The sequence below is a fragment of the Tachypleus tridentatus genome, chromosome 10, assembly GCF_004210375.1.
Source record: "Tachypleus tridentatus isolate NWPU-2018 chromosome 10, ASM421037v1, whole genome shotgun sequence".
NCBI lineage: Eukaryota > Metazoa > Arthropoda > Merostomata > Xiphosura > Limulidae > Tachypleus > Tachypleus tridentatus.
In genome coordinates this window covers 68,355,228-68,499,406 of record NC_134834.1, presented here as the reverse complement: position 1 = coordinate 68,499,406, position 144,179 = coordinate 68,355,228, and the positions used below count along the sequence as shown (strand labels likewise).

The 144,179-nt window shown below is 31.9% G+C and overlaps 3 protein-coding genes and 1 long non-coding RNA gene across 19 annotated transcripts; 1 reads left to right on the top strand and 3 right to left on the bottom strand.

Annotated features, from left to right (window-relative positions):
• Positions 1-2,654: 2,654 nt before the first annotated feature.
• On the top strand, positions 2,655-24,297 carry LOC143229494 (uncharacterized). Of its 4 annotated transcripts, none has more exons than XM_076461887.1 (5): positions 2,655-2,817; positions 3,408-3,960; positions 10,547-10,648; positions 21,111-21,270; positions 21,927-24,297. In XM_076461887.1, the coding sequence occupies exons 2-5, from the start codon at positions 3,465-3,467 to the stop codon at positions 22,006-22,008; spliced, it is 840 nt and encodes a 279-aa protein (XP_076318002.1). In that variant the 5' UTR covers positions 2,655-2,817; positions 3,408-3,464; the 3' UTR covers positions 22,009-24,297. The 4 variants fall into 4 exon arrangements, with proteins under 4 accessions (XP_076318002.1, XP_076317999.1, XP_076317998.1 ...); XM_076461884.1 differs by having other exon boundaries at positions 2,668-2,817; positions 10,547-10,654; XM_076461883.1 differs by having other exon boundaries at positions 2,687-2,987; positions 10,547-10,654.
• A 15,071-nt stretch (positions 24,298-39,368) lies between these two features.
• On the bottom strand, positions 39,369-55,649 carry LOC143229492 (uncharacterized). 5 transcript variants are annotated; one of them, XR_013015906.1, is made up of 4 exons: positions 50,602-53,691; positions 48,524-49,448; positions 47,980-48,139; positions 44,953-47,322 (listed from the first exon to the last, which is right to left on the bottom strand). It is a non-coding gene; the product is annotated as an uncharacterized LOC143229492 (long non-coding RNA). The 5 variants fall into 5 exon arrangements; XR_013015908.1 differs by lacking the exons at positions 48,524-49,448; positions 50,602-53,691 and adding an exon at positions 55,332-55,649; XR_013015907.1 differs by lacking the exon at positions 50,602-53,691 and having other exon boundaries at positions 48,524-50,545.
• Positions 55,650-63,664: 8,015 nt separating this feature from the next.
• Positions 63,665-123,905, bottom strand: LOC143229496 (stress-activated protein kinase JNK-like). Of its 9 annotated transcripts, XM_076461892.1 has the most exons (14): positions 123,698-123,836; positions 115,527-115,616; positions 112,923-112,991; positions 108,564-108,827; positions 96,234-96,363; positions 86,656-86,714; positions 83,970-84,108; positions 82,210-82,375; positions 75,848-75,919; positions 73,216-73,401; positions 72,802-72,926; positions 72,385-72,448; positions 71,865-71,951; positions 63,665-68,483 (listed from the first exon to the last, which is right to left on the bottom strand). In XM_076461892.1, exons 4-14 carry the CDS (start codon positions 108,719-108,721, stop codon positions 68,401-68,403), a joined length of 1,269 nt encoding a protein of 422 aa, XP_076318007.1. In that variant the 5' UTR covers positions 108,722-108,827; positions 112,923-112,991; positions 115,527-115,616; positions 123,698-123,836; the 3' UTR covers positions 63,665-68,400. The 9 variants fall into 9 exon arrangements, with proteins under 9 accessions (XP_076318007.1, XP_076318009.1, XP_076318005.1 ...); XM_076461894.1 differs by lacking the exons at positions 112,923-112,991; positions 115,527-115,616 and adding an exon at positions 118,743-118,833; XM_076461890.1 differs by lacking the exon at positions 112,923-112,991.
• Positions 123,906-133,562: 9,657 nt separating this feature from the next.
• LOC143229495 (uncharacterized) lies at positions 133,563-142,506 on the bottom strand. Its single transcript, XM_076461888.1, has 7 exons — positions 141,377-142,506; positions 140,467-140,581; positions 138,971-139,138; positions 137,306-137,600; positions 136,242-136,447; positions 134,449-134,615; positions 133,563-134,199 (listed from the first exon to the last, which is right to left on the bottom strand). The coding sequence occupies exons 1-7, from the start codon at positions 141,428-141,430 to the stop codon at positions 133,912-133,914; spliced, it is 1,293 nt and encodes a 430-aa protein (XP_076318003.1). The 5' UTR covers positions 141,431-142,506; the 3' UTR covers positions 133,563-133,911.
• Between the last annotated feature and the right edge of the window lie 1,673 nt (positions 142,507-144,179).

Here is a 144,179-nt window from a genome sequence, read left to right as displayed (position 1 = left end):
TATAATGCAACACATATTCCAGCACGAAAAAACAACAAAAAACTATTAGCTCTCCCTAAAAATTATAATACCGAAAATATTCATAGATCATTGGAAATAATTAAATTTATGAAACATAATAATGTAATAAATAAGGACGAGGATTAACAGGGTTGGATTTATGTAAGAAACATATAAATTAAGATATCACATAATTGAATAGATGGGTGTAAAGTTCGTCCATCTACACTCCTGAAGATTTTGCGTTGAGCATAAATTTCTCTAGGCGTTGGCATACAGTGGTCGTCCCCTAATTTTATTTGCCAGTGTCCCAAATTCCCAGTTAATGTTTTGAGAAATCAGAATTACAAAAAACAAAAACAAACACATATGATTACTATTATACTAAAACACCGAAAATTACTGCATATATGGGTCGAGCCTAGAATATTTCCAAAATGTAGCGACGCTTATGACGTCGAAGTATGTCTTGTGTATTTGAGACTAGGTTGCTGTTTTTAGGATAATTTATTTATTTATGATGTCACGAAAGTATCTACAAAAACTTGCTTCTGGAAAATAATTTACTATATGCCTATTTTTATTGAATTTTGCTTGTTTGTAGGTAGCACAAAGCTCGACAAATACCGTGGGTATCGAAATCTCGTTTAGAGCTTTATAAAACCGCAGACATACTATCAGGGGGATATTTATTTTTTTTAGTATAGCTACGCGTTTTTAAATGATAGGCTAAAGGGAAGATAGACAACAACACTCACTCTTATCTCTTGAGCTACTCTTTGACAACGAACAGTTGAATTAGCCATAACATTACAAAACCCGTGAAACTGAAAGAGTGAACATGTTTTTTGTTGTGTTTTTTTGACGAGATTCGATGCCGCAACCCACAAATTGCTAGTCGAATGCCGAACCTTAGGAAATGCAAAGATTAAACAGCCACATTTTTTTTTTTTTTTCTGTATTTGCTCGAGAGTTCCAACCTAAAACAGCATCTACTATGAAATATTGGGTCTACATCTATTACCATTACTGCTGTGCTACCTGTTGCATGATCTTACAGGACTGCTAAAACCTGGACGTTATCAAATAAAGTTTCAAAATTTAACTAACCATCTATTCAAAATCTATTATAAAATATTCCTTTTCTATTTTAACTTTTTTATCATTCAAATACATAGTATTTTAATATGAAATATTTCATTGTTAAGAACAATTTTGCTCATTAAATGTAAACAAAAGATAATCTACGACGGGAATAAACGTCTTTTTTTTTTCTGTATCAAAGCCTCTATAAATTATAAATGTGTAGGCTCCGATGTAATAAACTAAAGATACTTCTGTGTGTATACTTGTACTTCATTTTATAAGTTTTCTATTTAAGGAAGTTATTATTATTTGTGTTCGACTAATATTATTTTATTGACATTCCACATCATTTGTTCTGATTGCTTTGTAAAAGATAGCTGCCAACAGGAGTTTTCTATCACATAGTAATTGTGAAGATAATAAGTATGATAAGTATTTTCTGGCTTGTAAAAGACGTAGATAACAGTTGTATCAAATGATGTATATAGTGTTATAACCAATGTTAGGTTTGTTACACCACGGCTATTTTAAAGAGCTCTGAATTGAGTAAAGTGCACTTTCAGCAATGGATATGATAAACATGTACTTGAAATACTATTATTATACACTCTTCTAAATCTCGAAAATCTGTAAGGGAGTAGGTTAAAAAATTTAGTTTCAAAATGTATTAGGCCTAGAACTAATATCTCGTGAAAGGTGTTTTGTGATATTTTTCGCCGACTTGAAAATGTAAAAAACGTACACAGAAAAACAGTTGTTCTGAAGTGCGTGACGTAATTCACCATTTCCGTTCCGACTTTAGATATCTAAGTTTATCTGTTTATTTGTACACCAACCCGTATTTGTTCTCTCAATCTTATTTTGAACAATTGTTACTCAGTGTCAAGTTTCCCTTACATTATGATCCTGTAAACTAGTTTTAATAATAGGTATTACTTATGTGTAAAATATTGCAAGTCGCTGTATTGTGATGAAGACGTAAGTGTAAATCCAACGAAGAGTTATTTTCTGAAGCTGAAATCATCTTTTATTTATATATATAAAAAAAACACAGCAAAACTTGTTTTCCTTATATATGTTACCGCAGTTATGACTTCTTAATTTACCTAAAATAAACAGTTCACTAATATAAGTTATAAACATTTTATGCAAAAATCAATTTTATTACATCTCTGCCCGGCATGGGTTAGGTGGGTTAAGGCGTTCGACTCGTAATCTGAAGGTCGCGGGTTCGAATCCCCGTCCCACCAAACATGCTCGCCTTTTCAGCCATGGGGACGTTATAATGTTATGATCAATCCCATTATTCGTTGGTAAATGAGTAGCCCAAGAGTTGGCGGAGGGTGGTGATGACTAGCTGCCTTCTCTCTAGTCTTACACTGCTAAATTAGGGATGGCTACCGCAGATAGCCCTCATGTAGTTTTGGGCGAAAAACAAAACAAATATTACATCTCTTCTTTTTCACAAGTGATAGAAAGGATCTCTTGGAAAATACCAACATAACTTCCGTTTTGCTATAAGTAATTACACTTTGTGATTGGTGATTTTGTGGACCAATAGCGAAAGATGTATGCTTTACATACGCTTCAGCGAATGGCCAAGAGTGACGTTATGGTACGAAGAGAACGCATTGTAGTATATACCTTAAGAAAATATTAGTTACGATACTGTTAAATCTTGTTTATGTTACCCTTTACTCTGAATAGAAGTAAGAAGATTGGCAGGAAATTGTATGTAACATTCAAATTATCGAGATCGCTATTTGAATGTTTTCTGTCAAATTAAATATTATTCACGAAACTAAAAGATCTGTACTTTTTGCTTGGTATTATAGAAATTTAGTAAAACTTGCATTGCTCAGTAAAGTTACAGTAATGCGAAGAGAATAGATGCAACTTGGGTGAGAAGAATTTACTATTAATCTTATTCAGTTATTATTAATATAAATTTTATTTTAATTGACCTGACTAGTTGAATAATTAGTCTAATTAAAAATGAGTGAAATTTAAAAAATAAATTAGTACTGATGTTGTAAGTAATGCCTAAGTGACTTAGTTTAGGATTTCACAATAAAATATTGTTTAGGATCAAATTAATACTTGTGCTACCAATAGCAGTAGTATGCATCTCGTACAGACTTAAGGTTTCACTCAAATACAGTTGACTGTTCTGTTCATTTATTAATTTATTGATTAAACTAAGCAAAAGTAAATTTTAATTACAGTAAGACTAATATTCTTGACTAAGGTATATAAATAATATTTAAACAAGAACATTGTTTTCTCATTCAAATCATACTTAAGAGTAAGTTTATTTCTAGGTTTGAAAAACAACATTAAATACATGGAAGAAGCCATTTCATAAACAAAGCTGAAACATGGAAAGAGTGTATTTTTCTGAGACCAACATTAGTAATGATACAGAAACAATGAAACGATTGCAACTTGTAACAAGTGAAGAGAGGGCTGAATGGAAGAAGATGTGTCAGAATTATGTAAAAGTAGGAGATTTTTTGGTTGGTTTAACACCAGGGGATTTTTATGAAGGTAAACATGGATATATTGTTGAAATGGGCAATGGTTCAAACTTTGAAATAATGTTGAAAAATTTTCTAAATTCTTTTTGCAATGTGGATCTTTCTGTTGATGGGAAGCTGGTAGCTTGTCTTCAGTTACAGCCTCACCAGTGTGTAAATATAGATGGCCCTCAAGATTCAGAAAATAAGTTTGTGTTTCTGCGTGCTAAAGATGCACCTGTAGAGGCAGGGATAACATTTGGTTTGGAAGACAATGGTATTATTGAAGCTGTTTTCATCCCACAAAAGCATGGCATCCAAGAACGCGTGTTAATGTCCTCTATTTCTATTGAAGAAGGTAAGCCATGTTTATATATATTAATTATGTTGCTCAACTTTAATGAGTATTAAATTATGAATAATTATTTATCATGAATATAAAAATTGATCCCGTTATGGATATACCTGTTGTAATATATAGGGTGGCCCATAAGTCCCTACCCATCCATATATTTTATGTATCCAGTGTATCAGTGTGCTGTCCCTCATTCTCGCTGCATAATATTATGCGATCCCATGTTCTGTGAGACATTTTCCTCAACATAGCAGGGGTTATTGTTTTAAATGCCGTGGTAACAGCTGCCTTCAACTCATCATTAGTATAATATAATATAACCTAATAACATATGGATGGGTAGGGACTTACAGGCCACCCTGTACATTCATACTTATAACAGTGGTATGGCTTTTATGTAAAGGATGATGAACTACAATCTGTTCTGATTGAAGACATAAAATGCAGTATTTCAGAGGTTGAATCTATATAGATTACAAGTAATATTTAAAGGGTGAAAAGATTTGTATTGCAAATATCTTAGATCGCCTCATTGAATAGAATGGTTTATTTAAATTGCTACAAACAGTGCTAATGCAATAATTGTTGAAGGCTTAAGTTTAGACATTAACTTCAATTGTAGGGAACCCATTAGAAATGAAAAAGATTTTTGCTTAAGCAATTTATTATGGTTTTCTCTACCAATAAATGGGTATACCATTTTACACTTGTTAAACAGGAATAATGATATGATTACAAGTGTTGAAGTAGAGGGACTTTGGGGGAAGAGTGAGTATAACATCAGTTTTAATGGTTAATTATATGTTAAAATGTAAAGAAGTGTAAAATGGAAAATGGCAGCAAGCATGTGCACTATGACCTCTACTGTCAATGAATATTTCCATAATTAAGAAGACCCATGGAATGTGTGTTGTAAAGAATGATATTCACTAGTGAACAATTCACTCTGTGAAAAGAAATGCAGTTACAATTCCTTATTTTCATGAAGAAAATGTTGAAACTTATCATTGGTAAACTGAACAATGAGTTAAATGATGTGAGAAAGGTAAGGGGAAATTTTTAATTCAAGGTGGACATGTCTCTAACAAGAGGAAAAGAATAACATGAGTGATCAAACTTAACTGACTGGCTAACTAAAGGCATAAAAGATAAAATCAGAGATAAATACTATAAGTTTAAATTGTCAGTAAGTTGAAAGATTTACAGAGCTCTATTAAGGCTAGGAATTTTGTTTAAAAAAAAATATAAAATCCAAAAGGGCTGATGAGAAACAGCTGGTTGATAATGTTAAAACAGTTTTGAGGGTTTTATATTACAGGTAAACAAAATATAAAGACTGGGACATTGATGTTCATTGCAGAGTTACTGTTTAAGATTATGGATAACTGAATTTTTAAATGTTTTCTGCTCTTCTGTTTTTAAAAAGAATATATTAGCAACAATTCTAACTTTAAGCATCCTATGGAAAATATTGAAATTTACCTGAACTGACTATATGTAAACATAATGTTTTGGAAAAACATGGGACTTGTTGGTACATCCTGGCTGTTTTATTCTCTAACCTAAATTAAAATAGTTAAATAAAATTTAAAGTCAGCTCTTATCATTTATATACTTATCAAGTGGTTATTTAAACTTGCTTAAATTTACTGTCTCAACAACATCCAGTGGCAACCTAATTGAAAGACCAACCACCCTGTTATTAAAATGAAATTGTCTTAGCTGAAGGTAACTTCTACCCTGCCAAAATTTATATTTGTGTCAACTAGTGCTACTGTTCTCACTGTTAATTGTGAAAAAAGATAATACTCGATATTATCAATGCCCTTTGAAGTCTTGTACATCTTAATCAGATACCCACTCGACTTTTTTTTTTTTTCTTTAAGAAAACAGTTTGAGAGATTTCAGCCTCTCCTCATAAGATGACCTCCTCATTCCAGGAACCATTCTAGTAACTGTTTTCTGAATTTTTTCCAGCAATTCAATGTATTTCTTAAGGTAAGGAGTTCAAGACAACACAATATTCCAAATGTGGCCTAACCAGTCATTTGTACAATGAAATTATAACCTCTTTAGACTTGTATTCAATATTCTTATAGATACAATTTAAAATCCTATTTTCCCTACCACTAGCAACAGCATACTGGTTGGAAGGCTTTAGAGATTGATCAACTATTATATAAAGATCTCTTTCTTTCTTGACACTGTTAAGGCTATTCTCATCCAAATTATACTTATAATTCAAATTATGATAAGCCACATACATTATCTTGAGTTTATGGTAATTAAAATGTATCAGCCATTTATTTGCCCAACTCACTAAATGATCTAATGGAAAATGGCATTAACCATTATCTAGTGAAACCACAGCCAAGGGAATGGCTGTAATTTAATTTACTGACTATTCCTTCACCTATGTCATTGATGTAAATCAAAAAGAGCAATGGTCCTAAGACTGAGCCCTAAGGTATAACATTTGTGACATTAATCCAGTTTGACTGAACTTTATTTGTAACAACCCTCTGCTTTCTTCCAGCCATAATTCTTTCCAGTTAGTCAATTCATACCCTTAATATTAATTTCTTGGTGATGAGTGTAAAGACTGAGAAATTCAAGGACCAACCAAGTTTGTTTTCTTCAAGATTTTAAAGGAAGTCAATGTTCAGATGTGCAAGCCTTTTTATTTCTAGCAGGTACATATATAGTAGGCAGCTGCTTAATGATTGAAAAGTTGCTTATGTTACTCCCATTCTTTAAAGAGAGGTAATACTATTGTCATGGAAATTAATATCTCAAGTAGTCTTACTTTTGAAATATTAAAGACTGCTAGTCTGATAAAAGTTGTAGAAAACTCTTTAGTAAAATACTAAATCATAAATGAAAGGCAATGTGTATTCTCAAAAGGTATATTTTGCATTACTGGAAAAGATTTAGAGGATGGTTACTACAGTAAGTTCAGGAGTGAAAAAGTTGTATTCTTCCCTCACACCAGTCCCTTCTCCTTTTCAGTATGGAATTTTAGCTAATTTTGTGAGAAAAAGGAAGTACCATATCAGAAGTTATAATTTTCCTAAACAAAAAATGTACATCCAATAGATACTTTCTTCTGCCTACACTCCCCACATTTCTCCTCACAAACTTCCTTGGCTTATGTCTTCCGCCAATCTTCAAAAGGATGGTTTGTGAGTGGTGCATAGTGTGACATATAATAACGTAATGGTGGTGCTTTCTACTGATGAAAGATGACACCTTTTGATCTGTATGAAAGACATGTTAGAATCTTTGATTTCAGTAGAGGAGTGTGGAAGGCTTGTGGCATGCATTTAAATTTTTTTTTGCAGATAGTCTTTTGAGGGGAGGGAAGTATTTATCAGAAATACATTTTCAGTTTGAAAAAATATTAACTTCTCACTGTTCCAGCAGTCAGTACACAAAGATGTATCTCACCATTAGAGTCAAGATTGGTTTTTGCTGCTGCACTATTGCACCTAGTGTCTCATAGAACTCTCACTTTATTTGTTCCCAACATAGCTTTCACTTATTGGCATTTTGTGATTTGTTGGTGCCTTTCAATGTTTGCCACATGCTCCAATCACTGATGGCACTATTGATCCATTTGTTAACTTTGAGATAACCATCAGATGTGCACTGTTTATTCATAGAAATAGTACTTCTTTCCTCTGATATGTCTGATTGGTTATCTCTATTCTGTTTCTTCTTGTTTTGTGCTAGCACTGCCTTTACAGGTAGCTCCAGTTGCTGCTTGTTGGTGACTGACTTTTATTGTCCACTTTATAACAAATATAGCATCCCTTCTCCCTTTTGTCCATTTAGTTCTTGTCATATATGATGGTATCCTGTTTCTGGTCAACTGCCTTTGGTTTCAGCCTGGTTATATCAGGTCATCCCTCAAGTAATGTCTGATTTTAGGTTCAGAAAAAGGGAAAGGATTTAAAATGCTTTTAATGTTATTTAATCAATAATGTAAGGACCTATTTTCTAAGCTTTGACACCTTTCCAAGCTGTTGCAGATGACGGTGAACTGCTAAATTGGTTGAATTAAGCTTCTGTGCTAGTCCTTCATCTGTTACACCACAATCGTCATCAAGTGCAGCCAGCAACAAGTCATCATTAAACTCAACAGGATGACCTGAACGTGGTGCATCACTTAAGCTGTAGTTAATCACCTGATCTTAACTTCTGAAATCACCTTCAATGTTTTGTGTAGTTTCTGATGCACTATTACCTTTTTTTTAAGCTCATAAAGTATTATATTTCTAATGTGTTCCTCAGGGTTTATCTGATTAATGATCAGAAAAATTGGAGTTCGGTTAGTTCCTTTTATTTTTCAGAACATTTTTATACACATCTTAGTATATATTTTAATCATTAAAGCCTTCTACAAAGATAGAAATGATGACGCACTTTCTGTATTAAATTTTTGGGAGGACCTGATACTTGGACTTGCCAGTTATGCTCCCTCCAAGGGCTTCCATATATTGTTCTGACCACTCGATCATCTTGTCCTCATCTTTTGGTACTCTCTTCTTTATGAACAGTGATGTATTAGTTGAGCACATGAATAACACCATAAATGTGCCACAAATTGAAATAGTTTCTCCAGTGTTGGGTTTGATTTCTTTCAATGTCTTGTGAAAATCTTAAGCCTATTCATAACATTCCATCAAGGCCAATTATAACTTATCATAGTCCATGGCATCTTTTGATATCACGCTTGCATACACTTGTAGGTTTTTTACTGTGAGAAGTTGGCTGAGACACACTACATAGTTACCTTTGTCCCAGTTTTGACTTTGGGTGAGCCTTTCATATCTCTACAGGAAATCATTCACGCTGTCTTTGTGTTCATCACACTTGGGCAGCTTGAGTCAGCTGGACCTGAACTTATTGTCATTTTTGGGTCTTTGCTCTATCTGTTGGGTGAGTATGTCAATCACAGTTTCTGCTCTTATTTTATTTTCAGTCTCTCCTTTTCTTCAATCTTTCTTCCTTTCTTTTTGTCTCTCCACCTCTCTATCCCTCTAGTTATTGTTCTTTAACAGACTCTTCTAGTTCACCATCTTTGAGGCCAAGTTACTCACTTCTTTCAATCCATTCATCAAAATCTGTTAACATGGTTAAGTAGTATGATTTTAAACTTCAATATATTTGCTGATACTACAGTTATCCATATATAGGCCTACTTATTTCTGCTATCCTTCACCTCTGTGACCATCATTTATCACTATATAACTCTGGTTGCCTCACCAATAACAGGTTTTTATAAAGCCAGATTCTTTGCAGTAGGTGTAAATGTCTTGTCAACAATAAGTAGACACCACACAATCCACTTGTTTTAAAATGATAAATATATTCAAAACAAATCAAATCTATAGGAACAAAAATTTTATACACCATTGTTTACCACAGCTGAATATAGAGCTTTAAATAATTCTCTTTTCCATCAAAAGTCCACACAGTCTGGTTCAATTACTTTAGGACCCAACTGAAATGATAAATTATTATTCATTATCTGTTGTTGTAATACAGACTCTGAAACTCACTCAAGATACCACCCATTACAGCTAAATTGACAATCATGCTGTATAGCTTCCCTTTTACTTTCTGTCTTTCTTAATTTTTTTCTTCATCTGGACATATTTATAACGTATCTTAAAACTCTAGAAATATCTGGCCATTAGTGACAACAGTATTAAACATAAGAAGAAAAATGTAGAAGCTTTGAGTAAAATGATATTAGCTATGCTACAAAAGCCTAGTACTACAATTAAACTACATTCATAATGTGTATGACTCGTACAGGGTTATGTAATGAAATTTGTCATAACTATTGCTTTTAGAATAATAAATGTATAACACCCTAGTTATGAAAAATAAGTAATCATTAAATATTAAATCACTAAATAAACTAAATAATAACTCTTAAACTTAACAGTCTTGTATATCCAACATTGCTTAATCTACTTTTGGTTTGTCCCCTGCTGGTACAGTGGTAAGTCTTTGGATATACAACACTAAAATCAGGGGTTCAATTCTCCTTGGTGGACTCAGCAGATAGCCCAATGTGGCTTTGCTATAAGAAAACACACTCACATTACTTTACATATCAAAATTTAGGAAACTGTTCAACCAAAGCAAAAACTTCTGGTTTGCAATATTTGATTCTTATTCAAAATAGTATGTCATTAACATTTTTTTCTAGTTAGACTTTCATACAGTAATCAGATTTAATAAATTCTTCAATTGTTTCCCTTGGACAAAATAAACTATTGAGTAGTTTTTTTGTTTTCTTTTAGGTTATATATCTAGAAGTTATTGCTGACTCTGGAAATGTTCAGAATATTATTGATTTTGCACCAAGGATTGTAATCTAGGATGTATTTCCTTTTACTCAGACTTTTATGATTAACACAAGTTTTTGTTTTCTTTAGTAACTGTCCTTGAGTGAAATTATTCTCTCTACTTTCTGAGATAAATTTGTTGATTGCAATTCCAAAAATTTAAAGATGAAGATCCTTCATACCTATGACTTGATGACATGAGTAACAAACTTTCTTTTTTTTACTAGATGAATGTGCTTTCAACAACAAGTTGCTGAACATTTTAGACAATGTTCTTGGTTATCCAGAAGTTTCAGGAAAAGAGGATAATGCTACGGAGACATTTCATGGTATGTGTGAGTAAAGAAACAAGATTCTACCTTTTCATCAAAATATGACTAACAAGGGTTGTTAAAGTGATTAACACTAAAAAATAATTATCTTGAAGAATATGTAAACACAAAAGTAAGGTACAAGTTTTCAAACATTTAGATAATTTGAATGAGCCTTATTATGCAAAATAACTTGTGAATATGAAAATCAGTAATCCACAATAAATGCATTTTGTTTAGATTCCAGTATGTACATAAATAATGTAATTGTTTGTCCATACCTTTCTAACAAATTTCTTAATTGAAATTAAAAATCTGATATCATAAGAAAGGTCTTTGTCTGAGGAGTGCAGGTTGCATATTGGCTTTTCAATTCAGGATTGCCTTACCTGCTTTTTGCTAAGTCAGATTTTTCAGTGCAATGAATATGGCATACAATGGCACAATGCCACTATTATCACATGATGACTGGCTTTGATTTCAAATTTAGTTTTTTTGTTTGCAGAGTATTTCACACAAACAGCATTTCATCCATGTGTAACTTCTAAAATATAATAATAATAATAATAATAATAATAAATTTATTAAGCAATAAATTAGACACAAAAAATCAAATATCATTATAAAACCATCAACAAAGAGTTAACTCGTCCTGTGATGGTTAAACACATAAAAATGTAAAATCAAAACTTACAAAATCAATGTAAAGTTCCCAGAATATTATCATCAGTATTTAAGATCCATTGTTTTAAGTATTTCTTTTGATTAACACGATTAATAGAAGATCTTATACTATAAGGAATAAAATTATGAATACGAGGTGCCAAATAAAGATATTGATGAAGTGTAACTGTTTTACGTGGTGTGGGTACATTAATTGGAAAAAAAGATTGAAGTCGTGTAAAATATGAAGTGACTTTAAAAGGCCTATTAAAAAAGAAACATGCAATGTAGATAAAGCTAAAAATATAAATAAAGTTTATCATATGAAAGAGGGGAGTTAAATTTACTGAAATCGGTATCAAGCCTATGAGTAAAATAAGAGAGAAAACACTTTTTTGCAACTTGTGAATAGGAATTAAAAAGTCTTATATGTGCCACCCCAAATTGAAATACAATATTGTAAGAAAGATTGAAAGAGAGCATAATATACACTTAACAAAATATGATAAGAGCACAATGACTAAGTTCAAAATTAGCATAGAACTATATTTTAATTTATTAACTAAAGAATTAATATGAATTTGCCAATTTAATTTTCGATCTAAAATAATTCCAAAATATTTAACAGAGGAAACTTGAGTCAATTTGGGACACTTACAATTAGGGTAAGTATAACAATCACTAGAATGATAAAAATAGAAGGAAAAGCTGGAATGACACCATAAAGGTTAAACTGAAGAAGAAAAGATTTAGATATATTTAAGGATAAGTCATTACAGAAAAGCCAATTTTAATTTTATTAAGATCACTAGAAATAATGGCTTCATTAATTAGATTTGGCTTACTATAAACAACAGCAATATCATCGGCATAGGCTTGGATATCTCCAAAAAACTGTTGGTAAAGAATATCATTTATATAAATGAGAAATAATAAAGGGCCCAGAACAGAACCTTGTGGTACTCCAACATTAATTGTAAGCCAATCACTATAATTATTATGGATACAAACTGATTGCTTTCTATTGTGAAAGTAAGAAAAAACCAATCAAAACAATGCCTCTAAAACCATAATAAGATAATTTATTTAACAATATTTTATGATTAACAGAATCAAAAGCTTTGGCTAAGTCAAGAAAAACAGCAATTGGATGAAGATCAGAATCCAAAGCTTCTGTAATACTTCCCACAAGTTTAGCAACAGCAACCTCCGTTCCAAGCCCAGGCCGAAAGCCAAATTGAGAAGGAGACAAAACTGAATGTCTATCAAGAAATGATAAAATTCTAATCTTCATAGATTTTTCAAATAGTTTAGAGAAATGTATTAATAAGGAAATAGGTCTATAATTCGTAAAATCAGAAATATTACCAGATTTATAAATAGGAATGACCAATGATAACTTTAAAGCATTAGGAAACTTCCCTTGAGTAAAAGATAAATTAATTAAAAAGTCAAAATTGGTGCAAAAGATTAGCATTAGCTTTCAAAATCTTAACCGAAACACCATCTACACCATTAGAAGCTGAATTTGATAAGGAGAAAATATTATTCATAGTTTCAGATACAGTAACAGGATATATGTAACAAGAAGAAGAAGGAGCAGGAGGCATGCCCTGAGAACAAAATTTAGGATCGAGCAAGTAGATTTAGCAACATTAACAAAAAAATAATTCAAATCAGATAAATCAGTAGTACCAAAATTACAAAATTTCTTATTTTTTTTTTAACATCAATAATAGAGTTAACAATATTCCAATTCTGTTTAATAGTTTTAGCATTCTTAAACAGGTTATGATAATAAGTCCATTTAGTCTTACGGGTCAAGCTAACAACATAATTCCTTAAACACTTAAATCTAATCTTTAGATAAATATCATCAGGAAATTGATGTACTTTCTTTTTAACTTATCTCTTTTAATCATTAACAAAACCAATTCACTGGTAATCCATGGCTTAATTTTTCTAAACTTTCGTGACACAGAAACAGTAGTAGTACAACTTTGAATACAATCAGTTAACACTTCAGCAAAATTATCATAAGCAACATTAACATCAGAACAATTCATAACACAGGACCAATCTGAAAAATTCAAACAAGAACTCAATTCATTAAACTTAATCTTTTGAACATTTGAGACATGTTCTAGATCCGATAAAATGTCTATACATAAAACAATTGGAAAATGATCGGTCAAAAAAACTCTCAACAATATAAGAATAACAATTTTTAATAGTATTTCCACTAATTAAAAAATGATCAATACAAGAATTAGTAACATTGGTTATCCGTGTAGGAGAAGAAATAATAATACGAAGATTGTTCTCAGACAAAAACTTAAAATATGCATTTTTATAACAAACATCATCAAAAGAACGTGAACATTACATTGAATATAGATTTATATCCTCTTGTTTTATTTAGGTCTAAAATGCACATGCATAGTTCATTCAAAATCATATGCTTATCACTATGTGAACATGCATTCAGCATTTCTGTGTATTCTGCTAAGTTTGCCTTTATTACAGCTTTGCATTTACTCTACTTTGCAATAACTTAGCTTCAGTTTATCTTCTAGACTGCAATAAATATCTTTAACTACTCTTTTCTTTGTTTTTCCAAATTTCTTTCTTACAATTTGTTAAACCTTGCCATATGCTGAACGATCATAACTGTTTCATACTGTTTACACTATCGTAAATACCATTAATTTACTTTATTGTTTACCTTAAATGTGGTTTTGTTAAAAGAAGTTACATACATGTAGATTTATTAAATAAAGTTACATCTATGCACAAAGAATTTTTCTTAAATAGACCAGGATTTATTTAGTTTAACACACAATATCTGTCAGAAAGTGTAACTTAAATGGCACATAAAGAAATGATAGAATAAGGAAAATTTTTAAGCAAAGGGCATAAAACTACTGCATATGTTTTGTGACTTGTGACTAGTTGCATAATATTTGTCTAATATATATTTTAAAATTACAGACTCAGCATTTATGTTTCTCTGTATTGTTTTTTGCCAGTTTTCACTTTGGCTGAAATTTTGACAGTCATCACATTTTACTCTTGAGTAATTAATGAAGAACATAACTACTGAATTATAGTCAATAATAATAATAATTAATAGTATAATTAATATAATTAATAGTGTTTTCTAAACTTTCATGTTCATGTTATGTAATATAAATGAGATGTAAAGTGTTAAGTTTGCACAAGGTCTCTCCCTTAAAAAGATAAAAAAAAGTAACTTACAATGACAATTACTCTGTTATACTCAAGTTAAAGAGTGATATACAATATTTGTACAAATTCTTATAAAGTTCGTCTCTCTTGAACATGAAAATGACAATACTGACACAGGTAAACTAAGGTTTATGAAATGCTATACTGGAAACATAGTATATGTAACAGTATGGTATCTTCATAATTTTTCTGAGTTTTGTCTTCATCTTGTGCAGATATGGTTTTCTTCGGTTCCAGCAACCTTAATTTATTGTGGGAAATAGAAGAAAATAGGTTAAAATCCCAGTATTTATTTACTTGTGAACAAAGATTCTCTGTTATTTGTTCACTAATGTTTCTTGTTTTCCTTTCCTGTATGTGATTTATTATCTCCATAAAATTTCTGGAATTTATTATGTTACGAATATTTGATAGTTTTCAGCTTGTTGTCAGAGTACCTTAGTATGACAAATTTAGTTATTAAGCTACACTTTGGTACAGATAAATCAGCAAAGATTAAGAACAGCATTCTCTTAGAGCAAAATCTATCACCATTCTTGGGAAGGAGGTTGATAAGTGTCTAAGGGAATCCAGGATATTGCAAAAGAACTTCTGATGGTTAACTTCCTTACAGAAAAACAAAGAGCAGCAGTGATGTGACCTAGTGGTAACAATCATTTGATGAAAATGATTTATTCATTTGATTCACTGAAATCAAACCAACACATATAGACTAAAACAGTTGGCTATGAAGGGTTGTCTGAATAGAAAATGACAAAATATACATCTTAAAGTTTGTTGTCTCAGTAGTTTTGCTTCTTAAGCATGGAATGTAGGTTTACAAAAGATTAAATTTTGATAAAAGCCTGGAGAAAACATAAGTATATGTACTATTCAGTACAGTTTAACTTGCAGTTTAACAGCCTTTACCTATAGCTAGTGAATTAAAAAACAAAATCTAAACACCAACACAGTCTCTTCCCAATTATATCAACTGAATTACATAATGATGCTAACTCAGGAACAAGACAGGTAGAAATTCATTCTTTTTTTTTCCAACAAGGCATTATTATCCTGAGAATTACGACATGTTATAATTTATTTTGGATGTGTCTCCAATTTATTATGCGACATATATTAACATATTACTATTTCAAATAGCCAGAAATTTATATTTGAATTTGTAAGTTAAGTGAATGTTAATATGTTTCAAATTTATGATACATGCCAACAAGATTGATGCACAGAATTTTCTTTCTTAATACAAATATATTTTGATATACAGACAACAATTCAATTTGTAACAATAGTTATTATAAATATTGGTTTATATGCAACAGATTTGTAAACTTACAGGTAATACTGAGTCTTATATCTGGCCTGGAACCGAATATTCTAATGATGATCCAGGTCCACACTGAGTACATTAATTATGAGTTGATATTTTTACACTTTGCTTAAGCTAGCTAGCTTGGTTCTTGTTTGGCCCCATATCCTTACTAGCAGAATTTTCCTGAAAAAGATATTTAATGTTGTCACAGAAATAATAACATGAGAAGTAATTCATTGAAGTTAAACAGTTTTTAATCTATAAACGTTCCTGGTCAAATTCTGCAGTTTTCCAATTAATAGGCATCAATCACAATTATAGCTTCTGAGGCCTATAGCACTCTGACCAATAATATTCTTCTTCTGACTCTCAGCTAGCTGCTTTTATATGAATCATGCATGTGTTTGAAGTTTAAACATTGTTAATTCTTATTTTAAAGAATCTTCTACAAATTTCGAGAACAAGCAGGACATGGGTAACATGCAGTCAAGAATACACATCATATGCAAAAAAGAAAACTATAGTAAAACAAGAGTAGGTTTTAAATTAATATATAGTGGAAAGTTCATTGCAGGATGCCATCAAAAGAGGCTCATTGAACACTTGTTACCTGCATAGGATCCTGATATGAATATTGCTAATGCAGTTTTACCTTATATAGAAACTAAGAACACCAGGTAGCAAGCCCAAAGTAAAACTGAATAGTGGGAAGTAACAGAAGGTACTTAGAATATTTCACAATTGTACATTGATATAGTAGCAAGGTGTACTTCTCTTGTTCAAGTAAATACAAACTATCAATGCATTTTACTGCCTATTTGTTTCTTTTCAGTGATTTTAACAATAATATGTTGCATTTATAATAAACTGCCCACTTAGTTGAAGTTACTTATTGTTTGTAGCTTCCATGTGCATGCTACTGAATATTTTCATAAATAGTCTTGTACAGGACTTCCAAACTCCACAAATGTTACTGATCATTTTTTTCCCTCTCAGTAATATTTCTGAAGAAGATAGTAAGTTCTACATGAAGGTTATGTGAGTTACATTTAGTTATAGTACAAGTAAGGTGTACTTTTTATGCCAGCTATGTGACTCCAATTCCTAAATCAGGTATGACTTTTACTTTTTATTCAAATAATGTTTAATTAGAAGGAAAGGTGGTGTTGTGAACACAGGCTACTAAATATTCGGAAACCTTAGTGACTAATTATAAAATAAGTTCACTTGTGAACAGGAAAAAACTAACCAAATAGCATTTCTTAACCTCGAGATCAAAATAACTCATACACAATTAAAAAAATAAATCCATAGAAAAATCACCCATACTGGCCCATACATTCCCTGGGACTCAGCTCATGAAACAAAACAAAAACTCAAGATATTAAGAAACCAAATAAATACATCCACAAAACTATGCTCATCCAATAAAATTAATGATGAAATCAACAAAATAAAACAACACTTCATCAATATCAACAAATTTCCTCCTAAAACCATTGAAATATTACATGCACACACCTAGACCAACAACAATAAATTCCAAGATACAACAAGCTACAAAACCTTACACTACTTCATACCATATATTTTGAACATCAATGAAAAAATAACCAACATTGGGGAAAAAAACTTATAACAAAACACAACATCAACATTGCTTATAAAATACAATCCATACTATGCAAAACTACAACTGCCACAACTTCTACATTAAAGAAATAAATAGAAAAATAGAAACCAGATTCAAATAATACAAAAGCACCTTCAGATGCGTTTTCAACACAACAAATCAAATAAATACAACATAATCATAGTAAACACCCAGATCTTAAGTAAGGAAACAAATATAAACAAATGCAAAATCAAAGTCCTACTTATACAGCAACTAAGACCAAAATTAAAGCAATATAGAGGAACACCTTTATACCTATACTGATTAATAGCCTAACATGCAACTGACATACTCCCTACAATCCCGTATCCTTTTGCACTCTCATCCCTAGGACATGCCCTGCAACAGTCAGCCTCTCTCTTTGTTAACCTGAAGATGACCCAAGAAGATCAAACATTGTTTTCTGTTTTATTTTGGTAAAAGTGTTAATACCTATACCAGACATTCTGAGATACATTTTTATTTCAAGTGGGTTTTTCATCATCACAAATTACATGTATTTTGAGGTCAGTATATTTGCTGATAGCTGAGCCTGTTTCCAAGTGCCAGTGCAGTCAGTAGTTTGGCTATTGTATCTCTGTGTTCATTCTCTCAGAGAAGCTAGGTGGATTGGACATTTATTTGCATTTTAGATAAACATATTATTGTAGGAGAAGGAGATGTATTCACCATTAATATTGTAAGATGTAGCATGTGGACTACATCTTGCCCAGAAAAGTTTTTAGATCATGACAATTAATTTTGTTTCACCTACTGAACTGCTTGTCTGTCACAAATTAAGTGGACAGGAAATTTCAGTCCTGAATTTTCACTGAGGCAACATGTGTCTTGTGAACTGCTAAACTTTATATTTCAATGAAAGAATTACTATAAATCACCACAGGACCTAAATATCTTTTGTCATGGATGCATTTCTATTATGAATCAACATTGTAGGTAACTCCCATAATAATTGTAGACAATGAGTAGTATCACTTATTTCAAGTGCCTACCTTATCAACTGTTTATGGTATATTATGTGTCTATCATGGTCATAACATGTAACAACAATCTGGACAGTTTTCATCAGAAATAATTACCACATCTTGGAGTGACATTTCAACATCCTTTACCTGTTGCAAGGTCAGTAAAGCTAGTAAATATTGTGAACAATCTTCCTCTTATTATATTCTTGTCATCTTCAGTTTATTCAAAGTTTATTTTGTGCTGCACTCATGTTTTATTTTGGGTTGGTTTGTTTCAGTTCACCAGTTTTTACTGATTGTTTGATTTCAAATTCAGTTGTGTGTATTTTTATTCAATTCCATTACTATGTTGTTTCTTTCTTAATGGGTTTTTGTTCTGAATTATTATGTAATTGGTGAACATTATAATTTTATTTCAATGTAGTTTATTTTTATTTTGAAAATTCTTTTTTTAATTTTCACTTGCTTTTAGTTTTTTAGTTAAACAATTTTTCTCACCTCTGGTACCTTTATGTTATTTTTAGATTCCTTTGTGCTTTTGTAATGTCGTGTTGCAATGCATATACTCCAAAGAAGTAATTATTGGAAGTTATATCTTTGTTAGTTAACTTCTAATTGGTTGCCTTATAACATTTAATTAATGCATGGGATGGACCTGTAGTAGAGTTCTGAGTTTCAAGAGCTGACAAGCTTCATTTGCATGGTTGGTGTGTTTGATTCTGGCACTGTTTTCTACAACCTGGTTGTAATTCTGCTATGTTCAATTGTCTGAGTAACCATTATTCATAAGTGTAACATTTATGAACTCTGTGACATAGAAGCTATAAATATTTGTATTATCAGTGCTAGGTACATTTGTGAAAGATTGAACACTGTTTAGGTTTCATTCATTCAAGTGTGGTGAAGAATGAAGTTACATCACAGGCCTTATACTAATATTTGTTTGTTTGATGTAATATATTATCAAAATTTACAGTTCTTTATGTACTATTAAATAACTTGGGTTTTATGATAAAGTACTGTAAATTTTGATAATATACTACACCAAAAACAAATATAGTATATTAGTAGAATAGCAGGGGAATAGTAGAATAAGGGGGAGAATTTATTCATATAATAAATTAAAATGATTCCCTTTATTTGTACTGGTAGCTGTTAAGTATCTAGTACTGTAGCCTTTCGTAACACATTTATAATTAGGCATTGTTTGTACATGTTTAATAGTAACTATTAATTAAGTAAGAGTGCTGTGCATGCTATGGTACAGGAGGATACCATGAAATGTCTGTTTTTTTATTTTTGTTTCAGTTTGGATACAGAAAATCCCTGAAGTAAACAACAGTTTTTTCTCATTATAACTACACTTAAGACCCAGATTCATTAATTAGTCATTGACCACATTCTATTGCATGAAGTATAGCAGTGAGAAGGTATTTTGGTAACATCATCACAGATGTTCTTATTGTGAAGGTTCATGCTTTTCAGGTGTGTATGTAGCTGAACTCTTCAACCACTTGTATTCCCAAAGTAATAGCTTTCATAGCAATAATATTTTATATATGACAAGGGGATGTACAGACTAGAAGTAGTGTAGTCCAGGAGCCAAGGCAATGCAGTCTAGAAGTATTACGGCTATGTCCTGGGAAGTCCTTTCCTGAAACTTAGAATTTCTTCAATATTGCAAAGGTCTGTCATGGTCGTAACCTCATTGCTACATACTTGGGCTTCAAAATAGGTGAATGTTGTTAATTAAAGATTGTTGGTGTGATGTGCAGCACAGAGCATCCAAGACTTGGGGAGGCTTTCTATGTAGAACTTCAAGTATTTACAGTTGGAATGAGTTAGAAAAGGTGTCAGACTCTGTTGTTAGATGAAATCTATCAACACAAACTTATTTTAGACAGAAGGTGATATAGCAGGCATTTGCTGAGAAAGTTAGCGGAGAAGTAGGAGATCTTTCCATGAAGGGAAATTGCCCACTGCTAAACCAAGGATCGGATGTGAGGTGCCATTGGTTGATAACAGTCAACAACAGCTATATCATTGGCCAAGGAGACAGCAGATGCACACCAATGATAATGGTAATCATTGAGATTGAAGAGATTCTCTCCACAAAGGGAAACAGAAAGCTGCCTTGAGAATAAGGAAATAGGTGAATATTGAGAGATAAAGTCTGCAAATACTAGAGGAAACTTACAGAGGAAGATGATCTGTGAGAATAATAGAAACCAATAGGTATTTGTTCTATGAAGAGTTGAGTGATGCAGTGAATGTTATTACAATTATTGTAAATAAAAAATACTGTATTTCCAAATTTATCTGTGTTTTATTATGTTCCTCTATTGTTATATACAGTTTATTCTTTTAACAGTCCTGAATGTCTATTTTTTAAAAACTTCTGACTTTAATGTTAGACGTAACTGTATGTGAATACTACAATATTAGTTAGAGTATAATAGATCTTTTCTTATTATATAAATTAGTTATTTGTTTCATCAGATGTTTAGTTGGTGTTAAATTCATTGAAAGGTAGATTCTTTTACTCACGCATTTTTCAGTGACAGAATTTTTTTGTCACTTCAGTGATGATTCCAGAGGTAATTTCTCTTTGCATTATAGGTGATGATGAAAGGGGAATATCTCGGTCAGTTGAAGACAACTGGTGTTCAGGAGCAGTTGCTCTTCAAGGCAAGCAGTCAAAAAAGAAAAAAGAAAGTGCCAAAGATATAGAAACTGATGAGGACAGAAAGACAATTATATATATTCGTCTTGTAGCTAAGTAAGTGTAAATATTTATATCATTCAAAAACATTATGTGAAAATAAATTACAGTATCAAATATATTGATCAAAATGTCAACTAGTATTTACATTTCTTTTACTCTGACTTAATTAACTCCCACTACTTTTAACTCTTGAATGGTCAATAATTTAGAACATACATCCTTGATTGAAATTACCTGTTTTCTCCCTATGATGGATTACCAATGAATATTTAACTTTGTGTGAAAATTAGGTATTTAAACACAACTGGTTTGGACAATTAAAAAGCAAGCATTATGTATTTTCTTACCAACCTGCTAAAAAAAAACAACCAGAAAACCAAGTTTTCAAATTTAGTAACTTTAAACGTTTGTAAAATTCATCAGCCAATAAATTGTTGAATGGTTTTACAGTTATTTGTTAGTTAAAACTTTGGAAGACTTTTTTAAGTTAGACATTTGACCAACTCTTTTGATAATTGAAAGATTTTCATTGAGATTTTGCTACTTATGTTTTTTTTTTCCTAAGAAGTAATACAGGATTTGTAACAATTATAAGTTTTACCTGTAGCATTGATTGTGTAAATATTATTATGTCATACGTAGTAATTAGGATATATAACTTTCATCATTGGATGATTCCTAATCAGTCATTTAACAAAATTATTTTCTAGGGAAGATGATGATCCTGTTAAATTTGATCCAGCAAAACCAATTATTCCATTAGCATCAAAAAAACCTCCACCTTTTTCTTGAAGAAACTCGGGAGCTTAAACATTGATAAAAAATGTTTGATGTATTAATCTTTAAGCTATGTTTTTATTTCATATGTCATATGAAGTTGAAAAGATTTTATTCACTGATTTTATTTTATCCACTTTTATTGAAAATATTTTATCCTCTAAGTCATGTTACAGGACATCTTTATTAATGAAAGTTTTAGATTAAAAGATGTAAAATAATGTTATGTTATGTTATGCATGATAACAGTGGTTTCTGACATGTCTTCAAACAAGTTTATATATAAATATATATAAAAGTATATAAACTTTTTTGTCTTAAATATATATGTATAATTAATTATTAATTATTTTTACCATGATACTTTAGTGTGTAACTCATAAAAAAGCAATTTTGTTAAAAAGGTGAAAGTTTATAATAGGAAATGTTTGAGTGAATCTTATGTTTTTACAGTTATTTAAATGTTTTTTGTAGTGTGACTTTTGCTACATATTTTTAAGGAGTACTACTCAGTCTCCATAGAACTGCTAGCTATTACTTCACACTACTATTATGCAGTCAGCATTAGACTTAGTCCTACACCAATAGGAGGGTGACACATCATTCATGTACTACTTCCTTTTAGAACCTTGTGTGTACAAAAAGCTTATTATTTCCTTAACACTGAAGGCTTCAGACATGTTTTTTTCCTTGTCAATTTTATAATTTTAAACCTTTATTTGCCATTTAAAGTGTGCTCTTTTTTACATTTATTTTGGGAAAGATGTAAAATGTTACACATTTTAGTAAGAATATCTGATTCAGATTATCATATTTTCTTCCATTCATTTAACTTCTTCTCCTAATTGTATTATAAATCTGAGATATGGTTAATGTGACAGCATTGTTCCCATGTGTTGTTCAGCCAATGTTTGGGTTTAAGTAATTTATCTAAAATTTTGTCATTACCTTCTGAGGCCATGCCATTCTACAACAGAAGACGTTTTTTTATTGTTTCACAGAATAATGAAAGCACTATAGGTAGTGGTGTTCTACTTTTAAAAAAGCAAACATTACAAAATTTGGCTTTTAAATATTTAAAACAGATATTGAAAGTTAACATTTTATGTAGCCTTAATTTTAAAAATAAGAGTAATATAAAATCTTTTAACAGTTTTTATTAATCAGCCTATGTAGCAAAAGATGAATAAATTAACTCTTTATCATCAACTTCTGTAAAATCTAATTCTGTGTGCAGAGGTAACCTAAAGCCATATATTCAATAACACAGTTGTTGGGTTAAAAGGCAATCTAAGAAAATTAAATTTATTAGAGAACAAACCAGTGGGTTGGCTTTGTGATTTTGAATTTTAGTAAAAAGAGTGTCTGTTTTGTTTACTGCTAACTAAAAAATCGTGTTACAGATGTTTTCTATCAGTGAGTGACAAAGTTTGTAATAAAAGATTGTAGATTGTTTTAACAGCGAGCCATGTTATTAATTTAGTGAGTCGTAAGTCATATAATGAATTCATTGTATATATGCTGAAAGTATATTGTACTTGTTATATAAACTTGTAAATGAACATTTTTAAATTTAAATACTTATTGGTTCATTTATGATTTCAAGTTCAAATGAAGTTATTTGAATGTTTAGAACATTTTGAAACAAAGATGAACGTGGAATTTTCAAAGTTGCATACAGAAAGGTAATATTTTCATTGCATTATTTTGGATGACTAAATAAGTCACTCTCACCCTCTCACACACACACACAAAAGAACCAGCAGTCATATTACTTTTTTTTATAATTAGTTTGGTCATTACTGATTAAAATGTTAAGTAATAGATATGTAAATCTAAGAAGTAGAAAGATGTGGTGCATATATTCTGTGTTTTATTGTCATTTACAAATGACCGGTTTTCTTTTTCAAAAATATAACTCGCGCGTTGTTTTTGTTGTTTTTTATACGTGTTACAGTTCATGTGGTATTATGATTTCTATCATTTAATTGAACTCCGTGGATCTCGTTTTATAAACAGATTTACATAAAATATAACAAACGTAATACTAAGAATGTATGAGTGAATTCAAAGAAAAATTTCCGCCACACTATATCCGCCGAAGTCTTGACAAATACCAGGGATCATCGTGCTACGTTTAGTGGTGGTGCTATTTGTATTATAAGTTTTCGTGATCGACTGACTGCTCTCCCGTTAACGATATTAAGTAGGTTAATTGTAATTATTGTCATTTGTATTGAAATAGTTTACACACTATTGTAGTTTTTGGTTAAGGGTTAATAAATTTATATGTTTTGTTTATAACTCCTACTATTTATCTTTTATTATTGTTATTTTATTTCCACTAACTTTATCAATCACAAAAACCGACAAGCCAGCAAACAGCTGGAGCTGGCCTAACAACCACAACGAGAAAACTACGTTATGAAGTCTAAGAACTTAAAAGTGAAAAGTGCTATATCCAGTGTTGACAAGGCCTTTATCCCAAAAGTATGGCTTGTCAGCCCGATTGAGATATGACACACACAATACTATATAAATATACAGTGTTAATTTTGTTTCTTTTTAAAATTAAATATTAAAAGTTGTTTTTAAATCTATTTATGCAAAAACTATTCAATAAGCATATGCATTGACAAACGATTTTTAAGGATTAAGAACTTTAACTTCTGAAGACAATAAATAATAATAAAGAAGGAAAAAAGAAACTCGAAAGTTTTATACCAGATACAACTAGGTAGTAAATCTTAAAACTCTAAACTTAGTGTTAGAAGCTGTGAATACGGTAGTATAAATATATTGTATTGAGCTAAAAGAGCTTTGTGATTTCTTGATAAAACCCAGTAATTCTGTCATCGATGTAAGTTTATAGAGGGCCCGGCATGGCCAGGAGGTAAGCATTCGACTCGTAATCCGAGGGTCGCGGGTTCGAATCTCCGTCACACCAAACATGCTCGCCCTTACAGCCGTGGGGGCGTAAGAATGTAACGGTCAATCCCACTATTCGTTGGTGAGAAAAGTATCCCAAGAGTTGGCGGTGGGTGGTGATGACTAGCTGCCTTTCCTCTAGTCTTACACTGCTAAATTAGAAACGGCTAGCGCAGATAGCCCTCGTGTAGCTTTGCGCGAAATTCAAACCAAGTTTATAGAGAACAGGTTTATGAAAAACATTTATTAATTATAGAAAAACAATTGTTTTTTTTTCCTTTATTTTTAAATCTTCATGTACAGTTTTGGACTTTTTATTTTGTACAAAACAATATTGAGAAACGTAGTAATACAGGATCTCAGAATGAGAAATATAATTGGCTTAAATTAATCGTTGTGTTATACGTTACTAACTTTAATTACGTAATGCAAATAAAATCATTTAAATATAAAGATGTGATCAGTCTATCCAGATTTATTTGCTATAAAGCACAAAGTGTTATCTGTGCTTTGCTCATCGTAGATATCAAAAGTTGAGTATTATATGCTCTGACTTGTTTTTGAGGCACAGGGAAAGATGTAGGATATAACGTAAATTATTAATAGTCCTCTACAAAAAAACTATAAATCCATCTTCAAAAATGGCCTATTGGTTAGGGCACTCGAATCGTTATCTGCGGATTCGAAGCCCTGTTACCAAACAAGCTTGCCCTTTCAGCCGTGGAGGCGTTATAATGTAATGCTTAATCCTACTATTCTTTGGTAAAACAGTAGAACAAAAATTAGTTCATCACTACTAAAATAGAAACGGCTGGCGCATATAACCCTCCGAGTAGCTTTACACGAAGTTCAAAAAATAATATAGGAAAATAAAGTTTTGAATTACTTTGTTAATTTACTGTCAGATAATGTAATATCATTTTTATTGTATTTTGTAATCGGTTACTATACTATTGTAACTATGAAACTTGGTGAACACAGAAATATTTATTATTTAACATGACTATGGTACTTTCAGACACGTTGGCGTTAGTTTTAAACACTTTTAAAGGCATCTTTGTCCTTATTACTCTTTTATAAGATCGGTATCTAGTTCCGAAACTTGTATATGTTTGTTTTAAGGGCAAAGCTGGATAATGGGTTATGTGCGTTTTAACCATTGCCGAACATTAAGTTTCAGCGTTATAAATGCTCAAACGTGTCGCTAAGGTACTAGAAGTATTGTGGTAATATAATCCACAAAAATATTATTCATATAAAAATTAAGCTCCGCACTCGGGATAAGGGTAGATGAGAATTTTGTGTTTTTCTCGAGTCAACAACGTTGTGAGGAGCCGTTAACAATATTTTTAAATTGGGAGTTAACGGTGAGTGGGAGGGGGCAAAAGTCTGAAAAGTGAAATCTTGCAGTAAATTTATTCAAACAGATATTGCTTAACATTGACTGAAAGCTTGAAATAAATGATAATTGTTAATTATATTATTTTTAAGTATATCCATTATACATCCATTTAGTAGAGATTAAAATGTTTGAAACAACAAGTACTGTGTATTTTATAAAGAAGATTTGTCTATGAGCATAAAAAGTAATGTTTCTAGCAGTATAGGTGCGCAGACATACCATTATAGGGCTAGATTTTTCTACTGAAGACTATTTGTTTCAATGTAAAACTACACATGGGCTATCCACGCTTTGTCCATCTCGAGTAATCGAATGCCGGATTTTAAAGCTGTAGGTCCATAATTTTTTGTTGACCTACCTAGGGATGATATTTTAAAGTTAACCTTTATTTAACAAACTGTTATATATAATTATTAAAATATCAATCTATTGAACATTATAAGTGATATATATATATATATATATGTATGTATGTATCTTTTAATGAAAGGGGTGGTGTTGAAGCGGGAAAGAGAAAGTAAACGTCTCGAGACCGAACAAGCCCGTATCAAAGCCAAAAAAGAAATACGGCTGAAAGAAATGAAAATTAGACTCAACTCCGATCGATCAAGGTTTAATGACAACTTTGAACTCAATTGATATATTAAAGTACTATCATTTAATGAAAATAAAGTTGATAAGTATTTACAACATTTCGAGGAAGTTGCCCAAACCATAGAATAGCCCACCGAAAAAGGCACAAGAGGCTTATGCTGCCCTTTCTCTAGAAGATTGTACAGAAAAGGTTAAAGCTGCTATTCTTAAAACATGCAATTTAGTATTGGAGGCTTATCGCCAAGCGTTTCAAGGTTATTGCAAGCAAGACAGTTAAACTTATATGCAATTCACCCACGAAAAAGAGGTTTATTTTGATTGATGGTGTAATTCTATGCATATTGACAACAGTTTTGACAAAATAAGACAAGTATATCTAACTAAAGAATTTAAATATTGTACAAGTGACGACTTTAAAACTTACTTAAATAAAAAGAAAGTTGAAACACTGCAGGAAGCTGCTACTCTCTCCGATGATTACACTTTAACACATAAAACCATTTTCCATAAAAATAAATTCTTACCACTTTTACAAAATTCTGAATCTATTCAATCCATTAAAGTTCAAGATCTTTCAAAAATTCTAGCTCGAAATATTATTACACACAGGATAAAACTTCATCAAAGTCATCAAGGCCTGTCTGTCATTTTTGTAAAGAAAAACTGGTCATTTTATCCCCAATTGTTGGTCTTTGAAAAAGAAATAGGAGGCAACACACAATGCTTTCCTGTCCATATATGGACGTAATTTTACCAAATACAATCATATTTAGTTTCGGGACCTGTTGTGGTTGGAGTAAGACCTATTCTGCCTTAATTGGCAACAATTTGGCTGGAAATAGTGTCTAACCCAAGATTGTTAGCGAGCTAATCACTGTTTCATCTAAGGATGATGTTGTTGAGAGAAATCCACATGTTTCCCTCGTGCGCTGTGACTCAAACTCAGACTAGAAAATTAAGCCAAAAAGAGAAAATAGACACGTGTTTAGAGGATAGCATTATAGATTTGTCTCAGAAAATTTTTGGGAAATACATGGATCTAGTGAATAACTGTTCTACTGACGATTTATTGATGAAAGACAATAATCAACGTAAGGGATCTGGTTCATCTGGTGAAGTTTCATATACTCAAATACCCGACTGGTATTTTGAAAAATCAGAATAGAAAACAATGATCAATATCACACTGAAAAGCCGAAACTTGCCCTTCTACGGGCCCGAGTCTCGAACCCTTTAAGCATCTAACATCTCTGTAGAGCAGTAAACTGGTTTGATACTTTTATAAAAATTATTATGATTGATATTTTATGTTTATAATAGGCACATAAAAAGCAAATGAAAAACAGACGTATACAATATGTATTCCTTCTAACGAGAGAAACATTATTAATTTAAATATGACTGGTTTGAGTTTCATGCAAAGCTACACAATAGCTCTCCATTATTTAGCAATAACAAACAAGAACTGCGGGGGTGTTTTCTTATAGCAAAGTCACATCGGGCTCCCTACTGAGTCTACCGAAGAGAATCGAGCCCCTAGTTTTAGGGCTTTAAATCTATAGATTTACCACTGTTCTAGCGGGGGACTAGATAAAAAGAAAACCAGTTAGTCAAAACTACTCATCTCCAACTCTTCACCAAGAGATAATGGAACTGACCGTCTCTTCATAACACCCCATGACTGAAAGGAGGTGCTTATCCAGTAAAGGTACTTTGACTCTGCGACCCTCAGATTGGAACGCCCTGACCATCAGGTTAGACCATTTAAAAACGGTCTACTTAAATACATAAAAGAGTCTGCATATAACATATTAGGTACTGCAATCTGAAAATAATAGCTTTATATTTTTAATTGCAGTAAAATTTCCCCAGTAAAGGCTATAAGATGAGGGAAAATTATACAGGAAGGTTATTAAGAAACTTCATATTTGGAATTGCTATACTTTGAAAATTACTAGTCGTAGGTAAACAACTTTTATTAAACGCACATTGAGAAAATTAAATTTTATTCAAGAAGACCTTGACATGGTATAATATTTTAAAAACTATCTAAAATGTGTTTAATACATTTCTCAAAGTTTGTTAGTTTTATGGTAATGCCATATTGGTTATTTGTTGTGTCTACCACGGGTAATCGAACCCTGGCCTTTAACGTTCTAAATCCGTAGAGTTACTGCTGTTTCTGTAGGGTACATTCTTAATCATCATATCTCCAACGGGTGTGTATACCATGTTAGCGTGAAGAAAAACACCCATTAAAGACTTCTGTCCTACAAACAACCCTCTAGCTGAGATGGACATCATGAGGGTTATGGGTTCAAATCTCCGTCACATCAAACATGCTCGTCCTTTCAGCTGTGGGGGCATTATAATGTGACGGTCAATCCCAATATTCGTGGGCAAAATAATAGGTCAATAGCTGGCGGTGGGAAGTGGTGACTAGCTCCCTTCTCTCTAGTCGTTCATTGCTAAATTGCATATGGCTAGTACAGATGGCCCACGAAATTCAAACCAAAACTGATATACACTGCTGGCCAAAACCTTAAGGCCAATGAACATAAAGAAAATATATGCGTTTCGCGTTGTTAGACTCAAAAATGTGAACACTATGATATTAGCCTAAATACTAGCTAGTCAAAAGTTTAAGACCATACTGAAACGAAGCGTTAATCGGTAAACACGTAACGAAATTTAGTCATTTGTGTTCAAGCATTAGCGTTATCAACATCTCCCACTGACATCTCATGTGTTACATTGGGTAAAAACACTATGAAATTAGCCTAAATACCAGCTAGTCTAAAGTTTAAGACCATACGAAATAGACGACCTAAACAGGGTACGAAATGTCTAATAAGAGGTATCAGTGGTGAGTTGCACGGCCGTCCTTGCGAATAACTTCAAATATTCGCTTTGGCATTGTCGATATAAGCGTTTGCAGAAGGCTGACTGGAATGTTATTCCAAGTGGTGAAGATGGCTTCACGAAGATCATGCACTGTTTGGAATTGATGTCCATTTCTATAGACTTCCCTTGCCATCCGCCTCCAAACATTTTCAATGGATGGTCCAAAAGAATCACGTTATTCGCCATGAAAAAGTCCTTTGTCCTGCGAGCACTGTGGATTGCAGCGTTGTCCTGCTGAAAGATCCAGTCATTTCCACACAAGCGAGGGCCTTCAGTCAATATGGATGCTCTCTCCAACATGCCAATGTAGCCAGCTGCTGTTTGACGCCCCTGTATAACCTGAAGCTTCATTGTTCCATGGAAGGAGAAAGCACCCCAGATCATGATGGAACCTCTTCCACTGTGTCACGTAGAAAATGTCTCCGATGAGATATGCTTATCGTGCCAATAACGTTGGACGTCATCTGGGCCATCCAGGTTAAATTTTTTTCTCATCGGAGAACAAAACCTTTGTCCACTTTTCTACGTCCCATGTTTGGTGCTTCTCAGCAAAGTTTAACCAAGCTGTTTCGTGGTGTGGGAGGAGGCGTGGCCTTTGAAGACATTTACGGTTTTTAAAGCCTTTCTCTCGTATATGCCATCTTATTGTTCTTTTGCTGCATTCTGCGTCCGTAAGGGCCTTAATCTGATTCGACGATCAGCTGGTATCTTGCCGGACAATCCATCGAGTCCTCCTGCTTAATGTCAGCGAAATTTACTTGGGCCGACCACTTGAAATTCTCGTTCCGTATCCTTCAGGGTCTTTTAAGAAATTTGCAACAGAAGTTTTACTTCGCCCAATCTCACTAGCGATGGCACGTTGAGAGACCTTGCTTTTGCAGCTCGACAATTCTGCCACGTTCAAACTCTGTCAACTTTTTAGCTTTTGCCATGTTTTTACTCAATATAACACAGGAGATGTCAGTGGGAGATGTTGACAACGCTAATGCTTGAACACAAATGGCTAAATTTCGTTACGCGTTTACCGATTAACGCTTTGTTTCAGTATGATCTTAAACTTTTGACTAGCTAGTATTTAGGCTTATTTCATAGCGTTCACATTTTCCCTATTAAATGCTAAAAAACGTTTTTTGTTTTTATTTTCCCTTTTATTATTTTCATCTTTCGAAGCTCTACTCAAATAAATGGTTGAGTATTTTGCGTATTTTTTCTTTATGTTCATTGGCCTTAAGATTTTGGCCAGCAGTGTATCAAGATTTGGTCATTTAAAATTATTTCTTCATGTAGACTCACTAGCATAAAAAGTTTCTTTTTTCTGTCAGACAGTGTAACCATGTTATATAACTTGAACCGACAGAAGTATCTCTAGAGAAGTGAGATTCACAGAAGGATTAGATTATTCTTCTAAACACCATCAGACCGTCACTTTAGTTTTGTATAAAGACCCCGAGATAAACTGTTTTTGCAACTTAAAAAAAAATGTATATGTATACATTTCCTTAGACAGGATGACAAACGAGGCTTTTGTTTGTTTTTGAATTTCGCGCAAAGCTACAAAAGGGATATCTGCGCTAGCCGTCCCTAATTTTTCAGTGTAAAACTAGAGAGAAGGCAGCTAGTCATCACCACCCACCGCCAAATCTTGGGCTACTCTTTTACCAACGAATAGTCGGATTAACTGTAACATTATAACTCCCCCACAGCTGAAAGGGCGAGCATGTTTGGCGCGACAGGAATTCAAACCCGCGACCCTCGGATTTCGAGTCGAACACCTTAACTCACCTGGCCATGCCGGGCCGACAAACGAGGGAAGAGCAAGTACGAATTTTATTATACAAATTAGTGTTAAACATGCTGCATACATGTTAAAAATTAATATTCTTTTGTGCTCTATTATCACTAACGTCAAGGCAAAACAGCCGATTGCTTTTCTTTAATTACATCTGCCCTCCATTTCAACATGCTCAGCTTTTGGTTTCCTGTTGTTTTCTTGCATTAAAACAAATAAATAAATCCTATAAGTACGACCGATTCCCAATTAAGTTATTTTAACATCTGTTAATAACAGAGTTCATTCTCATATGTAGTATTATTTCTAATTGTCTTTTCACATTCTTCAACTTTGATAAACAGCGAGTTCAATTTCCTGGAGTCTTGCCAGTCAGGAAGTCGGTGTAAATTTCCTCTTTGGAACTGCCTTTTTAACTGAAGCAAATATCGTAATAACATGATTGCACAACAGTAGCATGAACATGCAAACTAACTCGTATATTTATTCAAAGCATTCTCGTATCGTTGAATGTTTGTTGTCGATCACAAAGCTTCTCACATCTTTAATGTGTTCACTGCTGGATGTTTACTATTAAAAGCTCTCAGACTTACCGCTGAGCCACCAAAGGAGTAAGGATATAATGCAAGTTTGCAAAGAAAAAAAAAGACAATTTAGGGGTTTAGCACCATATAGTTTTGATGTACCCTCTACCATTTCAAAACATTGTTGAATTGAACTTATGATTTTGAATATGTCTATTATTAGTATTAACATCCTAGATCTTAAATGTTAATTATATAAACATTTCAAATATAAAATTGTAGTTATTTCATTATGTCTGCTTCAAATATTTTTTTCCGATTCTCATGAACAAGGTAAGCTTCAGTGATAAATGTGAACGTTTAGTGATCGAATAAAAAGAAATGTAATCAAACTCATTGCAAGATTTCTCATTTCGCAATATTTTTCACCGAAATTGTTGTGAGAAACAACCTGAATAAAGTTAGCCGACATCTGCTGGAATAACTCATGTGGAACTCGAGATGTCGATAAACAATGACGTTCACTGTTTAATTGTGTTTTAGGCATACGGTTGGTGAACAGAAGATAATAGGTACACCTTTGACCTCTCTCTCCTTTTAGAACGTAAAATGGAACGGGAGTACCAGAAATGTATATGGTCATTTGCATACTCAATTATAATTTAAAACCTCGTTGATGTCTGCTTCGCAATAACATCCATAAACATTAACAGTACAGTCTTAACACTGAAATATATCCAGATAATCTAGAAAAGCTGTAGAGCTATCAGACAGGTCAGGTAAACAATTAGAGATTCTCACGAGATTACAGGGAAATATTAAAACTTTGAGTCGATGCTAACAGAATAATGCAACTGCACACAAACTGATACACAAAATGAATCAAGCAGTGAAACATAAATAGAGTGTATGCATATGCAATTTCACTTCCACCGAACTATCGCTTTTACTGGTTAAAAGATCTTCAAACAATTAGACCAATATCATCTACTACACTGTTTAAATGCAGCATTTCTTAGATAGCAAATAAACTTGGATTTATTCATAGCGACATATGCTACATAATTAAGTGATCATTCCCATTACAAAATAGGTGGGGCCATTATTGTCCACAGATAGTAACGAGTGTTATCTTATCCTAAGAACAATAAAAAGGCAAAGGTAAATGAAAATAAGATCAACTCAACGGTTTTCAAAATCACTTCTCATACTCTGAAACTTCCACTATTCAGAACAAAGAATAACTTCAGAATAAATACTATTATATTATAAGAATATAGTAAAGTAGGGTATATTCAAATACCACAACTCAAATATAAGTTGCAATTGGTGTTAGTTAACATTAGGTGGCCTTAGAAGTTCATAATAGAAATCATTTCTGTATTTTGTGACTAACTTTATTTGTATTGTATGCATTTGTTACTTCTAATGCAAAGCTATATAAAAGCCTATGTATATGCTACGTTCCCACAGTAAAATAAAATCACGTATATTAGCAGTGTAAATTCATAAAATTACTGCTGACCTACTGAGAGATCTTATAGACGAGACCACAGACTTGGTTGATGAAACTAATTTGGACAGTTTTAGAGTAGTTGTTTACTGCCTAAGTTTTGAAATTTAGTGAGAAAGATTGCGTGAATTTTCCAAGTGTTATATTATAATGCACCATTCTGTTTACTATATTTTGATCTTCATGTGACAGAGCAGACAAACGGAGAAGATAGTGTAAAATTTTGTTTTTCCTGGAACATAAAAGAATCAGAACGAAGTTATGTTATTTTTTAAGCATGCAATGTTTTATCAATATTACATGTTATCTTCCCATTTCCCCACTGTCATTTCTGGACCCTGCTTCAAATAAAGCTCCTACATGTTTATTTGCCAAAATAATATTTTCTGGAGATTTGGGATTGGCTGTAAAGCTTAAATTTACAGTTACTAAAACAGCTTGGTACCAATTTTTTCTAGGTCTAACTCTTAAACTATCATACTTTATTAATATTATCATACTTTGATGTGAACTACTAACCAAAGTAGCTAATAATTACTAAAATATACTGTTTTTTTTAATTTATTACAGATACATAAGAGAGCCAAACAAGAAGAAAATACATCTAAAATCACATGAAGTTCTGTATTTAGTACTGTGGGTGTTCCTAAATGTAGACTTGTACTACTGACTTTTTAACAAAGATTAATAATTTCTTAGAGCTACCTTAAAATATTTAAAAAGAAAGATGTTAATGTGTTATATAGAAAATTAAAAGGAGGCTTAGATTCCTCAAGTGTTAACATGTTAGTAATTGGATATGCATTTTTAATAAAATCTTGGAAGGATTAAAAAAATTACAATTTTGACTGTTTTATATAAAACTTAGTATTCACAAAACTTTTAACATGAAAAAAAATGTTTGGAACAAAGTCATGTTAATCATATATATTGGTTATTGTAGTAGGTTTACAGCTCAGGAGTTGAAATGTCATAGTATTTAGACAAAGCCTAACAAATTTATCATAGCTGTTTTATTTATTCAGTGATCACCATTTTTCAAATTATACTTATTTTACTTGACTACAAATGATGACTGCTACTTGTATTGTAGACAATAAGTTCGAACTTTGTAAGCATGTTTACATTGAGCTGATGTAAAAAAAAGACAAAAGTTACTGTACAAATGCACATTCAGGATTGTTTAGCAAAAACTAAAATTTAACATAGACAACAACATAAAACAGGTAAGCACAAGTGAACTTAGAAATATAAAGTCTGGCTAGGTTTCTAATCCATATGACTACAATTTGGCTGCTGAGCTTAAGAGTCAAAATCAAGAGTAACAAAAACAGAACTATGGAAATTCTCCACTTTTATATATATATATATATATATTTCAACCACTGACTCATATATAGTTCTAAGCCATCTCAAGTACAGGTTTGAATGGCTAACCTTCCTAGTAACCTATAAAGAAACACATACGAGCAAACTTGAAACTTAAGAACAAAGGCTGCAGTATATATCCTTACCCTGTGTTAAAGAACTAGCATTCGTTTATAACCTCAGGCCATCCATCCAACACAAAAAGAATTCATTACATTTGGAAACTACATGGAAATTTATAAAAGTTATGTGATTATACCCAAATAAAGATATATTCTATATTAGTTATGAAGTACTGATATTTGTAGCTGTTCCATGTCTGACAATGGCAGGCCTTTTCTCAATTGTTTGATATTTTCCTTCCAATAAACAAAAATTAATAGTATAAATGCTTAATTTGTGAGCTAATTTTCTTCATAAGCTCTCATCTTAGACTCTCTAAAAAGTTTTATTCCTTAAGTAATAGAATGTGTTGTACTTACCCAGTATTAATTGTTCTGATTAATTAGGAGTTATTACCTAAATCTGTACAAAATAAACAAGTTAATTTTTAAGAAAACAGAATGTCATTAAAAGGTAACTGTAAGTCAGCTGTAGGAAACTATTATATTGACAACACAGAACAGACAACAACAACAACCAAAGGACTGTTTAACAATATCAGATTTAATAAACATAACTTGCTAACAAACAGTAACTAATTACTATGTTGTAGTATTCACTATTTTACCCTATAATTAGTCCTTCTAAATAGTCAGTATTTTCAGAATTGAAATAAATGTATATCTACTGTTGAAGCTTAATGGTAACCAAACATACTTTTATGGATTTCTAATTTAAATTCACTGGGCATGATAAAAAATGCTTATACTTTACTAGGATGAAAACTACTTTATGAAAAAGTTTATGTTTTATTTGATTTTCGTTTTGGTTCTTTTTCTCTTCAGAAAAATTGAAAATAAAATTGACCTGTTTTCAAAAAAAAGAAAAGAAAATATGATTTAGTTTTCAAGTCAAAAAACTTTTCATTAAAAAGTTCAAATCCATTTATAGCATGTAGTATAGAATTTACACACATACGAATATATGTGTGTAAATTCTGTACCACATGTATTTTAAAGTATTAAAAATTAATTACACGTGTATGCTCTCCATAATTTTGAAAGTTATATGATAAATTGTAATCCTGAAATATAATCCTAATCATTAATGTATAGCTTATTCTTTGGGAATCTTTTATATGTTTTTTTTTTTTTTATTTAGAGCAATTTTATAACAAGAATTGTTGAAATATGAATATTTCATAATGTGCAAAGACTCTATTACTGTATAATATACAATATAATATAATATTGTAAAATTTGTAAAAAGTGGTTTGGTTGTTTTAATAAAAAGTATCATAAATGTATAAATTCGGCCATCTGTTTTCTGTTTGTTGTTAAACACGATCAGCGTTATTTGCTGTACTAACCACGGGTTTCAAACCTGGGAGTTAGCATTATAAGCCTTAAGACTTATTGTTAAACTACAAGTTTTCTTCTGCTTTCACAAGGTAGTCCAGAAAAGTTTATATCATAATGTACTTTGTTCCATAAGTAAAAATATCTATCAGTATTCCCGTTAGGAACTGAATTCATATCTAAAATTAAATTATTTATTGGCCGTCAGAGCCAAATTTACATTTTTTTCATTTAGTGTGAAACCAAGTGTAAATGTGTATCAGATACTATTGAGTTACCTTTACATACTACTAGCCAGCCATTATATTAAGTTAATTGCATTTCACTGGTTAATTTTTAGTTTTTAATCTCATGTAACTAAATTGGTTTTATTAGAAACTATCAATAATTTAATTAATTATTTTATTTAATTTATTTTATTAATAATTTATTAATTTATTAAATTGTGACTGTACTTGTATATCTGATATTAATAAGTTAATTTTGTATAATATTAGTCAATTAGTATATTAATTTAATTACGTTATTCATTAATTAATTTTGTAATTTATGTAACTAAATTGCTTTGACCAGAAATTATCGTCAATTTATCTCTAAAAACAATTTTACATAATAAAAAAACAAAAACACTGCAATGCGGAAAACAATAATCAACCGAATATCGAAAGAATACTGAAACATTTGTTAATTATTGGTCTATTGCGTTTCACGTATGCAGTGAAATAGGTATCTTCAATATGGCCCGGCATGGCCTAGCGCGTAAGGCGTGCGACTCGTAATCCGAGGGTCGCGGGTTCGTGCCCGCGTCGCGCTAAACATGCTCGCCCTCACAGTCGTGGGGGCGTATAATGTGACTATTCCCACTATTCGTTGGTAAAAGAGTAGCCCAAGAGTTGGCGGTGGGTGGTGATGACTAGCTGACTTCCCTCTAGTCTTACACTGCTAAATTAGGGACGGCTAGCACAGATAGCCCTCGAGTAGCTTTGTGCGAAATTCCAAAACAAACGTTAGACAATTTTTTTTTAAATGTTTCATATAATAAAAAAACAAAAACACTGCAATGCGGAAAACAATAATCAACTACTGATATATGTTAGACAATTTTTTTTTAAATGTTTCATTTTATCATAAATAGAATTTACTGATAACTTAGTATTAAAGCCAATCCTTTAATTAAGTTGATGAAGAGGAAAATGGAAAAAGCTGCAGTCTAACCTGGTATTTTATCAAGAATATCAGTCGTACTGTTTTTCACGCAATAAACAACGGCGCCCTCTGTTAAATAATTTAAGCATTACACTGCTTTGCATCTATTATAATGATCTGTAAATTAATACTCATTTAGATATTAATTAAATAAAAGTTTGTTATAAATATAATTAATCCAAAATTATTTGCAATACAAATATTTCAAAAAACCTTTAAATGTATAACGTTAACATTTATATTTGTCAATTTAATTTTCAGCTACACCACATTTATTATGGGGCTGCACATTGTACTAAAGCAAAACGAAGACATGGTTGCGATTAAGTTATCAGTTGGGTTATTATCTAACTTGATATTAAATGATGATATGTGGAGATGATCTATATGAATTATACTCCATGCTGGTGTAGAATGAAATCGCAACGATTCTACTCAGCTATATCTGATATGTTCATTGTTTGTTAATTTGAAGTAACGGTATAATATTTGATATTGAGGAGAAGTTTTAGAGAAATAATTATAAAAATTAGATATTTTAAATGATGTTGTTTTGTGTATTGTGGTGTTAAAGCACGAAGTGGAGACGTATGGAATTGAACTTCGCTACACCCATTTTTCCACCGTATGCTTTATAGAAATGTACGCTATGTAAATACAGAAGTTTCTAAAGTAAAAATTTATTAGTGGTAGTTTCTTTTTGCTGTTGTTATATCACTCTCACTATTTAATTATACGTTCACGCTATTACAGTTGAATTGCTATGCACTTAACAGTTTTCCTAGCGAAGTATAAAAAATAATAAGTATATGATAATGTAGTTTTTCTCTAAGTAGAAATATCTACCTGTGCTCCCGTTACAAATTAGAAAGCGAGTTAGATAAAGGCCGTCTGTGTCAAAGTTTGTTTTTGAATTTTGCCCAAAGCTGCATGAGGGCTAGCCGTCGATAATTTAGCAGTGTAAGACTAGAGATAATGTAGCTAATCATCCCCACCCACTACCAACTCTTGGGCTACTCTTTTACCAACGAATAGTGGGATTGATGGTACATTATAACGTCCCCACGGCTTAAAGGGCGAGCATGTTTGGTGCAACGGGGAGTCGAACGCCTTAACGCACCTGGCCATGCCGGGCCTACTTCCGTAAGAAACACCCTCTAAGATTTCGCCCCTATTCGCTTGTACGTGTTTTGTGTATGAAATGTTTTGTAGCACTGTATTAGCACAAAATAAAACTAAATTGTTACTTATCATTATATGTTTTACTTAATTTCATTTTTACTTGTTCTTGATCGACGTAGAATAAACATAAAATGAAACGTTTTCGTTTAATCAACCTCCTCACAAAAATATTTCTTGTTTGGTAACTTTGTGGCTTGTAAAAATGACTAGCTATATAAAATTAGTATTAATGTTACAAGTTATTGCTGTGATATACAATCCCTTAGGAAAAGTTGTGAAGCATTATGTTAGATTTCCTGTTTACGGACAAATGTACCAGGTCCTTAACGAGAAAGAACTTCCATACAATACCAGGTAACAGTTTGTCATTGCTACCTGTTTCAGTAAATGAACTTCTAGACTTTTCAGTAACTAGAAGCGCCTTTAGAAAACTACAGGCTTGTTATTTGTGATACTTATCAGTATTTAGTTAAGACCCTTTCAGACAAGAGAAAGTAAACGATCAGTGAAGAAAAGTATGTTTATTTGTAATCAGTAGAACAATACATCTACAAATAAATGCTTCGTTATAATGAAAACAAATACTTTTGTGTGTTTATTTTTGAATTTCGCGCAAAGTTACACAAGAGCTATCTGCGATAGCCGTCGCTAATTTAGCAGTATACGACTAGAGAAAATGTAGCTAATCATCACCACTCACTTTTGTAATAAATAACAACAAAAAGTATTACATTGCAAAAACAATCAACCAATGAATTAATTTAAACAGATTAAAAATTAATTCGTATTTTAATAAAAATAATATATTTATGACTAATTATTATAGCAATTCTATAATCTGATGCCTGACGAAGGTCTTTCGCCATAAATGATGATGCAAATAGCAGTAAAGATTTGTGATAGACACGTTTCACCAATTTTGAACAAGTATTTTGCCTTTCCCACACGACTTGAATCTTTTATCGATGGTTCAGTTCCACGACGAGCAAATTGATTTTATGTTGATACATAGATATACTTTACTTGACAGGAATGCTAGCTAGCTAGCTCTATTCTTGTATGGCCTAACGCAATTTACAAACTTATTTTTCAGAGATGAAAATAGATAACTAATGTCTTCGTAAAAATACTGACGTCTGAAGTTGGATGGTTGGTAATGTTTGAAATCTATAAACGTTCCTGGTCGAAGTCTGCAGTTTTCTGATTAATAAGAGTTGATTTATTTTAGCTTCCGAGGTTTATACAATACTGACTATAGCTGAACAATAATATTATATAATTGCCTCTCGGCTAACTTTTATACCGATATACCGAGGCGAGATTCTCGAACGCTCAAGAACATTCGAAGACATGCTAGTGTTTTTGCAAAACTTATATTGTCGATTCTTGCTCTCGAAAATCGTCTACAAATTTAGAGAACAGGGAGGACTTGCGCAATACACATCTAACAATATACGCCACATGCATCAAATTGAAACAAAAGTAGGCATTAAAATAAATGTAATAAAATTACAGAGCATGTGAAAGTACTTAAACACGTTACCTTTGTGGCTTAACACAATCAATAATCACACTACTGAGGTATTCTTCAAAAGCTAGGATAAATTTCAAAGATGCAATGGAAATTTTCTGGTTATGTTTTCCAACTCATTAACAGATATGACAAGTTTTATAAAACTGAGAAACCTCTTGCCTAATTTTTGACAAAAAGAAATGTCTCATAATTTTATCACACATCTTATTGACACCTAAATGACCTACCATGGGAAGTTTACAGGCGACTTTCAATATTTCAGAACAATTTGCTTTGGAAACTATTTGATAAACTACAGCCCAATCTTTTGAAATAGGTACATGTAATGGTCTCCATTTTCTTATAAGCACACCATTTCTCTCAACAACATCATCCTTAGATGAAACAGTGATTAGCTCGCTAACAATCTTGGGCTAGACAATATTTTCAGCCAAACTGTTGCCAATTAAGGCAGAATAGATCTTACTCCAACCACAACTGGTCCCGAAACTAAATCTGATGTGCAGTTTTGCATGAAATTCAAACCAGTCATATTTAAATTAATAATGTTTCTCTCGTTAGAAGGAATACATATTGTATACGTCTGTTTTTCATTTGCTTTTTATGTGCCTATTATAAACATAAAATATCAATCATAATAATTTTTATAAAAGTATCAAACCAGTTTACTGCTCTACAGAGATGTTAGATGCTTAAAGGGTTCGAGACTCGGGCCCGTAGAAGGGCAAGTTTCGGCTTTTCAGTGTGATATTGATCATTGTTTTCTATTCTGATTTTTCAAAATACCAGTCGGGTATTTGAGTATATAAAACTTCACCAGATGAACCAGATCCCTTACGTTGATTATTGTCTTTCATCAATAAATCGTCAGTAGAACAGTTATTCACTAGATCCATGTATTTCCCAAAAATTTTCTGAGACAAATCTATAATGCTATCCTCTAAACACGTGTCTATTTTCTCTTTTTGGCTTAATTTTCTAGTCTGAGTTTGAGTCACAGCGCACGAGGGAAACATGTAAATTTCTCTCAACAACATCATCCTTAGATGAAACAGTGATTAGCTCGCTAACAATCTTGGGTTAGACACTATTTCCAGCCAAATTGTTGCCAATTAAGGCAGAATAGGTCTTACTCCAACCACAACAGGTCCCGAAACTAAATATGATTGTATTTGGTAAAATTACGTCCATATATGGACAGGAAAGCATTGTGTGTTGCCTCCTATTTCTTTTTCAAAGACCAACAATTGGGCATAAAATGACCAGTTTTTCTTTACAAAAATGACAGACAGGCCTTGATGACTTTGATGAAGTTTTATCCTGTGTGTAATAATATTTCGAGCTAGAATTTTTGAAAGATCTTGAACTTTAATGGATTGAATAGATACAGAATTTTGTAAAAGTGGTAAGAATTTATTTTTATGGAAAATGGTTTTATGTGTTAAAGTGTAATCATCGGAGAGAGTAGCAGCTTCCTGCAGTGTTTCAACTTTCTTTTTATTCAAGTAAGTTTTAAAGTCGTCACTTGTACAATATTTAAATTCTTTAGTTAGATATACTTGTCTTATTTTGTCAAAACTGTTGTCAATATGCATAGAATTACACCATCAATCAAAATAAACCTCTTTTTCGTGGGTGAATTGCATATAAGTTTAACTGTCTTGCTTGCAATAACCTTGAAACGCTTGGCGATAAGCCTCCAATACTAAATTGCATGTTTTAAGAATAGCAGCTTTAACCTTTTCTGTACAATCTTCTAGAGAAAGGGCAGCATAAGCCTCTTGTGCCTTTTTCGGTGGGCTATTCTATGGTTTGGGCAACTTCCTCGAAATGTTGTAAATACTTATCAACTTTATTTTCATTAAATGATAGTACTTTAATATATCAATTGAGTTCAAAGTTGTCATTAAACCTTGATCGATCGGAGTTGAGTCTAATTTTCATTTCTTTCAGCCGTATTTCTTTTTTGGCTTTGATACGGGCTTGTTCGGTCTCGAGACGTTTACTTTCTCTTTCCCGCTTCAACACCACCCCTTTCATTAAAAGATACATACATACATATATATATATATCACTTATAATGTTCAATAGATTGATATTTTAATAATTATATATAACAGTTTGTTAAATAAAGGTTAACTTTAAAATATCATCCCTAGGTAGGTCAACAAAAAATTATAGACCTACAGCTTTAAAATCCGGCATTCGATTACTCGAGATGGACAAAGCGTGGATAGCCCATGTGTAGTTTTACATTGAAACAAATAGTCTTCAGTAGAAAAATCTAGCCCTATAATGGTATGTCTGCGCACCTATACTGCTAGAAACATTACTTTTTATGCTCACAGACAAATCTTCTTTATAAAATACACAGTACTTGTTGTTTCAAACATTTTAATCTCTACTAAATGGATGTATAATGGATATACTTAAAAATAATATAATTAACAATTATCATTTATTTCAAGCTTTCAGTCAATGTTAAGCAATATCTGTTTGAATAAATTTACTGCAAGATTTCACTTTTCAGACTTTTGTCCCCTCCCACTCACCGTTAACTCCCAATTTAAAAATATTGTTAACGGCTCCTCACAACGTTGTTGACTCGAGAAAAACACAAAATTCTCATCTACCCTTATTCCGAGTGCGGAGCTTAATTTTTATATGAATAATATTTTTGTGGATTATATTACCACAATACTTCTAGTACCTTAGCGACACGTTTGAGCATTTATAACGCTGAAACTTAATGTTCGGCAATGGTTAAAACGCACATAACCCATTATCCAGCTTTGCCCTTAAAACAAACATATACAAGTTTCGGAACTAGATACCGATCTTATAAAAGAGTAATAAGGACAAAGATACCTTTAAAAGTGTTTAAAACTAACGCCAACGTGTCTGAAAGTACCATAGTCATGTTAAATAATAAATATTTCTGTGTTCACCAAGTTTCATAGTTACAATAGTATAGTAACCGATTACAAAATACAATAAAAATGATATTACATTATCTGACAGTAAATTAACAAAGTAATTCAAAACTTTATTTTCCTATATTATTTTTTGAACTTCGTGTAAAGCTACTCGGAGGGTTACATGCGCCAGCCGTTTCTATTTTAGTAGTGATGAACTAATATTTGTTCCACTGTTTTACCAAAGAATAGTAGGATTAAGCATTACATTATAACGCCTCCACGGCTGAAAGGGCAAGCTTGTTTGGTAACAGGGCTTCGAACCCGCAGATAACGATTCGAGTGCCCTAACCAATAGGCCATTTTTGAAGATGGATTTATAGTTTTTTTGTGTTTTTTTTGTAGAGGACTATTAATAATTTACGTTATATCCTACATCTTTCCCTGTGCCTCAAAAACAAGTCAGAGCATATAATGCTCAACTTTTGATATCTACGATGAGCAAAGCACAGATAACACTTTGTGCTTTATAGCAAATAAATCTGGATAGACTGATCACATCTTTATATTTAAATGATTTTATTTGCATTACGTAATTAAAGTTAGTAACGTATAACACAACGATTAATTTAAGCCAATTATATTTCTCATTCTGAGATCCTGTATTACTACGTTTCTCAATATTGTTTTGTACAAAATAAAAAGTCCAAAACTGTACATGAAGATTTAAAAATAAAGGAAAAAAAAACAATTGTTTTTCTATAATTAATAAATGTTTTTCATAAACCTGTTCTCTATAAACTTGGTTTGAATTTCGCGCAAAGCTACACGAGGGCTATCTGCGCAAGCCGTTTCTAATTTAGCAGTGTAAGACTAGAGGAAAGGCAGCTAGTCATCACCACCCACCGCCAACTCTTGAGATACTTTTCTCACCAACGAATAGTGGGATTGACCGTTATATTCTTACGCCCCCACGGCTGAAAGGGCGAGCATGTTTGGTGTGACGGAGATTCGAACCCGCGACCCTCGGATTACGAGTCGAGTGCTTACCTCCTGGCCATGCCGGGCCCTGTATAAACTTACATCGATGACAGAATTACTGGGTTTTATCAAGAAATCACAAAGCCCTTTTAGCTCAATACAATATATTTATACTACCGTATTCACAGCTTCTAACACTAAGTTTAGAGTTTTAGGATTTACTACCTAGTTGTATCTGGTGTAAATCTTTCGAGTTTCTTTTTTCCTTCTTTATTATTATTTATTGTCTTCAGAAGTTAAAGTTCTTAATCCTTAAAAAATCGTTTGTCAATGCATATGCTTATTGAATAGTTTTTGCATAAATAGATTTAAAAACAACTTTTAATATTTAATTTTAAAAAGAAACAAAATTAACACTGTATATTTATATAGTATTGTGTGTGTCATATCTCAATCGGGCTGACAAGCCATACTTTTGGGATAAAGGCCTTGTCAACACTGGATATAGCACTTTTCACTTTTAAGTTCTTAGACTTCATAACGTAGTTTTCTCGTTGTGGTTGTTAGGCCAGCTCCAGCTGTTTGCTGGTTTGTCGGTTTTTGTGATTGATAAAGTTAGTGGAAATAAAATAACAATAATAAAAGATAAATAGTAGGAGTTATAAACAAAACATATAAATTTATTAACCCTTAACCAAAAACTACAATAGTGTGTAAACTATTTCAATACAAATGACAATAATTACAATTAACCTACTTAATATCGTTAACGGGAGAGCAGTCAGTCGATCACGAAAACTTATAATACAAATAGCACCACCACTAAACGTAGCACGATGATCCCTGGTATTTGTCAAGACTTCGGCGGATATAGTGTGGCGGAAATTTTTCTTTGAATTCACTCATACATTCTTAGTATTACGTTTGTTATATTTTATGTAAATCTGTTTATAAAACGAGATCCACGGAGTTCAATTAAATGATAGAAATCATAATACCACATGAACTGTAACACGTATAAAAAACAACAAAAACAACGCGCGAGTTATATTTTTGAAAAAGAAAACCGGTCATTTGTAAATGACAATAAAACACAGAATATATGCACCACATCTTTCTACTTCTTAGATTTACATATCTATTACTTAACATTTTTAATCAGTAATGACCAAACTAATTATAAAAAAAGTAATATGACTGCTGGTTCTTTTGTGTGTGTGTGTGAGAGGGTGAGAGTGACTTATTTAGTCATCCAAAATAATGCAATGAAAATATTACCTTTCTGTATGCAACTTTGAAAATTCCACGTTCATCTTTGTTTCAAAATGTTCTAAACATTCAAATAACTTCATTTGAACTTGAAATCATAAATGAACCAATAAGTATTTAAATTTAAAAATGTTCATTTACAAGTTTATATAACAAGTACAATATACTTTCAGCATATATACAATGAATTCATTATATGACTTACGACTCACTAAATTAATAACATGGCTCGCTGTTAAAAACAATCTACAATCTTTTATTGCAAACTTTGTCACTCACTGATAGAAAACATCTGTAACACGATTTTTTAGTTAGCAGTAAACAAAACAGACACTCTTTTTACTAAAATTCAAAATCACAAAGCCAACCCACTGGTTTGTTCTCTAATAAATTTAATTTTCTTAGATTGCCTTTTAACCCAACAACTGTGTTATTGAATATATGGCTTTAGGTTACCTCTGCACACAGAATTAGATTTTACAGAAGTTGATGATAAAGAGTTAATTTATTCATCTTTTGCTACATAGGCTGATTAATAAAAACTGTTAAAAGATTTTATATTACTCTTATTTTTAAAATTAAGGCTACATAAAATGTTAACTTTCAATATCTGTTTTAAATATTTAAAAGCCAAATTTTGTAATGTTTGCTTTTTTAAAAGTAGAACACCACTACCTATAGTGCTTTCATTATTCTGTGAAACAATAAAAAAACGTCTTCTGTTGTAGAATGGCATGGCCTCAGAAGGTAATGACAAAATTTTAGATAAATTACTTAAACCCAAACATTGGCTGAACAACACATGGGAACAATGCTGTCACATTAACCATATCTCAGATTTATAATACAATTAGGAGAAGAAGTTAAATGAATGGAAGAAAATATGATAATCTGAATCAGATATTCTTACTAAAATGTGTAACATTTTACATCTTTCCCAAAATAAATGTAAAAGAGCACACTTTAAATGGCAAATAAAGGTTTAAAATTATAAAATTGACAAGGAAAAAAACATGTCTGAAGCCTTCAGTGTTAAGGAAATAATAAGCTTTTTGTACACACAAGGTTCTAAAAGGAAGTAGTACATGAATGATGTGTCACCCTCCTATTGGTGTAGGACTAAGTCTAATGCTGACTGCATAATAGTAGTGTGAAGTAATAGCTAGCAGTTCTATGGAGACTGAGTAGTACTCCTTAAAAATATGTAGCAAAAGTCACACTACAAAAAACATTTAAATAACTGTAAAAACATAAGATTCACTCAAACATTTCCTATTATAAACTTTCACCTTTTTAACAAAATTGCTTTTTTATGAGTTACACACTAAAGTATCATGGTAAAAATAATTAATAATTAATTATACATATATATTTAAGACAAAAAAGTTTATATACTTTTATATATATTTATATATAAACTTGTTTGAAGACATGTCAGAAACCACTGTTATCATGCATAACATAACATAACATTATTTTACATCTTTTAATCTAAAACTTTCATTAATAAAGATGTCCTGTAACATGACTTAGAGGATAAAATATTTTCAATAAAAGTGGATAAAATAAAATCAGTGAATAAAATCTTTTCAACTTCATATGACATATGAAATAAAAACATAGCTTAAAGATTAATACATCAAACATTTTTTATCAATGTTTAAGCTCCCGAGTTTCTTCAAGAAAAAGGTGGAGGTTTTTTTGATGCTAATGGAATAATTGGTTTTGCTGGATCAAATTTAACAGGATCATCATATTCCCTAGAAAATAATTTTGTTAAATGACTGATTAGGAATCATCCAATGATGAAAGTTATATATCCTAATTACTACATTATGACATAATAATATTTACACAATCAATGCTACAGGTAAAACTTATAATTGTTACAAATCCTGTATTACTTCTTAGGAAAAAAAAAACATAAGTAGCAAAATCTCAATGAAAATCTTTCAATTATCAAAAGAGTTGGTCAAATGTCTAACTTAAAAAAGTCTTCCAAAGTTTTAACTAACAAATAACTGTAAAACCATTCAACAATTTATTGGCTGATGAATTTTACAAACGTTTAAAGTTACTAAATTTGAAAACTTGGTTTTCTGGTTGTTTTTTTTTAGCAGGTTGGTAAGAAAATACATAATGCTTGCTTTTTAATTGTCCAAACCAGTTGTGTTTAAATACCTAATTTTCACACAAAGTTAAATATTCATTGGTAATCCATCATAGGGAGAAAACAGGTAATTTCAATCAAGGATGTATGTTCTAAATTATTGACCATTCAAGAGTTAAAAGTAGTGGGAGTTGATTAAGTCAGAGAAAAAGAAATGTAAATACTAGTTGACATTTTGATCAATATATTTGATACCGTAATTTATTTTCACATAATGTTTTTGAATGATATAAATATTTACACTTACTTAGCTACAAGACGAATATATATAATTGTCTTTCTGTCCTCATCAGTTTCTATATCTTTGGCACTTTCTTTTTTCTTTTTTGACTGCTTGCCTTGAAGAGCAACTGCTCCTGAACACCAGTTGTCTTCAACTGACCGAGATATTCCCCTTTCATCATCACCTATAATGCAAAGAGAAATTACCTCTGGAATCATCACTGAAGTGACAAAAAAATTCTGTCACTGAAAAATGCGTGAGTAAAAGAATCTACCTTTCAATGAATTTAACACCAACTAAACATCTGATGAAACAAATAACTAATTTATATAATAAGAAAAGATCTATTATACTCTAACTAATATTGTAGTATTCACATACAGTTACGTCTAACATTAAAGTCAGAAGTTTTTAAAAAATAGACATTCAGGACTGTTAAAAGAATAAACTGTATATAACAATAGAGGAACATAATAAATCACAGATAAATTTGGAAATACAGTATTTTTTATTTACAATAATTGTAATAACATTCACTGCGTCACTCAACTCTTCATAGAACAAATACCTATTGGTTTCTATTATTCTCACAGATCATCTTCCTCTAAGTTTCCTCTAGTACTTGCAGACTTTATCTCTCAATATTCACCTATTTCCTTATTCTCAAGGCAGCTTTCTGTTTCCCTTTGTGGAGAGAATCTCTTCAATCTCACTGATTACCATTATCATTGGTGTGCATCTGCTGTCTCCTTGGCCAATGATATAGCTGTTGTTGACTGTTATCAACCAATGGCACCTCACATCCAATCCTTGGTTTGGCAGTGGGCAACTTCCCTTCATGGAAAGATCTCCTACTTCTCTGCTAACTTTCTCAGCAAATGCCTGCTATATCACCTTCTGTCTAAAATAAGTTTGTGTTGATAGATTTCATCTAACAACAGAGTCTGACACCTTTTCTAACTCATTCCAACTGTGAATACTTGAAGTTCTACATGGAAAGCCTCCCCAAGTCTTGGATGCTCTGTGCTGCACATCACACCAACAATCTTTAATTAACAACAGTCACCTATTTTGAAGCCCAAGTATGTAGCAATGAGGTTACGACCATGACAGACCTTTGCAATATTGAAGAAATTCTAAGTTTCAGGAAAGGACTTCCCAGGACATAGCCGTAATACTTCTAGACTGCATTGCCTTGGCTCCTGGACTACACTACTTCTAGTCTGTACATCCCCTTGTCATATATAAAATATTATTGCTATGAAAGCTATTACTTTGGGAATACAAGTGGTTGAAGAGTTCAGCTACATACACACCTGAAAAGCATGAACCTTCACAATAAGAACATCTGTGATGATGTTACCAAAATACCTTCTCACTGCTATACTTCATGCAATAGAATGTGGTCAATGACTAATTAATGAATCTGGGTCTTAAGTGTAGTTATAATGAGAAAAAACTGTTGTTTACTTCAGGGATTTTCTGTATCCAAACTGAAACAAAAATAAAAAAAACAGACATTTCATGGTATCCTCCTGTACCATAGCATGCACAGCACTCTTACTTAATTAATAGTTACTATTAAACATGTACAAACAATGCCTAATTATAAATGTGTTACGAAAGGCTACAGTACTAGATACTTAACAGCTACCAGTACAAATAAAGGGAATCATTTTAATTTATTATATGAATAAATTCTCCCCCTTATTCTACTATTCCCCTGCTATTCTACTAATATACTATATTTGTTTTTGGTGTAGTATATTATCAAAATTTACAGTACTTTATCATAAAACCCAACTTATTTAATAGTACATAAAGAACTGTAAATTTTGATAATATATTACATCAAAACAAACAAATATTAGTATAAGGCCTGTGATGTAACTTCATTCTTCACCACACTTGAATGAATGAAACCTAAACAGTGTTCAATCTTTCACAAATGTACCTAGCACTGATAATACAAATATTTATAGCTTCTATGTCACAGAGTTCATAAATGTTACACTTATGAATAATGGTTACTCAGACAATTGAACATAGCAGAATTACAACCAGGTTGTAGAAAAACAGTGCCAGAATCAAACACACCAACCATGCAAATGAAGCTTGTCAGCTGCGAAACTCAGAACTCTACTACAGGTCCATCCCATGCATTAATTAAATGTTATAAGGCAACCAATTAGAAGTTAACTAACAAAGATATAACTTCCAATAATTACTTCTTTGGAGTATATGCATTGCAACACGACATTACAAAAGCACAAAGGAATCTAAAAATAACATAAAGGTACCAGAGGTGAGAAAAATTGTTTAACTAAAAAACTAAAAGCAAGTGAAAAATAAAAAAAGAATATTCAAAATAAAAATAAACTACATTGAAATAAAATTATAATGTTCACCAATTACATAATAAGTCAGAACAAAAACCCATTAAGAAAGAAACAACATAGTAATGGAATTGAATAAAAATACACAAAACTGAATTTGAAATCAAACAATCAGTAAAAACTGGTGAACTGAAACAAACCAACCCAAAATAAAACATGAGTGCAGCACAAAATAAACTTTGAATAAACTGAAGATGACAAGAATACAATAAGAGGAAGATTGTTCACAATATTTACCAGCTTTACTGACCTTGCAACAGGTAAAGGATGTTGAAATGTCACTCCAAGATGTGGTAATTATTTCTGATGAAAACTGTCCAGATTGTTGTTACATGTTATGACCATGATAGACACATAATATACCATAAACAGTTGATAAGGTAGGCACTTGAAATAAGTGATACTACTCATTGTCTACAATTATTATGGGAGTTACCTACAATGTTGATTCATAATAGAAATGCATCCATGACAAAAGATATTTAGGTCCTGTGGTGATTTATAGTAATTCTTTCATTGAAATATAAAGTTTAGCAGTTCACAAGACACATGTTGCTTCAGTGAAAATTCAGGACTGAAATTTCCTGTCCACTTAATTTGTGACAGAAAAGCAGTTCAGTAGGTGAAGCAAAATTAATTGTCATGATCTAAAAACTTTTCTGGGCAAGATGTAGTCCACATGCTACATCTTACAATATTAATGGTGAATACATCTCCTTCTCCTACAATAATATGTTTATCTAAAATGCAAATAAATGTCCAATCCACCTAGCTTCTCTGAGAGAATGAACACAGAGATACAATAGCCAAACTACTGACTGCACTGGCACTTGGAAACAGGCTCAGCTATCAGCAAATATACTGACCTCAAAATACATGTAATTTGTGATGATGAAAAACCCACTTGAAATAAAAATGTATCTCAGAATGTCTGGTATAGGTATTAACACTTTTACCAAAATAAAACAGAAAACAATGTTTCGATCTTCTTGGGTCATCTTCAGGTTAACAAAGAGAGAGGCTGACTGTTGCAGGGCATGTCTTAGGGATGAGAGTGCAAAAGGATACGGGATTGTAGGGAGTATGTCAGTTGCACGTTAGGCTATTAATCAGTATAGGTATAAAGGTGTTCCTCTATATTGCTTTAATTTTGGTCTTAGTTGCTGTATAAGTAGGACTTTGATTTTGCATTTGTTTATATTTGTTTCCTTACTTAAGATCTGGGTGTTTACTATGATTATGTTGTATTTATTTGATTTGCTGTGTTCGAAAACGTACGAAGGTGCTTTTGTATTATTTGAATCTGGTTTCTATTTTTCTATTTATTTCTTTAATGTAGAAGTTGTGGCAGTTGTTGCATTGTATTTTATAAGCAATGTTGATGTTGTGTTTTGTTATAAGTTTTTTTCCCCAATGTTGGTTATTTTTTCATTGATGTTCAAAATATATGGTATGAAGTAGTGTAAGGTTTTGTAGCTTGTTGTATCTTGGAATTTTTTGTTGTTGGTCTAGGTGTGTGCATGTAATATTTCAATGGTTTTAGGAGGAAATTTGTTGATGTTGATGAAGTGTTGTTTTATTTTGTTGATTTCATCATTAATTTTATTGGATGAGCATAGTTTTGTGGATGTATTTATTTGGTTTCTTAATATCTTGAGTTTTTGTTTTGTTTCATGAGCTGAGTCCCAGGGAATGTATGGGCCAGTATGGGTGATTTTTCCATGGATTTATTTTTTTAATTGTGTATCAGTTCTTTTGATCTTGAGGTTAAAAAATGCTATTTGGTTAGTTTTTTCCTGTTCACAAGTGAACTTATTTTATAATTAGTCACTAAGGTTTCCGAATATTTAGTAGCCTGTGTTCACAACACCACCTTTCCTTCCAATTAAACATTATTTGAATAAAAAGTAAAAGTCATACCTGATTTAGGAATTGGAGTCACATAGCTGGCATAAAAAGTACACCTTACTTGTACTATAACTAAATGTAACTCACATAACCTTCATGTAGAACTTACTATCTTCTTCAGAAATATTACTGAGAGGGAAAAAAATGATCAGTAACATTTGTGGAGTTTGGAAGTCCTGTACAAGACTATTTATGAAAATATTCAGTAGCATGCACATGGAAGCTACAAACAATAAGTAACTTCAACTAAGTGGGCAGTTTATTATAAATGCAACATATTATTGTTAAAATCACAGAAAAGAAACAAATAGACAGTAAAATGCATTGATAGTTTGTATTTACTTGAACAAGAGAAGTACACCTTGCTACTATATCAATGTACAATTGTGAAATATTTTAAGTACCTTCTGTTATTTCCCACTATTCAGTTTTATTTTATGCTTGCTACCTGGTGTTCTTAGTTTCTATATAAGGTAAAACTGCATTAGCAATATTCATATCAGGATCCTATGCAGGTAACAAGTGTTCAATGAGCCTCTTTTGATGGCATCCTGCAATGAACTTTCCACTATATATTAATTTAAAACCTACTCTTGTTTTACTATAGTTTTCTTTTTTGCATATGATGTGTATTCTTGACTGCATGTTACCCATGTCCTGCTTGTTCTCGAAATTTGTAGATTCTTTAAAATAAGAATTAACAATGTTTAAACTTCAAACACATGCATGATTCGTATAAAAGCAGCTAGCTGAGAGTCAGAAGAAGAATATTATTGGTCAGAGTGCTATAGGCCTCAGAAGCTATAATTGTGATTGATGCCTATTAATTGGAAAACTGCAGAATTTGACCAGGAACGTTTATAGATTAAAAACTGTTTAACTTCAATGAATTACTTCTCATGTTATTATTTCTGTGACAACATTAAATATCTTTTTCAGGAAAAGTCTGCTAGTAAGGATATGGGGCCAAACAAGAACCAAGCTAGCTAGCTTAAGCAAAGTGTAAAAATATCAACTCATATTGTCAAACGGAATTACAGCACAAGAGCCGCGTGGTAGTGCGTAGCGATTAATCTGCTACTGTATATTATTTAGGTATTGGACTTTTGTGGATGCGGAGATGAAGATGTGTTAAAAATTAATGTCTGCTGGATGCAGAGAAACAGAGAAGACCAAGGTCGGTGGCATCGGTGACAAGATCGCCATTGACAAGTTCTGGTACAGAGTATGTCACATTGGTGACCCCTTTTGTCAGAGTCATCTAGTGGTTGGGATCATATAACATCATATAATAGAATGCCATGAAATGTTTTGTTTTGGAATTTCGCACAAAGCTACTCGAGGGCTACCTGCGCTAACCGTCCCTAATTTAGCAGTGTAAGACTAGAAAGAAGGCAGCTAGTCATCACTACCCACCGCCAACTCTTGGGCTACTCTTTTACCAACGAATAGTGGGATTGACCGTAACATTATAACGCCCTCACGGCTGGAAGGGCGAGCATGTTTGATGTGACGGGGATTCGAATTCGCGACCCTCAGATTACAAGGCGAGTGCCTTAACAATCTGGCCAAGCCAGGCGACAGGGTGTAATGGTAATGATCGCTACTACAACCCACATAAAGAGGGAGAGCTTTACAGGCTAAAGCCACATGCCTGTAGCTTTGGCAGCTGTAACATTGCGTCACAACTACGGCGGGTATTTCAGTTTTCTTAACCTGGAATCTCTAATGTGTTTGCTGTATTTAATTTGATAATTATATTTGTGGGTTTTTGTATTCTATTTGAAGTGATTCTGTTCAACTTTTGTGAATATGATGTTGTTTTATGTTGGTTCTTCCTGCATTTGTTTTATCTGAATGTTGCAATGCTTTCCGTTGATTATGAATGATTTTTGTAATGGATTTCATCCCTGTAAGTGTATTCGGTTTATACTAGGGTTAGAATAAGCACTTTATCTTGAATTGGAGAAGTATTTCATAATTAAAAAAAAAATTAGAATGGTACTTATTCCTTGAATTATAACATAGTTATCTATAGAAACATTATTATATTTAATGCATTAAATGTTCCAAATTCAGGCAGTAGAAATCTTTACCATATCTCTGCTGTGAAATGGGCTGCTTTGAACAAGAAGTCACGTAATTGCTTTGCCATTTCTTGACTCGACTTCTGCAACTCCATTTCACTTCCCCTGTCTTACCACAATTTTTTTGGAAAATAAACCCTACGGAAAATATTCGAAGGTCTTTTGCTCGTTTTAAACCAATTTGTGAGCGATTTCAAAAAATAAAAAAAATGGAGAAGTACAGTCTCCTTAAAATAACCTGCAAACATTTAAAGTGAATTATAAGAGCTTCAAACAGAAATCCCTTTATGGACTGATAGTTCACTTTTGTTTGTAGACTTTCGTCAGATCTGTCGGGATCTCACCAAGGGCAAATCTGGGTATGCAAAATGCCTCTCAGAAAATTACTCAAATTGTGCATCTACTTAATTGAAACAGGAGCTAAATATCCGTGGCTTTGGGTTACCTAATTGGCATAGAATGTGGATATTAGGACTATTTTGTATTGGTGACGCTGAAAACCACTGAACAAAATTTAAAGCTCTGAAAATATAACAGAACTCACGTGTGTGAAGTATCCCTTAAGTCAAGCCAGGAGATGCAACAAGGTTGTGTAGGCCAGGGACTAATAACTTTAGTGAACCGTATATCCCATGTAATTCTACATAAAAAAAAATTATCAACGGGCCTCACCAAGACCATGGACCCTGAGCCTCTAACTGAATATGCCACTAGGAATGCACCCTAATTACTTTTACTTCCAACGCTCTTGACACAAACTCAAAAATCAGTATACTACTTTTGTCCAGCTAAATTCTGTTTTTCGTATATTATAAAAACTAGTCATTATACCTACGTGCTCATCACGTGATACTAAATGAAGGTAACATTATAAACACATTATTCGTGAAAACAACATAACGCGTGAAAGTGATATAACAACAGCAAAAAGAAACTACCACTAATAATTTTTTACTTTAGAAACTTCTGTATTTACATAGCGTACATTTCTATAAAGCATACGGTGGAAAAATGGGTGTAGCGAAGTTCAATTCCATACGTCTCCACTTCGTGCTTTAACACCACAATACACAAAACAACATCATTTAAAACATCTAATTTTTATAATTATTTCTCTAAAACTTCTCCTCAATATCAAATATTATACCGTTACTTCAAATTAACAAACAATGAACATATCAGATATAGCTGAGTAGAATCGTTGCGATTTCATTCTACACCAGCATGGAGTATAATTCATATAAATCATCTCCACATATCATCATTTAATATCAAGTTAGATAATAACCCAACTGATAACTTATTCACAAGCGTGTTTTCGTTTTGCTTTAGTACAATGTGCAGCCCCATAATAAATGTGGTGTAGCTGAAAATTAAATTGACAAATATAAATGTTAAGGTTATACATTTAAAGGTTTTTTGAAATATTTGTATTGCAAATAATTTTGGATTAATTATATTTATAACAAACTTTTATTTAATTAATATCTAAATGAGTATTAATTTACAGATCATTATAATAGATGCAAAGCAGTGTAATGCTTAAATTATTTAACAGAGGGCGCTGTTGTTTATTGCGTGAAAAACAGTACGACTGATATTCTTGATAAAATACCAGGTTAGACTGCAGCTTTTTCCATTTTCCTCTTCATCAACTTAATTAAAGGATTGGCTTTAATACTAAGTTATCAGTAAATTCTATTTATGATAAAATGAAACATTTAAAAAAAATTGTCTAACATATATCAGTAGTTGATTATTGTTTTCCGCATTGCAGTGTTTTTGTTTTTTTATTATGTAAAGTTGTTTTTAGAGATAAATTGACGATAATTCTGGTCAAAGCAATTTAGTTACATAAATTACAAAATTAATTAATGAATAACGTAATTAAATTAATATACTCGTTGACTAAGATTGCACAGAATTAGCTCATTAATATCAGATACACAAGTACAATTTTTTGCGCAATAAATGAAAGGCAAATGTAACTTTGACTGAGACGACCAATAAATAACTTTTTATTTTAGTGATTGATTTAGTTTCTAACAGGAGGGCCGATAGATATTTCTACTCAGAGAACAAAATACCTTATGATATAAACTTTTCTACATTACTTTGTGAAACAGGTGCACACTTACGGTTTAACTGATAACCATAGTTTTGTCTGAAGGCTGATAACACAAACTTCCGGGTTTAACAACTGTAATTGACGCAGCACAGGAAGTCCATTGTGTAGCTTTGTGTTTAACAATAAACAAAATACAAATGTCCGAACTTATAGATTCGCCAAGCGATTATATGATACGTTACTTACAAAGAAGATTAAAGTAGCTTTAATAAAATGAAATTTATTAATACGTGAATATATATATATATACATATATCAGTGCGTTTCTCATTGTTTTACTCTGGTATAAACCATATGTAAACTATAACAAAACTTACATTTATATGAAACACATATTTCAGTATTCAAACATACCATTTTATTAAAAATTTGACAATAATTTATCGAATGTTAAATGTTTTGTTTATTTTGAATTCCGTGCAACTGGACTAGCTGCCCTAGCCGTCCCTAATTAAGAAGTGTAAGACTAAAGGGAATGGAACTAATTAAGACAAGTAGAATCAGGCAATACTAGCCCACAGGTAAGTCACGTTGTATCACAAAAAAAAGAAACAGCGCCGTTAGGTCTCTTAGAACATGAGTATATGTATATACGGTGTAGAAATGGGACTTACAGGCTTTGCTACTGAAAAGTATAGATTATGTAAAGAAATAATTTTTCACTGATATCTATAATACAGCAACAGTATTTGATGTTTTTCTGAATATGAACATTAAAATGTTAGTTCAAGACACCTTTATATGTTGTTTCTATGCTATATAAGTTGTCAGATGATAGTCTAAAAGCTCTCAAGTTTTATTCATGTGGCCCAATAATTTGGATGTGAGCATTTCAAAAATAATTAGTGAGAGAATCGACAACTTAATATACAATTAGTCGGTAACTCTCTGATCAGTTTTCTTTTTTTTTTTTAAAGGATCATACTTTGCAAACTATATTTTCCTAACGGCGCGTCCAAATTATCAGTATTCTTCTCTGGTGTTTGTTGCTCACAATGTTGTTTTGCATAACTTTGAGTAACAGTTTAAAATAAAGATATTTGCTTGTAATTATCAATACTAACTGAATTTTGTTTTTGAAAGATAGAACAACTAGTCATATTTCACATGTATCACATTTTTAATGGACTCATCGTAATTCTCTGCTTTTAGAATTTTTTAAATATTCAAATTACCTAATTAATCTTATTCCACATGAAGAGGATGAATACACGAAATGAAGATAAAAATTTCTAAAGGTGACATCTACGTTGATGAAACTTAGCATGCTTAAATACTATCATAATTTGATTCTGAAAATTTGATTATCAGATTAAGGACCCCCACGATGTCGTTAACAACGTGGCGACTCGAGTTAATTTTGGTGTATCTTCAACGTTAACGCTTCTATGCATTATTTGTTCGATTTAATTTGCTACTGGGTAGCCTAAATTATAGACAACACACCTAACTATGTATTCAAAATGATAACGTTTTTATATCTACTAATTTAACATGCATTCCTTTCACACATCCCAAAACTCTCTTCATGGTATTATCATATTATAATCAAATAGCGTGCACAACTGTCGGGTTTTAAAATTTGACGTGGTACATGTAGATGTTATGTTTATTTCATTATTCAAATTCTCGTTACAAGTATCAAAAGAAGGGTCATAGCTTTTAAGTCTTGCTTATGCTGTAAGTTACTTTCGAGAATGTTTTTCTGATCGTTTTATGCTTTGAAATTAAACATTCATATTTTTCTTTCTGAAAACAAACAAACAAAAAACAACAAAAAACTAGTTGCTGTTTTAATGAATTCAGTCAAGTGACGCAACAAGAATAAATAGAGGCCTTTGAATTTGCATAAGACCAGCCTTTTTTGAGTTTCATAAAAAAACCGACTCTGAAAAACGACCATCATCATACTTATCTAGTTTATAACATTTAAATCTGCAGACATGGCATATGCCATTGGAGGGAAGGCATTTAGGATAGGATTCTCTCCCACATGACAACTATTAACAATCCAATCCAGTCTTGGTGGGTAATCTGATTCAAATTCACACAAATTACAAAAATCGAGACATGCAGATAAGTCGAAGACTTTCAGAAGTGCTAGCTTTTCTTCATTCAAGACTGATTATTACATAAAAACCAAAGGAACTAATAATTATTTGAGAACAGAAAAGAAAAAATAGTGAGAGAAATTAAGTATATTTTAGAATTTATCTACGTGAGGATTCGAATTATAATTATTAAGTGATACGGGGAACAGTAATAAACGTGATTGACTCTTAGGGGTGGTGAAGGAGAGGAAACGGAAAAGCCGTGATAATCCAGAGAGAACATGGGTGGGCGACATGAGATACTGGTGGAGATTTGATTATCAGTGGCATTATTCATGTTAGTATGAGTCGTTGAAAATCGAAAGAAACGAAGGTGGTAATCAGTAGAATGATAAAAAAACTGTGAAAATTCGTAAAAGAAGTGCAAAAAAGGATTAGAAGCAATGAATAGTAATGGCTGAGTAAATTTAGGTTTAAATTTATATTTTCAAGCCGAATGGGCTAACGATATTTGATATATCCTGAAACCAGCCAGGGTTTGTGTGGATCATGTGGTTATTCATCAGAATGCTGTAGTTATGTTGTAGCAGATTTTGGGTTATACATCAGTTTCTGTTCCTTTTTCTACACTTATAATTTGTGAACTTAAATTGCTTATGATGAAAGTTGATGGATAAGTATTTAACATAGTCCGAATATAATTAGTGTCCGCGGTAGTAGTTGGAGATATGTTCAGGCACAGTAACGTGACGTAATAGCGTGGCTATTAGGCAAATGTATCTGACATAAGATGTGATCGTTGGAGCAAGAAATATTAGGCTGGGGAAATGTTACTTTACAAGTTTCTTTTGTGAGAAAGCGATACTGATTTTGGCACCGATAACTTGGAGTTGAATATAACATGGTAGTTTTGCGGTTTAAGATCTCTCGAGGTTAACCTTGAAAGACATCCGGGAGCACTCAGAAACAATTTGTCTTCGTCCCGCTCGTGATGGGAATGAGGCGTTATACTCCGAAATTCATAATAACATACTTGAAGTTTTTGCCTGCATTTTTCTTTATTTTAAGTTTAAATGCCTGTATCAACCCCCTATATTTATCAATAAATACCTCTGACCTACCTATTCCATACATCATTCACTTCCACACGCACCACAAAAGAAAAAAAAAAGCAGCTTCGAACTCACGACTCGATATTAGACTTATGGTTCATCACGGCAAAGAGGAATCTAAAAATCCAATGCTTAGACTTTATTCGGGGATTAAAGAGAATTACCCCTCGAAAGCCCACTTTCATTGGTCAGGTGCCAAACAAATACCTGACCAGTTTTTGATTTAATCTGGATGTTATTAAGACAAAGTGGTGAAAAAGAAAGGTGTATTAGGCGTGGAGATAAACTAGCGAAACAGGAATTTAGTGTAAAGACGTCTGAAGTAGATAGATTGACTTGATAATAGTCTCTTTTGGGGTGAGTCTTTATCCCCACTGGTAGAGGGGCGATGGAAGGAGATACTTGCTCAGGGTTCATCTGTTACCGTATAGCAACAGCGGAGAATCGACAAGATAAATGGAATTTGATTTAATTTGGAAGTTGTTTCGGTGTAAGATCTTTTCAAGTAAACCTTGAAAGGCAATCAAAGCGTTCAGAAACTGGAAATCGCTGTCATCAACTGTCTACTCTTTTACCAACGAATAGTGGGATTGATCGGAACGTTATAACGCCCCCACGGCTGAAAGGGCGAGCATGTTTGGCGCGACGGGGATGCGAATCCGCACCCCTCAGATTACGAGTCGCATGCCTTAACACGCTTGGCCATGCCGGGCCTCACAGCACCTTTACGACTGATCAAAGCAGGCCTCTTTTCTTTCAATGCAACATTAAAGTGCTCTTACCGTTGACAATAGAAGTTTGATGTAATTGTTGCATTAAGTGGCAGCAACTCAAAGTGGATCAGACCAACAATATCCCATCAAATGCTTAACAAGACTTTCCTAAGGTAGAGGTTCGTTTTGGGCTGTGCTTTAGCCAGTTTACCTGTACTAAGCCATTGTCTGCGGTGCTTAACATTTTTATAATATATCCATTTTTCATCTCCAGTCACTAACCTGTCCAAAAACGGTGAGTTACGTTCACGATAGTGCACAGAAGTGCAAAAGTCCACTCTTGCTCTAAGTTTGGTTTCTATCAAATCATGGGGGACCAATTTTTCAAGTTTTGACATCTTTCCAAGCTGTTGCAGATGACGGTGAACTGCTGAATGGGTTGAATTAAGCTTTTGTGCTAGTTCTTCAACTATTACGGCATAATCTTCATCAAGTGCAGTCAGCTGCAAGTCATCATTAAACTCAACAGGACGACCTGAACGTGGCCCATCATTTAAACTGTAGTCACTTGATCTGTACTTCTGAAGCCACCTTCGACATTTTCTTTCATTGAGATTTCGCACCATAAACACCTTGAATGTTTTGTGTAGTTTCTGATGCACTATTACCTTTTGTAGGTTGATAAAGCATTATATGCCTAAAGTGCTCATCAGACACATCCATCTTTATTACGGTTTATTTGATTACTGATCAGAAAAAGTGGAGTTGAGTTAGTTTCTATTGTTAACCTGGACATTTTTATACATGTCCTACTACATATTTTAGTGATTAAAGCTTTTTACAAAGACAAAAATGATGATGCACTTTCTGTATTAAATTTTTGGACATTACTTATGGGATGACCTGATATATTACAGTGTCAAGAAGGAAACATCACACACAAGATAAATGTAGTTTAATACAACTATTTTATGTGTAAAAAGTAGTGATCAAAAAAGCATTGATGCGATTTGAGGTTCTGTATTATAGCGTAAGCCAAAAGTTCATCTAACTGGCTGTTATTTTTGCATGATTTGCAACGTTTGTGGATATTCAGAGAAAGCTAAGCTATACATTAAATACCCCGATATTACATCTGTAATGAAATCAGTACCCAATGGAAATTATCTTGAAGTAATACATCCATCAAGGAATTGGAAAACAGAATACTTATCCTGCGAAGAAGACAATGAATCTTTTTCATCTAGTACTTCTGTTCCTGTGGCACCTCATCATAAGCTACATCATCTGATCACACAAGAATTAAATGATCCGATTCATGACTTCTCTCTATCAAAGCAGCTCGGGAGAACTTTACAATTCTCGCTTACAGCAATGGAATTTCTTTGCTCCAGGAACAAAAGTTTCAATTTACCGTAATCGCTATCACAGTCTTGTTTCTCACTGCAGCGTACAAGATACATTGAATTTCTGTACAAATGATGATGCACTAATGGTTATTTTGCTTTGTTTTGAATTTCGCGTAAAGCTACACGAGGGCTATCTGCGCTAGCTGTCCCTGATTTAGCAGTGTAAGACTAGAGGGAATGTAGTTAATTATCACTACTCACCGCCAACTCTTTTACCAACTAGCAGTAGGATTGACCATTACATTATAACGCCCCCAGGGCTGAAAGGGCGAGCATGTTTGGTGTGACGGGGATCACAACCTGCGACCCTCAACTCACGAGTGGAGTGCCTTAACCACCTGCCTATGCCGGGCTTGCACTCATGGAAGAATTAGGTAGTGAATGCTATCATCAACAACGAAGGCTTTTTATCGACTCGTGTAAACTAGTCTAAAAGTACTTTTCGCAATAGAAACACTAGGCGATCGATTTATATTGCTCATGCTGTAAAAATGAATCTAATCAAAGCATGCAGATTTTAAATTTTTAAATATAATTTTCAATGAGTAAATATTTATTAAAAATTATTTTTACGATGTATAAGAATATTTTGAATAAATATATCGTAACCTAAAAACTAGAGGTGAGAAGTAATATTCATCATGATATCCAGAATAATTATCATGCAATTTACTAATAGTTGCATTTTATCTAGTAGCAGAGAAAAAAACTGTTGTCCATTATTATTATTTGACGGCAAAACCAATTCACCGGGATCATTCAAATTGGTGAATAAAACAGTATTCCCACCAAGGACAACTCCTTTCTTTAAAGAAGTTGATAGAGCACTAATGCCAAGTCATCATTTTTCTTTGGCCGGTTGGAACACTTTACGTTTCGATTACAATGTATATATTTATACTGTGGTCTTCAAATGTGCCATTTTTGCTTTCACAACTGTCATCAATAAGAACTCAACCTTCACCGACATAGTAACCAAAATAAGTTTACTCAGTATTCTCTTTCTTCAAATATATATTCAAAGATCCTTTCAACTTTCGTTGTGATTATTCCAAAACAATACGCCTTTTCCTTTCAAATGCTCCTGTTTAAAACTTCCTACACTTATTGTGATTTCTACTCGACATTTGAAATCATAGTTATTTTATTCAAATAACTTTGACCTATGGTGATAATGATTATATACCGCGAAGTAAATCAAATGACGACACTCGTTGGCACTAACCAAGTTTGTATGTGCGTGCGTTTTCTTATAGCAAAGCCACTTCAAGTTATCCGCTAAGCCCACTAAGGGGATCAAGTTTGTGTGAAATAGATATCAGACCAACAGTAAGAATATGATTACTTCAGAAAACACCCTGTTCGAGGTAGTCATATAACATTTCTTATCCTTTACGATTTTAAGTTGCATTTTTTTACTGCTTTTTACTTCAAACAAATTCATTTCTTTTGTAGACGTTATTTTGCCGAAACGATATATTCAAACTATAACGTATATAGAATTAAAATCATAACTACTCATATACTTGTTTTAGCATATTATACGATCTAATAAATGTTTGTTAAAAACTGTACATTTAAATTAATGCTTATTTATTAGTCTTTATTTGTGTGGTATATTTTTATGGTAATTATACATTTTTACAGGAATGTGAAAGACATTACACTTTCAAACACTGAATTACAAATTGGACTGTTGATTTCATAATTGTGGATCTGAATACAATAAATTTAGCATAATCAAGTCACTAAGAAAGTTAGATGTATTATATTTGTTATGAAACTTTTTAAAATGTGTTAACCTATGATTATTCATAGAAATGAATACATTTTAAATTGCAAGCACTATAAATTATTCTGTCTTACCAAGCATGGAGAATATTAGGTTAAAGAAACAACACAGTGTTCATATTTTACATATTTTCTACTTTAATGACAAAACGTAGTGCTGTAATTACAGGAGAACCAAATGGTTCTTTACATCACTGCAGCCATTCTGCCACTTGCTACACAGAAGTATAAGGTAGAGGAAGTTGGCTAGGGAAAAGAAAAACTAACAAAATACCCAAAGGTTGCATTATCTGTTTCTTTGTCATTAACGTTTTCAATTACCAACAGGATCTAATTTGTACATACACACACAAAAGAATAACTATATTTGTCACATTATTATTGTTTTAGCCCATGGCAGGTTTGGAAATAACAGCTGATCTGTTATGGAAGGAGTAAGTAGACACTATATTTGTGTTCAAGTACTTTTACTTTACAAGCATATTATACCAAACTTGTTTAGCTACTTCCTTTCTCTACACTAGGAGTAATACTGCAAAGGACTAAGAAAATGTACCATAGTTATGTTCTACAAATATAGCTCCAGAAACACTATCAATACTTTTTATTCTTCACAATTTTTTGTCAATTTTACTTTTACATTTAAATAAAATGTATCTAATGCAATTGACCTATTACAAGATATTAATTTGAATTAAACATTGAAAAATCAAGTATTTTGAAAATTACATTATTAAATGAAAATGCTGAAAAGAAAATTATGCCCTTAGCAATAAATAAAATTTAAAACTGTTTGACAACAAACATTTTACATGATTAACAAACTAAACACAAAATCATGTGATAATTAATCTGAAGGTAAGAATGCTATCAATATGATTAATATAACTTCCTAAGTTTTCTGAAACTTAAAGAAATCAAGTCAATACAGTAACAGTAAAACAACCACAAATGTGATATATCCACTAAAAACGTAATTCAATTAAAAACCATAACAATTATTACACAAGGCCATAGATAAAAGTAAAACATGCTTAAATACAGCTAGATTTCCTTATATATATATATATGTTGCTCACACTTAAATGCTTGGAATGTAAAAGAAAATCTAATAAATGGAGAAAGCATCTTCTTTAAATACTTTTATCTTAAGCTCTTAAAGACTAGTAAGGAAACAAAATAATCACTTTTAGTAAAATTCATAGATATCTAATTAGTGATTATATGAAAATCTTAAAGTTGCACAAAAACTGAATGTTACTGTTAATAATAAAATAGAGGTTATCCCTTAAACTCTGTGTTATAATGGTAATAAACAGACTCTTAATTCAAAGTCTAAAAACCTTTTCATCCACAAGATTTACACCTAAAACTGAAATTTTTACTAAGTTTAGTTCACAATGAGACATTCAGAGCAATGAAGATTAAACATTTTTTTTAAAAAAGTGGAACAGTTCCAGCAAAACCACAATATGTGCAAAAATAAATAGAAAAATAAAATCACTGTTGATTTAAAAAATATCCTGATACTAGAAAGACTGAGCAACTCTAAAACAGCTCCAAGCATTAAATGAACTTTCATCTGCAGTTTTTAATGAAATCTCGAGACTGGAATTACCTGTTACTAGCATAGCTTATAATGAATGTCAAAGCATATTATTTATTTAAAACTTTTAACAATGGTCTTATTTCTTGGTTATCCATTTTATATAAGTCTGGTTTTTTAATATAATATGGAGAACAGTACTGGAATCAGGTTTTAATCTTTAATAATTTAATTATCACAGCCTATAAAGTGTGAAACAAAGTTATTTTACTGTCACTGCTGATTCACCTGAACCAACTTTTCCCTTTGTGCTTAATACAAGTGATATTTTTCGAGTAGGACAAAGTGTTTGAAAAGGTATTTACAGTATCTATGGAAGAAAAATAATTCCCATTAGATTTTTAACAGTCAGAGAAATATTTCATTATTTCTAAATGTTAAGCCTTTTTTTAAAATCCACCATTAACGTTCAAAGTAATTTGTTTTAAAGCTAGATAGAACAATCATTCTCAGACAACTTTATGAAGATGAAAACTTAAGCTGAAGAACATGTTAATTTACATATTAAAGGTTAAACATTAATAGTCTTATGATTTTTATAACTCACTACTCTGACAAGCTTGTAATCAAGTTAGAAGGGTGAATCATGAGATTACAAGAAATAAAACCTTTGAACACATCAAACACGCATAAGTTCTGATCTAACTTTTCAACTCTGTAAACAAAAGGAAAGCTCAAAATTCATAACAGTTCAACCTAGTTCTAAATAAATAACAAGCAATATTATTTTTTTTGTAATAAAACAGTTTGTTAATTTCAATTTTCACAAGTTTTATCAAAACACAATATCAAACTTTAAAACTCAAAACAATTTACTGTAGTGCATTGTAAAAGATAGTAATTCTTTCCATGCATCCCCATCTTCTAAACTTAATTCCACTGATGATAGCACAAGTAAAACTGCCACACTTGTATTAAACCTGGAATGTTCCATTAGATTTCTGAGATGTCTGTGTATCACCTAGCACATCCATTGGCAGTTTTTTATAATTAACCCAAAGATGAAGGGAAATATTTTTGTATTAAAGAACCATCAGATTTAACATTTTTGAATCTACAGTAGCAGCATATTTATCCCTTTTTTAGGGTAAGCAGCATTGGAGGCACCTACACATTAGTCAAGAATAACATCAAATTTTCCTGTTCTAGCCTACAGCAGCAGTATAGTATCTAAGCATTAGTTTAGAATTGCATCAAATATTCCTGTTCTCGCCTAAAGAAGCATTGGAGATACCTACACATTAGTCTAGAATAACTTCAAATATTCTTGTTTTAGCCTATAGCAATATTAAATATTCCTCATTTAAACACCAACAGAAATTCTTGTGCCATTTCAAAACTTATCTTGCTAAGAAAAGTATAAACTTGTTTAATAAATTTTTATCATTTATTTAATGTCTAAAAATGAACTTTAATATTTTATTTCTCAGCTTTGAAGTGATTATAAATAACTTATCTGATATTAACATCAAATCTGTAATGATAACAAGTATAGCAAAACACGTTTAAAGAATGATTATCTAATCATCATATGGCCAGCAAATCATTTGTATTACAGAAATCATACGAAACTAGTGGGACTATTTTCATTTTAAAAAAGTAACAAAAACAACAACAATGGAAAGTTACATTCTTCCGATTTATCTAAAAATCTGTAAAATAATGTAGAGACAATATTTCTCTCATCAATTTTTTTTTTTTTTTGCAAATGCTAAACATGTTGGATAACAACAAAAACTTTTCTTCCTTAAAAATTAATACAATTATCATAAAATACATTAAACTTTTCAAACTTTCTTCTTCTTAAGGAATTAGATTTACTTATATTGTTTGGAAACTCTGAACAATAAAGTCACAATCAGTATAAATATTGTAAAGTAACTATCTGAAAGCTATGATTATTAATAGACATGTATCCTTCTCTTCTTATATAACAATTTAAAATAAATATTTGTGTATAAAATATCATGACAAATAACTGGATACCGAAGTATCAGTTCCGATGATGTATTTCTTCAAATCAGGTGTATATCAGTTTCATTGCAAATGTATCAAATATAGGCAAGAGTAGCAAATTTTCACCTTATGAACATTTTATCTCTACTGACATCCTATATTTAAAGTTGGAAAAAAGTTCTTCAAGTACTTAAGAGAAAGCCATCCTTTGAAACATAAGTATGAAAATACACCTTTTGCTGACACATTTACTTGATATCTCAACATCATGCTTTGTACTATTCACATTTGCCACTTGTAAGCTAGCTTAAATGTTTAATTTAAGTAGCTGAAAATAAAACAAAAAATATGAAATACCCTGATTCATGAAAAGCTACTGCTCTCTGTGAAATGAACAAAAAACGTTTTATTATTATAGTTTTTTATGAACACTATTACAACACAACTTTTTTAAATATAGAAATTTAGTATTACTGAATAAGAAAACAATATCACGTAGTCAAATATTTTTCACAAATAAAAAACAAAATATTTTCATTGTGCCACAACCACTTATTGCTAACAGTAAACAAATGTGAGCAACTGTTTTACTCTTGAACTCAATGTTCAAGGGAAGGTTAGCTGCATATATAAACAATCTAATAGTTTTGTAAAAAGCTGACCCTGAATTCATAATTTTCTTACTTAACACACTATTTACTCATATTGAACACTGTCCTTATAACTAAAAATCATATGCATACAAAATAAGTATTTTTAACACAAAATATTTCAGGGATGCCTGGGGCACATTTGTATTTTGTGAACTTGATAGTTTTTAGCAAACTTAATATACATACATTACTAGCTCTACTTTCAATAAAATTAAAAATGAAAACCCATTACATTAAGACCAGTGATAGTGACTTTAACACACTCGTGCAAAAACAGCTGAAACCTAAATAAAATACAAACAGCATTAAACAACCCAGTACAAAATGATTATGGACATCTTGTAACTTGAAGTAGTTCATTATAGTAAATCAATGATGAACATGAACTATTAGAGCACATGAATTTTTGATTTGGAAGAAAAGAGATGGCAATGGCTTCTTAATAAATTTATTATAATACACATTAAATTGAGTGGACTAGTTTTTACACAGACCTCCCTATTGAATTGGAAAAATTGGGGATGAAAAGTCTGGCAAAAGTGTCAGTTTATCCCTGAAGAATCCTGACAGCCCATGTCACAAGTGAAAAAAAAAAGACATATCTAGATGGAAGCAAGTATTTGCAGACCTCTTCTCTATCTTCTGTGTCTGTACGGGTTTGCAGTACTATTACCTGACTGCTCTGGTAGTCCATCCACACTATCTTCTATTGCAACATCTAAAATTTACAAAACTAAACAATCAGTTCTCATATTATTCTCAATCTCAAATCAGTAACATTGAGTTTTAAAGAAGTACTTACCTTTGAAAGAATATTACAGATAAAACTTTAACTAAGACCTTCCATGATAAGAGAAAACTCTTTTGTAATAGAAGATCATAAAGTCTTTGTCATACAATGCCTGAGAGTAATAAAAAAAAATTGGCTTTAGTTTTTCATTACCTTTCAAAAGTTTGAATTAATAATGAAACAAAGGTTTTTATTTTATGAACATCTCTTCAGAAACAAAATTCTCTACCTTTTGTTGTCCTGATGTGTGTTGTGTAGTCAAGTGACATTTGCAGCCTATTCTGACTTTATCATCATTCCATTTAACCCTTTCATGATGGGTCACAGGTCATGTCATTGCATTTGTTTACTTGCATGCAAAATTTTGTTAAACTATTATTTAACAAATTTATGCCAATAAGTTCAGTATCAAATTATAGATTATAATTCAAACTTTAGTATTATATGCGAGTTAATTTCTAAATTTAAAAGTAAATATTAATTAACCCACCTAAATACAGATTTTAGTGAGTCATGTGGTATGTTGAATGCAACACTGGTTAAAATTAGATGTATGTAATTTCAAAATATGAAGTCTGTAGTTTCTTACAAATTATTAATTATTAATAATTACAAGCAAGGATATACAATAAAAAAATCATACCTCTACTTTACTGAGATATGGCTTATATATTGAATTAAACATAGTGCACCAATTCACCTCTTTCCATTTTTAGAAATGGTCTCTTATATACTTGTACTACAATATATGACATGCAAATAACTAATTGATAGCTCAGAATGTCCCATAGTGGTTTTCAGCCATTTTAATCTGTCAAAAGGGTACCATGTTCTTTCGATCCAAGATTTCAAGGAGATAGGTTGTGTTTTTAGTCTCCTCAAAGTTTCATACTTTTTTTAGATCTAATTTCAATTATTAAGCATATTAAACTATAGTGGAATTCTATAGTATCAATATAGTTATTTAGCTCATGATTTTGTTTGGTTATTCAATTGTATATATAAAACCTAAAATTGTTCAATATCTTTCATGTACAAAATTTTAAAAGGCTTAGCAACTTAAGTTCAGCAGCAACCAGGTTCAAAGGTCATAGCTAGAAGATATAATTATTTGCTTTACTTTTTGACTTATTATTTCACATTTTAAGAAAAATAAGTTTCACAACTTATCTAAATAGTAATAATCTATATACGTATATAACGTATAATAATTTAAATATTTACAGTACAAAATACTAGTTTTTAAACTGTTTTAACACAATTGATTCTGGATAGAATGATTAGTAGAAGTAAGTATTTGCATAGAGAAGAAACTTAATAGCCCTCTTGATCACACTTCCAAAAATATCCATCTTTTTTAACTTGAGACCAATTGATTATCTTATTTACCAAAAATTGTTACAATGATTATTTTGTCTTCAATTTACAGCCCCAAAGTGAATTCTGAGGCCACAACCACACAAGTCCACATTACTTCCTGCACAAATCTGTATTTGTACCCACGTTTTGGAGCTTGTAACTTTAAAGATGTAGTTGTACATAAGGAACAGACTCATAGAGAGACATCTGTGCTTATTCCCTATTAAAACCATGTTTAATGTTCAAAGTTATTATAACACTATTCGTTTTATCTGGTTGAGTTTCTTCACTGATGTTTCTAGTTGACTGTATTACAGACACTACAATTTGTTTAATTTTAGCAAATGATACAGCCTACCTTTACATATTTCAAAGCTAGTATTCAATATAATAGGTAAAGAAGTAAAGGCTTATAGTGACTATTTTACAGTGAATTACTCCAAAATGTAAATGGAACGAACCAAGTTTTTTTTTACTTTAGTGAAATGATTAAAAAACTGAATGATAAATACAAGTTACTCTTCAATTCTTTTCATGATGATATATTTGTGTAACACATTCAATAATTTTTGTATCAAGTGCCACATGAAGGTAGAAACAATAGATCCATACAGCATTCATAATGTTGAAATGTTTTTTCTTAAGTATAATTTAGATTTTATATTAACATAAGCTTGTAAATTAAAAAAAACCAATATGAATATACATATGTATTACGTTAGAAGAAACGTAATATATTTCTTTCTGTCTTGTGATACACGTAAGTGTGGCATTCATATGAATTTATGAACTTTAAAGACACCACTACATAATAAGGAGGATTTTTTTTCATTTGCTAAAAATAGCATTTTAACATGACTGTATTTACTAATTTTATAAAGTTAAGACTGCTCTTCTATCAGACTAATGTAAGTGACTTCTGGGGTAATATTAACAATGACAGTTACAAAAACAAAATCATGATTTGACATTGTTGGGATTGCCTTCTCAACAAACCTCATAATAGGGGAAAAAATATTACAAAGGAGAAAGAAGATCAGGAGAAAAGTGGATGTAGATTAAATAATGCTACAGAAAATTTTCTGTAGTTAAAAAATCTTCCATTCATTATTAAGTTACTTAGAAAGCTGGCCTCTTTCACTGTACCCAGTAAATTGTTCTGTGAACAAACATAAAACGGGTTATCATGCTCTATATAAATTCATATCATGTGGGGTCATTATTTTATTTTTGCTTTTATTCAAATTTAGCAAAATAAATACAAGTATTACTAAATTTGTTTTCACAGATAATTTGTGGGTATTTTTGGAACAAGTTTTAGATTAAATTGGTCCAATTATTCACAAAGTAATAACATCTAGACAAGAAAATTGCCAACCAACCAAACAAAAAATATGATTATAAATGATTAAATTTAGATATTAAAAGTGTTACTATAGATTTCTGAAATTATGCAAAAATCCAAGCCAAGACAAAAAGCTAACAATAAGTGCAACATAATATAATCCACTACAAAAGTAATGCAACTCTATCTGATAACTACAGCTAGTTACACTTAAACGTTGGAAATACAGAAGAAAATTTAATAAAAAGGAAATACAAGGGGAAAAATATTCATTTACCTAAGGCAGAAATGGTTAAAGTACAAACTCCCTACTTGCACAACCAAAGGAGAGAAAGAGTGAAAATTAAGTTCCATAGTAAACTGAAATTTTTTCGTACTTCACCCTTAAGTAACTGTCACAACACAGATCTATGAATAAAGTAAAGTATTTGAAATCATTTATTTGAACAAGTTCATTTTGAAATTCTCACTGGTAAGGTTGATTTATCCTATCTTCTTCCATTTGTTAAAAACTATGATGACAAATTATAAACTACCCAATCACCCAGAGATGGCTCAAGCACGAGACATAACAGAGAGAGGAAAAAGAAAATTATCTGACTTACCCACTTGAGGTTTATGATGTGGGTTTATTGACAGTCCTAGTGTATTGTGTGTCTTTTCATATTCCAGCACTTCTTCATATATAAGTGCTGTAATTTAAATTTAACAAACAATTGTTTAACTTTATTGTAAGTGGCATTTCTATCTTTAAATTGTTCATTCTTTAGAATGACTATTTTATACAAAATTATACTTGCAAAGTTACTAATTAGAAAATTAAGTATTATATCTATGGAACTTATTGTGTTAAAGAATCTTACATCAATTGTTTTGGTAGTCATTTATACAAGTACTAATAATCATTCAAAAAAATCTCAAAAATATGGGTATTTCTACAATCTATTTCTACACTTAACATTTCTAGATATTCACTGAAACTCAAGTTAGTTTTAACTGCTGAAATTATGATAAAAACATTAATACTGTTGACCCTGTATAGATTCAGTGAAAGACAAAAGGTTCAGGCATTTTGCTTCATTTTTCAAAGATAAAAAAATTACACACATTATAACAATAGATTACCTTTCCACTGTTCAACTGTATGTTCTCTCTCATCCACTGAGTGGTCATAAGGTGCTGGGGCAGGCTGTAACATTACATCATTTTAATTATCTTAATACTCTAGTGTAACATGTATGCAAAGCCATTTCTGGATATTAGTCTAGTATTAAACTTAAGCCTAAAACTCACTATGCAGGTTTTATTTCTGCAAATCTTAATGAGCTTTAAGTCAAAATAAATACCTTTTTGTCCTCCTAACAGAGGATTAAAATAAAATATATGTATTAGATCCCACAGAAGCTATACCTTCCAATTTCTGGACCTACAATACATATAGTCTCTACAATACTTTCAAAACATATTTTGAAAAGTAAAAGTTTAAATAAGTGTATAATAAACTAAATAACAGAAATGAGAGTTTATTATCCACATACTTACAGCATGGACCTCACTTTCTTCATACCATACATTAATGTATGGGTGTGCGAGTGCCTGGTCTACTGATATTCTTTTCTCTGGATCTATTATTAACATCTTGGATAGCAGATCTCGAGCTTGACTAGCTGTGAATAATCAATAAATCCAAAAGTTACATGTGAATATTCAATATGAAAAACATTATTATACTTAGAAAGAAGATACAGAACACCTGTTCTTCATTTGATGTTATTTCTTGGGAAATGTTTGAGATGTTTTATCTATTTTAAACTATAAAATCTTAAATGGTATCAGACTGTCATTTATACACTGTTCACAATAATAACAAAGGATTATTCTCAAAATTGTGGATTAAACAATTAACAATTTTGTGTTTAAAAACAATTATAAAATTTATTTTACTGAAAGCTATACCTTTTAGTCTACTATGTTCTGAACTGTCGGCAGGGAAAAGGAGATCTGGGAACATCTTTTCAAAAGAGTAACCTGTATATTTAGGCCTATTCTCCACATAGTGTCGAACAGTGGGTTGTAACCGCCTCATAAAATCAGGGGAAGGAGTTCCAAACTGTTCAATGATTTTATTCCATTGGTCAATATCTATGCAGAAATTAAGGAGCAAATGTTGGTGCTAGCAAATGTATGAGTACTGACAAAAGTAACACTGATATTCACAAAACATTAATAAGAATACACCAAAATAAGTTTCTTTATATTGCAAGACAGGGCTACATCCCATTTTTAACAACTTTCATTGTCCTCTTTCCTAGTGGGAGAAAATATTTTGGAATAAAAAAAATTCTTAAAATATTTCTTTGAAAAAAAAGAGACTATATTTTAAAGAAGATAAACAAATTACTGTAATTATTACAACTATCTATTACATATATGGTTTAGCTAACTTAAAACAAAAACCTAAAGTAAATGGTACAACTTGGACATGAATGTATAATTTTCATTCACAAAAGTAAATTAAGAAATCGCTACTAGGAGGGTGGGGGCTCAAGCCCCTGCCTTCTTGTCCTTATTCTCTAAGAGTCTTTTTTTTTTGTCATAAAAATTATTATCAACTACAAAAAGATACACTTGATCCCACACCTTGTATGCTGAGAGTTACTAGGAGGGGGGGGGGAATTTAGCTTTAAAATCAATGGAACACAGGGACATTTTGGATTTTACAGTATTAAACAAAAGTGATAAACTGTTAAGTGTTACTATGTCAGAATTCACTTCTTATAGATGTTTATCTTATTTTTACCAGAGGCAACCTACAGTATTGTCTACCACATGCCACCCCAAGGCTTGCCTTATGGTGCTTGAAAAGTGCCCTTTGTTGTTAATGATGCCCTGCTACAATATGTATTTTTACACCTACTATTTGCTATTTACATGGTGATATTTAACTATCCATACATAAACAAATATGCATAATCTTTTAGAAATATAGCCTAAAAAAAACCTTCACATTTCTTAACACTTCAAGATAGAAAATATGAAGTAAATATTCAAGCACCCCTTGCATCTAAACATTAAATTATCATGACTCAAAATTAAAAGTTTAGTTTGCTTGAGCAATTAGCAACTAGTGTTTCTTTTCCCTTACAGTTTTCTCTTAATCTCAGTGATACAACCATCCATGATGATAATAACAGTTCTCGCTTTGAACTGCAGTTAATTTTTACAGGTGAATACACAGTAACAAGAAATAATTAAGGAAACACACAATAAAAAGGAGGCACAGACAATGAGTAATTGAAATAGATGTTGAATATATTAATGATATTTGCCTTTTAACTTTCACAGCTTTTACATATACAAGGCCTTAGAGCATCAAAAATGTTCATATAGATTTTATGCAGGAAAAGCCAAGGTTGTTGAGGTTTATCAATTTTGTGTAGATTACCAGCACTATTGGCTTAGATGCAGCCACAAACTTCACTGTAGATGATATGTATGGGCTATAATCTGTTCTCCTTTCAACTTTAAGAAAGTATCATTGATCATTGCCAAACAACTAAGCATGGATTAATTTATAATAAACACATATCTATGGTTTTGTTCATACCAATGTTTGTAGCAGAGGTGCAACTAGGCACTAAAAGACTTGGGACTCAAGCCCATTGGAAAGGAACTTTTTGGCAATTCAGTTGTATTGTTCATGGTTTTCTATTCCAATTTTTCAAGACACCAATTGGAGATTCTGTGCACTTTAAGATAAAACCATGGCACATGCTTTATGTGCCAGTGCCTAGCAATGTCTAGTGTGTATTTTGACACTATTTCAACTTTTTGGCTTTTTCTTCTCTATAATTATAACTTTCTTTTTCTCAAGGCAACATTAATATTTATATTTACAACAAAATTGTTGGCAAGAACTATAATTGATTTTTGTTCATCTTATTAAGATCAAACTCATGGGTGCTTAAAATAATTTTTGGAGAGATATGATTTTCTATCTATATTATTTCTATTAATATCTGAATCACACACCTCTTACTGAAAGAATAAGTCTTTCTGCATATTTTTTGCATTGAGTATTAATGACCAGCCAACACTCTCATTTCTAAACATGCCATGCATTATTTCTGTGCTGGTTATGATACATGACTGGACTAGGAATAAAACAACTGCCTGACTTTTGAGAAAGCATTTGCCTTTTACAACCCTCTTTTTTTCAAAGTTTTTCTAATTATTTTTGTACTGTAAATTGTGACATTTAAATTTTTGTTTATCCTAAAAGTTATAAATAAATTATTTAAAACATCAAATATGCTCTTTTCAGACACAAGACTAATGTTACTCGTAGTGAAGATAGCACTGATTTTTTAAAACCACTAAATGAAAATGTTCTTTCATGTCTAGTAATACATACATATATTCTTTATAAAAAGAAAAATATCACCATATAATTACATAAAAATAGTAATAAACAACTGTACATAGTTTTGCTAACTATAACTTTAAATAAATATTAATTCCCCACTTTTCTATAGGACTTATTTTCTTATACACTACTATCCTAATTTTAGAATGCTTTGAAAGATACGATCAGTCCCTGGGAAGAGTACACCTCCACGAATCATTTCTCCCATGATACAACCAACTGACCAGATGTCAACTAGAAAAAAACAAAACAAAACTTTGTAAGGGGAAGGAAATATATAACGTTACAAAATATATTGATTCACATATACTAGTATGTGCATAAAAGTTCACATATAGCTCATGAAAAATGTTTGTAGTAAAATAAACCTGTTATTCAAAAGGTAAGTAGTTAAAGATGTGTAAAATACCTTAAATTTTACTGTATGTTGAAAAATATACAGAGTATGAAATGTGCATTTAACATTTTTGTTACATGAATATTAAGTAAGACTAGCACACTAGTCAAACATTTAGACTACATTTAGTTTTGTTTCAAGCTAATTATGATTTCACCTAGTAACACAGTTGCTTTGGTTTGATACACTTTTGAACCAAGAAAAATCAATTGTAAAGTAAAAAAATGGTTTCTTAAAATAGCGTTTGTTACTACTTTTGTTACCATAAGATTTAACCCTTTCGACGAGGTTGGCAACTACAGTTGATTTGAAGGCTCAGCGTGGCAGGCGACCTTCCTTTACTCCTGTTATTCTTAAGTACTGAATTTAACATATATAGTATTGGGTACAATTACTGAATATTTCAGGGACTTTTGTTGAGTTACTGCCGAGATATCATGCTTTTAGTACTGATACCATAATTAGTTGAAGTATCAAACATATATATTCAGTGCCATGCCAAACATTAAGAGTTGTTATTCAGCACCGAAAGGGTTAAATTCCCTCCTTCCAGCTTAAATCTTATAAGATCCAAGTTCCTCTCCAACTTTTGTCACCATAATAGTGTGGCCATATTTAAATCCCCAGGTTTCTGCACAAAGTTCCAGATTTACCAGAACTACACAACAATTGAGAATTATTAAGCATTAAGTAGTATATTTGCTTGCAAGGGTATGATTTGAAATAAAGAATAGGAAGAAACGGTTTTTCACTGGCTTTTTCCAAGTTTCAGGTTTTTATAATAATTTTTAATTCTCTCTAATTCTTACTTAACTTGTTTTTGACCTCCTTATTCAAATTCCCTAGCTTTTCCCAGTTTGTGTCCACTTGTATAAAAGTTATGCTTTCCTCTTACTTTTGTCTTCTGTTACTACTGTCATCATAGATTCACGGATAAAAGTATCCAATTGTGACTGTAATTGAAATGTACCCACTGACAGGTGGGGGGGGGCTTCTTTGGAAAATTTTCAAAATCAAATTCTATCTTCACTTTACAGAAAAAAAATCAAAAATCATTTACAACTTGTCATGATGCCAGATAGACCAACCTGATAACCATGAGGTTAGCCAAAATTTTTAAATGTTAATAGCCAATCCTTTTCATGTATGTTCAATTAATTTCTTACAACCTCAGTTACACATAAATTAACCAGTCAAGACCAGGTTCTTGTAGAAATTAAAATGCTTGGAAGCTTAGATAAATAAAGATTAGAACAGAGCTGGCAGTAATACACAAAATGCTTATTTCACTTTAAATTTAACACCCAAAACATGAACCAATCCAGCATCTTTTAGTAACTCAGTCAAAGATAATCAATAAGGGGGAAGGGAATCATTCTAGAAAATACTGATTGAGGGATCTGACATATTTCAATGAATGAATCTTGGCACAACTTCTAAAATGAAAAAAAACAACAACCAACAAAACAAAACAAAATGATAACAAACTAATATTAATGAAAATATGACATGATGAAATCTACATGGATAATACTATGGTGATATCATACTGGGCATTATACCAACCTTCTTATATCTACTCTTTATTGCACTAATGGTGCTTTAATTAAGAACTGCTACGCAAATCATTTTGCAATGCATCATGCATCCTGTTCAACATTGTACTTTTGGGCTTTGCCATGTCTTTCCTCTCACAAAATTATTGAAACTAATGATTTATTACATGATTCCAATCCCCTCTTTTGAAGATAATGATACTTCTGTGCTAGTTTTTTGCATGCTTTTGCTGCTAATGCAATTGATCAGTTAATCAACTGATGAATCTCCAATATAGCTGGTATGCCAAGTCAAATGAGATATCTTCTAACAAGTTCTTCTCTAATCTGATCTGGACACAAAATTTAGTTTAATCTCCATCTTTAAACCATATCCACAATAACTAGAACAATTCAAGCATGTTTCACTGCTACGTCATTTTACTTTACAACTTAACTTCTCTACGTTGGCTCTCAGATCAAGTCACAAAGCTGGTGCAGTAAACCTAGACCTTGAAAATAGAGACAAATGTTTTCTTTTTGTCTAACCAAAACAATTCAAACCTTTTCAGAATTACTTTTTTTTTTAATATCAAAATAATGAGCTTGCTCATGTAACAGGTGTTAAATTATGCTTAGGAAAGGTCATTTTAATGGAGAACTTTCACCCACACAAGTTCCTAACTAATTTTTGTCACCATAAGTTTCCTTATCACCTATATTACCACTGTTAAGGAAGTGATGAAGTAATAAAACAATATGATTTTACAATTTCTTTGAATCTTAAATTTATCTACTCCCACTTAAAAATTATTAATCTAAACATAACTTGCACCATTAGAAATCTTACACAATACACCTTAAAACCTTTTGCACGTGTGTGTGTGTGTGTGTGTGTGGTGCAACATAACAGTATTGCACTCAAAGTGTCACTCTCAGAAACTCTCTTAAATTTATCTACTCTCACTCTAACGTCAACCATAAAGGTTTAAAATAATTTCATTTGTAACACAGATGGATTTCTAGTTCTTTAGCAATTTACCTAAGTATTATTTTTGTGTAATAAGATTTATAGTATTCTTTAACTCTTCTGTGATAGGTCATAGGTCATGTTGTTGCATTTGACTTGCATTCAAAATTTTACTGACCTACTCTTTATGAATTTATGTCAATAAGTTTGAAATCAAATTTTATGTTTAATGCAGTAGTCTTTAAAATTAGATGTTTGTGATATCCAAATACTAAGTCTATAGTTTCATACAAATTATAAACTCAAATTACTAATATTATCAAGCTAGAATATAAAATAAGAACTTCATACCATTTTATTTTTTCCTGAGATATACTTATGAACTGAATCAGATGCAATGGCCCTGTTCACCTCTTTCCATTTTTGGAAATGGTCCCTTATATATACACTTACTTCAATATATGACATGTGAATAACTAATCAACATCTTACAATGTCCCCAGAGTGGTTTTCTTGGTCATTTTAATCCTTGAAAAGGCTACCATGTTCTTGTGGTCCACTCTTTCAAGAAGGTAGGTTGTGTCTTTATTCTGCTCGAAGTTTCATATTTTTTAAAATCTAAATACATCTTAGTTACTAAGTGTAATAAATTATAGTGGAACTCTATGGTACCAGTATAGTTATGATTTTGTGGTTATTTAACTGTGTATAGGAAATCTAAAAAAAATTGTTTGATATCCTCCACATTTAAAATTTTAAAAAAACTTAACAACCAACATCCAGCAGCAACTGTGTAAAAATATCACAGTGAGAAGAGATAATTGTTTGCTTTACTTCTTGATTTATTGTTCTATATTTTAAGAAAAACAAGTTTAAAAATTTATTTCTAAATATTAATAATCTATACACATGTATATAATGTATAATAATTGAAATATGACTGTATATTACAAAATACTAGTCCATTAAAACACTGCCAAGACAGAGAAAACCAAAGGTCAATTTTATGTCATAGAATACATAACATGAGTGCACCTGAACCATTTTAATGCAAGGTATGTAATGTTAGCTAGGCATAACTGGAAGGTATATAAAATAAAAAATAACAAAGGTATGTAAATATATAGTGTCATGAGTTTTAAGTTACTTTGACTAAACATTAGTATTTTTGTGTTGTAATATGTAGTCATTTTAGCATAAAAAGAGCATAATTTATATTTATTTCCTAATCTTTTTATGATGGTTGTGAGGTAGGTCATGTTACAGACATTGCATAGTTAGAGTATAGAGAATAACAGTCTTACTGAAAACAAATATTTGAAATGTATTTAGGATGTTTTAGAGATTATGCAAATATTTGATATTTCTAGGACGAATAAGTTTTTTTTAATCAAAGTATGAAGCCACTTTGCACTCAGACTAGTAAAACACTATTCTTACAAACAGATCTTTACTATAAATATTTCATTAAAAAATTTGATTTTCTGTATACAAAATACTTGTAATCTATACTAAAAGTCTACTACATTTTGTGAAGGTATACATACTGTATCAAAAGTTATAGTGCAAATGTGTAGACAAACTCATGTATATTATACCAAGCCTCTAACAAAAAGGTTAATTAAGAAAATGTTACATAATTGTTAAGTACATCAGTGTAGCTTGAAAATTTTAAAATAAAATTAATAACACGTAAATTAATAGACTAATATAACTAAGTTACTGTATAGCTATTTCAGCATACAAAATTCTTCCTATATGGTTGATGTCTGGGCTGGTCACGAGGATGTAGAAATTTTTGGCTTATAAGATTCCCTGCCTCCAGCTAACCCCCAAGCTAGTTGGAATTAAAGTTGTCATGGAGAAGAATAATTTCAACATATGATGTTAAGATGTCTTCTTGTTTTTTTATTTCTTATTCAACTTCTCATTTAGGAGCTGAAACTTCAAGTTTATCTTAAAATGAGCCTGACATTCTGAGAAATAAGTTATTCATTTAGACTGCATTCAGAACCCATCAGTTTATGTTCAAGCATAAGATGAACTGAACAAACATACATAAATTTTTGTAAAATAAAAATATGGTCACAGCATCTCTGCATTTAGGTGAGAACTACATAACATTTATAATTTAGTGGATTGGTTAAGTTTTGTGTGTGACAAACTCAATACTTTATCAGTGTTTTTTTATTCCTATATATAAAATCAAGATACCATACCTTAAATAGTATATAGCATTAAGTTTACAACAATGGCATAAGTTTTCCAGAGTTTACAAATTACACTACAATTTTATGAATATTTTCAAAAGTAAAACAGGTAGTTCTAAATTTACTTGATTGTTACATTCTGAGAATTGGTCATGTAAATCAAACATTATTTCCCATAAAGTATACATGATGCATGCAATTCTAGTGGGAATGCTATTAGTCAAACCTTAATATACTGCAGGAATGCAGCCTATGCTCATGTAGTCCACATAATACACCTATGAAAAGCATCAACTCCAGTGTGAACCATGAAAAAATCTGATTTTAATGACTTCGTGGTATGACTAAATTGACCCCATGACCATTTGACTACTGCACAGATAACTAATGTTATTGTCATTGTAATGTCACTTCAACTATCATGAGTTGCATTTCACACATGTTATCATAATAAAGTGTCTACATTGGCTAAACCTGCAAGCACACAATGAGAAAATGCTTCTATTTGTACCATTACAATATATAAATCACTCAAAAATTATGTTAATCTTAATTCACAAGTGAGTAAACCATGAAATGATGTTATTCCATTGATTGCATTAATCCAATTAATGTGATCAGTGGAATAACAAGCAAGTTAGTTATAACCCATGTGTGTTCTTAATCTGTTTTGCTAAGTATTTGGAATAAAAAATCAATTCTGCTACAAATTAGTTCATATGTATATATTAACATTTTTTTAAAAAGTATATACACATATATCAACTTCTGTCATATAAATATAGATCTAAATATCACAAAAGTTACATATTTTGCATACAGTATGTGTATTTATGACACAAGTTAAAAGAAACAGCACTAGTCACTTCTGATTTACACAAGTACCTGTGTAAACAAAAAATGCAGTAGCATCTGATGTGGTTAATATTAAGTAATCAGCCTTTGTCACATCTACAATAAAATATCACAAGAGCACATAATGCATCTACTGGTGAATAAAGAAAGTAAGAGTAGAAAACTGTATGCTAAGTAAGTTACATGCTAACCGATCGACTCCTTTGTAATATTCAACCTCAAGGTGAACAGCAGAAGTGGAGCAAGTAAATGTGGAAGAGTCATATTTTAAAGAAAACTGCACAGGTAATGATTAGGTCCTTACAACATGTATGAAAGTGCAAAAAAAATCTCTCTCCACATATTTGTTTCTGCTTTATACTTACATGTTTTTAATTTTTCTTTTATGTAACATCATTGCTCTGTATGTAAATAAAGAAACGAATGGCTTCAATGATGATATGGAATATACATAATGACCCTTTGTTATAACAAGTATTTACAATGGTACATGCCTTTTTTCATAGATAATAGATTGCCATCCTACACTAGTCATTAGAATGAGAACAAACACTGACCATTATCTTTATAACCCATTCCTAGGATGACTTCTGGAGCTCTGTAGTAACGTGTCACAACGTAAGGGGTCATCATAAAAGTTGTTCCAGCTGTTCTAGCTAAACCAAAGTCCAGAATCTTCAGGGTACAGTCTGACTTCACTACTATATTACTGGGTTTGAGATCCTGGGGACAAAAGTAGAAAGCATAAGAATTTATTGAGAGAACACCAATATCTGTAAGTCTTGTCACTTAGTTATAAACAATGCAACTTTAAACATTTTGTTATAAAACAAAGTTGAACATTATGTGCTTAAACTAATAGCATCCAGAAAACATAATATAAAAGTAAAAGGTAATACATAAAACATTCTGCTTCTTTCCAATACAAATATTCATTATATATTTGCATAAAGTTCTCAGTTTTATCTTCAATGAAACTTTTTAATCTTTTGTTGAATTGAATTTTTACACATAAATCTAATTAATTTATTAACCTTTATACTTTCATTTGTTTAGTTGATTATAATTTCTGTCTTTGAAGATATGTATTAGAATAAGAACTTTTTTACTGTAGTTAAATGTATACAAGTTAGTTAGATCATGACTCAAAAGTTACTTATACAAATATTGACAAACCAAATCTTATATCATAAATTCACAGAAGCACATACTGCTATAAATCAATAAACAAAACCTTAAAACTATAATAATTAAAATAAATTGATACTTATGATGTATTCACTGCAAACTTACAATAAACCATTAAAACAAAAATTATATTGATTTAATTTTACCACATTCAAGTATAGCCTACAGGTTCATTGCTTTTATCACATAAAAAGATTTAAAATTGAAACCACTGTTTAAGAATGAAAGAAATTTGACAGACAATATTTAACATGCTGAAAATAAAGCCATAAGAAGTACTGAATCCACAGATAAGCCAGTAATCTATAACAATAACCAATGCATGGAGACTGAAGTTGTGGCAAATAAATAATTTGAAACAATTATAAAATCATGAGAGCTTAAAAACAAATAATTAATCATGAAATAGAATAAATATATGGAGAATTCATAAGACATATCTAATTATCTGTTATAATACTTAATTTACCATAACTCCCATAGGAATAAGCAGCCAATAAGGAATAAGAATCAAACCACAGATCATTATACAGATATTGAAGACATTTTATTAGTGTGATTTTGGAGGCTCACCACATTATTACAGTTTATGTTGCTTCATCGAGCCATGCTTTACACATTTTGGCAACAGCCCTGCAACTTAGGCTCTACTGCAACAAGATCTGTCACAAGGCTGTGACATTCAAAGCTTTCCATAATCTATCTAATGTGGTGTTTCCCAACCTCTTACACTACAGTACTTCCTTCAGCAAAGAAGGAGTCTTCATGCCACTTTCTAATAAATCTTTAATAGAGGTACTGAAATCAACACCAATTGAAATATGTTCTATGAATGTATGAGAAGCATTGGGGTCCTCTTTTCTCACTGAACATACACTCACACAGTGATTTTTGCTCAGAAATATTGAAAGAAAAACTCTCATTCTAACATGACATACTCAACACTCTAATTTAGAATAATACTCACACTCTAAATTTCTTAAAAAGAAATTAACATTTTGGAAGAGTAATAACCGAACTATAGATTCTCAGAAGAATAAACAACTAACCTAGAATAACAATCGAAAACTGAAAAAAGAAATTTTTCCATGTAAGATAAAGAAAAGTTAATCACCCAACTGATACTTACCCTATGTATAATGCCTGCAGAGTGGAGATGTTTGATACCACACAGCATTTGGTAAAGAAGATAGGACATTCGCTCATGGTCCAAGTCCATCTGAATTACTTGGCACAAATTTGCATCCATCAATTCCATTACAAGATATCTGATTGTGATATAAAATGCATTTAAATCTAATGTGTATCATATAATTAAATTAATATTTATAACTTTACTATTATTTTCTTTTCATTTTTTAAAACTATTGTTTACTCTGTAATTTACATAGAATTTACTTGAAAATAAATATTACAGTAATGTCAATTCTGCAAAATAAAGTAGATACAATTTGTAGATTTTTTAGTTCCTAAAGAAAAACACTTCCTACTCCTCTCAAAATTTGACCACTACCTGTTATGAAACAGTTTAACTTCAACTCTAAAATATTTCTAAATAAAATAATCATCAACATATCTCAGGATGACTATTCAAAAACTGCAGTTATAAGGATAAAAAGCTATAAAATGTGAATTCTGCCTACAAGTGGTGACTACATAAACTTTTACTATAAAAGTTGTTTTACATCTATTGAAACTACCACAGAACATGTTTGCAAATATGAACTCTTCAATTGTCAAATCCTTAGTTTTTCAAGAGCACCATCTTTAAGTTTTCAGCGTGTTGTTTATAATTATAAAGACTTGATAAACAATTAAAAATGGCAGTTTAAAGATGGCACAAGTTATTTCACCCTATAAACTACTTTTGTTTATACTGAAATGTCCAAATGAAATGTCAAGTTTTTGTCATATTTGAGAGTGTTTAAATTTTTATTTTGTGATAGTAATATGCAAAATGCTAAAGATAACCACCAAACAAAAAAATCAGATGTAAAAAAAGTGCTTACTCAAGTTATATCTGAAAGTCAGTGTGTGAAAAAAATAGATCATAAGAAGTGGACTTTGACTTCCATAGTTGCTGAAGAATGTGCAGTAGTAGAGTCACTAATGTGTATAAATCAGCTGAAGTCAGTAGTATTTTACAGATAAAGGTGTCTTTCAGAAAATAAGCTGTATAAAGTGCAAGTAATTACAGGAATCATGTTCTCCTTCCAAAAAGTTAAGTAAGGTGTACTATTTCTGTATTCTGCATGACAATTAGAATACATAAGCTAACTCCTGTCAAGCAGATGCAAGAATAGCAAGGTGTTGTGCACAAATAACACCAATTATGGCATGAGAAAGACTGGCTCACAATCAGGGCTACATTAAGGTATAGTGCTACCCTATGCATATATTTTTTGCCACCCAAACCTCCTGTTTACTGTATTATTAATGTTTCTTTTATAAACATAAAAGTGCACAGATATACTCTGACTGAAAAAAAAAGTTCTAGCCATCCGAAATAATAGAACAGCCCTTCTTTTTTTATAGATTGGAGGCAATGCCATAGTCTTGAAAAGTAATTACATATTTCAATTAATATATTATAATACTTTTCATTATACCCATTAATGGAGTGTGTTAATCTGAATGCTAGTTATGAAAAATAAGGAAATAAATATATTAATTTAAAAAGGTAGTTTAGTAATTATTCACTTGATTACTCCATAAATGAAGCCTTTCTATTGATTATGTTATTAGTCATTGATCAGTCACACGATCACTTAGTGCTTTTAATTGGTCTTTTGATCTATAGTGCAGTAAGCTGTGGTGATTCTACATTACAGAACTAAATAAAAGCATATTTCATATTTCAGCTGCTGCTTGCATTCAATTTCTTAAATTTGCCATCATAGGTAGCTGCCTATTCTGTGTAAATGCAGCACTGCTCACAAGACAAATCTTCAAACTGAAAGTGTTCAATATGCTGCAGAAATCCTTAAAGGCAATTCTAATAAAATGGACAATGACTAAAGGTGAAATGTGAATATGTTAAACCATACATGGTTTTAAAAAAAATTTACATTTTATATGGGTGAGTGATAAATAACAAAAATGATTTTAATACTTATGGGTTTTCAAGATCTGTGAAATAAGGTGAACACAATATAAATAAATTTGAAGATTTGGTAAAAATCCACATCTTAACACTGTTGTCATTTTTCAAATAAAATGTTTCAAAATGAAATGAACAGGTTTAAACTAATCATATAATCTGAAAGGTTACTTATAATACCAGTCTTCATCCTAAGTTAAACAAGTCCTTTTTGAAGACTGGCTTAATGTCATCTCCATTTTTAGCAATGATTTTCAAACAACTATGGCAATGCTTGCCAAACTTTAACTGCCAAATGTTACAAACTCTTATAATATTTACAAAACTAGTTAAACATGTTAAAAGACAATGCTGTATGTAATTATAGTTTAAAATAATTCAAAATTCCAAGTTTTTTTCACCATCAGGGATAATTTCATTTTAATTAATAATTAAACTTTTTCCTACGTATTAAACACAAATTAACAACTGTAAGTAAACTTTTGTAGAAATAATTTATTTTTATAATTCATTCAAATACAGAGATTTGAAAGTTTATTTTTCAGTAATATAATGAAATCTCAAAAATGCATAGTTTAAGTATTTTAATAATTAACCAAACCAAAAACAAATTACATTTTATATAGAATAATATAAACACATACATAAAATAAAACAAAGTGACTACAAATGGTCTTAAGAACATCAGAACTACAACATAAGCTGCAACACTCACACATCTTGAAATTCTTCTAAGGTTTTTTGAGGGGTAAATGCATTCAAAAGACCTATAATCTGAAATCGGTAAAGAGCAAAACACAGTTATACAAAAGATAATGCCATACAAGTTTTACTTTCAATAACAGTATAAAAATTTACTGTGGTCAGATTGCATAAAAACTTGAGTCAAAAATATATCACCCTGGATGAAAACTTAAAAAATCCAATATGAGTTTCTAATATTGTATGTATACTATTGTTATATGTATTTTCTTTGTAGTACAAAATTGCCAATAAATCTTTCTTTATACAAGAGTCAACAGAGTACTTGCAGTCTGAATTATAAAAGAGTAAAAAATGCATAGATATAACCTCTAAAAGTGATGTGATTAGAGGATGACAATTAGCTCAATTAAACCAGTAACTGTAAAATAATAATTAAAACTACAATGAAATCAAGAGATGTCAGAAAAATAATCAATTAACTGAAACTAGTTTTTCTGATTTTAAATATTGCCATTACAATTTCTTATTATTATTCTCATAATTATTTATAATTAAATCAAGGACATTCAGCTTAATCAGTTACAGTTACAACTCATAAAAATAAACTAATATAAATTAGGGTTGCCAATTATTCCAACCATCCATATAATATGAGAATAATCAATTAGTTGGATTTAATCAATCAGCGAGACCAACAATTATTGATTGATTGATTGATTTAGTGTTTTGTGGCACAAAGCAGCTAGGCTATCTGTGCCAAACATCCAGTAAAAAGGTAAAAATAAATTAAATGTAGCAAAATACATAAAAGGGAATGAAGGTAAAACAAAACATCATTGAAAAACAGAAAAAGTATAAAATCAATGTTGATACCTAGTCTACAATGTTAGGAGAGAAAGCAGAGTAAGAGAAGTTGTATAGGACTTTCTCAAGCAAAATGGTAATGATCATAACCCGCCAGGAAGACTAACAGGTAAGTACAAGAACCACCGTCAGTCACCTGAAGTTGGCCTTTCCAGTCCTGGTTCTGGGTTATGTTGTCATAACAGTCATTATCAAAAGGTAAAATAAGAAAAGTGTTAAAAGACATATAGCAAAATTGTAATAAAAATTAGCCAAATGTCTTGTAAAAAGGTAAAAGTAAAGTAAATGTAGAAAAATTTGTAAAAGGAAACAAAGGTAAAAACAAAACAGCAATTAAAACATAAAATGGCATAAAACCAATGCTGACATCCAGTCTACAAAGTTGTAAAGGACTTCCTGTAGCAGAATGGTAATGATCATAACCCACCAGGAAGACTAACAGGTAAGTACAAGAACCACCATCAGTCACCTGAAGTTGGTCTTTCCAGTCCTGGTTCCGGGTTATGTGTCATTCTGGCCAGTAATAAAAGGTAAAGTAACAAAAGTGTTAAATGACATGCAGAAAAAGTGTAATAACAACTTGCCAGGACGACTAACGGGTAGTTCAAACAGCAGCGTTTGTCACCTGAATTTGGCCTTTCCAGTCCTGGTGTCGAGTTATTTAACGTTCTGGCCATTTTACAATGTCAAATTGAACTAGAGAGATTGAGACTGAAAAGGGAACCACAATTAAAAAGGTGTAATGAATAAATATCAAACCCTTAAATGAGGTTAAAAAGATTAATGGCCATTAAAAAATTAAAAACTTTATCAAGGTGGACAGTGTCACCATCACCAATAACACTATCCAATGTTACAGACAAACCCCGAGACAAAACTTGTTTACAATAGTGCTGTCGTTGAGAGTCGTAACAATGGTAGGAAAGTAAAATGTGGCTTACAGTGAATTGAGTGTTACACAAACTATACACTGGTGCATCAGTTCCAGATAAAAGAAAACAATGAGTTATAAAACTATGACCAATGCATAGTCTAGTTAGAATAACTTCCTCCTTCCACACCTTACGGAAGCTAGATGGCCAAAGCCCAATATAGGGTTTTATTTGAAAAAGCTTGTTGTTACGTTGCTCACTCCAAGTGGACTGCTAGCTGGCATGGAGCCGAGCCTTGAATACAGGACCATAGTTCATGAACGGAATAGGCACAGTGGTGATAGTGCCAGAGCAGATAGATTTAGCTGCAATGTCTGCAGGCGCATTCCCTCAAATACCAACGTGGCCTGGTATCCAGAAAAACTGGATAGAAGAAGATATTAATGAGAAATGGGCCAGTCGGTTTTGAATATCAGCGAGAACAGGGTGTGAGCCAACGTGAAGTGATTCCAAGGCTAGCAGAGAACTAAGGAAGTCAGTATAAATAGTGCAGTCGGAGTACTGCTCAGCTTCAATATGATCCAGGGCAAGAGATGTGGTGTACAGTTCAGCAGCGAACATAGAAGCAGTAGAGGGGATTCTGCGCGCAACCACTGAACCTCAACAAACCTCAAAATTTACTGAACTATTTTTTGAATTTATGTCAATAAGTTTAGTATCAAATTGAGATCATAATTCAAATTTTAATATTATACATTAGTTAACTTCTTAAATTAAAAGAACAAACCCAAATATAGATTTCTGTGATTCACATGGTATGTTGAATGCAGCAGTGGTTAAAATTAAGATGTTTGTGATGTCACAAATACTAAATCTATGGTCTGATATGAATTAGGAATTCAAAATTACCAATACCGATTAGCTAGAATATAAAATAAGAACCTCTTATCTTTTAATTTTTCTGAGATGTGGCATATGCATAGTGGCTCAATTCACCTCTTTCCATTCTTGGAAACAGTCCCTTACATACAGTTACTTAAAAATGACAAGTTAATACCCAATCTGCAGCTTTGAATGACCCACAGTGGTTTTCTCAGTTACTTCAATCTGTTAGAAGCCATCCTTGTTCTTTCAAACCAAGATTTTAAGGAGGTAGGTTGTGTCATTAGTCTTCCTGAATTTGTATATTTTTTTTTCTACCTAAATCCAGGTTTGCTACTAAGCTTGATAAATTATAGTGGAATTCTATGGTATCAATATAGTAATTTTTTTTTTTTCAACTGTATATCTAAACCTGAAAATATATTTTGTTTCATATCTTACACGTGCAAAAAGGCTTTGCAATCTATGTCAAGCAGGAACTGAGTTCAAAAGTTATAGCTAAAAGTGATAATTGTTTGCTTTACTTCTTTATTAACTGTTCTATATTTTAAGAAAAACAATTTCAATAACTTATTTTTAAATAATAATAATAATTTATATACATATATAATGTATAATAATTGAAATATGATTGTATATTACAAAATATTATTATTTGCAAAAATGCAACCAAGACAAGGTTACTTTGTAAAGACAGTCATTTTTATTAGATTGGGTATGGTAATAAGTGCTTGTGTGTTGCATCAGTGCTAGATCTGTAATATTAGCCAGACATGATTGAAAGATCAAAATAATAAATATATAAAGTTGCAAGACCTAAATTTTTTCAACCTTTGTATTTTTGTGTCATAACCTGTAGTCATTGAAGAATGAAAAAACCATAATTTGTATTTATTTCCTAATATTTTTATAGTGATTACAAGGTCAATGAACTTGAGACCCCACAAAGTAAGGTAGGAGAAAATAACAAACGAAATATAAAGTCTTACAGAAAACAAATATTTGAAATTTATTTAGGAGTTTTTAGAGATTGTACAAATAATATTTAAGATTTTGGAGATGATGAATAATTTTGTAAACATAATATGGAAATCACTTTGCACTCAAAGTAGTAATGAAACAGACTAGATATTTTTCCAAACAAATCTTTAGCAAAAATACTTCATTAAAATACCCGATTTTTTTTATACAAAACACTTGCATTATTTACTAAAAGTCTACCAAATTTTGTGAAATTATACATATTGCATCAAAAGGTACAGTAAAAATATTTAACATGTGCAAATGGGTATACGAACTTGTGTATATTACACCAAGTCCATCACAAAAGGATTAATTAACTTAAGTGGACTGTACTTGGTCATGTTTTTCATTAAATGAAAGAATGTGCTGAAACACTTGAGTAAGAAATGTATTATTTTAGCAAAATACTTGAGTAACAAATGTATTATTTTAGCAAAACAAAATATAACTTGACTCAATTTCAAAATAACAATCCAATCCAGCAGCCAGGTCCAAGTTCTGCTAGAAATGCTAGAAGAACAAGAAAAAAGACAGAAAGTTAAAAGGAAACAGTATTTGATGAAGAATTAAGGACAAAGAAAATTATTCAAGACAAAATCCATGAAGTTATTGGGAACATGCAGATGTGTTACAATAAATTTGAAGAAATGTAGAAAGACCAAAAAGTACAGAAAGGCTGTTATTACAAAATTGAAGAAGTACAAAGAAAAAGGTCAGTAACAGAATAAAACATGTGGAAAAGTAAATTATAAAAGTAAAGCACAAACCACCTACAATTTTTTATGCATCTGCCAAAACGTTCCAATCCCAAATATTGGTTAGTGCTAAATATGGAATAGGAAAACCTATTTGGTCTACACTAATCTGTTACTGTAGAATCTTCTTCAACAACTCTAGGTATCAGTGGTATCGAGAAAACCCACTTGTAGAGAAATATATATGTAAAAACGGCTCGTTTGGGTTGAGAATCTTTGTGAACCTGACGATGACCGAAGAAGGTCAAAATATAAAAAAAATTTCAACCCAAATGAGCCGTTTTTACATATATATAACTAGGCATGTCATTAACAAATCCACTTTCACCAGTTGAGAAACAAATGGACTATGAGAGGCAAATCAGACACAGTCTGAAATAATAACTTCCGAAGTGAACAAATGGAATAAATAGCAATAAGCTATCCATCTTGCTGAAAACTTAAAAAGGTGCAGCTTTAAAACTGGAAGTAAGCTTCCAGCTGAGAGATGTTATAGCTATTAAGCATTGGTAGTTGCCCTATCAAACATGTTCAGAATGATGCACAAGAAAGTGTACATAGCAAACCTACAGAGTAAGACATATAGGAAAACAAGACACCATGGGCTTCAAGAAAACTTAGAAAAGCTTTCTCAATTATTTTATGCAGATGCTCATTCTGAAATGATGGATCTGTTGACACATGAGGAATTTACAGCTGTAGTAAAAGATGAGACTGAGAACTATATGAAAGCAGAGTAGGTGTACACACTAACTCATTGGGGGTTTGGTCCAAGGAATCAACCTCAATCATTTTGTGCTTGTTATAGCTTTTATACTATAACTTTTAATATTACGTGTACATGTTCAACAAATTTTACAGATTATCAGTAAATATTACAAGGCCTTCATACACAAAATGTCTTTTCTCTTTCTTATTAAGATTTAAGGGTTTTTATGTAATTATTTGCTCATGCATTTTTTTCTTTTTGATATGTTGACTATTCATTATGCAGGTTTATTGATTTTAAGGTTAAAAATACTTGAAGCATTAAAAATGATGTCAAATTTCACATGCAAAACATTTATAATATCCAAATAATTAGCACTTTTTTTTAGAAAATCTTTTTTTTTTTATCTTTTACTTGTTATTTCATTAATGTATATCTGTACAGGTTTGGTGAATTTTAGCAACCTCTCACCATTCTAAAAAACTAGGAAATAGATATAAATTATGCTTTTCATTTTATAATGACCACAAATGTTTAGTCTAAATAGATTAAATCCCATAAAATTATACATCTATAAATATATAAATCATTATTCTTTTACTAATTGTCATTACAGAATTTGAGGAGAACGTACACTCATGTTATCATATCTAATAGTATAAAATTGGCCTTTAGAAAGTCACCTGTCTTGGCTTTTTTCTAATGAACTAGTAATTTGTAAAATACAGTTACATTTCAGACATATTACATTACATACACAAATATATTATTAATATTTACAAACAAGTTCTTAAGTTTCAGTTTTCTTAAAACACAGAACAGTAAATAAATATAGAAAATAATGTTTGCTACTACTTACAACTGTAATGAAGTTTGTACTCACTTATCATACCTTGGCTTACCAAGCCTTGACAAATTTAATTCTACTGTAATTTATCAGGCTTACTGCCCAACCTGTATTTGGTTCTAAAAATGTTGTGTTTTGAATATTTTCACCTACCCCTTCCATCTTCAAGAGCTTCAGAAAACCAAGTGGAGAGAAAATCTGAGTTTTTGATTGGTTATAAAGTCCTGATAGAAGGAACTATTTGTCTATAAGGAAATATTTCCAAATATGGTAGAAGTGGATGGGGTCACTGTTTGACTCACCAAATACTGTGAGTGATATCTCAGCAGAAAAAAAAAGGAGATTCTTATTTTATATTCTAGCTTGTTAAAAACAGTAATTTGAGTTTTTAATTTGTAAGAAACTATGATCTTTGTATTTTGATATCAAATATCTAATTTGAAATAAAGCTGCATTCAACATGTGGCACACAAATATCAATTTATGATTGTTATTTGTGTTTACTTTTAAATTACAAAATTAACTTATGTATAATACTAAAACTTGAATTATAATCTACATTTTGATACCAAACTTATTGATGTACACCGATAAAACAGTAGTTCAATAAAATGCAAGTCTACAAACACGATAACATGTCCTATGATATCTGACCATAGGAAGACTTATAGTGATAGGAATCTGTGCATCAGTCAGTGGAAGTTGAATCCATTGAAGTTGTAGATAACCTACTGAAGACACTAGAAGTTATAGTAATATCAAACCCTTAACAACTGTAATGCCAACTCTCCTATCAACAGCCAAGAACAACTGAAAGACTTGATCAGATAGCTTAGTTACACAGAGAAGAGGAAACAAACCATACAAAAACAAATGTTCAAGTGTAACATAAAAGGCCATATTTTGAATATGTGTAGATTAAAGCTTGTTTGAAATAAGAACGTTTCTCAGAGAATATTAAAAGGGAAAACTGTTATAAATATGAAAATTTGGCTATTACAGCTGAGACTGCAAGAAACCAACAGCTGCTTTGAATCCAAGGAGACAGTACCTTGAGGATGTCTTTAAACACAACCATATCAAATAAGAAACAAAAGCTAACCAGACATAAAAAAAAGCAGGAAATAATTGGATTTATATGGAAAAGTTCAGATGAAAATACTCCAACCTCATACGAGATAAATTCATTATTTGAGAAAAATCATCCAGAAGTCTAAAGATTTATTGATGAAATATTTTGTAGCATGTAGAGTGAAACTGGTTCTACAGCTGTAATTATTCAAACCTATTTGATAGTGAAAGATAGGAAATTACCTCCAGAAATAAAAGTAGAAGTGGTATTGATACAAACAGCAGGTAGACAAAGTTCTAGCAAAGAGGAAAGTTACTCATACAGTAGGAAGCTTTACTGCACACCTCGCAATATGCAAGTAGCTGAGATCAAGGAAGAGTGCAAACTGGGGATTGGCTTTATGCAGACACAAGTGCAAACTTAGACTAGCTTCAGAGGGCTTTGCAGTCTGTGACCAGTAAATCCCTGGGCACTACATGAAAATTATCTTCCCAGAGGTTAGACTCATGAGGACAATGACAGTAACCACTGTGCCATTTAGTGATAAAATACTCATATCGTAATTTGTTAAAAATAAATTTACATCTAGTGACCACCCATAACAGAACCAAACACTAGCACGTTATAACGGTTGGCAGAGCTCTTATGGATCTGAAGAACAAAGACGCCATCAATACAGCAACAAATACAACTAATCATAAAATTCAAATCAACTCTGCTTGAGACAATAAAAATAAAGACTATACAGGTGGCATTTTCACAACAAAGTACACCAAAAGTAGTCATCATTGAGGAAATACATAGGAAGGTTTGTTCAACCCTTAGATACAAACAGCCTAACACCTCACTTATAAGAGCTGTATAAACAGAGTTGTGGAGGTCTTACAGCTGATCAGTACTAGACTACAAAACCTGATTACAGAATATCTGGACACCTTCTCCAGTGGACTTTTATTGTAGGTTGAACAAATAACAAATGTCAATATGGGTACCCGAGATTCAGCTCCAATATCAAATGATGCCCATATGTAAACAGAGGCTTAGTCTTTCAAAAGAGGTAGAAACCATTAAGGAACAAGGAGTGACACAACCAAGTACTAGTTCATGCACATCAACTATTATACTTTTGAGAAAGAAAGATGGATCTACAAGGTTCAGTGCAGACTGCTCTAAGATGAATGAAATCACTAAGAAGGATGCATACTCACCTCTGATAACTGACTCACATTTAGATGCTCTTTCTGAATCAAAATGTTTCTCATCAATGGATCTTAAGAGTGCATACTGACTAGTTGAAGCCTACAAAGGCAAGTAGTAGAGACAGCCTTTATTGCAGTAAATGATTTGTGACAATTTGTGCTTCCACAATAAATGTTGCAGGGTGGGTGGTTACTGCACAGATTGAAAAAAAGCTATTAAGTGTTATTTCAGTCCTAAATCATTTCCATTATTACTCATGTGGATAAATGTTAACAGTTCTGTCAGATCATACAGCACTATAGTGGCTGCTGAATTTTTGCAATCCAGGAGCCAGATTGCATCATGATTACAACAACTCTAGCAGTACAACTTTAACATCATGTATTGAATTGAAGCATGAAAGCATTATTCCAAAGACAATTTGTTACTGAAAAAATTACACAGTGATGAGAAAGAAACACATGATGGTAAATACTACCAGCCAAAATAACAGCAGAATGCAGTCCAAGCTGTGACATCCACAAATGATTACAAAGAATTAATATGGAATCAATGATACAGTTTACAGAATCAGAAGGGACAAACGAACCAAGCCAAAAGTTTTTGGAAGTACATTTGTGAGAGATCAGTCAACTGAGTATCTACAGAGAAGTATCTGTTTGCAGAAACTTAACCTGCAAAGAAGATCAGAGTTCATACTGAAGGTACTTCTAGAGAATTAACAACAGAGCCACTAGTAGATAAAATAGAGCACATGCTCTGGGTGAACTCTCCAAATGACAGCGTAATAAATGATGACATGGGACAAGTGATCATCTCATTTGTATACCATAACCCCCAGAAAAGAAACCACCAAAAAGACTTAGTGAATGGACAGTTTAATGTAATTTTATTGTTGCATTAGAACTGTTCAAAACTTCACAATGCTGTAAGCTATATTTTCACTATTGCAATTTGTTTGCAGATGCAATGAGTATGTGTAGATTGAGATCAAATATATTTATAATAGTTGTACACAAGAGAATCAATGAAGCACTGAGTAAGTTTTCAGTAGATAGAATGACAGTTCTTAAGTACATCCAGTTACACAATAAACCATCTATTAAGTTGTACATGCTTATTTTGCATGTTAGTCATTGTACCAGTAGCAAGTAAATTTCTGTTGAAAGTAAAAAATGTTTTTTGTGACCTAGGACTTATGACTGTGTATGGGGAATAGCAGTCTGTAACCAAAGTTAAGGAAGAAATAATTTAATTTATCAGTGTGTGGACTGTACTTAGCCTTATTTTCACCAAATAATTAAAAAATCAACACAGCAGATATTAAACATGTATGGTATGAGAACATAAGATACCGTACTTACATTTTTGTGATTCACAAGTTTCATCAGTTTAAACTCCCTGTAAGCCCTTTTGGCATGAGTAACATTCTGGAAAGGTCTGCTGAGTTTCTTTATAGCTACTTGTTTTTCTGTTACTTTGTCAAGAGCAGAACTAGAAACAAAATCCACAAGTTTTCACAGTGTGTGTGTGTGTGTGTCCAGTTATTTCCAACATTCATTTTAATGAATTAATATTGAAAAGAACACATGCAACAGACTGCAAACAATGAATCTCAGGACAGCTGGTATGGGTATTAACACTTTTCCTAATACCCATACCAGCCATCCTAAGACACAGTTTTGCTTCAAGTGAGCTTCTCATCATCACGAAAGACGGCAAACAATATTATTTAACAATGAACACATATACATACAAATACTAAAGAATACAAAGTACAGTAATATTTTTCACACAAACTTTAAAGCTTTTTCATATTATTATAGACCTTGAGTTTGGCAACTGAAATGACATAATTCAGGAATTGTACAGGTTATACTTCCTCCCTTTTCATATAAAAAGGCTTTTGCACATTTTTTTATTTATTTTTTTTATACACATATATACACATGGCTCTTCATAATTTTGAACAGATAGGTTATAGGGAAGATGGCTGTAAAACAGCACCAATTGCTAACTTTTAGACTATATTTTCTGACTGAACAGTGAGGTTTTACCTACTTTATGCACTCAAGGCCCCAAAATTGAGCTAATTTTAATGGATCTCAAGATTGAAAGTCTGAGCATGGTAACCACAAGGCTATGCCTGGTTCTATTACAATAATCATTTATACCTCTTGTAACTAGACAGATATGAATATTTAAAAGGATTAATGATCATAACAGAATTATTTGTCTGTTGAATTTTCAAGTAAAGCTACTCCAAGGCTACATGTGCCAACTGTCTCTAATTTTGAAGAGACCATGTAGAGGAAAGGCAGCCAACCTACATCATTCACTCCAAACTTCTGAACTTCTCTTTTCTAATAAATAATGGGATTGACCATCACCTTATAACATCCCCATAACTGAAATAGTGAGCATGTATGGTGAAGGTTTTTTATTCTGTGAATCACAATTGCAAGTCAAACATCCTAACATAATTGGGACATATTTATTCTCAAGCAAAAGAAGAGTTATTTTGAAGGTGGAATATTTGCTAGTTATGTAATGGTATACTAGAATTTATAGATATTAGTAATATAACAAGTTTCATCATTTAACTTACATCATGGATACCATACGCAATTTAATTGAGAATCTAGTATCTGCAGCTTTTTAATCACAATATGTATGGCCAGATAGATTAAAATAACAAAAAGTTTATTATAATGACCCACAATTAGAAATTACCACAAACAAAACTTTTAAAGTATGATTGAAAAGTCACTTATTACCAATACTTGATTGACCACTGTTTTATTTTGAATTTCATGCAAAGCTACACAAGGGCTATCTGTGCTAGCCATCTCTAATATATCAGAGTAAAGGCAACAGGTAGATTTTACTATTAGATTCTACAACCAGCACCACCCACTGCCAACTCTTGGGTCACTGTTTTATCAAGAAATGGTGGAACTGACCATCACATTATAATGTCTAAGAATGTTTAGTGAAACAGGGATGTGAACTTGTGACCCTCAGGTTGTGAATTGAGTGCCCTAACCATCTGGTTATATGAGGCCTTGACCACCAAATGTGATATTTCAAACACTTTTTCAAGTGTTTTGTTCAATACATCTGTCAGGTTCCTCAAAAGTATGGGGAAAATTCTTTTGTTTAAGGTTTCTTAAAATACCTGAAGAGGTTTTTTCAAAAAGTAATAAAACCCCTACATATGTAGAATATACACAAAAATCACCAAAAGTGTATGAAACTTATGCTATATAACATTAAACACAAAGACTTGTTCTTGATTTTTGTTAGAACAACAAAGTACACCATAATCTACATATTCAGAACTGATAACCTTGAAATATAATATGAAGGTAATCAGCCAGGAAAACAATTCTGTCAACACAAGTAACATTAGTTTAACATATTTAGTGTATTATCAGCACTGTAATACTCTATCTTCAGATGGTTTGAATACAAGGTTAAAATATTATTAAGTTAAAAAACTATACATTTCTTTATACCTGTTTGATATAACAATAACGTCAATTTAGAATATTATCCCCTACAGTTTAGTAGCTGGAGAAAATTTCACATTCTTGTATTAAAATGCTTATTCCTAGGCATTTTTACTATTTTCCTAATTATATTTAATTTCATATACCAGTTCTGTCAAGAGCTAATATGTGGATCATAGATTCAAATTAATTCTTGAGCAACAGAAATATATTCTAAGATTGCCATTTAAGGGAATGCTATTTAGGCTATCTGCCACCTACAGGGGAGGCAACTGATCAACAGCAACCACTGTTAACACTTATATTAGTCTTTACAAATGAATAGTGGGATTGGCTGTAACATTATAATGTCCACATGGTTGAAAGGGGCAAGTATGTTTATTGCTGGGTAGAGATTCTAACTGTATTTAGAGGAGTACAAGAACTTGACTAATAGGATGAAACTTGTAGCAGTAAATTGAAGTCCAGTTTACACTCCCTAAATAATGCTGCAAAGAAATGTAAGCTAATTATGCCTTTTGTCGTGATGTTACAAGTCTACAAAGGTACAATGAATGATGTCTGTAGTCATGATGCTATAAATCAATGAAGGTATAACGAATGTACAAAAGTGCTGTGCCTTTCTGTTAAAAAAAAAAGTTGGTAAAATATAGATTTTCAATTGATAAGGAAATTGATATTTGTGATGTGTTGCTTGCATTAATAAATGAGAAAATAAAACAGGCTTTTGCAGAAGTTTACTTTTTCTGCCACAAATTTAGCAGATTTTATTTCTTTGTCTTTTCATACAGCACCCTTCAACATGGTGCTGCCAATAAACTGGATCCTGTTTCATGGTATACATCCTTTACTTGAATCAGGACATCTTCTACCAATTGGTGTCATAACATGAGGATAGGTTTCTTTGTCCATCAGCTGGCGTGATTATGGAAGTTGAAATACAAATGCATTGCCAAACCAATTGCAGGTAGTACAAATAAACTGAAACCAAAATGTATACAAATGTTTTTGAGTGTTGTGTGATGATGACTATAGCTTTATCATATTCATTGTAGCTGTTTAGTCTTAAATTGTAAAATTACATGTTACAAACAAGCAAAAGCACACAGAATATGTAATGCTAATTAGAGTGGGAGGGGGACAAAGCCTCAAGCTCAAAAGTAGACACTTCTTATTTTTATTGCATTTGTTAAGTTTTGTGATTCAGTTGTATGTGCCTTCCAATCAGACCAAAATTCAACACATTCAGTTTAAAGCTGCAAGTTATATATTCAAATTGTTTCACTTTTTTTGGTTAATGATTGTCTTCATATTAAAAAATGTACTGTTAAGACAAAATATTGGGCATTGAAAAAAACAAACAATTCTTACCCCACAAGTCGTATTTCCCCACTTATGGGTACTTCATCAGTTTACTTTGTAACTTCTATAACATGTAATACAAAATCCATACTTTTTTTATTCCCTATAGTTCAAATATTGACACTTTCTACTGAATTCTTAATACAATTTTTCATTCTACTGATGATATTTTTTTCAAGCAACTATCCTGAAATTAATACAGTTTTCTCATATGTTTTCAAAAACACACTTAAGTTCAGATAATTCATGTTAAAAATGACAAGTTTTACATTAGAGTTGATGATAAAAACATACTATCTCATCCAACAAACATTTCTCCAGTTTTAAATTATTTAAAATTTGTTTAATTTGTAAATATTTCATGAAAAAGAACAATTTGCACATAACCACATCTAATCTAATCTTAAACTGAATGACTAGAGAGAAAGCAACCGATTAAAGTACACTCAGAGGGCCAAAGTACAAAGCTCATTTTAAATGCAATGAGCCATAAACCTTGAATCTTGGATTCAAAATCTGAGCACAATAACCATTAGCTTATGCTTGACTCTGCAGTAGAAGGTCTGTGAAGTTTGTCCAGACAAAAACTTATTACAAGGAAAATTTAGGTGTTGGGCAATAGTATATAATCATAACAGAAACAGTACTTTCAAAACGCACCTGGAATATTGTACTTGAAAAGAACGATTAACTTACAGTATCATATAATATTACTTAGAATAATAGATTGACATTTTAAAAAATTGTACATACTGGAAGTTGTTTAAACATGGTATAAACAAAATATTCTTATACTAATAGATTTCGGTAAACTATGTTTAATTGTTGTTGGGTTTTTCAAAATGTTGTAAGTTACTTCATTAAACTGCACTTATTTCTTTTCAGCAAAAGAACAATCGTAAAATTCTCTGCAATATTGTAACAACTCTTTAGATTATCTGTCTTAAATATGAATATTTAAACCTAGATTATTAACTTGAAAAACTTTACAGTTAATCAGATTCACCAAACCGTAAACATGCACGCTGCTTGATTGACATAATGCATGGAGTCAGCATATTTGTCACGAATACCATCACCAACCGACTTGCCCTAGATATTGGATCTACACGAGTAATGGAGTTTTTTTGGTTTATTTCTCTTACAGGTCCAAAGTCTCCACCTCTATCTTATAAATGATATATATAAGATATATATCATTTATATATATAAACATATATATATATATGTTTGGGCGCAATGTATTGGGTGCAACTTTAAAAAAAAATAGGTGAACAGAATACTTAATTCAATGATTAAATCATGCAAAAAAAGCATCAAAACCATACAGTGAGAACTAACCAAAACTGTTTTCACATTTCATACTGTAGGTAAGTTGCCAATAACTCATGCCCTAGGAATATAAACTTAAATATTATTTGTGTAGCAATTTCAGACAAAATTTTAAACAACTAGATGCAACTAATTTAAGAGTAGAAGTTTGGTTTGAAATTCATGCAAAGCAACACAAAGGCTATTTGCACTAGCCATCCCTAATTTAGTAGTGTAAAACTAGAGGAAAGGCAGCTTGTCATCACCCCTAACTGCCAACTCTTGGACTATTCTTTTACCAACTAATAGTGGAATTGACTGTCACATTATAATGCCACCATGGCTGAAAGGGTGAGCACGTTTGGTATAACAGGGATTCAAGTAGTAACGAAACAAAATAGAGATTGAGACTAAATTATCTAACTTTCATAACTATATGCAATAAAAATATATTTTAATTGTAACACTCTTCAACTTCTCTACCAGTTTGTTAGTTAATTTTAAAGCCAACATCTTATAAAATTCAACAGTTCTGAATTACAAGAAGAAAAGACGGATGCTAAGATTAAAACAGTTTGTGTAAAACTGAAATAATTGGTTAGTAAGGCACGTTCGCATGTGGACTTTGATTTCACAAATTTGATATATCCGGAATATGGTTATATATCGACCTGACATGTATCTTGACTATGAATATCACAGAATGCTGAGAATTAAGTGGGAACAAGAGTTTTATATATTCTATAAACAAACTATACGTATTTTTTTAAAAAATGTATCTGTTTTCTACACGTAATTTTAAACTGTAAACATTACTTTGTGCGGAAAGAGGAGTGTCGAATGTGTAATAACGGATGGGATTTTCATTATCTGAAAAACTAAAGTCATTACAGCACTGGACATGAAATCACTGTAAAATACAAAAAAAGGAAACTCAGACTGAGGGCATGCATATATATATTTTTTAGATATTATCAAAACAAACTGCTTTAAGTGTTCACTGTTCGTTAAGGACACGTTAGATAAATATAATCTGTTATTAATGGACGTGAACCAAAAGAAACGAAAATGGCTCTTCAATCTTTTGTCTTTTTTAGAAGTTATATGATTAAGTTAGTTTTTGGTTGACAGCAGAGATATGCAGATAATTATAAGTGAGATAAAAGGCAAGTAGACTTTGAACTACACGTTCTTTTAATTTTTCCGGTAATTCTGATGCCTATGCCACGTGTACCAACACAGATGTGAAGGGGTATAGAATCAATAGTATTAAGTTGGTAATCAAGACTGTTGTGATCTGGCTGTGATAAGCACGACAACGGTCTTTCATGGAAATGACATGTTTATAAAGAATGCCATTTACAACCAAATTGCAGGATATAGAAGAAAATGTTTGCCTGAAGAGGCACAGATAATTATTAAAATCAGCACGATGAATATTCAGGTATTAAATGTTGAAAACTTCCAATGCAATAAAGCCTATATTTTTCTTTCCTGGGTGGGCTGACTTCTAAACTCAAAATATATAACGTGTTCTTATTTTATATTTATGTATAATTACAACAACAAAATACTGCAGCACGATATTCGTTTCAAAGTATACACAACACAGACGAACTTGCATCCCAAAGCGACTGATGTGGCTAAGTTTAAATTTAAAATGCCGAGTTATTAGTTATATAGTTAAATGTAACAATATAAGTATATATACATTTGTAACTAGACAATGAATTTTTTTCGCATGATACGTAAGAAGTTAAAACAATTAGAGTTGAAACAACTGAAAAATAAAAACAAATGTATAAATTTACGTCTTAATATTCCTAATTTGAAAGCAACCAGATAGGTATTTCAAGTTGCCGTTCGATGAAAAACAAATAGGATCTACTTAAATTTCTCTGTAAAAAGAGTAGAAAATAATATTGCCTCACACACACACACACACAAATACAGTACTTCGTTCCATTCTGCAGAGTTCCACTCTCAATGTTCACTTACTATACGCTAGTATTTTTCGAAAGACTATAATCGGTTAATCACCAGATTAAATAAATGTTCATATTTTTTTCCGTTTGCTTTTGCTTATTCTATTCCAGTTTTTCTTTGTAGTCCATATATATTTACTTTGTATTATTTTATAGTTGCATATTTATTATCGTTGTAAGTTAAAATATACACTGATATTTGTATACAGTAAATACGTTTGAGCCGAAAACTCCCAGTATTTCTATTACGTCAGCATTTTCAAAATTTGTCCAACTAAAGCTTATTAAACATATGTACGTATATCCATCGATTGGTTTGGAATTAAGCACAAAGCTACATAATGGGCTATCTGTGCTCTGCCCACCACAGGTATTGAAACCCGGATTCTAGATGTGCGAGTCTGCAGACATACCGCTGTGACACTGGTGTGTGTGTGTGTGGGGGGGTAATTTTCTATCCATACTCATATGTATTGTGAATCTTTTCCATGCATACTGGAAAAAGTAAAATTTACAGTTATCAGTTTTTCGCAATAAATTTATATTTCCTGTGTATTTGTGATCATTTTACTTTTTTTTTTTTTTCAGCTTTAGAACCAACAGCTGTTTCAGTAATTATACATGGAAAATGTACGCGTACGTGTGAAATGAAGATACAAGATACGTTATTCTACAGATTTCGTGAGAAAAGTAACAATTAGAATGTCAACGTTGGTAGATAAACAAAAATATATACATGGGGTATGGTGAAATCAGAGGTATTACAAAATAGAAACAAAATACTTTTTTTTTTTTTTCTGACAATAAAGATCACGTGTTCTGGTTAACATATTTAGAAAGCATATTACGAGACACGATCCTTACTGTGAGCATACACATGTTCATGCCTGTCCCACGTAAGCAAAATCTAAATTTGTAGATACACACAAGCTATGTGTTTCAACTCACTCTTGTATGACGTCTCAACAAATTGTTGAAGGTCATGGTCTTTACGTTGTTTTGTGTTCCAACTGCCTGTAGTCACACAAATGCTATCATGCATGAATAATGATTTAGTGAAGACAGACATGTACAAAGCACAAAAGTAGACCCTTACACTATAATTTATAGGTTTCAATTTTCAGAACGTAATTCTCACTCCAGAAAAAAATATGAACAAATCGAAGTTAATGTAAAAGTCACATTACTTAACTTTATGAATATTTACGTGTTAAGTTTTTCATAAAATTATGTGGCTAAAACATGAGCCTAATTTTATGTAAAAGCTTGACGTGAAGAGTCTCGTCTTGCGAATCTTTCAAGTTTACAAAAGCTCTTTTTTTTCAAAATCATTGTTAGTTGATAATAACTAGAGTTGTGATCTAACCTCCAGAATGTTCCAATAATGTTCGAAAGGGTTAAGGTCTAGTTTACGGGTGATCCATTCCAAATCATTATTGACGTTGATGTGAAACAGCAGTTGTACGCACTTTGAAGCAGAATGCATATTTTCCAAGAACAATACACTGGTCTATTCACCACAAAACTACGACATAGCCCTGAAATGTATTTAATCACATATAATGACAATGAATTGCATATTTCTATCCATTCAAACATCAACACTCATATAACACAGAAGTATGTTAAGATCTCTGAAACAAACGGTCTCCGTTCGCATCTGCTCAGACTGGACCGATAAAATAACTGTTTACATGTGTACATGATAAAATTACATGTGTACCTCAATAATTAAAGGCATTTTAACGAATTACCTTTCTCAATTATTATATTTTATGTTAATACTATGCTGCTTACGTCTCTAACATTTTTTAAAGTCAAGATTTTCAAGCCTATAAAAGAAACATTCACATTTATCCATGTGTATTTTTTATGTTAATCCACTGGAAGGTTTTGTTTGTTTAAAATATATATTTATTGGGTTGAGAAAATTTTTTATGTAGAGATGCGAACAACGTTTCGACCTTCTTCGATAATCGTCAGGTTCACAGTTTTGTTTCTTTATTTAGTTGTAGTTAAGCACAAAATTGTACTATGGGCTATCTGTGCTTTGACCACTACGGGTTTCGAAATCTGGTTTCTAGAGTCGTAAGTCCGCAGACAAAGCACTGTGCAGTATACACCTTAAACCAAATAGTTTTTCCAATGTATCTCAAAACGACTGGTATGCGTATTAACACTTATTGATAAGGAGAGAGCAACGTTTCGACCTTCTTTGGTCATCTTCAGGTTAACCTAGGAAGGTCGAAATGTTGTTCTCTCCTTATTAATAAGTGTTAATACCCACACCAGCCGTTATGATATAAATTTTTATTTCAAGTGCGTTTTTTGTCATCAAGAATAGTTTTGCCGAACAATTCCTGGAAGAAACATCTCTCCCAAAATCTTTTGCCTTGTTCAAAGAACATTCTTCCTAAAATCTGATAGATTTTTCAGTGTTGCCTAGCAATTCCTTGAAAGAATATCCTTCGCTTAGTTCATTTAAAAATAAATTCTATCATCATAAAAGTTATTCAGTCGAGTAAGAGTTAGCAACAAGAACAAATGATGTCATTACGCCACTTCAAATACGTGTTTTGCTGAAGTTGATCATAACTTGGCAGAACAGTGCGATACGTTCAATGTTCTGTTTAAGACGGGAGGTAGCAGCCTTACGCTATTTTATTTTTCCGTATAAATTTTTAAATGAATCAAGAAAATGCTTTTATAATGATAAACAGACGGAAATATCAGTTTAAATAAAATAAAGTCTCACTGCATATGTTCAATTTAACATGCACAATACCACAGAGTGAACAGTAGGCCTTATCTTAAGAAAGGTAAAAAACAACACAAAGATATTTTCTCATTCAAATTTATTCTGCTCCTAGCATGACTTAACTTGCAATAATTGGCAAAGAGCGCATCACATGGCTTGAAACATTTGAACTACTACCTTGAAAACAAAGCGCACGAATGTTGCCCCGTTGTCATGAGCCATAACTTTGTAGAAGTGATATCGGTTTCGTTCGCGTTGACTATCTCTTTTATGATGCCAAGCATTGCATATACGACAGTAAATGAGGAGCTAAGTCGTCCTCTTCTCACCACTCCAAACTGAAAAGTTATCTTGAAATATGCATGACAGTTCACGGTTTAGTCAATGCAACTGAGAAACTCAGATGAGAAGTCCTTCTGCCTCCCAGCTTAATCCAACTCCCTGTAACTTCAATCTTTTTTCGAACCTTTTATTTTGTCTTCTAATATTTGCGCAAAACTACTGAAATTATGTTTATATTAACCGTTCTTCAGTTTGAATTGACAGACAAGAGGGAAAGCAGCTAAACAATAGCATCCACTGCCAATCTTTCGGCCACTCCTGTTTGACCAAGCAGTGGAATTCAACCGTCAGCTTTATAACCCACAGACTGCCCCAAGGTGCGATGGGCAATTTTTTAAAAACATTTCTTTTATGGCGGTAGAACACGAACACGGATCTGCGGGTACACAGCCCTTCACGCTTACTACTGGGCTATGTTTGATATGTATGGATAACATTTCCATGAAACCGGTGATCTTAAAGTAGCTGTTAACAGTACTGTATCTGCATTTTACAGAGTCTCAACAGTGTACAACGAAGCTAACAATTTGATGAACAAGGTGTACCGTACTTTTAAATTAGGTTCAAAAGTCATTGCTGTAACTTTGAACTTTGTTTTGCCAATATACACTGCAAAAAAAAAAAAAAAAGAGAGAGAGAAATAAAACTGTTTTCTTAACACCCCTCCTACATGAAGGTTTCATACCGAAACTTTTAAATTTAATTTTTGTTTTAAAATACCGCCTCTGAAAATGTGTAAAACCAAGAAGGTCACTACAGGTAATATAAGCTGCCATATCACTATAAAGAACATGTTTTTGTTTCCTACACAACTTAATCCAGATGCAACCTTACAAAGACGTAAGGTTGAAATTCGTATTATTTCCGTATACATGAGCAAAATGTAACCAATAAAATTAGTCATAAGTAAGAAGCTTACATTTTTGTTCACTCTCACAATGTAAGAAACTCTATCGCATCTTTAGTGATAGTGATCCGCTAATACACGTACACTAACTATTTGACTCATCAGCGTGAATTTACAACTTTAAATTGATGACTGTTTCTTAAGTATTTTAAACAAAATATAAATTGAAACAGTGTGAAAATTTACAACAAACAAGTTTCAAACTCATATCTTTTATGTTACAGTTTTAAAGTGAAAATAGACTTTGGGTAATAAATAAACGAATAGTTCTAAAACCCAATATATATATTTCAACCCCCGGCGGACAGTCAAGACGGGAAGTAAAATTAACACATTTATTGACATCAGTATTAGATTTCAATGAAGTTATTGTGATTACACAACTTTTGTCAGCTGTGCTATTTCAAATCTCAAAGTACGTGCGACGTACAAAATTAACTTATCAATACTTATCTAAACATTCGTTTTGTTTTTTTAAGTTTTTATTTCTTGTTGTTATAAAATTGTTCAATAGAGAATAGAATACTAAAGCGTCTAATTCACTAAAACCTTTACTAAGTATTCTAGGACAAAATGCATTGCAAGGAGTCTTAACAAAATCCCTGAGTAACACTACCAAAGAGAAAATTTCATCACCTTCGAGGGATAAACTGACGTTCGTTGTGTTTGACAAGTTAATGAAGTTACCGAATAGGGTTTTCGCGGATAACTGCCGGAGCACATAAAACTAAATATTTTCATCTTATCTATCCGGAAGCTCAAAAAAGTAGATGTTAACACAAAACTTCGTGAGTTGACTAAGTACGACAATCACAGTCAAAATGGTTTTTTTTAAACGTATTTACCACTAGACAAAAAGAATATACATGTACATTGTTAAATATTGTAGTTATATATTCTAAAACTATAAGGAAGGCAGCTACTCATCACCACCCACCGCTAACTCTTGGGCTACTCTTTTACCAACGAACAGTGGGATTGATCGTCATTTTATAACGTCCCCAAGGCTGAAAGTGCAAGCATGTTTTGTGTGACGGGGATACGAACCCGCAACCCTCGGATTACGAATCGAGTGCCTTAACCACCTGGCCATGCTGGGCCGGTATATTCTAATGAATCTTCTAATTATACATAGAGCGATATTCGTCAGTCTTAGTACCAATAAACTCTACAACAAAAGCTTCTTCCTACAAAGAGAAAACATTTAATTATAATAAATAATTAAAAACAACGTTTCGTTTTTACACAATTTAAACACTGTTTTTATTTATTATAATTTTAAGTATTACATAAATGCCAGTAATTTTTACCTAAGAAATTAACCAGTATGTAGTTATCTGAACGACTCCATCATACATAACAGTGCAGCTACCCCATTTACCGTTTCACATCAGCGTTCAAGTTCGATTTACTTCATAACTCGTAATTAACGCTTAGAATAACGGGTATAACTGCTGAATTGGTCAAATAAGCATGCATTTTAAAATGTATAATCTTTTCAATAAATATTTACTTACCAGACGATTCCTTGAGCTCCAGATCCGATAGGCCTAAGGTTCTGGTAACGTTTAAGAATCGTAAACTTGGCATCGCCCACCTCGACAGTATAGAACATAGAAGAATTTTTGCTGGTCATGGTTTTGGAGTTATTAGATTCTTCAGAACACAATCGCATTAGGATTTCCACAACTGACTGGGAGAGGCAGAACTCATAAAACTGAATTACAGGAATAAGGTGTTGAAAGCTATAACTTTAGCTTCAAGGACATCTCTAGTTGAACCTACAATGTAAAGGGAGTACATATTTGATAAGCACAATGTAAAAACTTACCTGTAAGGCTAGTGTTACAGAAAAGCACTCCGTTCCGAAACGTAACGACCTCGGAACTCTTCTGTTACTGTTGTACATAAGTGATTCATCGTATCGTTGAACCTTATATCACCCTACTTAAATTGATCGATTAAATCACAAAAAATATACTGACTGTGAAATGGTTTTAGTTGTTAAGTTAGTGAGTCAGTATTATGAAATATATACCAATATTTTATAAGAAATGATTAGTCACGGATAGTTAGCACATCTACACTTTTATCTTTCAAATAAAAATGCAAGCATTTTTGCATCATGATACATAAATATATCGACATGGATGTTTGACACACACGGACACAAAATTTGAATAAGAGCCCAGATGGATGGAAACCAGATGTCAGCACACACCGCGTATTTGCCTACTCTTAACCCTCCAACTGCAGTTTACATCACATGACGCAAGTATTTTGCGCGTCACATTTCGAGTGGCCTGCCGCAAAAAGTCGTGAATCTTTGGAGTGGTAGGCAGATCGAAGCAAGCCGCAAACGAAGGGTTAATAAAAAAAAGCGAAAATAACCGCCATAATTATTGTTTTGAATTAAGCACAAAGCACAGTTTCTAGCGTTGCAAGTCCGCAGATCCACTGGGGGGCTCGCCATAATTATAAAGCCTTATACAATATTTGTTTGCTGTTGAATACGACGCTGCACAATAGACTATCTGTACTGTGCCCACAATATTTATCTAGATCGGGCTCTTAGCCTTGTCTTCAGACTTGCCTCTGACCCATTGGTGGCAAGGGTTGCAACCATAATATTACTTCGAAATTATGAAATCTGTGTCATCAAAACTTTTAAACATGAGTTTATGTAAGGCTATAAACCAGATAGTGAAAAGCCAGTAACTAGTGGCCTAATGCGGTCCTCCATTGGCATTCCTTCTGATTGCTAAAAGACATTAGCTCTTATAAGCTGTGCACTTTAGTGATGTTTAATGATTAATACTACCATAGAAACATTTATGTTCAATAATAATAAAAAAAATAATTTACTCCGTAGACTTACTGCTGTACTAACGGAGAACATTATCAATAGGAAAATCAGTATTATGGTTAATGAAATTAACAGTGTCGACTGTTTTTGCACTGAAATATTTAATATTCTCATTACATTTTGTGAAATAACAGTGGATGGACTGAATGTGGTTGACTCTTTGAAGGTCAGGGATAGTTTAGTTGTTGGATTAGCAAAAAGAGAGTTCGAATATTCGTGGGTCACATCCCGATGGCATTCTGAGTGCATTACAGGTGTGATGGTCAAATTGCACTTTTCAATTAATGTAAGACAAAGAGCTGGCGATGAGTGCTGTTGACCAGCTACCTCCCTCCCTTTAATCTGTCAGTTCAAATTTATGGACGACTAGCACAGACAGCCCTTATTAGCTTTGTTCGAATGCTCACCACAAAAACAAACCCTCTTTGATAATTTTATAGTATTTGCTGCAATATTCATAACAATATATACATACATATAAATACTGTACAGGAGAAAAAGTCTAAACGCTCGTAGTTGCGAAATCCTTACTATGAATGATTAAACTTAATGTCGTTAAGTTGCTAAAATGATGCAATACAAAAATTTTCAGGAAGGAAAAGTTACGTTGACAGATAAAGTCTCCTTCAATGAAAATAAAGTAATATAACGAGCACGTATGCGTGTAATTATATTTTTAATAACTGTTATAAAAGCAACTTAACTACAGGCGATTTAAAAAATAACACTTTTATCCACAACCCAAACTGACAAATTCCTTTTATTGCACAGTTAGCTTGAAATTAAGATCTCACACTGTACACAAGCTTTGTTTAAAGACGAACATTTCAAAGTATATTATGATTACTAACAGTAATTATTTCTGAAAAAATATGATATAGTGTTTATAGTTTATAACTGTGCCATTTGGAGCGAAAACGTGAGTTATATCAAGCCATGAGAATGAACCTTTTCTTCTTAAGCAAAACTAAAAATGATTGTTCAATTCGTTCAACTCCTCAAGTTCAATTAATTCCTTATTTGGTCTGCGTTTTATTGTAACAGGTTTAGAAACACTGTTCTTACAGAAAAGTATTTATTGCTTTTTTTTAAAAATAAATCTCCGATTAAAGCTAAATTGTAAAAAAGAGAGAGACAGTTACGATAGAAAGTGTTCGTACACCTGCGTCCCGAGTGATTTTTTGCTCATAACTTAAAAAGTGTCACGATTAGGCTAATAGAAGCAAACTATATTATAAATATTATATTAATACACATGTACATAAATTGTTATTTAAACTAAACGATAAATAAACTGTTTATAAACAAATAACCAAAAATAGGAGGAGCAGAAAGTGTCCGTACAGTTTAGAACGTGTGAACAAACTGATATTCCCGTAAAAATTGTCTTTAGTTTGGCGAATAAACTACATTATACCATTCCAGAACTAGACAATGGGTTCATACTTATTGGAATTTAGCCAGCAAAATATTTACTTCCGGCAATTTAGCGCCGTCTTCGTCATTATCTGCTTGGTCATCATGGCGAACAGGAAACAACTGTCCAGTGATTTAAAAAAAACGATTGATTGTAAAATACAAGTCTCGTGTTTTTCTTTTTGGTATTGCTACACAACTTTATGTGCCGAAATCTACTGTTCAGAGCATAATTGCCAAGTTTAAGCTCACAGAATCAACTGCTAACCTCCCTCGTTCCAGACGCCCCACCAAAATTCCAGAGAGAACCAGGAGGAAGGTTCTCAAAAGAGTTAGTTGTAACCCTCGTTTAACACGTAATGACATACAGAAACTGGTAAGGGAAACTGGGCTTGAAGTAAGCACCTCTACAGTTACGAACATGTTACGCTTTTCTGGGTTCAAAGCATGCCGTCCTCGTAGAACTCCATATTTAAATCATGTTCACTTAAAAGCACGATTGAGGTATGCAAGAAAGCATGTAGATACCCCCTTTACCCATTGGAAGAGTATTCTTTGGTCAGATGAGACTAAAATCGAGCTTTTCGGTCACAATGATGTTCGCAATATTTTCCGGGGGAACGAAATCTTCCAAAGAACACTGTCCCTGCAGTTAAACATGTAGGTGGCTCGATCATGCTATGGGGTTCCTTCGGCTCTTCTGGTGTAGGCAGCCTTACCACGTCAACGGAATCATGAAAAAAGAAGAGTACGTTGATATATTAGGCACTTGTATCAAGAATGATGCTTGGAACTTGCGACTTGGGCGTCGTTGGATCTTCCAGCACAACAATGACCCTAAGCACACATCGAAATATGTCCAATCCTGGTTACAGAGGAACCATATAAGCGTTCTGGAGTGGCCATCGCAGTCACCCGATCCTAACCCAATTGGAAACGTTTGGCATGAGTTGAAGACCAGGGTTCATCAGCGTCATCTAAAAAAATTGCAAGAGTTGGAGGCCTTCTGTAAAAAAGAATGGAAGAAAATACCAGTAGAGTACTGTTAAACGATCATGGAGGACTATGAGGAGAGATTGAGCCAAGTAATTCACTTGAAAGGCTACACAACTGACCATTAAAGGAGACGCACGAACACTTTTTGTCCCTCCTATGTTTGGTTATTTGTTTATAAACAGTTTATTTGTTGTTCAATTTACATAAAGATTTATGTAGATGTGTGTTAGTATAATATTTATAATGTACTGTACTTTCATTTTACTAATCGTGATACCTTTTAAGTTATGAGGAAAAACTACTCACGACGCAGGGATACGAACACTTTCTGTCGTAACTGTATCTGTAAGCAAGAATTCCACTTGCTTTTAAGAGAGAAAAAAAGATTATAGCATCAAAATACAGGTTTTTGAAAAATAAGGTAATTGAAAAAAAAAATTTCCATACAATTTTCCGCCGAATTATTTTAGAAAAACATTCATTAACCTGAACCACTTCAAACACTACAATGTTATTGCGATCAAAATATGTTATTGCAAAATTTATTTGCTGTTACAGTAAACAATCTCTCTTGTCAGCAGAAAGTATATGGACTTACAACGCTAAAAGTTAAGGCTGAACTCCTCGTGGTGGACAGAGCACAGGTTGTCTATTATGTGGCTTTGCGCTACAACAACAACAAAAAAACAACCAAAAACGGTGGATTATTTATCCTTTCTTCCAAAGTCCTGTCTAACAATTTCTCATGCAAAAATATACAGTACTGTGAAAAAGCGTTGGAACAAGATAATATTTTGTTGCTTTTCATTTTATGGAGCTAATAATTCCAATACGTCAGTACAGAAGAGAGTTCGCATAAAATTTTGTGATGCTGGTTGGACTCTCCGACAAACTGCTGCAAACTTGAAATGCTCCTCCAAACACCATCAAGTACACCCTAGACCGTGAGATCGAGCTAGTTAACTATGAAAATAGGAAAGGGAGAGGCAGAACACCTAAACTCAATGACACTGATGCAAAGCATCTATGTCTTTGCAGCCTTCGTGACAGAAGAGACTCAAACGTGTGGCAAACGACCATATACTAAATGACAGAAAAGTGTTCAAATCTACAGTATTGAGAAAACTGAACGAGAATGGAACATTTGATTGTGTAGCAGTTAAAAAAAACAACTTTACTTCGATCTCGATATATTGTCAAGAGGCTGAAATTTGCTAAAAAGTACAAAAAATGGACTATTGCAAAAAGTGTTATGGACAAATAAATACAAGTTCGAAATATTTGGTGCAAATAGTAGGTTGTTCGTCCGGCGGAAGAAATATGAAAAATACTTATCTCAATGCACAGCACCTATCATGAAGGTGCAGTGGTGGTTTAGAAGTGGTTTTTTTCCTATGCGACACGAGATATTTGCAAAATAGATGGGGCAATGGACCAGCGCAAGTACCATCAGATACTGATTCGTCATGTTATATACAGTGGTTTGCATATTATTGGCAAATGATTATATACTACCAAGAAGATAATGGCTCCAAACACTCATCAAACCTACGCAAAAATTACTTAGTGAAGAAAGAAGCTGCTGGAGTAATTCAAATCACGCAATGGCCCCGACTGAGCAGATCTAGTATTTGATAAATAAAAAATTACTTCCACTTTATGAGGGTGTATTAGAGTCATCTGGAGTGAAATCACGAAGGGCACTTTGATTAAATATGTTGCAATAATGCTTGAAAGATTGTCTGCATTTACTAAAACAAAAGGGGGACACACAATATTAACTACTGGCTGAACTCACCACTTTCACCAAACTTCTGTTGTACCAAATATTAAGATTAATATAACTCTGACATCTCATCTTCTACTGTTCTTTCAAAGTAGCCCGAAACCTAATTTTTGACATTGTCCTAACACTTTTGCACAGTAATATATATGTTTTGCTTGGTTGTTCAAAAAAAAAAATTTGTAAGTTATTTTTCACATAAAATAGGATCATGTTCACACATTAGGATTATAATGAGTTCATTGGGAGGCCTGCATTAAAATTTAACTTAAGTGAAATTACTTATTACACAAATTTAGAGAGAAAATAATTGTATATATTTATAACTTAAATGATTAAAACACATGATGCTTTGACTAAGCAGTTTTTCGTTTGTCTCCGAACATATCTATTAAGCACAGGTTAAATAAGTTAACAAGTACTGGACGAAGGAATAGACTGTACAGCTACTCGGGCTGGAAGTGTAACCGCCTTTCATCTTTAGGCAAATGGAAAGTAAAAACACACAATTCGCCATGGGTTTGTTTGCAGTTAAGCACAAAGCTAAACGACGCGCCATCTGCGCTGTACCCACTACGAGTATCGAAATTCGGTTTTTAGTGTTGAAAGTATGCAGCCCGCTGAGCCACAGGGAGGCTGAGTAATAACATCAATAACAGTAGACTAAGAAAAATCTGTGTCGTCATTCTCTCGTGTTCCCGAGTATCATTAAACATGGTAAAGGAATTGACCTGATGCTCATAAACAAATCACCTTTCTTGGCGGCCTTCATCACATTGAAAGAAAAATTTCTAGTTCAAGCATGTAGTAAAAAGCTTTAAAAATAAATATAACTAATTTTAACGCGAGAATCCTCTTACTAATTACAAAATTACTTGTATATCAACTAAAATTATCAATAGTAATACATATTTGGAGGATACAGAAAAAACAAACTATAGTGAAGGAGGACTTTTCGTCATCAAGGCAAAAGGAAGGTCAATCAACAGAAATTTTTTTAATCGAATTATCCTGACGTATTAAGGATTACATTTGTAGAATCATTCCGACCTGGGCTATTAAAACTTATCTCCTAACCTTCGTCTGGAAATTTCTCCTTATTTAAAAATGGTTCAATGTTCTCTGTTTTGACTGTTATATAAATAGCTGATATATATACTAACATACTCTCCTCTGATATATTTTTATATTTTCATCTCAGTAGCACGTTTTCCCTATCGCAAAGGAGCAGCATATTTGATATCCCCTCTTTTTATCACAGAGCCTCCCAACCAGTGTTTAAAATGCGTAATCAAAACCTGTGTTAAAGGCTAAGTTTAAAGTCAATCAAACTTGTAATATTAATGATTCAGTTATACTAAGAACGAGAGTGGAAGAAATATGCCACATCGATAAATCATATGGCAAATAGCAGCTCACACGTCTTTACTGAACGATCGATACCGTAATTTATCTTCTGTCAGCTGTGTAGTCTTTCAATCGAGAGCCACACCACATCTCTGAGAAAAACTAGAAAGCAAAAAAAAATAAAAAAATTATATACATATATATATATAAAGATTTCATTTGAAAAGTGAGCACAACCTCGAAATTTGTAAGGGAATTTTGTGTGCAGTTCAGCTTTAATCAGCCTTGACTTTATAAAAGCACATATATAAATAAGCACATACCAACTTCATAAGACGCAGGTTATTTATGGGTTTTGCGTGACACCTCCAACGTTCATCAATCACCTGAATATTAAACATGGTCGACAAATGTACAGCTACTCTCAATTTGGGTAGGTGCTATTTATTACATAATCAATATTAGAATCCCTCAGATATAAATCATTCTTTAAATGTTATTACACGACAGAGGTTGCACTTTTTAAGTGTTGTCAAACAATAAGGATTGCACTTTACTGGCAAATAAATAATAACTTTCATTTCATGTTGATATTTTTCAAGTTGAGAAATATTTCACAAAGACTTCACGAAGCAGTAACAGCTAATTACTTACTAAACGAAAAAGTCACTCGATGAACGATAATGTAAACTGGGTCATTTATGTAAAATAATAAATTGCTTTTGTATCTCAAAACGGCTGGTATGGGTATTAAATTACATGGAATGTGTTTCAATAGCCACACCAGCCGTCTTGAGATGCATTTTTACTTCAAGTGGGTTTCTCGTCATCACAAATAAATTGCTTTTCTTTCATCAAAGTTACAAGTATAATTCCTATCCTCTTAAAAATTATTATTTCCTGAAATATCCCGATAACACAGGTCAGTGTAATACAGAAGATACCCAACAAACCCTAAAAGTTAAAATTAAACATGTGTGTATATATAAAGACACATTCCAAGTCCGTAAACAAATCTTACTCGCTCGTAACACCCATACAAACAATGATGAGCTAGCTGTAACACAATGCAAAACAATCATTACTGTTTTCAGCCGCGGTACAGTGGCTGGTAAAATGCCTCCCAGTTGTTTTCTTTGTTATTGACTTTAGGGATCAAACCCTTTCGATTAATATATTTGACCACACCTACGATCTCACAGATTAACTTAATCTAATCCTGTCGAAACTAATTTACCTTTGAGAGAAGGTTTGTAGAGATCCTGATGAGATGAGTAATTAACTCGAATCGCATACACACGACCCCACGCTATATGTTACTGACGCACAAGAACAGAGTTGATAAAGGGGGGGGGGAGAGCCTCAAGGATTAATTTACTCTAATCCTGCCTTAAAGATATAGTGCCGTGGCTGTTGGGATTCCCTCGTTTCAAAAACTATCTTAATTAAACACTGAAATTTTTCACAAAAATATCCAAGAATCTCTCCTCAGTTCACATAACACACATAAGTTACTTCTCATGCACTGTGTATCAACATATTGTGGAATCATATACTATGAAAAGGGACATTAATCACTGAAGAATCAGAGTTCACACTGAAATTAACAGCAAGATCAAGACTAAGATTCCTAGAATATATTCTAAATTACTAGAAACATTAAGCTATATCTGATGGTATAATACAAAGTTTTAGAACACATAAAAAAAAACGTACCATTAAGTGAAAAGAAAAAAAACCTCAAAGAAACTTGATGTTTTCAAGAAATAGAGAAAAAGGTTAACCTGCATGTACATAATGAAACAATAGGTGGCAGAGCATAAAATGTTGGAGTTACAAAAAAGTAAAAAGAAATGAATATAACATTATGGAAAACAAGAATTCATTTGGGCTTTCAACCCTTCAGAAAAAAAGTTAAAAGTTAAATCCACCCATTTTTCAGAAAATCATATATTCCCTCTTAAACTTATGCAAGATGGTGGCCCTTACTACTGTTGAATGCAACTCACTCCATAAGTCAATCATCTTGTTACGCTAATAAAACTGTCTTTACTGGACCCAAGTCTGTTCTTTTTAAAACTTCCTCCTGCTATCTTTGGGATACAGCACAAAAATATCAGTGGTTCTTATCCTATCAATTAATTAAATAATCTTGTAAACTTCAATAAGACCACTTATTACATTTGTTTTTTTTAAGAGAAGCAACCCTTCTATCCCCAGGATAATCATATCTCCAATGTAGTTATGCTTCCAATTTAAATATACAAAATTTTACAAAAAACAGACAAAAATAATCAGAATACCTCAAATAACATTGGTACACAAGTTTTAACAATTTCTCATTTTATTATTTATATTACAACAAAATTTTAAGCATATTAACTATGAACCCTAAGTTGATGAAAATTAAACCTTGTTTCACCTAGCAGGGCACTATTCGATTCTTAAACTTACAGTTGATAATGGTTTGAAAATATTTATTTGTTGAGAAAATAAATTTACCTCCATTAACAAGGAAAGTTAAACATTCAAATCTTTAAATAATGGTATGGTTGTTAAAATAAGACAAAGTACATAAAGTAAGAAACACATAAAAGTCCATCATAAAATTTCTCTAAATTATAATAAATGTGCAAAAATATACAAATGAGTAAGGGTGATGTGCCTAAAATCATAAACATTGGATTAGGTCTATCCATTTCTAAGAAACGATTTAAATTCAAAGATAGATAGATAATATGAAACAGAAAAGAGTAACTGTAATTCATTCAAAATATTGCACACACAAAATATTAGAAGTCATATCATTCAAACAGTATTATTATTTAAACTAATAATATAGTAGAAGGCTAATTTTCCTAAAATAATTCTTGGTCTAGTTTTCCAAAATATATACTTATTAACACCAAGAGGAGCTTATTTAATCAATATGAGCTTTGTAAAATCAATTAATGTCACGTAAAATAACTGAGCAACCAAATAATTTCACAACAATAATCAACAAATTAAAATGAATGTTCATGATTATTACTGTTTCTGACTATTCCAACTACCCAAGTAATCAAAATATTGCCATTATGACTCATTCTCAGTTAGTTCAAGTTTGGTCAGCTTAGTCAATTGGTGCCATGACTCATGAAAATAAACAACTAATAAAAAAAATAATGTTTTGGATATTACTTTTTTGATTATCCCAACCATCAAAGTGTCATGTTAAAATGATTGATTATTTCAATATAATCAAATAGAGAACCCAACAAATAATCACCCAGCTCTAATACTTATTACTTCTAATATCCAAATATCAACTACTACTTCAGTCCAGAAAGGAAAAGGTCTGTTCATTGATGACACTACTTCAGTCCAGAAAGGAAAAGGTCTGTTCATTGATGACAAAGATGAAAATTACAATTCAAAACCAAATACTATGAAGGAAAAACTGTATTAATTAATATTTAATTAATCTTTCAGAAGATTGCATCCCTTATTTTCTGCCTCTCAACACCATCATACACATTGTATGCACTATACAATTAATCTTCAATTTTTTTTTGTAGTTGATTAAAACCCTAACTCCTAAATCTATATTTGCAGAAATTAATGTCAAACTTGTGATAACTTCAAAATGTTAAATATATATTTAAAAAAATATAGGTTTCTGAAAAAAACATAAGGCACTTGAAATTTACTGTTAACAATATAAAAGAATAGCAACTAAAAGTTCAATTTTCAAGATTAATGGGGATTTTACAAAAGCACAAGAGAGTTGATTCAGAATTGGTGATAACACAAAATAATTGCAGATGTGTAAAGAATTAAGTTTAGAATAAATTACCTTAAAATGAGGTATGTTTGTAACTTTAGATTCTTACAAAAATATTATGAACAGATACATAGTGAAATTTATTTTGGCACCTTGGTAGTACTGTACATGCAGGAGATTCATTATAACTTTAATGGTCATTTTACATTTTGCAACTTTATAAATAGTTCATACTTAATGCACTATATACATTCAAAAAATATTTATTCTATATTCTTCAAAATACTAAAACATGAAAAGTCCCTTTACATACTAACTTTCCATAACATTCACCTCTAAAAAAATAATTTACATTTAAAGTTGGTAAACAAAACACTCATTGAATGTAAATCAATTACACATAAAACAATTATGTCTATCTTAGAAATTAGCTCTAAAAGATTCTTTAATATTTTATCACACATGACTGGAGAGAGAGTACATTTAAAACCTTTAAATCATTTTCATTAAACAAAAACATCCATTAAAGTTAAAAAAAAGTAAACAATGCTAAAGCTTACAGATGGGATTAGCATTTAATATATTCTCATATAAAACTTTCAAATCTAGAGGTACCATAAAACAGGGCCATTAAGTAGACTTTTTTGATCCTCAGGTCTCAAGCTGTAGTTGAACACAAATAAAACTGGTGGATAAGAAGTGGTCCAACTGGAGCCCAGTACATAACAAACAAACTACATTGTAAACATCATAGAATTCAAGAGTTCTTGACAACTTATTGAATGTCCATAATCAATTCACTATAGGGTGATTAGAGACAAATATTAACATAACAATGTTAAGGGACAAGAAGAGAACTAATAATAGTCCATCTCAGTCGTCCCAATCTCTAAACTAAATTAATCGAAAACTAAAGCTATTATCATTCTTAGAGTTCTCATAAACTCACTGAAGTTTACTTCTCTATAACATTCAAAGGCAATCCATTCCAGAAGGTTACTGCCCTGTTATAAAAATAAAACTGTCTTAGTTAAAAATGACTCTCATCTTGATAGAATTTGTTTGTTGCCTTAGTCCTACTATTACTGCTATTAAGCATGAAAAAACATGATGTACCAACACCAACAATTAGATTCCCTCTAACTCTTCATTTTTTCTGCCATTTTTTTTATCCAACTCACTAAATGATCTAAATCTTTTGTAAAACAGCAGTACCCACTTCACAGCTAGCAACACCCAATACCTTAATATCATCTGCAAACTTAAGTGACTTATTGATCCTTCCTTCATCTGTGTTATTGATATAAATCAAAAACAGCAAGGGTCCTAAGACTGAGCACTGAGGTACCCCCCTCCATTTGCTTGTGACATAAATCACTTTTTGCAATAAGTCAACTTGCCTTTCCACCTCTAGAGAAATTTTTTTACAAGCCATTTATGTGGAACATTGTTCAACACTCTCTGAAAATCCAACTGTACCAAATCTAAGTTTTATCTACATGAGCAGTAACCTTTTCAAAGAATGTCAAAAGAAGTATAAAGCAAGATTTTTCCTGAGTCAAATGATGACTATCCAATACAGTTCTAAACTTTGTTAAATTACTTTGCAACAGATTTTCCAAACTTTTTCCCACAACTGATGTAAGACTAATAGGTCTATAATTACTGGGATAATTTTAATCACCTCCCTTGAAAAAAGGAGTTACAGTAGCTAACTTCCAACTTTCTGACACCTGGCCATTATTCAAACATTTACAAAAAATAGTAGCAAGAGGCTCACATGTCCAATATTTATCCTCCTTCAAAACCTTTGGGAAAATATTAACTGGCTAAGGAGCATTTTCATTTTTTAAAATTTCCCAACTTTTTGATATCAAGCTCAGAATTAATGCAATCATCTTGTTTGACTTTCTTTCTATCTACCAACTGTTCAAGATGAGAAATACTGCTTAACTCTTCCATCAGACTTTAAAGCTGAAAGGGCAGAATAATTCCTTCATCTTAATAATCAAATGCTAGCCTTCCTTTATCATCCCATAAGGTTCATACTCCCATCTTAATATTTCTGTCATCAAAATCAATTATGTTTAACTATGTTTCAGTTATATTTTATCCCTAATCATCCCATTCTATTTTTACTTCAACATTTTGACAAGGTAAATACAATGAGATAATAAGAAAGGGAAATGTTAATGCTAATTACCATCTATTGAATGTTTTTAATTTGTAATGTACATTTGTCTTTACATAATGGTGAGGCCAAGCAAAAAATTTATGTTGTAGTCTGGGAAAGACAGATTAAAGTATACACACACACTAACAGCAATTACAGATTCACCCTCAATTAAATGTTGGATTATAAACAAAACTAATAATGAACAATGCAATGCATGTGCAAGTATCAACTAAACACCCTTTGACATTCATAATGTCATTTATTTTATCTGCTATGATTGCAAATTTCATTCTAACAATGTAATTTAAGGTATTTAATTTATTATCAATATCAAGCATCATGAATCAGCATTCTATTCATTCTTGAATACAGCTAGCAATATTTGTAAAATGTTTTGTGTGTGTTGTTTCAGTCGCATTCCAGTTTTTCTACTCCCATTGACAATAGACCAAATGGGAGTAGACAAATTAGGAATAAACATTAAAAAATACAATTGCCAGGTTGTCAAACATAGAATAAGGTTTAGATACAAAAAATCACTTTGGTATAGTTTTAGAAACAAAACATTTTTGTATTTATACTGTTTACAACACAATGCACAATTGATTTTGTTTTATGTATATGCAAATATACACTACAAATATATCACATACAAAAACTAACTGGTTCTCAAGAAATTATAATCCTGTTTTAAAGTTCTTTCATTAACAATAAAGTGGCATATGAAGTTCACAGAAAAAATACAGAAAATTTATTTTAGTATACAATTACATTAGAGTAAGTGGTTGGTGGTGGGCAGGGCAATAACTTTTGTAAAGTGGGAATGCACTTCACAACTCAGGTCAGTGATCACAGGCCACACATTTCTACTATTATATACTAATTAAATTACCTCAACATTGATTGCATAAAGACCCCATTATGTTCTTTCCACAACTGCTGGGAATAATGGCAGAAAAAGCAGAAATATTATATGGGCTGGATCTGGCCTACAGGCTGTATTTTGCCCACCCCCTGCTTTAGACCATGAGGTTGATATTAAGTCTTCCCCAATAATGGTTCATATGTTCTACATATAGTACAAATGCCATGATATTTTACTATAACAGTCTAAACTAATGTTTAAGAAAGTGAATTCAATTTCTACTAATGGCTCATTTCATCAGACTGGATCTTAAGTTAGAATTTCTAGTACATATATTAGTTTTTCCACTTACCTGACATTTTCAGTTTTATGTTTGCCATATATTTTTATAATATAAACATAACCAGTTTAATTCAAATGAAATGACATTCAAGTTAGCCTAAAATTAACTTTAGAAGTGTATAAGCAATGAAGTGTTTAAATACTACTTGCAAAATATTTCATTTTCTTTGTAAATGTACGAGACACTAATTATTTTTCTGTTGTTGTGAGACATTTAATAACTGCTTGAGATGTCACATGTCTGAGTGAAAATTCTGCACACACTTTTCTCACAACTAATACTTTTTTAAGATTTTAAAAATGATTTATTAAAGGAAGAGATGTATAACTTAACAATTCATGAGTGAAGGTAAAAAACACAAAACATATAAGAGTATATTAACCACACTACATCTGCTGTATCCAGTATCAATAAAGCCTTTTGCTCAGTACCAGGGCTCATCAGCCCAGCTATGATAAACACAGTAATGGTTAAGATACTATTTATTTTAACCCAACTGTATTAACGAAAGCTGGTATGGTGGAAAGATTAAATTGTTTTTATCAAAACTGTTTACTTTTTAAAAACATTATTTTATTTACTACGACACGAAAAAGTATAAAATAATGCATTTAATAAAATTATGTTTGTCGTTATATTCTAAAAAGACCAAAAATGATCTTAATTATAATTATATTTTGCTAACTACTCATTTCTAATATACTCTTTCCTTGCAATGCTTATTATTTCAATAATTAACAGACTATTTTACTTATGTGGTTCATTCATTAACATTACGAAGACGCATCATAAATTAAACTAAATTTAAAGCCGATATTCGCTACAAATACAATCAATAATTTATCATTTTGAGAATCGAGCTAAAAACACGAAACTCAAGCTCGTAAGTATATGCTGTCATGACTGATGAGTAGGACAACTGACGTTAACTAATTTAAAAAATTAACGAATTTAGTTTAAATGTAAATTTATCACGGTCTCAGACGTCACTCAATCTGAAAACTAGCTTTAATTAAACTTCGATATCTCAAATGACTACAATACGACTCAAAAGGATAATAATGTCCCTTCCATGTTTTATAATGTATGTTCTTACCTTATAATTAATCAGAAAATATTCTTGAATTACTTCCAATTCTAGCTTACTATACTGATAAATAAGAAACTAAAAATTACTCCAAACTAAGCAATCTTCCTCACAACTAAGCCTACCCTACGCTTCTGCATTTACTTCTACATACCATATCTCCGTAGACAGTAAAAATCTTTGACGTCATTAGTGCCTGACCAGTTGTCATAGCACTGTTAAAAACAAATTCAGGCCGTTATCTAAATATTATAAATCAAAAATTAATAAAATTAGAATTATTAAATATAAACTCATTTTAAACTTGGAGTTATGTAGAATAAATAGTATTTAATTTTGATTTGGAAAATCAATAAAACCTTTATTTCCAAATGTTTAAAACAAATGGCATTTTAGAAATAAGATAAATATAATTCATTTTCTGGTGCCTTGGGCTACCATATACTAAAAGTATTAGAAAACAAAAGTTTTATTTTTTTTTTTTGTTACAAAGCAAATTAAGCTCTTTATTAGTTACGATCACCAGAGTTCATTAATACACAATTCCTGATGCTGGTAAAGATGTTACCGAAATTAGTAGAGATTTAATTTTTATGGTGTCAAGAAACACTCTAAATATTCTGCAGCATATGTAACGGAAAAAAAAATATTATTTACAATACCATCTGTTTCAAACATCTAGAAACAAAAGTTTCCTTGACTGTTATTAGAAAGCAAAAATAATATTGATGCTTATTGTTCATAATGCTAGGTTCAAAATGAGTTAAGATTAAGAAATGTATAGAATTTTACTTTTTTTTAATTTTTAGATATCGTCCAGAACGGTTTCGGTAACACATTTAGTTACTGTTACTTCGGCTTGTAAATACACAAGCCCTGATGATGATAACTGTGTTACCAAAACCAATTGGCTAAAACAACTAATAAAAAATTATCGTTCATTTATCTAAAAAAAACATCAATTTTCTCTTTCGTCTTAATATAAAATAAAGATACTTGAAAGATTATATTAACATATGAGGATTTTTTCAACTGTACTTGGGACATTTTTCTCACAAGGCAAATAGTGCTACGGACAAAGTGGCTAATACGACATGCTTCTAGAAACAACCAGAATGCTCATAGGATTTTTTTTTCTGGTAATAAAAACCGAGTTTCTTTTGAAAGCAAGTTAAAAACATACTTCTAAATGGATTAGTCACTTTAAGATTCTTGATTGGTTTGTTTTAATTTCGTGCAAAGTTACCCGAGGGCTATCTACGCTAGCCATTTCTAAGTTAGCAGAGTAAGACTAAAGGGAAGGAGCTATTCATCACCACCCACCGCCAATTCTTGGGCTACTCTTTTACCAACGAATAGTGGGATTGAGCGTTACATTGTAACGCCCCAGAGCTGATAGGGCGAGTATTTTGGCCCGGCATGGCCAGGTGGATAAGGGACTCGACTTGTAATCTGAGGATCGCGAGTTCGAATCCCCGTCACACCAAACATATTTGCCCTTTCAGCCGTGGGGCGTTATAATGTGACGGTCAATCCCATTATTCGTTGGTAAAAGAGTAGTCCAACAGTTGACGGTGAGTGATGATGACTAGCTGCCTTTCCTCTTGTTTTACATTGCTAAATTATGGACGGCTAACGCATATAGCTCTCGTGTAGCTTTGCGTGAAATTTAGAACAAAGCAAAGGCGAGAGTGTTTGGTGTGACGGGGATTCGAACCCGAGATTCTAGGCTTACGAGTCGAGTGCCTTAACCACCTGGCCATGCCGGGCCTCTAGATTTTTTGAACGTGGATTTTTCATATTAGTAAATAACATAAATTAAAACTGTCTTTACAATAATATCCTTGAGCCTCCAAGTATAAAATCTCACAGTGTCTTTCGTCTACTCACTTAATAAATAACTTTCAATGTCTTAGTGTCTACAGTTTAAACCGTATTGAATGTACCATAATATATTTTATTTAAAAAAAACAAAATAATTTTTTATAAGCGCAGGTTCTCCAGATGTACAAGTAATGACAAATGTGCCTTTAGGTCTCAGTCTTTTACTCCTTTCTAGCAGTAAAAAAAGGAGACATTTCCATACTAGTTAATTGAACCTTTTTAATACCTACCAGATACTAATTTTATAAAGACAAACCGCAATTCAAGGAGCAGAGAAGTTCGAATTAGTGTAAGACCTTTATCAAATTACGTTACATTAATTGAAAATTTAAATATTATTACTCACTGGCAATTAACGAATCATTAATATTCACTGGACGATTGCGATTTGTAAACAATTATCAGTATTATTAATTAATTTGAAAATTATACACACGTAATAATATATATGTAGATATGTATGTATGTCTATGGGAGTCCACTCCCATTAAAATGTCAACAAATTCCAAAATCTATGCAAGTTTTATTCTGATCAAAACCGAAAGCAACGAGACAAAAATAGTTAAGTAGTGAAAAAGAACAAAAGATATTGCTTTATTATTAAAAGGGAAATGTCATTATATATTGTTTCAAAATTTAGTATTTCGTAGATGCAATTAAAAAATAAAAAGGCGTGTCTCTGCAGTCGGAAAGATAGTAAAGACTAATTTAAAAAAAGGATGTTCAGGAAACATATTCTTACAGAAGGATTATCTCTTTGTAATAATTGAATATCAAATAGAGTCAAACTATCCAAAAAATTACAGAAGTTATTAGTACACATTGAGGTAGAATCTATAAAAGCACTGATTAAAGACAATTAGTCCCATCGCACCAAACATGCTTGCCTTTTGGGGGCGTTAGAAAGTGACAGTCAATCCCACTATTCGTTGGTAAAAAATTAGCCCAAGAGTTGGCAGTGGGTGGTAATGACTAGTTGCCTTCCCTCTAGTCTTACATTGCAAAATTAGAGACGGCTAGCGCAGATAGCCCTCGAGTAGCTTTGCGCAAAATTCAAACAAACAAAGACAATTAGAAGAGTGATTTACGTGCAAGAATTGAACATACAAACATGATCAAGCGTTTAAACTTTGTAAAAAAAGTAAAGTTTGAAAGAAAAAATGTAAAAAGTATTTTAGATTGATGAAATAAAATATAAGCGTTTCCGATACCCTAACAGAGTTTTTAGGGAAGTTCTGAGGGGTATTTGGGTGTTAGGATTCGACACTGAATTCTTTGGTGGAAACTCTGGTGCAATATCTACTTGTTCGTGGATTCTCTCTTAGGACATAAACCTACTTTTTTTAAGGGTTAAAGATATTTGCTGACTTATGCACGCTATCTTGTTTTAGTGTCTTTTCAGTGAATTCGATACAGAAGGCTTTCTCATCTTTTTCTTCTTCACGTATTTGGTTCATACCTTATTATTTTAGTGTCATTATATTTTATTTTATGGTATTTTCTCCAACTAATGAGCTAGTACAGTTAGTTCTACCGTGTCTTATATGCCTATTATATTCATAAATTCTGCCTCCTTCCCCATGATACAGTGGCAGGTCTGTTGATTTATACCACAAGAAACCGGTTTTTGATATTCATGGTGGGCAGAGCATAGGTAGCTCTTTGTGCAGCTTTGTGTTTAATAAAAAACAAACAAACAAAAATCCTAAATTCTGACCAAAGAAATATTAATAGAGAAACGGTGGTGAGTCTACAACATTGCAAGAGTGATTTAATACAAAAAATGATAATGTTTGAAAGAAGAAGCGTAGCTTACTGGTTGGGCATGACTCAAAGGATAACGTAGCGAGAATGTGAATCCGAGGATTCTTGAGTCGTGCCCTGTTGCCAAACAAAGTGCTTCCCTTTTGTAGCCATGATTGCATTATTAGAGAAAATTGATGGTAGGTGCTTTTGAATGTCTGCTTTCCCTTTGGTCTGCAAATTAAAAATTAGAAACGGTTATGCACAGACAATACTATTGGGATTTTGCTTGAAAATTCTAAAATAAACAAAAAATATAATCGCGCATTGTTTAATTGACTATATTTAATAAGTTTTGACGTTGAATTTCAGTAGAGTGTATAAATCAAAACACTTTGCTTTGCTACATATGATAGATAAGAAGAAGAGGAAACTAGCTGGTTATATAACAAGTTATGAAATCGCTGGTGGATTTAGGGGGGTTGGCTAGCTCTCCAATATCCGCCAGTAGAAACAGTTAACCTGCTGCCAACGAATTTTAAAATGTGTGCCTAGTTGAAAAGCAAGGTTGCAAAAAAGAAGTAAAGTATTCTATAACAACATTAAGAGTTTATACAGCAAAAATGGAAGACAAGTTTCTAAGTTACTTCTTGACTGATATAATTCAAATGTTACTCATTACATAACAAAACTTTTATTTCATTTGATGACGCAAAAGAAAAATATAGTTTTCAGATTATATTTGAAAATAAAATTATATATATTTTTTAAATTACGTGTCTAGGGCACCCTGATTGACACAATCTAACCATAGTTGTTGACCAAGATATATGATGAAGAGATTGATCAGAAAAGACTTCCATTCACTCATCGGAAAGTCAGAGTATTTATCACGCTAAAATTAGGTTTTCGATACCCATGTTGGGCGTAACACAGATAGCCCATTTTGTAGTTTTGTACTTAACAGCGAATAAATAAAAAACCCACATTACAAAAATGTTCTAGGAGTTTTAATATTTGAATAAAATGGTAGATAACTAAATTAGACTTGCCAGTTTCGTTGCGACAGTCTTTACAATTCTCATTAAAAAATGCACAACACTTAATTTTTTTAACATCAGTTTTAGCTCTGATAACTGAGTGGATATTTAATTATAGTTTAGTTTATTGCTGTCTCCCAGTTGATCAGCAGTAAATAAATGGATTTTCAATGCTAAAGCCCAGGGTGTGATTCTACACGGCAGACATAGGGCATATAACTTATTGTGTAACTTTGTGCTAAAAAACAACAACAATAGCAGTCTATGCTTAAGTGCTACCATCTTTGAATAAGCAATAGAACAACTGTGAAATTTATTTTATTACTTCTCCTGTAAATACGTTAATATCTTGGAATGTTGATAGCCAATCAATCAATCAATCAAGCCTGTTAGAAACATTTGTTACTGATGCTCCTGCTATGAAGCCATAGAGATGCGAAAGTAAAATTACTCGGTTGTAAGATTTTGTTTAGCAGTTTCGAAAATAAATTATTCATGGAACTAGCACATTACGCCATTGCGTTACTATTATCAAGTGATTGTTTGTTTGTTTTTTTGTTTGTTTGTTTAATTTTCGCGCAAAGCTACTTAAGGGCTACCTGCACTAGCCGTCCCTAATTTAGCAGTGTAAGACTAGAGGGAAAGCAGTTAGTCATAACCATCCACCGCCAACTCTTGGGCTACTCTTTTATCAACGAATAGTGGGATTGATAGTCACATTATAACGCCCCCACGAATGAAAGGACGAGCATATTTGGTGCGACCGGGATTCGAACCCGCGACTCTCAGATTACGAATCGAACGCCTTACCCCACCTGGCCGTGATTGTTTGTAATTAAGCACAAAGCTCCATAAAAGGATATCTCTGCGCTGCCCACTACGGGCATTGAAACCCCCTAGGTTGCATTGTAAGTCCGCAAACATACCACTGTGCCGTGACCTAATGTAAAGTTAAAACTGTAATAGAAGTTTTTTTACTTCTGAAAGGTAGATTCTGATGGAAGCTAACATGTACAAACTTGGATAAACTATATTTTTGTAATGTAAGTTTTACACACTTTGTACTTTCTTTCTAGAATAATTAATTATAGTTCTCCTCCACTCTGTGTTAGGGATATTGGTGTTTTAGTCAGACTGTGTATAACTCCACCAGTGTGTAAAAAGGTGTTTTATTACTTGTACATTTTCGACGCACGCTGTTCTATTGCAATATGAGAATATTACAACTGGTTTACAATTCAATCTTATTCTAATGGAGAAATGGTGTGGCTATCTACATATTTATCTCTGTAACCGAAATATAAATACAATAATGCCAGTCTCCCACTAGTACAGAAGAAAGTCTAGGGAGTTAAAACGCTAAAATCAGGAGTTCGATTTCCTTCGGTGGACTCAGCAGATAACTTGATGCGGCGCTGCTATAAGTAGGCCTGGCATGGCCAAGTGGGTTAAGCCGTTCAACTCGTAATCTGAGGGTCGCAGCAAACATGCTCGCCCTTTCAGCCATGGGGGAGTTATAGTGTGACGTTCACTCCCACTATTCGTTGGTAAAAGAGTAGCCCAAGAGTTGGGGGTGGGTGGTAATAACTAGCTGCCTTCCCTCTAGTCTTACACTGCTAAATTAGGGACAGCTAGTGCAGATAGCCCTCGGGTAGCTTTGCGCGAAATTCAGAAATAAAAGTTTTCCTGTAAGGAAAACACACAATAATGTTATTTATTGTGTTGAAATACAAGCTCTCAGTGTCAAAAGTGGCGATTGATACTTCTGAAATGTATCGCCATCTATTGAATGGTGCCACAAACAAAAATCCATAAAAAAACTTTCACGCAAAGTATTCAAAATTCAGACAGTTACAAAATTAACTATAGTGTATACAACAATCATTTCTTTATAACAGAATAAATTTTAAACAACAGTACAACTGGAACTTGACTTTCACTAAGACAGTACGTGAGGGTTCGATTATGTCTTTATTGATGTAATTTTTAAATGCAGTGATAAAAATAGTTCTTAAAATCATTACTTTCTCTGTAAAAGGTCGCACTTTTAATGTATAGAAAACATTACAGTTTATATCATTAAAAGTTAAGAAAAATTTTGTACTCTGTACATTGAATAATTTTGATGCAATGAGTATCACTTACAAGCACAATTGAATGCCTTTCCCGTGCAATTGTTCTAAAACCTTTTTTAGAAAATGTTCGCTGCTCCTAAATATTTTTCAATGAGGTATAAATACTAGTTATTAATTGTTTGTTTGCTTGAAGTTAAGCGCAACACAAAGCTATACAGTGGGCTATCTGTGACCTGCCCACCATAAGTATCAAAACTAATTCCTAGCAGCGTTAAGTTCTCAAACATGCCCCTGGAGAGATTACTTATTTCTTGCTCAAATAGCCACCAATGGGATGGCATTTCTGCTATTATCTGTAATGGATAATTCTTTCTTGAAAAAATTTAGTAAAATGTGAAAAGATGAGTGTTTACTTTTTCATACTATGTGCCACATGAAAGTAACTTGTTCTTTCCATATTAATGTCAAATGTGCTTCTTCCTTTCATTTCCTATTTTTATGTATTTTACATTTTTTAAAATAATATAGATAGATCTTTTGCATTTGAGTTGTGCCATTATATAGTCCATCTCGCAACAAGAGAAGTTAAGGTGTTACTATTACTACTACTTTCTTATGGACCAGACTGTCTTGGTGGTTCTTCTACTCTGGAACTTGGGATTGACTGGTTCTTGTAAGTTTTGCTATTATTGAAGCTCATTCCTGCAGGAGAGGAGTCATTACTTGCTTTACATTTTAAAGCAATATCAATAATAAAATAAAAATCTTAATTTAGTGCACTTCCTTCACTTGTGTTCACTTTATCTTTGTTCTTCTTGTAAGTGAACATTATCTCCTAAATTTTACATGACAGAAGATACAAGTGACACTGAAATCTCCAATATTCTAAAACATACTATCTATTTTCCTCACAGTTTTTGCTTCTTACATTTTGGCCTTTGAAACTTCTTCCAAGTGAGGCCTCATAAGAATAAGTAGTAGTTTTTTCTTTATTCCACAAAAATTATATCAAAATTTTTTTATTATAAAACCATGGAGTTAGAAACTTAGTGATAAAAATGGAGATCGAAATCACACATTAGACTGAAGGATAAAGAGTCTGAGATAGGAAATACATATGGTTTTGAAACCATGTAATTTAATTTAAAATAATTGTACCTAATTTGTCTAAAATTCTCTTTATTGAAACACATTAGCCAAGGATAAATGTATATTAATAAAATAATATGAGGATGAGTCGTACAACTGTGCACTACAAAAGTAGGTAAAACTAGAGAAATATAACTTGCTAATTATGTTATACTTACATTAATTTTTATAAGTTTTAACCTAGGTCTTTAAGTGTCATCTTTGGGCTCTTTCTAAAACCTAAATGAAAAGAATAAGTGTATGAGTAGCAAATAATTCAATAAAAAAACAGTACTTTTTGTTCCATGATTCATACAAATATTATATATCTACAACTATTAATTTATATACCTGTGACTAATGACTTCATCATTCCTTCAGTGGGGAAAGCAATCTTTACATTTGTTGATAGTTGATCACAACTTCTGAGGGAAGTTGTTCCATTTTATCAGTAGCACCTATTTTTGCACCAATTGATAATGAAATATTTTTTTCAAAAAACTAAAACCCTCTTGCATATTCATTGCCAAAACTATTTTGCTGAAACTCAGGACAAAATGATACTCTATAATAGAGAGAAAAAAAAATTATAAACATCAATTCGGGAATTGCTTAATACACACCTAATCCATTGTCAAACCACACACATATCCTAAGCCACTAGTCAGTAGAGAAATTTATCCTAAAAGAACAGTTCAAAAGCTATAACTTCTTAGGATCTAATATAACTTATTTTGCCAAATGTATTTAGTACATTTTAATTGTTAGCAATGTGTATCCCAAGAGGAGATAGGCCTACTTTTTGCTATGTAAGTAATCAGTTTCATTCTTAATAAAACAGACCAGTTTCTCCTGGAGTAAAATTCATCAATATGCTTATATGTCTACTATTTTTAAGTTGAGTTGCAGTATCTGTACATAAATTATAATTCATCAATCAGAAGTACAACATCCTTTACAGAAGATGATATATTGAAGTTCTCAATTTTAATGCTCCTTTTTCTCACTAAATATGTTAAGGCAATGTTAAAGCAACACCAGAAGTCACTGTTGTTTATTTTTAAGCACAAATCTTTGCTCTACCCACCACAGGTATTGAAACCTGGTTTTCAGTGGTATAAGTCCACAGACATACCACTATTAGGCCACCAGAAGTCAACGATTACAAAAGTTGACCTTGGAAAGAGCACACACCAAAGCTGACATTCAATGTCAAATTCTGGAATTCATTCAAACGTTAAACCATAAGCAGTGAATCGTAATAAATGCTTCAGTTCTCAATGAAATGCCAGTGATTACTTTCTTCTTTTTATTTTTCCAATATTTTAATCAATAGTGTAAAACTCTTAAATATGTTTAAGCTTTTTTAGGTCCTCATAATATCAGGTAAGAAATATTCCTAAACACATCTATAATTTTTCAATATTGCTATGTGAGTAGGCCTTACAATGAATTGTTAATTGTATCCAGGCGTTTTGAACATGTTGATCTTTTTGAAAAATATTAGCTGTAAAAATACAGCTAAAATGTTTAATTTGCTCTTGAATATAATCTATATAGACTGGAGTTTCAAACTAATGATATTTAATATATAGTCAGACTATTTGAAAAATAAAGTAAAAGGACAACATAAAAACTCTGACAACACAGTATTCTCTTGAGATAGTGTCTTAAGTTTAATACAGTGATGGTGGTAGTTGATGTTAAGCATAGAGCTACACAATAGATTATCTGTGCTGTGTGCATTGTGGATAATTAAACCATGGATTTTAACATTATTCGCCTGAAGCTTATCAGAGTCAGAAGATAAATTAATAGTGCAACTGTTAATGTGTCAGAGAAATTACCCAAGAAAGCAAAATTTTTTTTTATCCTGTTCTCCAACATGCATGTACTTTCAAATAAAACACGTACATTTTATCAAGAAACACATATTTAAAAAAAGTTGTCAAGAATAAATAATTATCAGCTGTATATGTATAAAAAGTGAGGAACACAAGCAAGTTTATCACTAACTTTTATTTAAGGTCACATGTCAGCATGGTTATTGAAGAGTGTAACCTTTTAGTGATATATTTTTACATTGCTTCCATTTGTGTCTATGAATTTATATATACCTTCACTGGTGCATGATGCACTCTCAGTGGACTTTGATAATTAAATCAAGTTTGTTTTTACTGTATTCAGTATCTATATGTCAAATACATTGGAGATTAAAAAAAGAAATGTTTTGTTATTTTACAATATGTAGCGATTCATGTAAAAATATTGAAAATAATGCCCAGTGTTAAAGAAATCAAAAAATAAATTGTTTCAAAAATTAAGTTTCAGTTTTACACATTATTTTATATATTTAACTTGTTTTAGACTTCATTGCAATTTTCTTAGTCTTTTTTGACAGTGACAAATCAGGCCCGCTTCGGAACAAGTACTGGTAAAAGATGAAAAGGCCAAGTATACAGTATCCACCAATCACAGTTACATACTCAGCATAGTTTGAAAATGGGACACCACACACTGTATACCAGTAAATGTTACTACCATTTCTTAATGTTTCCAGTTCATGATTGGGCACACAATGAAATTCATAGTAGCCTTCATCATAATCTTCTAAACATAGGTATTTCCTTTTCTGAAGAACCTGAAACCAGATCAATAATGCTTTATTTTATTTATACTAGCACTTTTCACTAAATAATATAATATGGGAATTATTTTACACAATAATTATTTGAATTTCTCCAGTCCTAATATATTATACCAGTGATATACAATACATTAACTGTATTAATATTTTGACAGCAGATAAACAAGATAATATTTAACACCCAGTAAGTGTATATAGTATAATAAACTCATGGAAAACAATGGTCAGAAGTTTTCTTCTCACCTGACCCATAGGAGTGAAGACATCCAGATACTGGTCACAAGGCCCAATTGGTTCCCGAAGCCCAGTAGCTACGATACTCTCTGGATGCCCAAAGACTGCCACTGCAAAATGTGTTATGTACCACAACCCCAGTAGTATAGCTAGTTCATCACAATAGTGACGATGACCTATTGGTTGGAAATCATCTGGCTATTTAAGTAAGCAACACATGAATCAACGATAACTGGAACTATGCTGTTATTGCTAAATGAAACTACTTGTAAGAGTAAAGGAGATGTGAAGAAAGAAAACATTGAAAACATGCATAAATCCATATTACAACTGTTCTTGATACAATGTTCAATATACACTCATAATGGTGAAGCAAGTTCTCATTCTTTCATGAAATTACATTGGTAATATAAAATGTTTTTGTTATTACATCTACTTAAAAAAACATTATGTGAAAGATTAATGTTAACAGATACATGACAGAAATGTACTAAAATTTCAATCATTTTTAATTATGTGGTAAAATATGATTCTAAACATCAAGTTTATAAATGCTCATACCTTTGGTTTAATGTGAGACAGTTTAAGACATGCTTAAGTCCATACAGAAGATATGTCATTCAAGTTGTTCAAATTATCTTTCCTTCAGAAAATTACAATAGTAATATTATTAAATGGTGTCTGTTATGTTTAATTTCACTACGTGTTAGAAAGAACACTATAGTTATAAGAAAGTTAGGGTTAAAATGAACAAACTGGCAAGGAAAACTCATATAATTAGTTTGAAGAGAAATTGCACATTACTTTCCCTTTATAATTTGTTGTATTGAGATTTAGCTTATTAGCTCTTTTCAGAATTAAATATTCTGAATCAGAAATACTAGTTTGCCACAGTTTGCCGTTGTTCATTTTAACCCATACTTTCTACAGACTTAAATTCTAAATTTTACATCAAGATTTGTTTGTAATGATTGGTTCTGCAGACAATTTACCAGTGAATTTTAACCAATTCTCTGAATAAAATCAATAAGCACAATAACAACTTGGATAATATAACTCTTCATCATTAAAATCAGTTTTAAACACATGCAAAACTTAACTAGAAACAACTGCATGCAAACATGTATTTAGCATACAAAAGAAATTCTATACAAATCACTAAATATGCCTTATTTAGAGAACTGTGTATAGTTTTGGTATTCTTATTTATAAAGTGATATTGACTTGCTGGAAAAGGTTCAGAGGACAACTAGAATAAGTTTAAAGACAAAAGGGCTATTTTAGATGGATATGTTAGAAAGAATAAGAGGTAATCTTACTGAAGTTTAATGTGCTACGTCACAAAGATAACACAATGAGTAAACACAAAATTAAGATTTCTCCGACAGTTTAACTCCAGTTAAGACAGTTTTACTTTTCAAAAGAATGGTATTCTTGAAACGAATTGCCATCAATGCAAATGGATGCCAACACTTTATGAGATTAAGAAGGGAATCAACGATTCCATGAACAGTAAAGAGCAGGTTTAAATGATTACTTTTCTCAAGGGAAATTGTACAAGGAAAGCCTCAAAATACTAAAAAAGTCTCTTGTTATCCATAGTTTACCTTAAATTTTGGTAACAGACTTGCGTATATACTACTGTTTATCAGTTAATATATGTAATTCAATTTTGAAGTAAGATAGCTTACAACTGAAAGAAAAGTACTTCAAGAAATTAAAATGCAAACCACAGACAGAAAGATTTAAATGGATAAACTAATCTCTACTGATGCATTTAAGAACTACAAGTTCAGACTTGCCTTTCTTTGGCCTAGCTTCATTGGATGGATCACGATCACCAAGCCAGAAGATCATTAAATATATGATTAGGAAAAGGAAAACACAAACTTCGGAGTGAATTTTTAGCTCATCCTTAAGTAAGTGGTATAAAGGTACAAACTGGATAGAAGTAACTGGCATAATTAGGATGGCTGTCAATACTGAGGCAAGAGCTTCTTTGAAAAACCTGTCATTATTATTGATTACATTACACTTCATACTTATAAACTACTTTAAGGTACTTCAATTCAAATAATAATAAGCAAGGAAATAGCAGGTTTATTTTCCACTTTTATGAAAAATGGACAAAACTAAAATACATCTATGTGAGATAAACTAACTAATATTATAAGGAGAGTGTCTTATTATATGAAATTAAACTTAATCTAATGTTGTCATAAATTTTCATACCACAAATTATGGATAATAGCTCAATATTTCTTAAAATAAATAATACAGGGTTGAGATATATCTAGGAAAATTAAAGATACATTATCATAGAATAATTTAACATAGGTGATAAATATTTTAATTTTTTTTTTAGATATATATAGCTGGATGTTATTTCTTGAATACAACAATTTAAATTACTTTCAAAACTACCCATGATTAGGTATAATGTGTGACATGTCACAAATATTTTTGATATTTAAGATACTGAAGTAAATGCATATGTGGGTGATGGGTATATATCAATGTTGTATGTATGAAACTACAGTAAGGGGTGATAGCTAAATTCTAAACAGATAAATAGATGTATATGAGGTCATGACACTCTAAATAACTGTTATCTTGGATAAATTTCTAATTCTTAAAAAGTACATATATGGGCAATTTAAATTCAAAATTTGTAACAAGTATCAATTTTTATTTTTAAATGTTATTCAAAAAGTTGAACAAAGATGTTAAAGCCCCTCCCAGTTATCTAACTACAATCAATAACATATTAACATACAGGCAGAATCTCAAAAGTAATAGCATTACTTTAAAAATTTTGACTTATGCTTATTTTGCATCTGTATGGAAATTTCAATCCTGAACTGACCCTCCTGAACTGTACTTGTCATTCCCTGTAAGTAGCCACCGGAAACCATGAAGTAAGAAAGACAAGGTACAGCCTAAAGCAGCCAAAAAGTAAAAGCTACACCAGGGAACCCAGTAGTGTCTGTCATAGATATTGGGGTCTGTATCATGCCAAGTCCACCATACAAAGTTTACACCATTGATATCCCAGGGAACATCGATGGCTAAGACTGTAAGGCCTACAGCAAAAGGTTCAGCCCAAAATGGAAGCCATAATCTGGAAACTGCTGCAGCAGATGTATACAACAGAACAGGATCTACAAAATGATAAATTTAATAGTTTAAGATGATGGTTCATAGACTATGTACAAAAATGAATGTGGGGCATCATGGGAAATATTCTAAGGTGATATTTGTAGTTTTACTTTCTTTGAAGTCAGTTACCAATAAACATCTATGTCAGGTGTTGCAGAATATAGAGTACTAATACAATCTTTCAGTACTTAACACTATATTATGTTTGTGCTTATGCACTTATGAATTACAAAATAAATACAATCCATTAGTACAGTATGCATGAGGTTAGTAGCACTACTAGTTTATACTATGGCAAGACAAGATAATTTTAAGTGTAAAGTGTACAATTTGCTATCTGCGATGTGCAAATCACAGCTACTGAATCCTGAAGTCAAGTGTTTTAAACCCCTTATCTCATTACTGAGCCACCAGGGGAAACAAATTCTAAGAACATTAATAACAATTCTAATTAGTATTTAAACAGTATGATGCTTACTCAATTCTAAAATTATCAACTCTAATTCTGAGGGCTACAGGTTCAAATCACAACACTGAACTTTTTCACACTTTCAGTCACTGAGATGTTATTATGTGATGGTTAATTCCACTATTCATCTGTAAAGAGTAGGTTAAGTGTTAGTGGTACGTAGCACTAATTAGCTACCTTTCTTCTAATCTACCACTTTAAAATCAGGGAAGGCTAGTGCAGGCAGCCATTGAGTAGATTTGTGTAACATTTATGTAATGGTTGATCAGTCTCTAAAGCCATCCAAGCAGTGTACTGTTGGAAATGGTAGGGCAAATAGGATTTTAGGTTGTATCGACAGAAATATTAAATACAAATATAAATTCATTTTACAGATTACTGGTTAAGCCAAATTTGGAATGTTGTGTTCTGTCATGGGCTTCTTACCTTAGGAAAGGCATTGAATTGTTGAAAACAGTTCTGAGAAGAGTTACTAGAATGGTTACTGGATGGAGGGGTTGCCATATGAGAGGCTGACATCTCTTAAATTGTTTTCTCTTGAAGAAAGAAGAGTTTGGGTAATCTGATTGAGGTGTTTAAGATTTAAAGGGAACCAATATGTTGATGAATCATCTTTTTTCTTATCTAACAGTGAGAATAGTAGAACTAGGGTACATAAATATAAATTTTGGCAAGATAGAAGTTATCTTCAGATAATACAGTTTCATTTTTCTAACAGGGTGATTGACCTTTGGAATGGGTTGCTTTCAGATGTTGTAGAAACAGTAAAATTTAAGTGAGCTTAAGAAAAACTTGATAATAATATGAATTCATAAGGGCTGGTTTTAAGATTTATTTTTAAATTATTTGAATTTAATTTACAGGATGTTGTCCCAAAACATCGTTATGTTAAAACAGACTTACAAACACAAACAATTAACAAAGGTAGACGATGACCCAGGAACATGACTGTGGCTTGAGAGTGCCAAAAGTTGTCAATCTGTGGAACTAAATAGCTGATACACTCGATGATTAATCCTGACATAACGACTGTCCACCACAGAGATAAGAATCGGCCTCCATGTTTGGTGGCTAGAAGAATAAAGCTACAAAACTTAAGAGTGAAATAAAATACATCAAGTTTAGTTACTGTAGCTATGTTATTACTGTTACAATTATGCATAGCTGATTTTAGAAGTAGGTAAATTACAAAAAGTGTACACTGCTTATCAGTTATTTTATTTTAATCATTGAAAAAAGATTAAAATTGAGAAAAAAAAAAGTTGCTTTAAATAGTACCTTGCAGTTTGTTTAGACTTTTATTTTACTGTAAAGTATTAATTAATAAACTTTAGGCAATCATTAAAAGTTCTAATGAAGATGCAACACACTGATAATAACACTAATTTACTAACTTATAAATATAAGACCTTTTAAAAGGCCCACAGAGTTATTTAACTTGAAGTATTTTGGTGTGATTATTGTTAACCACAAAGCTATGTAATGAACTATTTGAAATTGAAATATGATTTTTAACAGAGTAAGCTTGTAACCTTACTACTAAGCCATTGAGGTATTTCAAACCATTTTATTAAAAAACAACAACAAAAAGCACAATGAAATTTATTTATTAATTTCAAAATTTTCCATTTCTAAAACAATCTTTTGTTGTGCAGTAAGTTAACAATTATGACACATTCCTATACAATAAAACTGTATTAACAAGTTTTTAGTGGACTGATCATAGTGCATTGAAAACTACATAGAATCAGCACAATTAAATTTATTCATAACTATTGTAAGAAAGCTCTAAGTTACTATGCATATAAAAAAGCCATTACTGTAATCATTTGCATTTCATTCATCTTATTTTTTAATTGTAAGATTAATTTCAATCTATTTTCACAATCATACATATTTTTGAAGTAGAAATATCCATTTAATCCATGCCCAAGAAGAATGAAAACAAAACACACTACTACCAGTGTTCAAAAATACTCATATATGTGGTGTGTATATTTACTAAAATAACAAAAACTAGGTATTTTTGAATTCTTTACCATCTCAAACTTTGAGAGAAAATTAAAAAAATAATAATTACTTATGTGTATCTTCAACATTTTAACTAGAAAAACTGTTATACATAAATTACATGCTGTAATTATTGGCTAATGTATAGATTTTTATTAAGTTTACAAAAACATTAAAAATAAAATATTTAATCTTGAATGAATTACTTCACATTACCAAGCACAGACACGAACATTAATTAACTTACCATTTATTTGTTAATTTCTGTACCTCACCAAAAATTAATTTTAGAGAAGAGATTATTATGCAGAGGTACAACATTCCCTGATTTACAACATTCATCATAACAGACTAGTTTCTTTATATTTAAGTTAAGCAAATCAACTTACCGTGTTTAAATGTCAGGATAAAACAAATGATCACAACGATCTCAATACACAAGAATGTTGCATGGTTTCGCCAGAGATCTCGCGGATCTTGAATTGCAATAACCCAATGAAAAAGCTGAAAATGGGAAGTGTTATATATTCCATGATCCATAATTTTCAGTGTCATTTAACTACTGAGAAATAACAACATCGATGATAAACTTTAATCTTGTAGTATGTTAAAAGTTAACTGTTAAACTGTACAAAATGAAAATTTGTTTCATTTCTGTATTGGCCAGTAAACTTTAAATTTCGTTCATAACTTTAAAACACATAAATTTTCTATTTATACAGTTTTAGGCTGATTTTACATAAATTATAAACAAAACAGAAAAATGTGCGCTTTCTCATGCCAAGTATTTTAAGCACGGTAGAGTAAAAATGTGATTATACAATATATTTATTACATGTAGCATCACTTCTTGAACATTTAAGATCCTAACACAAAATTACCGTTACACGAGATACATATAAAGTTTAATAGACTGTAGGCTATATAATAACATAAGCGTTATATTTATAGTAGTATCTCTACACATTTCTGTGCAATGCCCCTAATGTGCAATTAGTTAGTTTTAAAGCAAGTTTAATTTAACTTTTACGCGTTTGTATGTATTATGTTTTCCTTCCAATTTTAAGATTTAAGCCAAGTTACTAGGACTAGTGGGAGTTAGACTGTAGGCATGGAATTAATGAACAGAACCTTGGTTTAACAGCATCCAACTGCTGTTAATGTGATATTTGGACAATTAAAAATCAAAAGTGCAACAATAATATTCTAAATGTTATTGTTAAATATCATTGTTAATCACTAAATACGTTTAACAAAGCGCTTTTATAAGTTTTAACACTAACAGTTAAAATTACTTACTTCTTTAAGCTTTTCGCGCGAGATCGTCAAATTGTCTCCCACAGCTAAAGTCATTCTTTCTTGTCGCCAAGTCGCACCACTACTTGAGATAGTGGCGGTCTGCGACTAACCTTTAGTATCTACCTGACGATTGACGATAGTTTGGTACAGTTATACTGATGGGCGGAACAAGGCTAATCCAATACGCTTACAAAGTCCATCGTGTGACATGAAACTTATGAATGAATGAGATAAAGAAAAAAAGCTTTTGTTATCTGATTTTCGAGAAGTTTTCTCATTTCTGCACTTTTCAACTTTAAATCCTAATATTGCTTAATGTAGGTGGTACTTTACAAAAAATAATTTTACCTCACAGAACTTAGTTTGGTTTGAAAACAAAAATTTCATAATTTCAAATTGTTACCGTTAACAGTTTGTTTTGAACATTCGCGCAAAGCTACTCGAGGGCTATCTGCGCTAGCCGTCCCTAATTTAGCAGTGTAAGACTAGAGCAATGGTTCCCAACCAGGGGGTGCTCGCACGCGTTGGGGGTGCGAGATAACATTTGTTTTGGCCACCTTCACCTTTATTCTTAAATAAATAAGTACTGTGAGGGGTGTGAGAACATATTAAAATTTGTTAGGGGTGCGGAGCATAAAAAAGGTTGGGAACCACTGGACTAGAGGGAAGGCAGCTAGCCATCAACCACCCACCACTAACTCTTGGGATACTCTTTTACCAACGAATAGTGGGATTGACCGAACATTATAACGCCCCCACGGCTGGAAGGGCGACCAGGATTCGAACCCGCGACCCTCGGATTACGAGTCGAACGCCTTAACATGCTTGGCCATGCTGGGCCGTTATCGTTAATAATACAGAAAATATGGTATTCCATAATTGTTAAACTATGGATTGGTTATGAGATGTCAGTAAGTATGAAGGGCAGTAGCACTTAATAATAACAAATTACGAAAACTTGTAATGGTTCGATTTCAAAAATAATAGATCACAGAGAGGATCGCGTGTGAGGATATGAATTATTTGTAATCAAGCACAAAGATACAGAATACTCTGCTCACGACGGATATCGAAACTGTGATTCAAGCGTTTAAGTCTGCAGACATGCCGCTGAGCGCAGATAGCTCTCAAATAGTTTGCGCGATATTCAAACCAAACATGCCGCTGTGCTACTGGAGGGCGTGTGGTATGGATAATTCAATTAAATGTTTAAATTTTGTGCTATCTATCGTTTTAAAGATTAATTAAGAAATATGATGACTCACTTCTTTCTCATTTTACAAAATTATATTTATATTTATTCGTTTTTATGGTATAGTGTGGATTATTTGTTTTAAATTACTAGATGACAGAGCACATACACTTAAGAGAATGTTTAAATTTTGAAATAATGAGTTTAATGTGTTTATTTTATATGTTTTAAAGTTTGTTGGTTAAGGCATTTAAAATTTAAAATTAATTAAGAAAGTATCTTTATCCTATTAATTTTTATATATAAAATTAAACAACTTGTATTTAAGTTACGATAGTTGTTTTGTTTGTTTGTAGTTAAGTGCAAAGCTACACAATGGGCCATCTATGCTCTGCCCACGACGGGTATCAAAATCCATTTTCTAGCGTTGTAAGTCCGCAGACATTTTGCTGTATACCAGGGAGCGAGTTATAATAATTTATAAAGAAAATGACATTATCAAAAAATACTTGCAAAAGTTTAGGTTTGGTTCTGATTTCGCGCAAAGCTACACGAGGGTTATCTGCGCTAGCCGTTCTAATTTAGCAGTGTAAGACTAGAGGGAAGAGAGCTAGTCATCACCACCTACTGCCAACTCTTGGGCTACTCTTTTACCAACGAATAGTGGGATTGACCGTAACATTATAACGCCCCCAAGACTGAAAGGGCAAGCATGTGCGTTGTGAAGGGGATTCGAGCCCGCGACCCTCGAATAACGAGTCGAGTGCCTTAACCACCTGGCCATGCCGGGCCCACAAAAGTTTAGGAACATAGAGTTTCAACACACCCATATATTACAGAAATGTTAAGAACAGAGAATAATTATGTACAACTTTGAATAAAATAGAAAATAAAAACATTTGCGATGGTCCAAAAATCTTACAGTATATTGTGTGTGCGTATTTTCTTGTAGCAAAACCACATTGGGCTATCTACTGTGGACAGCGAAAGGTTTGTTTTGTTTGTTTGTTTGTTTTGAATTTCGCACAAAGCTATCTGTACTAGCCGTCCCTAATTTAGCAGTGTAAGACAAGAGGGAAGGCAGCTAGTCATCACCACCCACCGCCAACTCTTGGGTTACTCTTTTACCAACGAATAGTGGGAATGACCGTAACGTAATAACGCCCTCACGACTGAAAGGGCGAGCATGTTTGGCGCGACCGAGATGCGAACTCGCGACCCTCAGATTATGAGTCGCACGCCTTAACACGCTTGGCCATGCCGGGCTTGTCCAGCGAAAGGAATTAAACCACCGATTATAACGTAGTGAATTGGAAGAATTACCACTGTCCCAGTGGAGGACCTCACAGTGTAATATTCTAAGAAAGCACAAAAATAATTATAAACGTTCTTATAATAATGTGGTACATATGGTCATAATCAATATTTTAATATTATGATTCATATGTTTTTGAGGAAACTGTGGGTCATGATAATGACATTAATATCGAAAGGTTTAATGAAATAGGCTAGAATACGTGAAGATTTCCAGATGATTTGGCGTAAACGTTTTAAATATATTCAAAGATAGATTATAAATACGAGTGATTCAATCAATAAGTTAAGTAATTA

Coding starts and splice junctions, on each gene's coding strand:
- LOC143229496 (XM_076461893.1), bottom strand. CDS start 108,721: ATGCGATTGTGTTCTGAAGAATCTAATAACTCCAAAACCATGACCAGC. Junction 84,109..86,655: donor TTAGAAGAATTTCAAGATGT/GTGAGTGTTGCA, acceptor TATCACAATCAG/ATATCTTGTAATGGAATTGA. Junction 75,920..82,209: donor AATGGGTTATAAAGATAATG/GTCAGTGTTTGT, acceptor GTTTTTTTCTAG/TTGACATCTGGTCAGTTGGT.
- LOC143229494 (XM_076461884.1), top strand. CDS start 3,465: ATGGAAAGAGTGTATTTTTCTGAGACCAACATTAGTAATGATACAGAA. Junction 10,655..21,110: donor GGAGACATTTCATGGTATGT/GTGAGTAAAGAA, acceptor TTTGCATTATAG/GTGATGATGAAAGGGGAATA. Junction 21,271..21,926: donor TATATTCGTCTTGTAGCTAA/GTAAGTGTAAAT, acceptor ATTATTTTCTAG/GGAAGATGATGATCCTGTTA.
- LOC143229495 (XM_076461888.1), bottom strand. CDS start 141,430: ATGACTTTAGCTGTGGGAGACAATTTGACGATCTCGCGCGAAAAGCTT. Junction 139,139..140,466: donor TATCCTGACATTTAAACACG/GTAAGTTGATTT, acceptor TTATTCTTCTAG/CCACCAAACATGGAGGCCGA. Junction 134,200..134,448: donor TCTTCACTCCTATGGGTCAG/GTGAGAAGAAAA, acceptor ATCTGGTTTCAG/GTTCTTCAGAAAAGGAAATA.